The sequence below is a fragment of the Psammomys obesus genome, unplaced genomic scaffold, assembly GCF_907164565.1.
Source record: "Psammomys obesus unplaced genomic scaffold, mPsaObe1.curated_primary_1811, whole genome shotgun sequence".
Lineage (NCBI taxonomy): Eukaryota > Metazoa > Chordata > Mammalia > Rodentia > Muridae > Psammomys > Psammomys obesus.
Genome location: NW_026590767.1, coordinates 3,350,557 through 3,494,735, shown reverse-complemented (window position 1 = coordinate 3,494,735; position 144,179 = coordinate 3,350,557). Strand labels below are relative to the sequence as shown.

Genomic DNA, 144,179 nt, shown 5'->3' with positions numbered 1-144,179 from the left:
CCAAGATGGGCTGCCATACTCAGAACAGTGAGCCAAAGCACATTTCTTTTCTTCCATAAGTTGTTTTTACCAGACATTTTGCCTCCTTGACAAGGAAGTAATCAACGTAGCTATGTATGTGTCCCCAGAGGCTTTCTGCTTCTGAGATCTTGACAGACTTTAAATATCTTTCATTGGGAATTGAGGAAAACAGGGTATTTTGCTTATCATTTAGATCCATGGGGTCTAATTTCTACTGTGAAGTGGTTAGACTGTGCTATGATTGAGTCTGGAATCTCTGTGGCTGGTCACTGTTCCAGCTCTGGTTTCTAGCTACAGTCTTGATAGGTAGAAAGCTGTCCACAGATACTTGTTGAATAAAGAACTCATGTCTCTTGTGTGTGTGTGGGAGGGTTAAGCAGGGAAGCAGAGGGGGCCAACCTTGAGTGTGTGTGGGTTGGGTGAGGAAGTCAGTGTGTGGGAATGTCACACCCTGCCTCATGGAGATGGAGGTGACAGTTTCCATTGGGCGTTTGTGACTTTCCAGTATTTTGGCGCAGTAAGGGGGGGGGGTCAATGAATTAGAGTGTGTTTGGAATTTATGCCCTGCGATTCTGTGCACTGTTGCGGAAGCCCTGTCTCTCTCCACCCTCTCCCCCCACACTAATTAGCAATCAAGCTGCAGATTTACTGAAGGCTGACGAAGATGACCTTTGGTTCATTGGAAAACAAAATTGGTAAGTGTGTACAAGTCTTCTAATAATCTCTACTTTTTAACGAGGGCTGCATCTCTTCCAGGGAGCTAAGCAGGCGTGTAGGCCTGCCTTCTCAGGCTTTCTAAAATAAGGATGCTGATTTTCATTGGTGGAGATTGCACCTAGCTAAGAAAGAGAAATAACTACTGGTTGTTTCCTCAAGCCCCTTGCTGTTGGAACCTTGTGTGTGAAGCTTCAGAAAAAAAGAACCCAGTTTTAATTACAATCTGTGGCCATATTTCCTTTACAACAAGGACCCAGCCCAGTAGGGCTTGAGGTATAGCACTGGGCTGTTTATAGCAGGTGCATGTCTGTCACGTGCTGAGGGGAAATATTAAGGAGTCGTCCTGGGAAATGGACTCCTAAGACTTTAATAAAATCTGTTAAATATCCAGAGAACTGACAACTTGTACCCTTCACCTAGCGTCATTTACCCAGTTTGCTTCTCTTTATGCTTGTCACTTACAGTATAAACACACACACACAGACACACTTATTTCTGTGTGTGTTTATACTGTGTTGTGTGTGGAGGTCAAAGGACAAGTAGATTTTTTCCCTCCATCCTGTTAGTTCCAGAGATCAAATTCAAGTTATCAGGTTTGGTGGCATGTGCCTTTACCCACTGACCATATCACTCGCTTGAATATATATTTTAGATGACTCACAGATACCCACATATATATGAATCATTTAAAAATAAGTCATAACTGGTGAGTTTCTTCACTTTTAAACCTCATCCTTCAGCATGTACTTTCTGGGAGTGAAGGCATTTGTTTTAAAGTGATATAACAAAGAGTGTATTTTGCTCTCTGCCTCTGGTTTCTTTACAAAGCTCCTAAATCCCTTGGAATTCTTTGGGTGTCCAGGATATCATTTGTCCTAGTGAGAAGAGTCTTGGTGGCTCCTGGACAGCTTTTGTATAGAGCTGGATGCCAGAAAGACCAAGCTGTGACTAGAAACCTGGAACTTTCAGCTCTCCACCATCTCCTCCTGGAAGGGGCCAGAAATCAGAGATTGAAGGTTGAGTTCCATGAGCATTCCTGTAAGATATAGGCATGGAACTCCATAGCAATGTGGTCCAGAGAGTTTCTGGATTGCTGACCTCACCCTGGGGTGGGGACGGTACTAGAATTAAGCTCTAGTATTCCTTTCAGATCTCACGTCATATACGGCTTCCTCTGGTTCTTTGCCCTGTGGCTTATCAGAGTGATTTTAAACTTGTGGGTCTAGACTACACTGGACCACATATCAGATACTTACATTATGTTTCATAACATAATCATTGTGGCGGTATTATTTAACCTGCTTTTGCAAATAATAAGACACAGACAGCTGTTAGATTTTATAACTGCCTTACTACCTTAGGCAGATATTTCTACCTACACTGTCTCAGCCCAGGCCCTATCCAATGCCATCTGCTTTAACCATCCTTACCTGGGCTACCCTTCATCCATAATCTTATAAATACTTGCTTTTATTCTCCATCTGAGCCTTTCACACCATTGTTGGAGTCCTTTCTCCTTGCCCACAAGGTTCCTTCTCAGGCTAACCCATCATTGTGTCCTCCTGCCTCCTCTCTTCCTGTCAGTCTCCCTCCAGTGATTCTCTTGTCCTCTAAAGCCATGCCTTACCCTACTCTGCCCTGCCCAGGTACAGGCCCTTTAATCAACCAGTCAGCTATGGCTTAGGCAGATTTACATAACAAGGACAGGTATACCTGGGCAGTAACCAGATTTTGAGGACCAGCGATAGAGAAACCCCCAACATTACAGTGATACAGTAACAAAAAAATAATCTTATGGTTGGGGTCACTGCAACAGGAAGAAGTGTATTAAGGGTTGCAGCCTTAGAAAGGTTGAAAAACACTGATACGATCATACTTCCCTGAATTTTATGAGATATTACAGTAAGTTATTGAGCTTGTGTGGTAGGGAGAAGGGCCAGAGAAACCCTGGAGCTATAGCCAAGTCAGATAAAAGTGTGGCAACCTGGGAGCCCTCTTTGTCATTGGTATCTGAAATAGAGGCAGCCTTGTGGGACTGACTGGGTGTTTCATCAGAGGAATCTTCCCTCATGACAGATGGCTCGTGTTTTAGCTGAACTGGAGAAAAGCCATTTGGTTTCCAGAGCCTTGGAGAATTGCTTAGAATGGAAACTCTACAATGTAGTGTCAAAAATGAAGGTGGCCAACCAACCAATCAAACCACGGCTTCACTCCCAGAATTGAAAGGTGTGAGAGTGTAGTAAGGAACAAGAGATGGGCATTTTTTTCTTATCAAAGTTGATAAAGTAATCACTTAAGCTGTTGGTAATATTGTTTATATTCAAATGCTCTTATCTGTCCTAAGCCTATGTTTTCATAATTAGTTAAAAAAAAAACAAAATTATGATTTGATTCACACAAACATATTGTAGTTAGGTCTAAATCTCTGAGAGGCTAGAATTCTCTCTCCACTTCTTTTCCACGACATTAACTTTTGGAAGAACACAGGCCAGGTCTTGTCTCTCAGGATGCCTCACATTCTGGGCTCTTGTCTTCAGAGGCTGCCATATTGGCTAGTGTGTGATTTTTTTTTCCCTGTGTCTTTGTATTTTATCTGTTTTTATGTTCCCTGTCCTTCCTCTGAACTGGGCATGAGGTCTAGAGGTTTGATTTGATGTCCTTGGTGATGGCATCGCAGACATGGCACTTTGCATTGCTAGGCATCACAGTGCCCAGCAGCTGGTGATCTTGGATGAGGTGGTAACAGCAAGATGTCTCTGTGCTGAGCCTACTCACCCCCTCACAGGGAGCCAGGCTTGCATGGAGTGACACATTGGCATGTGCGAACATTCTGCTTCCCTGACAGCTTGTCACGTAGAGATGACGCTGGCCTGACTCAGTTGCTACACTGTGCTCACAGAGTGGAGCTTTTCTGGCCCTTCTCCATACTGCAGCTGGTGACACTCCACAAGGAAGACTTCTTTCTCCATCCAGCAATCCCAACCTTTTGGGAAGGTTACCTCAGCTCTCTCACCTTTCTTTTGTGAAGTTCAGTCTTACCTCTCAGAAATGGGAAGAGTCAGGCAAAACAGTATGCACACTGTGTTTGCTTATGCAAATTTATAACACGCGCAGATGCACATGGCCAGCTATGTCGAGTAAGGGGCTACTTGGTGCTTAGTGAGTATTGCTCCAGTGAATGAACCAGCGAACAAGTGCCTAAAACATGTCCAGGAGCTGGACATGTTTTGTCTGTTGTCTTTACCTATGAAGTCTGTGCACTTACATGCCCTAGTATGCATTTGGAGGTTTGAGTATGGCTTTTGGGAGTCAGTTCCCTCCTTCCAGCTCGTTTGTTAGGCAGGGTCTCTCTTGTTTCTGCTGTCCAGGGTACTCCAGGCTAGCTAGCTCATGGGCTTCTACACAATTCTTTTGTCTCCAGCTCCCAATTTGCTGTAGAAAGTGATGGGATTACAGACCCTTGACACTGCCTCTGGCTTTTTATGTGGGTGCAGAGGATTAAACGTGGATCATCAGGCTGTGTGGTTGGTGTTTTCATTTCCTGAGCATCTCTTTGGCCCAGCAGTACATTTCAAACAAGAGCAAAACTGCATTATACACAGAATTGATAGATCAAATTTGAGGCAGGGTCTCAAATAGCCCAGGCACGCCTTGTTCTAGAGCTGAGAATAGCACTGAACTCATGATCCTCCTGCTTCCTCCTTCTAAGTGCTAGGATTACATAAGGGTGCAGTACCCAGCCAAATTCTCCTTTACAATTCTTTTTTTAAAAAAAATCTGCATGGGGGCTGGCTCAGCTGGTGAAGTATCTGCCCTGTAACCATGAGGACCTGAGTTCAGATTCCAAGCACCCATGTAAAAAAGTAATTGTGATCACATGCAACTGTAATTGTAGGTGGATCCCTGGAGCTTACTGGATATCTGTCTAGACAGTTGGTGAATATCAAATTCACGGAGAGACCCTGTCTCAAGAGTTAAGGTGGAAAGTGATTAAGGAAGACAGCTAACATGGACCTCTGGTTTCCACATGTTCTCTCTCTCTAATGAGTCCCTGTTCCCAAAAATAAAATTCTGCCTGTACCTTATTACTCTCAGGTTCTACTGCACTCCATATCTATCATTAGACAGAAATCCATAGCTTCTGTCTTCAGAATCCCCTGTCCATTCAATTTAAGCTAGAACAGTGGTTATCAGTGGAGGTGAATTTGCTCTTTCAGTGCTATTTGGAGATGTGGGGACATGCCAGATTGTCACAGATGTAGGGCATAGGAGCTACAGATACCTGGGGTCAGAGGTCAAAGATTTTGGCATCTGTTCTAAAAGACATTGGTCAACATTTATGGGTTTACCATGAATAAATGCCTTCCCCACAGGTCAGAAATACTCACTCTGAAAAACTGTAGAGCAGAACAGAGACTCTGATAGAAAGGAGAAAGGGTTAGGGCTGTGCTAGGAAGGATGAGGAAAATGAAGAAAGCCCAGAAAAGGCCCCACCCCAATCTTTACCTCAGTTCCCCTCTCTCTGCTCGAAGAAGGATCTCAGTCAGTAAGCAGCTCACTCTCCTGCCCAATGCTGGACGCTGCCAGCAAATCAAACTGCCACGTCTCCTGGGACTCTTTTCACCTCAGGGAAGTCTGGCTTTCTCCTCTCCACTCAAGCCAATATGGCATGCAGCAGCCAGCAGCAACTAGCCAGCAGGTTCCTTGAATTATTGGGTACCCATGGCATCTGCAATTCATCTCTTTACCACATGTGCAGTTTTCAGCCTGGGCCCGGTGCCTCTTATGAAAGTGGTCTCCAATCCACCGTCTCTGAGGATGTAGCCATTGCTTGCTCTGGCCACCTGCACGGTGTCCCTTGCATTTTTGCCCTTTCCTCTACCATTTAAGGTTAGATGTTTTTGAGTTGATGACATCATCAGTTGTGGAGTGGACTCCTAGAGGATTCTTTCCCACAGATAGCCTTTTCCTTTAAGTAAACAGAATCAAGGACTACCAGGCAGGAACAAACTGTAATATTTAGTAATTCTTAAACTTTAGGTGCTTTTTATTTTTGAAAACCCAATTATCTTAGATAATTGGGACCTCACTAAATAAGTAAAAAGCTGGAATAGTTGGTCCTTTTCTTCATCTGGCAGGCGCCCTCTCCTACTTCTAAAAAAGAAATCTTCAATTTGAAGCATGTTGTTTTTCTTAAATGAAGAAATATTGTTTCTACTCCTTCTCTCAACTAACCAGTGCATTTACAATTGAATTTTAACAAGTGAACTTTAACTTTTATATGATGGTTTATTATCCACTGAAATTTTAGGAAATTATAAAAATTAAAATAAAGAAAATTACTAGTATCTCTGACACAGAAAAAAAGGTCACAAGGAGATATTTCCTCCTGCTTAGCCTCCCTTCTCTGAATGGTTTTTTGGATACAACTCCAATCATTTTTTTTTCTAAAATGAAACTCACAAATTTCTAAAATGTTAGATCATAGGAAATTTTCAAAGTTACCATAAATCTTTTTATAAAATAACCTTGAATTGTTTTTATTTATTTTTATTTTATTGCATCTCTATCTATCTATCTATCCATCTATCTATCTATCTATCTATCTATCTATCTATCTATCTATCTATCTATCTACCTATCTATTCAATTGATTTTGAATTGTGTATATAGGGGCTGGAGAGAGATGGATCAGCATTTAAGAGAGCTTATAGATCTTGCAGATAACCTGAGTTCAGTTCCCAGAACCAGTTCTCACAACCAACTGTAACTCAAGATTCAGTGGCTCTGATGACCTTTTCTGCCTCCGCAGATATCTGCACTTCCATGCATATTCTTTCACACATGGACAGTTGAAAATAAAATAAGAACCAACCTTTAAAATTGTGTAGAACTGATGATAAAGGATCTTAGTGTGCCTTAATTTCACCCTCATTCCTGAAAGAAGGTTTGGTTAGGCATAGCATTTTTGTCTTTGAGAACTTCAAAAACAATTTCCAACTGTCTTCGAGAATTCATGGTTTCTTGTGAGAAGTTTGCAGTCATTCAAATGATTACTCCTCTGTGGTTATCACATCATCTTTCTGCCACACATTTGAATGCTCAGCACGGAAGGGCTGCCTCACTGGTTCTCTGCAAGCGAGAGAAGCCTTGCCTTGGGACTTGTTCAGTCCACATCTGCTGCAAAGTTCTAGGGTTTGCTGTCCAGGTGTTTAGCTAGGTAGCACGGGAGCAGGGGCCCAGGACACCCACTGCCATATCCGTATTTCTTCCAGTCTTGGTGTCCTTTCCCACTTTAGATGTTATTCCTTATTTTTCAGAGTGTTCTGATGGGTTTGCTTCAATTCTGTCTCCAGGCTTTAGAAGGTTGCTGTCTGCAGAAGGTTTGGTAGAACGTCCTCCCAGACAGAATAAAAGTCTGACCAATCATTTTTCATGCCTGCTTGTTAGTTTAGCAAGTACATTTGCCATGGCTCTTTGAAATTTTCTCCTATTGGATTGTGAATCATTTCCATTTGTTTACCTTGTTATAAATTAACAGGTGCTTTCTGTTTAAAAAATATCATTGTCTCGTACGAAGTATGTGGGAGTAGAATTATTGCACCAAATAATGTAGATGTTTTTGGATCCCTATGCTTTCTTCTGCCTGGAATACTCAAAAACATAATTTCCCACAGTGGACCTTTCTGCCATTTAGCTCCTCCAAAAGCATCTAACCCTCCTGTCACCTGCTGTACACACTGACAATATCAGCCTGTTTTAATGTCTTCACAGCTCATGTCTCTTTATTTTTATTTATTTAGTGATAGGGTCTCATGTCTCCCAGGCTGACCCCAAACCTGTATGTAGTTAGGGATGGCCTTGTTGAGCAGTAATACTGCAGACAGTCTGCCTGCCCCGACCTCACTAGTATGTGACATACAGGCTCAGCATTGATGACAGCCATCTGAGAAATTTAGGGCTCAAGTGGCTTGCTTCTTCTGTAAAATGGGTTTAGGAACCCCCTTTTCTACTCATCCTCCCCCAAAAGCACATGGCTGAGAACAAACTGGCTGGCAGCTGCAACGATGCTATTACAGTGAGAGACAGGAGGAAAACGTTCAGTGTCCAGCGGAGCCCTTGCCAACCTTTTGCACAGTGTAGCAGTAAAATTCTAGGCTTTTTCTGAAACTCTCTCCTACTCTGTGATGGATTTGCAATGCTCCATTTGAAAAGAAAGGCTGGGCGTACGAAGCGATTCTGTAATATAATGATTTTTAGTGACATTAAAATGTTAGTCACTGTAACTTCCCTTCCTGTGCCTGAACCTTCAGAACTGGTCCCTTAATTGGCAATGGTATAAAAATGTCTTCGTGGTAGATCCCTCTTGAGACCTGCTCCAGAGACTTTAGAATGTTCTGAGTGTTGAGGCATATGGTGACTGTGTAGCTCTGTCTTCATCCCAGCCCTTCTCTGCCCTGGGTCCTCTCTGAATGACCATGCGGTTGAGGCAGCCCCATTAAAGCCTCTAGAGCTCTAGATCTGTTTCCCATTCTTGTCTCTTTCCTGCCCCCATATTTCCATCTGTCAAGGTCTGTCTCTGCTCACTCTACCCAGCAAGCAACTGTAATCAAGAAGGGAACGGAATGGTAGAGCCAGTGGGAGCAAGAGCTGAAGACATTCTTGAGCTAACTGAGTCAGATAGAGCCAATGAGCACTCAGTCGATGGCTGCTGCTTTTTAGGCTCTCAGCTTGGTGTGAGGGATTCATGACCATTGGCCTTGAAGAACATTCATGTTAGAAGGATCAGAGGCACTCTGGGAAGTCACACTGCTGTAGAGATCCCAGTCACCTTTAGAAGAACGGGTGTGTCACCATCTAAGGAAAATGGCCGATGACAATGGACAGGAATGCCTGGGGACTGTGTTACCTAAGGGAATGTGTTGGAGACCTTCCACCATACCCATTCAGGTGTGTGTATCTGGGGAGAGAAATGGAGATGCCAGCCAGGTGACTCTACAGCTCTTCCTTTCTCAATCATGCAGACCTGGACACAGAGTCCCCTAAACAATCCAGAGCCTTATCTAATGCACAGCTCATCTGCAGAGGGCCTCTTCTAGCTCTTGACACCTAGACATACTCCTGGGATTCTGACTGACTGCACAAATAATGATATCTCATTTCTAGATCCTTGACACACAACTGAAGCTCAGCAATGGCCAATGTGAATGATTGGGGTGGAAGGCCAGCAACTGGACCTTGCATGGGTAATTTCCCTCCCCAAAGCCTAAATACAACAATGAACTCAAAACCTAGGAAGAGAACCACAAGCTCTGGAGTCTACCAGCTTCCAGACATGAAGCTTAGAGGCCCCAGGAGAGATTCAAGGTCAGGATCCTGCTGCCAGAAACTAGTTTCCAGGGCAGAACTCCTGATCACAGCCAGTTGAGTCTCTTTTGGAAAATTCCAAGAGGTTCTGTGAGACCCTAAGAATAGGGGTGCATGCTAGTCTCCTAAGCAACCTGAACTTGGAACTGGAATATGCATGGAACACTTTCTGACTCTGTAGCGGTTTGGATAAAAATGGTTCCTATAGGCCCATAAGGAGTTGTAATGTTAGGGGTTGTGACATTGTTGGAGTGCATGTGGCCTTGTTGGAGAAATTGTGTCACTGGGGTGGGGCTGGGCTTTAAAGGTTCACAAGCTCAAGCCAGCTCTTTTCCTGCTGCCTACAGATCCAGATGTAGAACTCTTCATCTGCCAGCATGCCTCCTTGCTTGCCACCATGATGCCAATGAACTAAACCTCTGAACTATAAGTCAGACCCAATTAAATGTTTTCTTTTATAAGAGTTGCTGTGGTCACAGTATCTCTTCACAGCAATAAAACCCTAACTGAGATGGTCTCCCATTGTATTCTTGTGATTAGTTTTCAAAGCAATCATTTATTGAGTGTCTGCCATGGGGAGATTCCAGGGATATATTCCAGGCAGTGGAATTGACAGCACAGAGAAGAGCTGAGCTTGACAGTCGTATGAGCAAACATTTACACGCATGTCACTTGAAGCTACAGGCATGGATGGAAAGAGAACAAGAAAGCCAGAGATGGGGCTATAAGCCAGAATTAAGGTGCACAGATGTGCAGAGTCTCAGCACGAAGGCCAGGCAGTGGCAACAGAACACAGGTGCATGCAGTCCCGGAGTATAGTAGAGAAAGGTGTTCAGAGGGAAGCCAGTGTTAAAGTGCTCTCCTGAGAGACTGACCAAGAAGTAGACAGTCATAGAGTCCACAGATGGTCTTGGCAAGTTTGATCTTCAGTTTGGCAACATTCACTCTCCTCCCCATCCGTAAAGCTTGCCTAGTTTGCACGTTCCGTGCCACAGGCGAAATCACCAGATACCAAGTGTCTGCCCTTCAGAATGCACTCCAGATCCCCAGAGAAAGAAAGCGCTTAGTCGAATGGACCAGGGCCTACCCTGGCAAATCAGATGTGGTCCAAGGTCATGAAGTCATGTGGTATCTGGGCTAGACACAGTTTCTACAGCATGAGGTGGGGTGCCTCCTGAGCTGAACCCATGCCTGGAAAGACACCCACCTCATCGGGTTAACAATCTGTCCTCAGCAGCTCCCAGGGCTTTGTCTCCATGGACCTGGAGCTGTTGGTCACCATGGAAACAGAAGCCTTTGTTCACCACTTCCTCTTCTCTTTTTCTCGCTCCTCCTCCTCCTCCCCCTTTCTTTCTTTCCTGTCTTCCACCCACTTGCTCCCTTCCCTTTGCTTCTTTTCTTCTATTTTTATTCCTCATTTTTCATCTCACTTGCCCCTGATTTCTTCATCCAGAAAAAAAACAAAACAAAACAAAACAAAAACTAGGAAATTTCTATTACTTAGACTTGTTAGCCGCCTTTAATTCCCTTTGTGGGAATAAAGTATCAAACACATACATATATTCATTTAGCTGCATCCACATTCCCTCCTACACATATAAACACATTGATGAAGCAATAATCTTGTGCTCTTTTACTATGTCAGTGCTACTCAACCAATTATCAGGAAAAGAATAAGAAACAGAGAAAACTATGTCTTACCCTGTCATTCACCAAATGCTATTTGGAATGTTTTTTTTTTTTTTTTTCCTTATCTATCCTGAAACTCACATTTAGACAAAGCACCATTCCTTTGGCAGATCTGTGTATAACTTAAGACAGCAAGGGCGTAATTGCTCCTCTCTTAATAAACATAGCTGTCAGTCATGCTTAGCTAAAAATACACCCATTGCCTCTTTTATTTTTACGTGTACATGTAGCCCATCCCAAATCTTCCAGGAAGCCTCTGCCAAACTCCATAGTCACGAATCAAATTGAATCCAAAGCCTAATAGACATCGGGAACCTGACTGCCCTTGTATTACATCAGGGAGGCAAAAAGACCCTTGGACAATTCCTCGGATGGAGACTGCATTCAGAAACAAATGATACACACCTGGGAGTCCTAAGGATGAGGGCTTAGGATGGTTCTAGGTAGCTTCTTGTGGATACCCACTGCACGGAGGAAATCAGATGGACATGTTTGGCCTCATTTTCTTGAGCCTCCCTTAATCAGTGGAGCTTGTGGTGAATGTCTGCAAGAGTTTCAGTGTAAAATGTCCCCCTAGGCTTGTGTGTTGAACACTTGGTCCCCTCTGGTGGGAGGATCTGAAACTTTAAAAGATGGGCCTAGCTGAAGGAAGTAGGTCGTTGGGGTTGGGTGATGTCTTGCCCCTGGCCCCTTCCCTCTCTTTCTCTGCTTCCTGTCTGCTGTGAGGTAAAGAAGCTCTCATTCTACAGGTTCCTGTTGCTAGGCCATGATAGTCTGCCTAAGTACATGGGGATGTGTGACTGGGAACAGAACCCTCTGAAACCATGAGCCAAAATAAATCTTGCCTCTTTTAAGTTGTTTCTGTCAGGTGTTTTGGTTACAGTGATGCAAAGGGAGCAATTACAGAACCAAAAGAGGGTATCGTGTGAAAACATGCTCTGGTCATCAGGGCAGCATGGCCCAGACTCTACTCTGCCTCTTGGGTAATGTCTCATGAGAGCTTGTCTACAGCCTGGGGCTTTGATGTTTGAGCAGAATACCAGAGCACAGTCTCTTCTGCAATTCACAGGACCCAGACAGAGGGAGTTCTCAATTGAATGGACAGATGCAGTCCTTCTTTGTAGGCTACTGATGTAGTGGGGAATGGTGTTCAGTGAATGGCACCCAGGAATGGGATTCACATATGCTCTGGGGGTGAGGGACTCGCCTTCCTGTAGCCGGCATTTGCTACTTTGTGGGTTCTTCCTTCTGCCACCCTCCCAACCTCCTAGCACTAGGTACGAGAGAAAAAAAAAGGGTGGAGAGAAAAGGCAAGAGATCCCTGACTAAAGTCAGGGGTCTGAAAGGTAGTGACGTTATCATTAGACTACTTCCTTCTGATTAGGCGCATAGAGTTCCTTGGGGCAAGCTTGATATTCACTGTCAGAATATCTAATTTATTGTTGTTGTTTCTTTGCAATGACTACTTAACAAACCATGACCAACATTAACCAAAAGCAACCAACAACCAACCAGCCAACTTACCATGACTCTCTGGGCCCTAGCATTTAAATACCTTCTGAAAAGTCCCCAGAATTCCAAAGGTCACACGATTGCAGAAACTATGTGCATCTGGCAAGATCATGCCCCCACCAGGGCATGAGGCAAATCATGCTATGAATAAGTCTCATATCCCTTCGCCACATTTTTCATGGTGGCTGCCTGCTCACCTGTTTGCTGTACCTGCTTCACCTGGGGGGGGTGCTGGAGTGCTCAGGACTTAGTAGCTGCCCCTATGTGCTTGTTAAATACATGCCAGGAAGTGCCAGGAAGAAAGACACCACAGTAGAAGACATTCCTGTCTGTTGTGGCCTAAACTGTGTTCTTTTCTAAAAGGTACACTGAAGTTCTCAGCCCTGATGCCTGTGTTTATAGTGATCCTCAGAAACAGGGTATTTGGTGATGTCATAAAATAAGGATGAAGTCCTTAGGCTTCACATGACTGATGTCTTTATTTGAAAAGGTCAGCTGGATATTGCCCAACCTTGTATGGAGAATACCACGTGGAAACATGGAAACAAAACTGAGTGAAGACTAGGCAGAGCTTGAAGGCAAGTGGCCACAGCCTGGAGCACCTGTAGCCACCAGACACTGTGCGAAACAGGAAGTATCCTTTCCTAGAGACTATGGAGGGAGTGGCCCAGGAGAACCTAGTGGCCTGCGATGTGAGGGTTGGAATCTGCACTTTGGGAGGAGTCTAGATGAAGCGCTAAGGATCGGTATATGATTGTCCTCAGGATGCCCCTACCTGAGCTCCTCAGGTAATCCAGGGGTTGACTACACGAGGATACCTCTCTAAGATACTGGGGAAGCTCCAACCATCATTGCTTGGCCTCTGCTTTCAAAGAACAGGATGGAGGTGGGGGGAGGGAAGTTCGGTTGCGGTTATTCACTTGTGTTTCGCCTTCTCTGGTTTATTTTATGAAACCATAGTGACTTGTTAAAAGATGTCCCTTGGGGAGCTTTTATTGGTTTTTCTATCTGAGTCATGCTTCAGACGTTGAAGGCTGATTGTCAACCTCTTGCATTTGGGGAATTGTCAACAAAGGCTAAACAGCAGAGAGAAATATTCTGGCAGCTCTGAACAGTCTAGCAATTAGGCACCACCTGATCTGAGCAGCCTGGGGGAGGCATTCAGAACCCTATGGAGGACAGAGAGGAGGTGACACAGGCCCAGTGCATGACCAGACAGGATGTAACTGACATGGCATGCCTGGGCATGATGCCAGTTAGTTGCTTCATTCAACATAGACTTGGTGCTTGGGCAAAGGCTGTTCATGAAGCCAAGAGCTGTCTGCCACCTGCGTATATGGAAACAGCATCCAGGAGGTAGAGGCACTAAGAATGAGTCCTATCAGAAGGCTGAGGAGAACTGTGATTCTGAGGCCTGGGCTGGGCTGAGGAACCTCTTAGAACAGGGTGAAACAGAGACAGTGGCTCAGCTGAGACATACATGCCGCACAAATCCTGTTCTCATATTGTTCCATGTAGAGACCATAAAGTTTGAGGTTAATGGCAGGAAGTAGCCCAAGCTTAAACTGAACAGTTTCTAAAGAAAAAAAAAAAAAGCTGCTTCCTAAGAGGTAAAGTCAAGGGGCTCAGAGTGGCTGCCTGGAATGCACAAAGTTCTGGGTTTGAATCTCGGCAGCACAGAAACCAGGTGTTGCTGCACACTTGTGATCCCAGCAGTGTGGAGGTTGCAGGCAGGGGCCTCAGAAATGCCAGGTTATCTTTGACTACACGGTGAGGTGAAAGCTGGCTTGGGCTACATAAGACCTTATTTCAAAAGAAAGAAAAGAAAATGCTCACGTAAATGTAGTAACAGTTAACGAAGGGTTTCCTCACTGTTTTGTATTCACTACTTTAAGTTTTAAAGATTGGGATATGGTGCACCTATTTCCAATTGTACATAGTAAGATAGATTTTCAGTGTACTGCCCGCTGAGTTTCAGTGGATTATCACACACAGAAACCAGAGTGTGGAGCCTTTCTACATGACAGCTCCCAGGCATGCTTTGCAGTTAGTCACCTCAACTCTCAACCAGTTCAAAACGCATGGACAGATGCTCCCCAGCTTTGCCTCTGCAAGACTCTGCTCTGTTTGACTGGCCCTTGAGTGACTGCTCCTGGTATCCCAAGAAGGACCAGATGACACTTCTCCTCATCCATATCCCTTTGATCTAGAATCTCCTTGACTTTCTGGAAAAGTGGTCTCCATCTATGAATCAGTTCCCCTTTAAGCTGTGGGTGGAGTTCCCAGGACTGCCAGCATCCAGCCAGTGTTTGCTGAGTGAAGAAATGGAGAAATCAGCAGGTGACCTGGCTCATCTGCAAACAGGATGGTTCTGTACTTGATCTAGAGCAGTTTGTCAATAGCAACTACTCCGGCCTCGGCCCCACTTCCTTGCTTCCTACTCTTTCTCAACGGAAACCCCCAGTCTCACATTTCCTTCTTACAGTGATACCAGCAAGTCCTCCTGACTCTTCCCATACAGTCGGCTTGACTCTATCCCCTCTTGACTTCTTCATGGTCTCTGTACCCACTCCTTCCTACCTGGATAACAGAGTAGCCATCAGGCTGTCAACCTGTATTCCCACTTCCCACCTAAACCCCAGATATGATTTCAAATCCTACTCCTCTCCTTAATGTCCCATTTCTCTTCCTGTTTCCCTTTCCCCATCACTCAATCTACTCTCTTTCTTCTTTTTCTCTCTTCTCTCCTTTCCTTTCCTTCTTCTTCTGCTCAACTTGGTCTCTTCCTTCCATTTTGCCTTTAAAAAGATTTAGCAACAACAGACTATATATCATTGATGTCTTGGCCTACTCTTAAGAACCCTGTTCCCACTGGAATGTAAGTTCCATGAGGTCAGACACCATATTCCCAAACCCACCACCGCTGGTCATTTGTAAGGGTCCTGTCCTCTCTTGGCACAATAGGTACTTATTGTTCAATGACGCAGAAGTGACCCTGTGGGAAGGCACTTTGATTATTAAAGATTGGACTAATATAAAGGTTTATTTGGACTCACAGTTGGTGAAGATATAGTCCATCACAGTGGGGAAACTATGGAGGCAGGAACTTGAGTAGATGGTCACATTGCATCCATTCTCAGGAAACTAGGGAAAATAGATGCTTTTTTTTTTTTTAATGTGGTCTTGGACCTCAGCCCATGAAAGTGCCACCCACATTCAGGTATCTTCCCACATTAATTAATTCAGTTTAGAAAATCCCTCACAGACATGCCCATATCCTGGTACCCTTCTGTGATTCTAGATCTTGCCAAGCTGACGATCAACATTAGTCATCACAGATGGTAATATACCCTGAGACCACACAGTCAGTTCCCAAGAGAAAGCTCTATAGGAGGGGCCCACCTGCCTAGGTGATCCCCATCAGGGCCAGGGTGGGACTTGGGATGGGGGTAGGAGTCTGTGGTGGTGACATCATCTCCCCCTCCTGTGTGGAAAGGTTAAGGGCACCATAGGACCCTGATCACCAACCTGTGCCTTCCAGGGTACTGACTGCTCTGAGTGCTGTCAGGCCCCAAGTAAATGCATTTTCATGATGATGATAGCGTCAGATTAAAGCATGGAAATTTGAGGAAAAAAAAAGTACAATATGACTTGAATAATAGTCTTGCTTCCAATTACAGAAAGCTGTGTGGTTGAAAGGCAAAGAGTTCTCCATTAGCAGGCCTTTAAAAATAGTCACTGTGAGCCGAGTGATCTTCTCCCCTTTCAGCAGCACGTTAATTATGCTAGCAAATCATTTTGGCAGCAAGAGCAGGCATCCCTAGCCTATCCTACCTGAACATTCCTGCACAAGAGAGCCCTCCAAATGACCTGAACTGTCTAGAAACACACTCACATGCCCCACTCTGAGCTTCCCCCAAGTGCCCTTTATACAGAGTTTATTATGTTGGAGTTGTGGAACAGAAACCCCAAAGAGTAGGAGAGGAGCTCCATACCGGCAGTGGGCACCTGGAGAGCTACTGGGCTGTGGGAAATTCCACCTAGATAAAGACAGGAGCTAACTTGCCTGTGGTTGTTCTCTGCATGCCACTGGGTGGGGTCGCCTTCCACTCTGCTTCACAGTGTGAAAATTCACGGGAGTGGCTTTAATCCTGAGGAAACCTGGGAGATTTCCTCTGTAGCCATCTCATTTCTGGAAGGCTTCCAGGTCTTTTAGAAGCAATTTTAGAGGAGTTTGGGGCTACACAGGGCATGGCAGAGAAGCTATTTATGGACCCTTTGTTGTCTTGGTGTTACACAGCCAGGGATTTGCAGTTTAATCTTTACGAGATGGCGTGGCTTCTGGATTTAATCAGCTTTGCTCTGATACCTTGATCACAGGCCCACAGGAGCTGCTGAGGCTGGCCTCGCTGACTCAGGAGTCTTCGGGACAGTGGCTTGATAGACCTGTTAGGCTCTTGTAGCTGGAGGACAAAAAGTGTTCCAGCGACAGAAATGGGTGGAGACTGCTGCATCTGCCTGACACCCGTGTTAGGTTTCCAGTTTGTGATGCTGGGTGGCCAGGAAGACCTCACTCTTCCTGGACCAGGAAACCCAAAAGAGACCAGGAAACTGAAGCTTTTTTTTTCCTTTTCTTTATATTAATCACAGGTTATTTACTTTGTATCCCAGCCGTAGCCCCCTCCTTCATTCCCTCCCAATCCCACCTTCCCTCCCTCATCTCCTCCCTGCCCCTTTCCAAGTCCACTGATAGGGGAGGACCTCCTCCCCTTCCATCTGACCCTAGCTTACCAGGTCTCTTCAGGACTGGCTGCAATGTCCTCTTCTGTGGCCTAGCAAGGCTGTTCCTCCCGTGTGGGGGGGATCAAAGAGCTAGCCATTGAGTTCATGTCAGAAATACTCCCTGTTCCCCTTACTAGAGAACCTACTTGGATACTGGGCTACCATGGACTATAGCCGAGCAGGGGTTCTAGGTTATATCCATACACGGTCCTTTGCTGGAGAAACAGTCTCATGAAAGACCCCTGTGCCCTGATATATTTGGTCCTTGTGGAGGGCCTGTCCTCTCCAGGTCTTACTAACTCCCCCTTCTTTCATCCCTGCACTCTGCTGAAGGTTTGGTTATGCTTAATATCTGCTTTGATACACTGCTAGGTAGAGTCTTTCAGAGGCTCTCTGTGGTAGGCTCCTGTCCTGTTAGAAACTGAAGCTTTTTAAGGTTAAATAGTGAGGTTAGCGTGGAGAATGCCTGTGGTGCTCTTCTAGTCTTAGGTCTAGAACAGAAGTGTAGATGTGGCAGTTCAGAGTGGGAGGAAGAGGAGGAGGCCAGCAGGGTGTGTTTCCTGGAATTTTAGCAACTCCAGAAAGCAGAATGTGGGAGAGAAAAATCTGAGGTGATTGCAAGCTGTAACCTTGCTACCACACCAGGGCATGGCTGGTGGGATGTAGAAGGAGAGGCCAGTGGGAGAGAGGTCCAGCAGTTCAGAAGCAGCCCAGGGTCTGAGCCTGGAGTTTGGACACTGGCTGTCAGGGAGATCCCTAGGGCTTGTGCATTCTCACTGGTGATGCAGAAGGTTTTGTGTTCGAGCAAGGATCCTGGGTATTATTTGGAGGATAGTTTGAGATGAACCTGGGCATTAGGAAAGAGGGAAGAGGCAGAATGCCACAAAGTACAGACAGAAAGGCTAGGATTAGATAACAAGTATTTATTGGTCAGGCGGACAGTTTGGGATAGATCAGGTTAGGTGGGATGAAGGAGGCATCTGAATGTGGGCAGGGTGGCATGCAGCAGGCTGGGCATGCCTCTGAGAGTTTAGACAGTGGCGTGCTGTGCTGTGCTGTGCTGTCCCTCAGCCTTCAGCATCCTTTGACCTAGACCAAGAAGTCTGGGCTGCAGTCTGCATAGAAAGCCAGCAGCTAAGGCAGGGTGAAGAAGGTCAGCGTCATGACCAGTCACCCTGTTTGTCATGGTACAAGTGAGTCCACAAAGATGGAGAGAGTGGCTTCTTTGGAATTGTGGTGGCTCTTGCTCTGTGATCTGTACTTGGGCTGCTTTCGCACAGGGAGAGAACTATCCCAGTCAGAACCCCAGGAGTCTGTAACTTGGGAAATCCTTGGGTGCAAATGGCTACCTCCCAGGTTGTGTAGTTGTTTGGTTTTCTTTCTATATTACCTCTGTCCCCTCTGTGACCTGTGTGAGAAATAGCCTTGGTGAGAGTGCATTGTCCATTCAGCATGCACACACACAATCAGGGAGCTGCAAAGCCCTGCTTTGTCTTTCCATTGCCAGTTTCCTTACTCAACCTGCTATCTGCCACCTACCTGGCCTGGTGTGTGTCTCCAAGTGAGCCCTTAGGGCCTGCAGCAAAACTGCACAGGAAGCTTCTCCCTCATTGTATGCAGGTCTGACTCTGTGGTCTGGCCTCCAGATGGGTGGGTGGGGCAGGAAGGTCACGAGCCTGGGAATACACCTAAGAAGGATGGGATAGGAGCCAGAGAAGGGACAGTAGTGGTGGGAAGGGAGGAGAACCAAAGGACAGAGGGGAAAATCCTTAGCATGGTCAAAGAAGGGATTCTTGAGCTTAAATTTTTTTTTTTTAAAGAATGCATGAGTTCAGAAACTGGTGAAGACCGGGTTTTTGGAAAGTCCTGTGTCAGCCTTACAGAGTAGCTGCCCCATGCCAGGAACTATGGTAGTTGTGTCCTACTTTAGTTCCCGGGACACATATGAAGCCAGAGATGGAGAAGATGGTACTGTGACTCAGCCTTGATGACAGCAAGGCTCTGCTCTAAACACTCTGCCTGTGTTCCTGGGTTTATCATTTATCTCCACAGTTTACCTGAAAAAAAAAATGGAACTATTTTATCTTAATTTCTTATTTTTGGGAACTTGGTATTTGTATACAATGAAATATATAACACCCATACATCACTCCCATCTTCTCCTTTCAACTCCCCTATATCCTTTCCAACATACCCTCTTTCCAATCTCATGTCTACCTCCCACCCCATAACCCATTAACTCCAGTAAGTGTTGCTCATACATACATGGGTGTGGAGCTATCCACTGTATCATGACAAACCTACCGGTACCACACCTTCTAACATGAATGACTTGCCCTCTCCCAGCAGCTATCAACTAAAATAGCTCCTCAGCAAGGCATGGGGCCTGGAGATCATCTACCCCATCTGTGCCAAAATTTGGTGTGATTTGATCTAACTGCTATGAGTCTGTGAGTGTAACAGGTGTGTTGGGTCCAGAAGACAGCATTTCACAGTCCTCCACCCCATTCTCCGGCCCTTTCGTTCTTTCTGCCTCCTCTTCCGTGATGTTCCCTGAGCCTTGGTGGAGAGGCCTAATGTAGATGTCCTCCTTAGAGCTTAGTACTAGGTCTCTTATTCTTAGCGCCTTTACCAACACATCTCTGCACTGACAGCTGATGCTACAGAAAGAAGTGTCTCTGTACATGGCTGAGGGCAGACCAAGTGTGTTGGCAGTGGGAGAGGGGAGGACCGAAGGGAAACTATTATATTCTCTTTCTTGGATGAGGCCACCAAGGTACAGAGAGTTATCCTAGCCTGTGCCAGAACATAGCTGGTGAGCCTGAGTTCGATCTGACCACAGAGCCCGCTCTCTGCCAGCCTGTCTCTCATTCCAGTCACAGGAACCAGAGGAGAATGTTAGTGCTGGGGTCCCCAGAGGAAAGAACACGACTCAGAGATAGGGAATGAAAATTCCCTGTCACCAGACAGAATTTTCTGAAAAGGGATCTCAGAGGAAATGACACCTAAGTTGAGACCTGAAAGACGAAAGGGATTTTATTTATGTAACTAATAATTGGAAGGTTTAATTGGGAAAGAAACTAGTTCATACTGATTTTACTTGTTGCTAGGCTGTTTTCATCTTCCTCAGCATATCTCCTTAGAGGGTTTGGGGGGCCCTAAGGTGTGTATCTACTGAGATAGGGCCACTCAGATCCTGGGACCCTGCAAAAACCTATGGGTGACATTCAAGTCCTGATCAGGCAAATACAAGTCAGAGACCAATGGCCCCAGTAAACTCTAATGTCTGTCATTCCATATCCCTGCTCAGTGACAAGCTTAATTCAACTTTCTTGGCTGACTGAGACATGAGTTGGTTCTAGGTTTCTAGAGTTGGCTCTAGGTTTTGCTTCTTTAAGAGGCCGGTTGTACTTGTCAACTAGCCATACCAAGTGGGAGCACTCTTCACACTACAGCGCCCCAAGTTTCTAACCTTAGGCTCTGTCACTGTGGGGTGAGGAAGGACTATGCTTAGGTCATGAGAATGGCAGGACCTTCCCTATTCCTGAGCCAGTTGCACTAACATGGAGAGGGACACCTGAGGGCTTGCAGTGGTCAGCAGAGATGGACCATACAGATCTCCATGAGGGCCACTCAGGGGAGACGTGCTCCAGGAGATGTTCAAGTTCATGCCACTTTCAGTATATAGGTTTTTTTTTTTTTTTTAATTTTTAATCGAACACGTATTGAGCTCAACAAACCTAAACACTGAGACTTGGATGCTTTATGCTGAGAGTTGTATAAGATGTTCTGTGCATTGTTTCATTAAATTCTCACCAAAATTCCTTATTTACTCAGATGGGGATCACCCCACTTTGCAGACATGTAAAGTGAGGCTGGAGTTTTGGAGCTTTCTTCAGGTTGCACCGCTAGTGTGGTAGTCAGGATGGAAAATCTCAGGCCTGGGCTGGTGGAGCCTGTAAATCCTCCTGGGTGCTTCAGGCCCTCATCTAGTCACATACTCTCCTTGATGGGCATCCAGTTCCACATTGGATGTCTCCAGTGGAAGCTGCATACTTATCAAGGTAAAAGGCCCATAAGTAATGACTTCCTGGAAACAGGAAGGAGAAAGGGCCCTCTGTTTGGTTCGCTGCAGTTTGGAAACAAGTCTGAGAAGCTTGGGAATTACATCCAGGTGATGGCAATGGATACCAGTTTTGGTTGCTTAGCCAAAGCATTGGTTCTTAGGCCTTGGGATGTCTAATCATGTCAATTTGATGGGACATCATGTTAACATGGAAACATGCCTCTGCATGTGAGACACATATGTGACAGGTTTCTAGATGGGGTTAGCTGAGATAGGAAGACCCACTGTAAATGTGACTGACCTTGGGCTGGGGTCTTGGAGTAGTGAGCTGAGTGCCAGCGTCCCATCTCCTTCTTCTCTGACTGTGACTGCAATGTGGCCATCTTCCTCAAGCTCCATCCTTCACAGACTGCTCTGCCATGGTGGACTTCACTCTCAACTTGTGTGCTAAAGTAAACCCTTTCTCCCTTAAGTTGCTCTTATCAGTCCAGGGCACTTTATCACAGCAAGGAGAAAGTGGTACATACAGATCTTGAGCTTAATCTTTGTACACACAGAAATGGATTTTCAGTGAGAGTGTTTATCACCCAGAGTGACAGCTCACCCTCATTTGCACATGGTAGGAGAAGTAAATATGGTTGGGCAGAAGCAAACTTTGGGCCCCAGGCTTCTCCAAGGAGCTCTAGTCTAAGAAGCATACGATTCCCAGTTGAGGATAAGTAATGAGTGAAATCGAGATGTGAAGGAATGATGCCAAGGCTTTAAGCCACATCGTGTATCCGGAAGGGTGGCATCTTGGCTTCTTTGACTGCTGTGGTGATAAAATACTTGGGCAAAAGCAATGCAGAGAAGAATCCACATAGTCGGTCAGGGCGGCAGGAGCTTGAAGCAGCTGGTCACACCACATCTGCAGCCCCAAAGCAGAGAAGGCTGAACGCTGCTGCTGCTCCCTTTCCCTGTTCATACCGCCCAGGGCCCAGCCAGTGAATGGCACCTTCTGCGTCGTGAGGGAGATCTTACTGCTGTAGTTAAGCTAATGAAGATACCTGCTCCAGCCCCAGATATGCCCAGAGGGTTGTCTCCCAGGTGATGTTAGAGTCAAGATGGCAATTAACAATGACTACTGCAGTAGGGAAATTCAACCAGATGCAATAACCTATAGCATTTCTCCTTTGGGTGTCATGATCTCAGGTAAGTGCAGTTTTGCTATTAATCTACTTACCTGTCTGTCTATCAATATATCACAGACATTGACAAAGGACATTTTACAAATGTTTTATTTTGTCTTTTTTTTTTTTTTTCCAGAGCTGAGGACCGAACCCAGGGCCTTGTGCTTGCTAGGCAAGCGCTCTACCACTGAGCTAAATCCCCAACCCCTGCAAATGTTTTATGAGTTTGCATTTGCTTATTTGTGTTGTACCCTATGACCTATAAGTAATCATAAAGTTATTGAATAAAAATTAATCTTTTTAATATAATAATTGGTTTGGGCTAATTATGACTTGAATGAGAAACATCTCCCATAGGACCATGTGTTTAAATACTTGGTTTCTAATTGGTGTGATATATTTGGAGGTTATGGAGCCTCACTGGAGGAAGTGGTCACTGGGGATGGACCTGAAAGTTTTATAGCCTTCCCCACTTCTTGTCTGATTTCTACTTCCTTTTCTTCTGAGATTTTAACAAGCAGCTGCTACCTATTCCAGCCAGCACTGACAGAGTCACATATTCCCTACCATATGGACTGTATCCCCTCAAACTACGAGCTGAACAAATCCTTTCTCTCACAGGTGCTTTGGTCCCAGGGATGACAAAAGTAACTGATGCGACACATGAGGTGATCAAAGTCTGCTGGATCTCAGAGGATGCTCAGGAGGCTCTGACTTTTCTGAGTCCAGCATCTCCCCAGGTGTCTGTTGGGGAGCTTTCTCAACAGATTTGACAGCGGTGTCTTGTTATTTATAAATGGGATAGCTCGTGCCCAAGCAGGCTTCCCCAAAGGTCAAACTGAAAATGAAATCACAGAGTAGGGAGAAAGCTGGGTTCCAAGGAAGACCCATGAACTAAGATTAAGACATCAGAAGATGCCAGATCTACAGGGCATAAGGATAAGAACAAACATGTTGAAGATCAAATATGAAATGTATAATTATGTAGTAATGAGATTGAGACAGTGCAAAGGACAATGCCATTTACATCACCACATCTCAACATAGTAACGAACAGGAAAAGCCCTCCAGCTTCGTAATTATAATCATAGTTGCCATAACAACTCAGTATCTTTCTCCCTGAGCATCCATCTCCAGATTGTATTTTTAGAAATGGGCTGTGCCTGAGTATGTATTTTCCTTTAAATAGCAGCTAATTTTTTTAAAAATTACTGATCCTTCAAAAAAAATTTAAAAGAGTAACAGTCACAGGGATAATTAGGGAAATGAGCAGGTGTGAAAGTCCATTATGAAAAAAAAATTGCTATAAACGTATTGATGTCTTGACAATATTTGTTTCAACAGAATGTTCCATGGAACTGCGCAGTCTCTTGTTCCTTGTCAAGCAGCTTAACATAAATCTCTTCAGTGGGGCTCATAAATATTTGAACAATTATTAGCTGTGTAAGGTGTTTGAGGATTATTTGACAAGTAGAGATTTATGTTGTATAACAGAAATTGGCTTAACGGCATTCTGAGTCTTGGGGATGGATGAGCAGACAAACATTGGCTTACCTTACTTAACAGAAATACAGTAACAGATTCTTGAGCAAAGCAAACAATGAGCCCGTGGCAAACTCAGAAAACAGGAGGGATCCAAGCTGCCATTTTGGTCCCCCTATCTGTCTAGTAGCTGACACACAAGCTGGAAAGCCTGGTTTTATTGCATGGCTATCATCCAAGATAATCCCCTGTTTTATCAGGCTCCACTCATACCCTGTAGATGCTCCCAGCCCTTTGTTGGGGTCTCAGACTGAAGTTAGATAGAAACATTATTAGGTTAAGAACAAAAACAAGAAAAACAAAAACAGAGAAAAACAAGTCTCTGACTGGTGCTATGAAAGACCTTCTCCAAGTTTAGTCACATGATACGATTTTTCTGTCTCTCTTGTGCTCTCTTTGTTTCTGCAGAGGACGTAAAATTGGCAGATTATAATAACCACTAGTTTCTAAAGAGCTTATAAAGGCTGTTCCAGAGGTTACCAAGAATACACCTTACCATGGTCACCTGTTGGGAGTGGAGAGGACTAATTTTAAGCGTGGTGAGCCTGAGATCTCATTTAGATGGATTGAACTTGTGAGGGGTCCTCACTGGGGGAGTGGCATTGGACCTGGAGAGTGGGGGGAACCCTCAAGTGCATGATGTCCTGCATGGGAACAGAAATACCAAGTAAGTGAGGGACCTGGCATAGGTCTCTGAAGGAGACACTGAGAGCCGAGCAGCAGGGGCACAGAGAGAGGTTTTGAAGAATGATGCCAGGGCTGGGAAGCAGCTCACGTGGCAAAGTGCTTGCCTGCATCCATGAAGCCCTGAGTTCAGTCTCCAACACTGCATAAGACCTTAGTGGTACACGCCCATGATTGCAACATTTGGAAGGTCTCTACCAAGAAGCAAGAGGATCAGTAGTTCAAGGCCATTCTTGGAAATATAGTGAGTTGAAGACCAACCTGGGCTGCACAAGACCCTGCCTCAAACAAAACAAAACGAAACACAACCCAAACACCCCCAAAACTACCCCCCAAAAAAGCTGAAAAGAAAAAAGTATCGTTCATGGGGCTTTCTGATAGCTATCACACAGATGAAAGGAGAGATGGGACAGAAAACGGATTGAAGAGACTTCATCAGTGCAGCTGGGAAGGCAGAGGCCTTCCATAAAGACAGGCAGACATTGGAAGGCAGGAAGAGGCTTGGAGATGAAAATGAAAAGTTTAGCTTTGCTATCCTCTCTGTATTTTGTGACCTCTGACTGGATACCACAGGTTTCCAAGTGAGCACCCCCCGAGAGAAGGGGAGACAAGGGCTCCTCCAGGAGCGCTGCTGCTGGCTGTCACTCTGGAGGGCTGGCTCTGAACAATCCGTCTCTGTTGTGTTTGTCCTGCTTGCTCTAATTATGCATCTCTCCAGGGAAAACAAACAAGCAAACATTATCAGTGAGAGCTGAGATGAGTATGGCTCACTTCCTGATTGCATATTCGGGATGTGCAGAGATGCACATTCAGATGGGGGCATTCTCTGGAAGCTCCCCGGACATGGCAGTGCAGGTGCATGCTGCATTGTAGACCTTGTAGTTGCCAAGGGGAGATAGAAAATGCTTTCAGACCTTACAGGTTCAAGGCTACCAAGATGAACTATGCTCTAACTGCTAGCTCAAGCAGGTTGTGCCTGGGACATTACCAGTTTGCCACATGTCTAGGCATGACCTCAGCCATTCTGCAGGATTCAAGGGGAGGATAGTGTTAAATTTCAGCTCCGTCAGAATCATGTGAAAAGCACTTGAGCCTAGTGTTTAGGAAGTTTTCCAGGTCTGCACTGGCCTGGTGTCTGTGTGCAGCTAGAACACCTGGCCTGGGTGATGTATGGCCCTTCTGGCCAGGACTGAAAATGGACCGCTGGGTAGTCCTGATCTACTTAGCTGGGACTTCAAAAGTGTGGCTCACTGATGAAGCATCTCTCCTCTGTGCCACACAAAGCTTTGAGTCTTGTTTTCTTGTCTGGAGTGGCTGGCTTTAGATAAAACAACCCCGGTGAGTGAGCTCAAGGGACAAATACAGACAGAGAAGAGTGGATAGGATTCAGCCCAAATCCACGCTGGAATGCCAGGGGAGGAGGGGCCCTCTCTTCTGTTCTGGAGAACTCTCCTGGATTTTGGTTCCCAAGTATCCTGGAAGCTTGACAACTAGCTCCAAAGCCCCTGGGTCCTTGTGTCAACTGTGATTTTCTCTTGCACTACCTTTCCACTTCAGAGTTCCTAAACTGCACCCCGAAGGCTGGCTGGGTGGCCTGGACAGGAACAATGAGGATAAAAGAGTGAGGCAAAGAGCAACAGCTGACCTGGCTACCACCCTGACATTGGGGGCCTCACGCCCTCTCCTAGGTAAATGGGGAAGCCTTAGCATCATGCCCTCATCTCAGAGCCATCCTTGGATCATATTCCAGGCCCTCAGTGGCACAGTGACAGACTTAAGGGCTCACTGTCCTTGTGGCTGGCAGGCACTATGACGTTCTGGAGGCATCGCTACTGAATCCTTAGACCCTGTAAGTTAAGTGTGCAGAGTAGACTGATGACAATTGGTACCAGTCTTGGACCATCTCAGAGCCTTCTTTAACTGCACAAGCTCTTAAAAGTGGAGACTAGTCTTCCCTAGCTGGAGGTAGAAAAGATAGGGGTGATTTGAAGGTATAGCTTGGGTTTGACCTGTGAATTCTGACTGTGAGAAGCAAGGCAGTGTGCACAGACCCGGGGCAGGCCCTGGAAGGCACACAAAGCAGGCTGCAAAGCAGTCTCAGCGAAGAGCTAGTGTATAGATGGAACCCCATGTGTGTCACTGCCAGGACCTGATTTTAGCAGTATGCTGAGCAGGTATGAAAGCTACCACCCCACCCTTCCCCCACCCATGACTCTGTTGGCCAACACCACACACAGACTTCAACCTGCCCCTGTTGCCTCAGACATTTAATCTGTGCGTCGGTAACTCTCTTATTTTAAGCCTGTCTCCATCTGTTGGAAGAGCCACAGGGTATTGGTGCGGACCCCGGGTCCCCAGTTTCCCAGCACGGAGAGAAGCTGGGGCCACCAGCTTCCTTCTGCTCCGCTAAGAGAAGACTGAGACAGATTGTCTAAAGGTGGGAGGCACTTTCTCAAAGCGAAGGGATACCTGGGTTTTCCAGACAAACCTGACCTAGGAAGAGACAAATGTCTTCTTGTAACTTATGCAGCAGGAGTTCCCATACTCTTAGGCCTTGCTCTCAGAGAACTTCAACCAGGGAACGTGGGGTTCCTACTAGGCCTGGGGTCACAAGACTGGTGGGCATTTCAGGTCAGTCTTAACTCAGGTTTGTTCTGCAAAATGAAAGCCCTGAAATTCTCTCCTAGGATCAGCATGCCCCGTGCCAGCAGAAGGGATGCCCAGAAGGACAGAATACTGCTCTACAACGGAGGTTGCTGACAGTCTTTAAGTGAATGGGCTTCCAACACCTGCGAGAGGCCCCGGGGCGGGATAGGAGGGAGGGCGGGTCTGCTTGCGCCTCTCTTCTCCTGGACGCGCCCCTGCCCGCCCCGCTCCGGTCCAGCCCCGCCCGTCCGGCCTGTCCCACCCGCCATCTGCTCCCGCTGCAGCGCCCGGCGCCCCTATCCCTCGCTGCAGCCTTCATCTGCACCCCGCCCGCCGCTCCCGGGGACTCAGACCCTGCCCGGGGAGCAGGGCAGAACGGGCATGGCCCGTCTGAGGGTCGCCTTCCTGGCGCTGGCTCTGGCACTTGTGGTGGTTGCTTTGGCTGGGGTCAGAGCCCAGGGCGCAGTCTTCGAAGAGCCCGACTATTACGGCCAGGAGCTCTGGAGGCGCGGGCGCTACTCTGAGCATCCAGAGCCAGAGCCGGAGCTCTTCTCGCCTCCAGGGCACGAGGACCTCGGAGTGGAGGAACAGGAAAAGCAGGAGCTGCACCAGCAGGAGCCCAGGCCGCCCCAAAGGGCTACCAAGCCCAAGAAGGCTCCCAAGAAGGAGAAGTTGGTTGCAGAGACGCCTCCACCAGGTAACTTTTAGCATCGGGCAGCCTTGAGGGGGTGCCCACGATCGCGGCACTCCAGGGAGACATCTGGCTTCCCAGTATGCTTCCCTGAGTGAGCCCAGCCGAAGTCCTGTTGTGCCCACTACTCATTAGAGGCTGCATCTGAGCTAAGCCCAGCCTTCTCTCCCTGCCCCCTCAGGCAGAAACGGAACGGTGTACTTTGGGAAGTTGCCTGGGAAGCGGGCCCCAGTGTCCTAAGATTGATGCTCCACCAGCAAAGGAGGTGTCTGTGGCTTCTTGCTGCTCTCCAGAAGCATTTTCTTCAGACTGATTTTATTCATTGGCATGCGACTGGCTGGTATGATTTGGCAGATGGCCTTGGCAAGGTTTGGTCAGTGGCCTTTATTCACACTGTGCCCCTTCTCGGCTCCCTCCACCGCCCCACCCCCTGTCAGTGGGCCCTTTAAATCCACTATGCACAGGATGGCACAGTCCCAGCTGGAGACTTTGGACCACGCCTGGTCCCTGCAGCAGCCAACATTCTGCCTTCTTGGAAAGGGCAGACTACAGGAGCCCTGGAAAGCTGGGAGTGACTGGCAGGCTGGAGTGCCCTATCCATCCCTCACACCCATCTCAAATCCATCCTCACTTTTTTTTTCTGCCCGGGCCTTTATCACAAACCCTGTGAAGAGGACTTCCTCTTGTTTCAGATGGCGATGGCACGGGGCGTCAGCAGCTCAGGGACCAAATTCTATGCCTTACAGTGTCTGTCCCTGAAAGGAGTCATGTGCCAGGTCACAGAGCTCTGAGCTCAGATGTGGTTTTCACTTGGTTAGATGGATATCAAAATCACCAGCCAGGGTGGCAAGGAAAGATGTAGAGCCTCTTGAGGGCCTGGTGCCATTAGAGTACCACCTTTGTATATATGAGTCCCTGCCAGGAGCCATTGACAGTTCTGTGGGTTGTGCAACCCCAAATAGAACTACTGGGACTGCCCGATGTTCTCTGGGGGAACCGCTGGGGTTAAGATGTAGAAAAGCTGCAGTGGCTTGACATCAAGGGGCGGGGTGAAACACTGACTTTGGTAGTGTCCACTGGCCTCATTTAGTTCTCTTCTTGGCTCTGGAAGATGGCTACCCTTGCTATACTATTGATGAGGAGCCTTAAGCTCAGACAGGGGAAGTAACTTATTTTGTCATTTTTCTGCTGGGGAGAATTGAAAGGGTGCCTTACCTGCCAGGTCTTGGGCTTGCCATTTTGGGACCTGGAACTTGGGTTCTACTTTTTAGGCCTCAGCTGCTTCACCTGCAGATAGAAAGAACAGCGTATGCCATTGCACTTCAGTGTGTCTGATGCTGCAAAGCCTTTCCCAGCATCCTTTAGTAGGCCCTGGACTTTAAGCTGTGTTTGTCGCACAGGAGCCCTTCATTCAATCTACACATGGTTTCCGACTATCTGCTCAGCACCAAACTTTAGGTGAAGCCCTAGGGACAGAGAACATAAGACAGACTGGCCCCAAGGACCTCACAGAAGGTGTGTGACTTTGGGGAAATAATCACGGGTATGCTGAGAGCTGCAGAGAACATGGGATGTCAAGAAAATAAATAGACGGGCTAGGCCAGTGCTTCCCGGGGAGGGTGGTGGTGTGTGTGCGGATGACTGACTAGGTCTGATTAGTGAGTCAACTTTGTTTGGTGACCAGTTATAATCCTTTCTTGGTGGCTCAGAGATTCGCAGCCCAGGCCCAGCAGTGGCCCCAGCTGATGTGTCTGGGGCTCAGCTATTACAGCCCGGAAGTAACTTTCCTTCCTTTCTGGAGCATCAGCCTTGGAATAGGATGAAGGAGAAATCAGGTATAAGTTGATTTGCAAGGCAAACAGTCATTTTCTTTTGGGAAACCATCCTGAACCATCCTGCAGATAAAGGTTGGCGACGGGACAGGAATTCAACTGTTCCTGGTGAATATTTAGCCACCTGGGTTCTGTCTCCAGATGAAAGGTACATGCTGAAGCACCAGAACCAGGTTCAGAGGCCTTTGGGGAGTTGCTTCCTGCCTCTCTACTATTTCAGCCATTTTCCTAATGAATCAGGTGGGGCATTTTAGAGCTTCCCCAGATAGGATAACTGTGACATTCATCACATAAATTAATGCCTCTCTTTCTCCCTCCATCTCCCTCTCTATTCTTCCTCCTTCCAGTGTGTGTGTGTTTGTGTGTGTGTGTTCAATAAAACTTTCATCTGTGGAGTGCATGGGCCTGCATTTAATAGGGGAAAGATTAGATTAAAATGATCTTGGTTAGGGGACTCAGCAGAATTTGTATGCTTCAATTGCACAGAGAGGAGAAAATAATACCCACTCTAAGTGGTGGCTTAAGCATGGCACTCACAGTGCTGTGGAGGCATCTTCTGTGTGGCTGGCTAGCTTATGAAGAGGTTACCAATCTCAGGAATGTGCTTCAGAGGAAGGAAGCTGGGGCTCTGGTCTGGGGTGTTAGATGCAAACTTCTGGAGTTTTCTGTGAGACTGATGCATGCTGGGTTCTAGGGCAGGCTAGGCACCGAGGTGGGAGCAGAGGGTAAGATTGAGAGATGGATGAGAGCGTTAAACAAAGAACTGAGTTTGGCACATCATACTTGGAGACAGTGAAATGTTTTCTGCTTAGCCCTGGGAGCATAAAAGCTGGAGTTGATGAAGGAGACATTGGAAAAGTGTGTGTGGTGGGCACTAAGAGGGCATTGTGTGGGTCCCTGAGGAGGCTGGTGCAAGGTGTATTTGGTCTGGCTTTGAGGTTTGGCTTTGATCCTTGGCAACCGAGAAATGTCCCATGGATGCCACATGCTGATATCTTTGAAGTTGGCTTGGAAAATGGAATTCTTTAGCCAATCAAGAGTCCTGGTGAGCATTCCTACTGTGATGGTTGGTTGTCACCTTGACACACCTGAGGAGAAGGAAGCTCAGTTGAAGAATCATCTCCATCAGACTGTGGATCTGCCCGTGGAAGGACTTTCTTGATTCCGTAGGATGGGCCAGTCCATTTTGCGGGTGGTGTTTTCCTTTGGTAGGCAGTAAGGACATGTAAGGATGGTAATTAAGAAAGTCAGCAAGCAGCCTTTCCCTGTGTGCCCTGCTTCAAGCTCCTGCCTCAGGCTTCTCATTCACGATGTCACAGAGGCATCTTCCTCTCCTTCCCTAGCTTTCCTTGGTGATGAACTATAACCTGGAAGTTAAAATCAACCTATTCTTCCCAGGTTGCTTTTGGTCATGGTGTTTATTGCAGCAACCGAAGGGAAACTAGAAAACCTACTCTGAAAAAAACTAAAACTTGAAATGCTTCAAAATCTGAGCCCTTTGAACACTAGCATACTCATACTTATGCACAGTGATTATACAGCACACTGCTTTAACTCAAAGTTACCTCCAGGCTATGTGTGTGGTGTGCATGACACACAGATGAATTGCGTGGTTGGGAAAAACCTTGGAATCTGAAGTGCCTTTGTTCCTAAGAACTCGCACCCGGGATGCTTAACCAGCACTTCATTTTCAGCGGAGAAGGGCCTAGCTACCCTGAAGGGATGAGAGCACTGCAAAGTATTTACTTAAAGGTTTAGTTTAGAATAATTACAGACTCATAGGAACTTACAGATATATTATGGTGAGGTCCCATAATCCACCCCTCGGCTTCCACCAATGGGAAATCTTGGGTAACTCTAGTGTAAGTCCTCCCCACACTGGCACTCTCGGCATTTTGGACCTAGTATACACGTGCTTGGAAGGACTGTGAAGTGCAGGATATATAGCTTTGACCCATGAGATACCATTAGGACCTTCCTATCAGACCTCACAGGCAAAAGTGTCTCTGAACCTTGCCAGCCATCTTCTAGGGATTGAGACTCACCACTGCGTGTAGAAAGCATGACATGGGACATTATAAACACTATTAGTTAGCTTGTAATTTACATTTCAGAAGTTTCTCCATGCATTTATGTGTATATGTATATGTATGCTTGAGTGTGTATGCATTTCAGGAGTTTCTCCATGCATGTGTATGTATATAATGCACATATGTGCTTTTGTGTGTGTGTGGTGGGGGGGGTCCACCAAGACATAGGTCTGTGGAAACCTTTTCTAAGGGTTAGGGGATTTTGGTGTCATAGTCTGTCTGAGGCCTTTCTTTACGCATCAGTTTGGCCCAGAATATTAGAACTTTTAGGAAAATAAATGGTCACTGTGCAGATTCCTAGGCACTGCAGGCTTCAGACAGCGGCTCTTCAGCCTCTACACCACTCCTGTCCAGATGGGCTCTTCCCCACTTCAGGGTCATGTTCAACTCACTGGACAGACAGTACTGATTGCTAGACTATTCTTCTTCATTGACAAGCTTTTTCTGACTTTATTTATTCAGCTGTTTCTGATTGAATTCCAGTTTCTGCAGCGGAATGCTTTGAGGTCCCAGGAGTGAGCCTCAGGTCCCTAGTTTTCATTATCCAGCACAAAGAATAAGAGAGCAGGCCCATGGGGTTCATGCCAGTGGATTCAGGGTGTGCTTAATTTGTGGTCACCCTCATTTTAGAGGATAAAATGTAGCCAAATGCTGGGCAGTGGTGGTGCACACCTTTGATCCCAGCACTTGGGAGATAGAAGCAGGTGGATCTCTGAGTTCGAAGCCAGCCAGGTCTACAGAGTGAGTTCCAGGACAGCCAAGGCTATGCAGACAAACCCTGTCTCAAAAAACAAACAAACAAAAAACCAAAATGTAGCCAACTAATAGACTACAGTTGCATAATTCTTCTGTCTTTTCCACTCACAGGGCAGATAGAAACAACAAACAAACAAGACTAAGGATAAGTGCTTTGGGTATTGTGTTTTCTTCCTCCTTTGCTCCTTGGGTTAGAAGCTGGCTCTGATATGGAAGCTTTCAATCTGATTTCCCACTGGCTTCTTTGTTTGTAGTGTTTGCAGGAACAGGCTAGAAGGTACCACTGTTAGGATCTGGACAAACCCACAGGGACACCCCCTAGTCCTGAGCTAATCCCTCTGGGATGTGCAGTGTGCAGACAGCCATGTTTGTAGGTCTATGTCCAGAACAATCCAGTTTGCATTTAGTATGTGTTGCAGCCCAGCTGTCAGGGGAAATAATAAAGGGTGGTTATTTGAGCACATTTGCTTATAAACAATTCCCTATCTGTATGAACTGTTACTGGTTGATGGAAAGGGCTTGCTTGCAAAGCTTTGCCTCGTCTCTTGTTGGGCAAGAGCAGCTGGCCTCTGAAGGAAATACTCCATCTTGGGCAAGAGTGAAGGATTAGGAGTACATGTTTGTAAATATTTCAGCAGTATTTTTAATAAACCCAGGGACTATCATTAGCATACTTAAAGAACAAGAAAGCCTTGATGTCAGCCTACATGCTTTAGTGTTAAACCTGAAGTATTTCATCCAAGTCAGTTCCCTGCAAAGCTCCAAGGAAAAGGATGAATTTAGGAAAAAAAGCATTGCCAGCCACCCTTTCCAGAATGCTTTCCAAAGCTAACTCACTGCTGGCCTGTTCCCCCTACTTGTGCCCATGGCTCTAGTAATCAGGGTTGTGCCTGGATGATAGGGGTGGGGACCCTAAAAAAACCCAGGAAGCCAGAGTGCATGCTGTGGTTCTAAAACAGTTGTAGCATTTTCCTGTCCACTTCATGTGTCTGTGAGTGCCAAATCCCAAGGTGACCAAGCTTCATGCCAGGCATAAAACCAGCTTTAGCTCCAGTGCCTGGATTTTGTGGTGAGGCCACTTTTGCATGTCCCAAGGGGCTAGAAAGATGAGTGCTTAGGCTTGGTGTCACCAGCAGTGACAGGCTCTGCCCTCTGAGGTCCTGTCAGGTCTCTATCCACGTAACCAAGGCATGTGACGTGCTCCCTGGTGAGCCTGTTGAGGAGTGAGAGATAATTAGGGGCAGCACACGTGTGACACATGTGACTTTCCAGGCCTTGATTCCTGGCGGATTGTGTCAATAACACAGTGCCCGTTGAGGTGTGAGGTTAGACAGACGTGGCCTTCCAGGTTCTGATGGGAGAGGGGGCTTCGGGGGGCAGTTTGGTATCACCTTTTCCCTGATTCTGGAGTACTTGCTAGGTGGTGCTCTGTAGGTCCTGGCAGACAATGCTCTTGGGTTGTGGCATCTCCTTTTTCCTCTTAGCGCCTCTCTTCAGGCTGCATGAAATCATCTCCGGGTACAGTGCAGTACCTGCCTGCTTATCTCAGCAGAACCCAAACCCAGGCAGGTAGGTGCCCAAGGTACCCCGCACAGCCCTCTACAGACGGCCCATACTCACCTGCACGCACTCTCGCACGCACGCACGCACGCACCTTCCTGCTTGCTGCTGTTACTGGGGTGTTCCCTTGAAGACAAAACACTCCATGTGGGTGTGGCTGAGAGCCAGGAGGGCGGCTGACTGCACAGGGCAGGGGTTCTCAACCTTCTTCATGCTGCCACATTCCGTGATACAGTTCCTCACGCTGTAGCGACCCCCAACCATAAGAGTATCTCCACCGTTCCTAAATAGCTGTAATTTTGCTACTTTTACGGACTGTAATGTAAACATATGTGTTTTCCGATGGTCTTAGGTGACCCCCGTGAAAAGGTCAGTCAGCCCCCAACGGAGTCATGACCCACAGGTTGAGAACTACCGGCACAGAGAGTGGGTGTGTTGGTTTCAGAGGCACTCCTGTGCCAGCTGAGCTCCCTGCCCGTGTGCCCTGGTCCCAGGGGATAGAAGCTCCCTGGGCTGTTTTCCCGTGAAAGATACAGCTTCCAAGAAGAATGGACAGAGAGAGGTGGGGCCAGGCGTTAGTGGGTAGATTGATTTGAGCCTGGCTCTAGGGTAGCGTCACTGCTGTCTCCCTGTCAGACCACTAAGTTCACCCATGACCAGATGCAAGCATGTCATCCAAACGCTGCGTTGATTCTCAGATTCACTCCACTACACACCCTGTTTTCTTTGACAGTGACAAAGAGACACAGGCTCCCCCCCCCTTGTGTTTTGTCCCTTTCCTGCTTCTATCTGTATGGAGCAGAAACTTTTCTTAAATGATGTTTTTTAAAGTTATAATATGATTATATAATTCCCCTCTCCCGTTCCTCCCTCCAACCCCTTTCATGCAACCCCTTTCTCGCTCTCAAATTTATGGCCTTTTCTTTAATTGTATATATACATTATGTGTAGTATATAAAATATTATGTGTTGTGATATTATATATAACATTATATATTATACATTATATGATATAACATTGTATATATGCACACAAACATATACACACAAATATATATATTCCTAAATACATAACTATAACCTGCTCAATTCGTATAACTTTACCCGTATGTTTATGACCTCAGGGCTGATCACTTGCTATTGGATAACCAGTTGGGAGGCTTTTCACTGGAAAATTGTTTCTCCTGCTTTCAACATTCCTTGGTTGCCTACAGTTCTTTGCCTAGGATTGAGACCCCTTGAGCACTTCCTCTTTCCATGTTAGAGTATCCACTGGTGTTGTCATTGTTTAGGTTTTGTTTAGGCAGCCAAGTAGACAAGACCTCACAGATGTGGTCTCTCTCATATTTCTAGGTGGCAAAACTGTGGAAAATGTCCGGTTCCTCTGGCTCTTACAATTTTTCTTTCTTTCTTCTTCTTCTTCTTCTTCTTTTTTTTTTTTCAATGATCCATGAACCTAAGGTGCAAAAATTATGTTGCAGATGCATCAGTTGGGACAGGGCCCCCTATAATCTCTTGTTCTCTGCATTTTGGTAGGCTGTGGTTGTCTGTCATAGTCTTTACCTGTTGCAAAGAGAAGTTTCTTTGATGAGGGGTGAGAACTACGCGTATCTATGAGGCTAAGAATAAATATTTAGAATATAGTTAGGGATTATGCTGGTTTAATAAAGCAGTGGATGTAGGTTCTCCTCCAAGACCAAGGTCTTCACAGCCCTGAAGGAGCTAGCTATGTTTCAAGTACAAGGCATAAGTGAGCTCTAGGTCCAGTTAGAGTTATTAGTTAATGCCAAAGTATGTGTGCCACTGTTTCGAACATGCTGTGCTGGTCTTTGTTGTAGGTGGGTAGGACTCTTGTTTGCTTGGAAGCTTGCATGGCGCCTTCTGATACCACAAGAACTAGTCCTCAGGAGGAGGCTTTCAGGTCATATCCAGATCAGGTCCCATGTTCAAATATTTGTTAAAATAATTCCAGCCCTGGGGAAGCAGAGGCAGGAGAATCCCTGGGCTCTTAACCGGCAAATTCCAGGTAAATGAGACACACTGTTTAAAATTAAAGAAAAAAAAAAAAGGTGGACAGTGCCTGAGGAACAACTGGGGTTGTCCTCTGATGTCCACACGTGCGTGACAAACCGGCATGTTCACTCCAACACGCGTACACACACACACAAGTGTGCTGCAGGATACATTTCTGAGAGAGACATTTAGGTTGCATTTCTGGGGAGCCACCGAGGGAAACTCATGTGGTGGGTTTTCCTCCTGCCATGGGTTCCTTACCAAGAAACATGGAAGAACTGCCAGAGCCCTGGGCCAGCTCCCTGCTTCAGGAGAGTGTAGAGCCCAGAGGCCTGGAATTTCCTGGGGAAACAGAGACTGCAGGGAAGCAAAGGGCTTTTCAGTTTGGAGTGGGTGGGGGTTTGCTACTGTAAGCTCCTTGTGTAGCAAAGGGAAAAATAGTTTTCTATTAAGCCAGAGGAATTATATTTATCACCAAGGACCAGAATAGAACATGTGGCCGGCATTAGCGGTGCCGCTTGCTACTTTTAAGGAATTCTGCGTTGTCACGCGGCCCAGATGGAGATGTTGATTTGATTCTGGCTCCTTCTCTGAACGCTATTTCCACTTCTCTTTCTTCTTTCATCTGTACAGACCATATGGTGCCTTTCTTGCTCTGGGGGGGGGGGCGGGGAGGAGGAAGGTCTGTGGAAGAGGCCTTTGTGCTGGCGGGGAAGGCCCTTTGGAGTCCATCATTAGCACTGTTATGTCCTGGTTGGCAGTGGCCTTGGAAAGCCCTCCACCTCACTCTAGGCCAGTGATTCTCAGCCTGTGGGTCAAGATATCACTGGGGATCACATATTTGATATATACATTGCAATTAATAACAGTAGCAAAATTACAGTGATGAAGCAGAGATGAAATAATTTTATGGTCATCACAGCATGAGAAACTGTATTAAAGGGTATTAAAGGCATCATTAGGAAGGTTGAGGACCACTGCTTGACACCTTTATGTTCCCAATTGTAAAATGTCCTTCCTGTCCTCGGAGGGCTGAACCTTTCAGTGAACACATCTTATAAATTTTGGAGCCTGCTGCCCCTGTTAGCTGTTAACACATGGGCTACTGTTGGTTGCATGTGGGCCTTGGGATAATGCTGCCCAGGTAGAAAGAAGAGCTGTCTGTCATACCTTGAGTGTTTCACAGGTATCATTTTGTGTCTTTGCTCTAATTTCCTGCGTGGCAGGCTCTGCTGTCTTCCTCTGTTGAAGAGGGAATGAAGTAGAGAGGTCAGGCTGGTGGCCCTTGGGACATCCTGGGTGTACGTGTCTGGAGACTGTGGCTGACTCACATCTCTTCCACTCCTGGGAAGGGAAGGCTGTACCCCCACCCCTGGGTTGGCTAGTCTTTATACGGAAGCCCTCTCAAATGGCGAGAGCTCTGTATGATGCCATTCCTGCTCTCAGAGTCCTAGGCCATGAGCTGAGCCCAACAGACTTGCCTGGTTCCTTCCCTAGCTGGATCCTACTTCTCCTTCCTCCCCCTCAGCACTTCATGGGCAACCAAACCCCTGGATTAGGCTTTGCTTGGAGGCAACTTGACTCTACACAGATGCTATCAGTTCCCCTCCAAGGAGAATTAGACTGAAGTGAGGAATCAGGAAAGGCAGTTTAAAGATGGGAAGGAGCCAATCAGCATGAGAGTAGAGGGCTAGGTGTGCCCTCTACACATCTATCCCAGGAGACCTGCATGTCCCTTATCTCAGGGGACAATTTATGCCAAGTGTTGTTACAACAGGGGTAGGAGAAAAATATAAGGAGAAACTGGAAGGTTAGCAGGGTCACATCTGACTCCCAGGTCACTCCCCAGTTAGTGCGCAATAGACTCGCCCACAGGCCCGCAAACCTTAGCCGTAGAGAGAGTTGGGTGTGTGGAGCTCAGCATGGGGGAGCATGCTGGCTTTGATGTCTGCGTCCAGCCTTGACCTCCAGTTCCAGCTGTTACTCCCAGTTCCTCTGGGAGGCCCAGCAGCACTTTGTGGGTTTACCATACTGAACAGCATGTTAAGTTGTGCCTGGGTCCCATGAGGGGTAATTATCTCCATACGCACTGAGCATCTTTTGCTTTAACCACAGACCCCTTGGAGTCCAAGAGTCTGGGGACTGGGGAGCAAAGCTGGAAACAGCTTTCTGCAGGAGAGGACTGCAACTTCTCTCATCCAGAGGCTTCTCTGATACACAAAGTGACATTATCTTTCTCTTTTTTTTCTTTCTAGGCAAAAATAACAGCAGAAAAGGCAGAAGAAGCAAGAGTCTTGAGAAAGCTGCCAGTGATGATCATGGTGTCCCTGTGGTTCATGAGGATGTCAGAGAGAGTAAGTGAAGCTCTTGCGGGGTCCCTGCCCCACTCCTGTCATGGCTGTCTGGTCATAGATACCCTGTAGTGAGATTGTCTGGACTTGTGTCTATTCTTAGCTTTTATGCGGGAGTGCAGACATTTCAGCAGCTCAAACTTTTCTACGGGGGGGGGGGCATTGCTGTCTTATCAAGATTTTCCCATTAAATTGCTCAAGTTGCTCCCATATTACCTATTCCCTCCCTCTTGGAAGCCCATATCATTGTGATTTTTTAGCTGCCCACAGCCTTCATTGGATATTTCTTGTCTCCCAACTCAGCACATAGTCTCTGGGGTCAGAGATAAAGTTTTCTATTTATAGAATCTGCAATACTAGTCCTGACATCCTGCAGCCATGTGAAACTTTTGGTCATATAATTACTCACCCTGGTATGTTCAGTGGGAGGCTGGGTATATAGTTTGACAGAGTGTTTGCCTGCCATGCATAAAGCCTTAGGTTTCATCCCAGAACTGCACACAAAAGATGTGATGTGCACACCTATAAGACCAGCACTAGAGAAATAGAGGCAGGGTTTTTTGGAATTTAAGGTCATCCTCAGCAACACAGACATTGGAGGACAGCCTGGGATAGATGAAATCCTGTCTCAAAGCAAAACCAAAAACAAATGAACAAACCACCCAAAAACCAAACCCCCAAATTATAGAAAAAGAATGCTCAAAGGTGATTAGTTAGTTCTAGTCTCGTGGAGGAGTGCTGGCCCGTGAGCTGTAGCTATGAAATTCTCAACTATTTGTCACTAATGTTGAATCTTTATTGCTCTAAACTTCAATATTCGGGATCATTTTCCTGCTTATATTAATAGCAGTGGCAATGTATTAAGTGTGTCTGTAATAACCAGATTCTTTGCCCAGTGTCTGACCTTCCCAACATTGTGCTGAGCATTATGGGTATTACCCTCTTCCTCCTTCTCCTCCTCCTGCTCCTCCTTCTCCTCTTGCTTCTCTTCCTTCTTCTTCTTCTCCTCCTCCTCTTCTTCTTCCTCCTTCTCCATTCTTTGTAGATTAAGGGGAGGGAGCTGCTTTGGCCAGGGTTGTGCAGCTAAACAGAGCTCAAAATGAAAGATTCCAGGATTATTGGCTTTTTGCTTAGTAATACAGCATACAAAAAAAAAAAAAAAAAACCAGCAAGACATTTTACAGATTTGCCTAGGACTCACTCTCAACTGCCTCATCCACTCATGACTTGTGCCACAGAGGTGACCATCACCAGGGGAGTTGCATGTTTCCTTAGGTACAATGATGGGTTTGGGGCCATGTTTCCAACCAACAGCCTGCCATCAAAGAAATCTCTGCTCTAACAGAGTGTTCTCAGATAAAGATAAATCAATTCTTATGAGCTTCTGCAGTCATTTTTGGAGCTAAATGTGTATTCCATCTGAAGATGGACACTGAGGTGCCCACTGAAAGGACTCTGTCCCTTGGGAGGATATATTGAGTGTACAGTATGTAGATTGGGCTATGTTTCTGACCTGATCCTGAGGCTCAGGTCCTGTAGCCTCTGTGATGGTTAGCTTTTTTCAAAATTATTTAAACAAGTTATTTTAATTTTTTTACAGTTTATTCATTATATATCCCAATTGAAGTCCCCTCCCTCAACTCTTCCCAGTCCCACCCTCCTCCTTTCCTCTTCCTCCAATACCTTTCCCCTAGTCCACTGAAGGGGGAGTTCTCCTCCTTTGCATCTGCCCATAGCTTATCAAGTCTCATCAGGACTGCCTGGATCATCTTCCTCTGTGGCCTGGTAAGGCTGCATCGCCAGGGGCAAGTGATCAAAGAGCAGGCAACTGGATTCACAACAGAGGCAGCCCCTGCTCCCCTCACTTGGGGACCCACATGGAGACTGAGGCATCAATAGGCTACATTTGAGCAGGGGGTCTAGGTCCTCTCCATGCATGGTCCTCCATTGGTGCATCAGTCTCCATTGGTGCAGGACCCCCTGGGCTCAGACTCTTTAGCTTTGTTGGTCTCCTGTGGGGCTCCCGTTCTTTCCATGTCCTTCTATCCCTCCCCCCCTTCTTCCTTAAGACTCACTGTGCTCTGCCCAAAGTTTGGCTATGTGTCTCAGCATCTGCATGGATCCCTGTTGGGTGGAGTCTTTCAGAGAACATCTATGGTAGGCTCCCATCCTGTTCTCCCTCTTCTACTGCTTCTGGTGTCTGTCCTGTTTGCCATTCTGAATGAGATTTAAGCATCTTCCTAGGGTCCTTTTAGTGTTTAGTTTCTTTAGGTCAGTAGATTTTAGTATGGCTATCCTATATTAAATGGCTAATATCTGCTTATAAGTGAGATATACCATTTCTGTCTTTCTGTTTCTGGGTTACCTCACTCAGGATGATGTTTTCTAGTTCTATGTGATGGTTAGCTTTAATAATCAACTTGACCCCATCTAATGTTACCTGGGAAGAAAGTCCAAATGAAGAATTGTCTACTTTAGGTTGACCTGTGGGTCTATCTGCAGTAAATTCTTTTAATTAAGTAATTGACTTGAGAAGACCCATCCCAGTGTGAGAGGCACCATTCCCTAGGCAGCAGGTCTTGAACTGTATAAAAATAGAGAAATAGAAGTAAGTATAAGTAAGCAAGAACGTGTCCATTTCTCTCTGCTCTTACTGTGGATGTGATGTGACCCACTGTTTTAAGTTTCTGCCACCTTGACTTACTAGTGACAACCGTAACTTAGAATTGTGAGCTGAGATAAGCCCTTATCTCCTCTACGGTGTCTTTTGTTTGGGTATTTTATCACAGTGATGACAATGGAACTAGGATAAAGTTTTAAGTCCCTTTCTGGTGATGGGTCTTCTTATCTGCCACCAGCCTGTGGTCACTTTGGGGTGCTAGCCTCAGGAGCACTTAAGAGTTTTGCTGCCTTGTTTTTTTTTATTGCTGAGTAATATTCCATTGTGTAGATATACCACAATTTGTGCATCCATTCCTCCACTGAGGGGCATCTGGGCTATTTCCAGCTTCTGGCTATTACAAATAAGGCTGCTACAAACATGGTTCAGCAAATGTCCTCATTGTGTACTTGAGCCTCTTTTGGATATATGCCTAGGAGTGGTATAGCTGGATCTTGAGGAAGCGCTATTCCTAGTTGTCTGAGAAAGCACCAGATTGCTTTCCAGAGTGGATGTACAAGTTTACATTCCCACCAGCAATGGAGGAGGGTTTCCCTTTCTCCACAAACTCTCCAGCATGTGTTGTCTCTTGAGTTTTTGATCTTAGCCATTCTGATGGGTGTAAGGTGAAATCTTAGGGTCGTTTTGATTTGTATTTCCCTGATGGCTAATGAGGTTGAACATTTCTTTAAGTGTTTCTCTGCCATTCGATATTCCTCTATTGAGAATTCTGTTTAGCTCTGTACTCCATTTTTTTTAAATTGGATTACTTGATTTATTGCTTTTTAATTTCTTTAGTTCTTTATATATTCTGGATATCAGCCCTTTGTCAGATATAGGGTTGGTGAAGATCCTTTTCCAATCTGTAGGCTGTCATTTTGTTCTGATGACAGTGTCCTTTGCTTTACAGAAGCTTTTCAGTTTCATGAGGTCCCATTTATTGATTGTTGCTCTTAGAGCCTGTGCTGTTGGTGTTCTGTTCAGGAAGTTGTCTCCTATGCCGATGAGTTCAAGGCTCTTCCCCACTATTTCTTCTTGGTGGTTTAGTGTGTCTGGTTTTATGTTAAGGTCTTTGCTCCACTTGGACTTTAGTTTTGTGCAGGGTGATAAATATGGATCTATTTGCATTTTTCTACCTGTAGACATCCAGTTAGACCAGCACCATTTGTTGAAGATGCTGTCTTTTTTCCATTGAATGGTTTTGGCATCTTTGTCAAAAATAGACTTATGGGCAACCTTTGGGCAGAGTGCAGGGAATCTTATGAAAGAAGTGGGAAACAGTAAGATCTGGAGAGGACAGGAACTCCACAACAAGAGCAACAGAACCAAAAAATCTGAGCACAGGGGTCTTTCCTGAAACTGACACTCCAACCAAGGACTATGTATGGAGATAACCTAAGACCCCTGCACAGATGTAGCCCATGGTAGTTCAATATCCAAGTGGGTTCCATTGTAATAGGAACAGGGACTTTCTCTGACATGAACTGATTATTACCTCCCCCTGAAAGGGAAGCAGCATTACCAGGGCACAGAAGAAGACAATGCAGCCACTCCTGATGAGACCTAATTGACTAGGATCAGAGGGAAGGAAAAGAAGACCTCCCCTATCAGTGGACTTGGGGAAGGGCATGCATGCAGAGGGTGGTGGAACGAAGGGATTGGGATGGGAGGAGGGAGGGAACCACAGGGGGGATACAAAGTGAATAAATTATAATTAATAAAGAATTAAAAAAAGGAGTTTTGCTGCCAACAAGTCTGTCCTGGAGGGGTTTTCAGTATCTGGTGAATTCTCGAGTGCTTTCAAACATATTTTAAAACATATTTCCTCCAAATTTTTTCTCAGTAACTTCAGCAGAAGGGTTGGGTTGGATTTTCTTATTTCTTCTTTCTCAGATTTGGAAGTTATTAAAATTGGGGGGAGCAATTCAGAAAGATTTTTGGAGGCCCATTTCTACATGCGAGTATACACACACACAACTCACACATGCACGCACACATGCACTTGCACAGGCGCACACGCCCATAGACATGCAGTGTACACATGACATTTCCTCTTTCCTGTCACAGACGCTCTTGTTGGCAAGATTATTTTCCTGAGCTGGCCTCACGGATGGGGTCAGTTGCCTCAAAGGCAGCCATCACACCTTCGATTCACTGGATCCTTTCATATTAGCCTGTAAAAGTATTCTATGTCTTTTAAAGGAAGGATTGATAATACATGGGAGGGGAGGAATAATGGTTCCTTGTTGCACCTGAGGCAAGGAGAGAGACTGTGGGTGTTGACTAGAAGGTTCACACTGAAGACAAGTGACAAAGCCCTCGAAAGAGTCTGAAGTCTGTGAGGACATCTGTAGGATGATGTTGAGCAAGGCTGGGCTACAGACCAGACCACTGGATATTCTCAGGACCTGGAATCCATCTCCTAGCCCATGTTAGGAACCTTAATAAAGATGTGCCAGAAGGCTGAAGTGGCCCAGATGTCTACCATGTCATATCCAAAGTATTGTCCATTGTACATGTTCATACTTTTTTTTTGGAAGGTGATGGGCAGTAGAGATGCTGTCCCCTAATGTTATGTGGGTGGATGGATGACTCCCTTAGCCAAGGAAGTTGTCCTTGAAGAACATCCCCAAGAGAAATCTGTGCTTAGCTGTTGTGTAGCTAGCATGTGATATCAGTTGGCTCAGGTATCTTAGGTACACTCTGGGTGTTGCTGTATGATCAGCTTCCAGGCTGGTTGAACTCTTGTCTGCTTCTCCGCCTTCTTTTGTGCCCACACCCTTTGACATGTGACTTTCTGGTCCCTTCTCCAAAGCTGAAAGCTACTTGACTGTCATCCCATTTCTACTTCTCCCTTTGGGATATCCAGGGATACCCCAATGTGCACCTCTTTGTGGGTGGATGCAATGCGGGATCTTGGTCTGTGCTGAGTGTTTGAGCCTTCTCAGGAGACTGCTTCAGAGAGACAGCTCATTTAATTGGGTGTTGGGGGAAGAAGTGGGCATTTATGCCCCTGGAGAGGTGGCCAGAGTCTCTGGGGCAAGGTTTGTGTGGCTGTGTACAATTGGTCAGGGCAGGGGTGTTGGGAAATACTTCATCTGAACACTTGGGGGCTTAAGAAGGCCAAACCCCAAGAGCAAAGCCTGATAACTGTCAAGGTAATACACTCCTACTAGGGTTGCTAGTGGGGTGGTTGACTTTATGGTACCAGGTTGGGAAGCCGGAGGCCACCAGCTCCTGCCACCTCATCTGAGATAGGTGGGGTTGAAGCTCTCCTCAACCCTTTCTCTGTAATCCTGGGCTGTCATGGTCCCACACCTGACTTTTGGTTACCCATGTGCCAGGTCAGGCTGATAGAATAAAGAGAAGCATCTGTGTGGTAGTCCTGAGCAGAGACTTGGCCTATTATCAAATGTCTACACCCAAGCCACTGGCCCAAGTTGCTCAGTGGTCACTGCTCGGCTTGTTTGCTGTTCTTCCTGTTTGCTTTTGGGATAATTTACCTCCCCATGTCTGTCCTGGTGTTTTCTGAGGATGCATGATGAGAATTGTGGGAAATTGTAGAGATATAGGGGCCTGCCTGCTCCAGGAATGAAGAAGGTATCAGAAAGTGTCTAATTTTCCAGCTGCCATAGATGCCAGGCTTAAAGCTGGGGACACACTCGGGAGCAGTTTTTCCCTTCTGTATTCATCTGACTCACATGTGGTGGTTGTTCTTCCACATCTGGTACTAGGCTCAAGTATTTTTCCTGTTTTGAGTCTTGAGCTTCTAGTGCAAGTTTGGGAGTGGTTACAAAAATTTAAACCAGAATTCCCTGAAGGCAAGACACTTCTGAGTAATTGAGAGTTCTGAGATGCATCAGGTCATCCTGAGTTTAGGATGAAGAAATTTTATCTTTTAAAATCCCCTTTAAGAAAAAGTTTTTGTTTTGTTTTTATCTGAAATAAATGTAGATTCACAAGAAGTCGCCCCCTCCACACACAAAAGTACCAGGAGAAGGGTGGCATTCACCTTTCACTCTGCCCCCTACCAGTGTTGATGTTTTACATGACTAGAGTAAAGTAATAGAGTCGAGAAACTGACTTGGACAAAGACAGACCATGTTCAGATATTCAGAATCTCCTAGTTATACATGTATGTGTGTGTGTGTGTGTGTGTGTGTGTGTGTGTGTGTGTGTGTGTGCATGCATGCATGCATGTGTGTGTGTGTGCAGGTCTGTGCAGCTGTACCATCTGTGGTTTCTGGAAACACTCCTATGCCATTAGACGCTCTTTGTGTTTCTTCTTTATAGATGCTCCTCAACTCTGGCTCCATGCTCAGTCCCAGACTCCTGGCAATGCAGATATAATCTCCAAATGTTGTTACTGTCACACAACATTTGGATACATGGAATCATATCCTATGTAACCCTGGAGACTGTCTTTTTCACATTCAGCATAGATCTCTTTTGTTCCTTTTAAATTGGATAAATAGTCCTGGTTCGGCGTTTTTATGACGTAGTAGTTAGGCAGAGCTAAGCCCATTAAAATATCACTGAGCGCTGACATGTACAGAGAAAACTACAGGGACATAAGGATAGGACGCCCTGGCGTGTGTCATCACCACACGTTGATGCGGCTTGTCATGGACTCTGCACAGTGTGCAAGTGTGTCATTGTAACTGCAGCTTACAGGAAGCTTGTGCTTTCGTCTCTGAAACCTGCTCTGACCCCCAACCTGCTTCCCCTTAAAGACTGCTGTGATCAGAGGTGATCCGTGTGCTTTTAAACTTGGTAATATTGTGGACTTCTGTCCTACAGTCTTGCGTCTGATTTCTTTTGCGATTTATCATGTTTATGAAGCCCATCCATGTTGCTGCATCCTCTACGGAGCTGTAGTATTCCATAGAAGGACTGTATATACCACTGTCTGTACTCATTTTCCTATTGATGGTGTTTGTTGCAGATTTTTATCTTCGGGCTATTACAGAGTGCATTTAGGATTATTTTTTTTGTGGGTGAGTCTTTGGGGTATACCTGCAGTAGAGTTCCTCAGTCGTGGGGAATGTGTATCTTTGATAAGAACTGCTAGGGAGAGCCAAGGGACTTAGGTCAGTTGGTAAAATAGTTGGCTTTGCAAGCATGAGGACCTGAGTTTGGATTTCTATGTTGGAAATAAAAATGGTGGACACAGAGATACACACCTATAATCTCAGCCCAGGAGAGGAGGAGACAGAGGGATCCGTGAATTACTGGCCAGTCAGTCTAGCAAAAGAGGTGATCTCCAGGTTAAATAGAAACTTTCTAAGAACAAAAGAGGACAGAGAACAAACGGAGAGGACACCAGATCTTGAGCTCTGGCCTCCAAATGCACGTGAACACAAGCTCATATGCACACACATATACACATATGAGCATTTACACACAAACACTACACACAGAGACAGAGAGATAGAGAGAGAGAGAGAACTGGCAGAGAATTTTCCAAGTTGATCTTGACTAACAGCATTCCCACCATCAGTTGCTTCTCCTCCTTAAAAGCCCACATTCGGTCTCGTCAGTCCTCTCTATTTTATTCATGTTGGCGGCATGTGCTGCTCTTTTCTTGTGCTCTTACTTTGTGTTTTCACGGTGACCAGTGGCTACTGCTTCTTCTTTGCCATTAGAATGACTTATTTCGTTCAACCCCACTTAGGTCAAGTTTTTCCTTGCCATTCTTCTCATTTGCAGGGAGGGTTTTGTTTGTTTGCTTGACTCCCTTAAAAACAGCACAATAGTGAGTCTTCCGTTAGCCACCCGGATCCCAGCTTGTCTCTGCCCACTGGCTTATCTTTCTACACCACCAAGGGTGTGCTTTGAATAACAGATGTGCTTAAACCTAAAAACAAATCAATCATTAGTCTTTTCTTTGGAAGTTAGTGCTTTTTCCATCATGTTTAATTTTTATTTTTGCCTTTTCCAAGGTCTATAAGACATTTGTCTCTATCTTCTACTGAGAGTCACTGAAACTATCTGATAAAATAAAAATGTGAAGTAAATAATAACATAGGTGGACCATGGATGTGTATTATTCGTAAAGCAGTCTGTTTTGAATAAGTAATTACCTTCTAGGGTCTTTAATAGCAATGGGTGAGGAAAATATGAACTTCCCATGGTGATTTAGTGATTATCAGTCATAGTAGTTTCTGATACATGCCATTTAAGGGATTCTATGATAGAAAATGTTTAGGCCTGTGATTGAGGCTCCCAGCTCAAGGAGGTAGACTAATCTATCTGAGATGGTGGAACTTTCATTAGTAGTTTGGCCCCCAAGGCAAGGTGAATAGGATGAGTGGAGTGGTTGGGAATGGAGTGTAGGAGGCGTTTCAGATGAGGCAGCCATTGAGCTGGACATCTAAGGAGAAGATAAATGGCCAGATCCTTTGAGGCTGAAGCCTCCTGGGAAAGACTCCATAGGTTCAAGGTTTGGGCTTGCTTCCCAGTTCATGATGAATTTCCTTTGCTGGACTGTGAGTGACTGGGAAAGAAACTCTCTAGTTTTCTTTCATTGTGTAGGTGAAAGATGCCAGCTAGAATTTGGGAACCTCAGAAGACTTTCCTGAGAGCTGCTGTCAGTGAGTCAAATCTTTGGGTGGAATGCGGGTATCTATTTTTCTAGGTTCTTCCAGAGATTTTTGTCTTTGTGCTGGATCATTCAGTTTTCTGTCCCAGCGATGCAGTGGAGCACATCATCAGGGTCTTTTTGGTTGTGTTGGGTATCAATGAGCTTTCCAAGGGTGGTTAGATAAGACCAAGATTAGCTCATAGACTTCCCGAGACCCTGAGAGACTCCCACGCCCTTCCGAGCAGCTCTTGGTATCTGAGTCAGACAGTGAGCCACGGCAAACACAGTCTCAGTGTGCCAGGAAGCAGACTCCACACTCTTTATTGGTGAGATGGAATGTCAAGTTCAGAAAGGCAAAGAATTCCATAAGTAAATCCTATTGGGTTTATAGGCAGCAATGAAAACAATAATTCAAGATAACCACTTACTCTTTATCTTCAAAAATTCTCTGCTTCGGTAGTGGTAGGAAGCCACTGCAGATCATAGCTCCTCTGCCAGTGAGTTATGGCTTTCCCAGTTGCAGCCCTTTTCCTGGTATGACCCCCAGTGCCCCCAAAGCCTTGGTATTTTACTTTGGCACATCAAGAAGGAGCATCAAGAGTGTAGTTGGGATCTCCTGTCACAGCTGATTTTCAAATTGAACTTGGTTACTTAGCAATTGCTTAAGTCAGTCCATCCTCTCCAAGTTTCAGTTTATCTCTGGGAAAATATTTGTGAACATTGTGAAGGTTAAGTGGCATGATGTCCAGAGGGGTTGACTCATGGGGAGTTGATTGCACAGTAGCCTGATTGCTTATAGATTGCTTTTCAAGATTTGACCTTTGCAACATTACCCTGGGGATAGTATTCCATGGGGAGCTATTTTGGGTTGGTGCCACCAAGTCATATGCCAATTATTCTCTTTTCTATACTCTCTGGGCTGCAGAGTTGCCTCTGACATCAAAGGCGATAGGTAGGTACCCTTGGAATTTGTTCAAGAACTGATAAACAGAGTGTTCTAGTTTCGTTGTTGCTTTGATAAAAAAAAAAAAAAAAACAAAAAAAACAGCCTTCCAGAGGCTTGTGTTAGCTCTGTTATAGTCCATCCTTGTAGGGCTATCACAACCACAGCAGCAGGAGCTTTAGGTAGCTGGTCACACCACACCCATAGCCAGGAACAGAGAGGATGCATGCCTGCCTGTTCAGCTTGCCCTTTTCTACTCTGATATAGTTCAGAATCAATGAATCGATTCTGCCCAAATTCAGGGTGGATCTTCCCACCTCAACTAACCCGATTAAGAAAATCCCTTACAGTTATGTCCACCAACCAATCTGATTTAGGCAATCCTTCATTGAGATCCTTTTATCACATGATTCGAGACTGTCGTGTTGACAATTAAAATTTCCTGTCACGCTTAGCTTGGTGGCGACACACCATGGTAGTGTCTTTCATAAGAATCTTAGCAAGGGACAGATCTTGAAGTGTGTCCTGAGCAGAGATGAGGCAGAGGTGCTCTCTCCACTGCCTACAGATGGAGCAGCACTGGGAGATGGAGCTTCATTTGGCACAGCGTGTTCCGAGAGCTGCATGCCTTAAGAGACAGTGGCTTCAGTTCTGGGGACTGTCAGCCTTCTCCAGATTGTGACACATCTCGGATATCTAATTAATATTTTCCTAAAGACTTTTTTTTTCACACTCTTTCCCATGTTCTCCCACCCACATGCTTTTCAGGATTAGAGCCTGTTTTAAACAGTGGGTAAAACTCGGTTTGATGGTCAAAGACATGTTTGTTTTTATGGCGGAAAAGAGTTTGTCCTCAGGTCGGTGTGGTGGCTATTGACTCTGGGCACGGATTTGTTGGGGAATAGGTCCTTGCTACAGGATGACCCAGAATACTGAGATACTGAGGAGGCACAAAGGGCTGTGAATGGGTTTCCTGTTTATTTCAAAACTTTTTTTTAAAGCCAAATCTCATGAAGCCCCAGTTGGCACTGTATAGCTGAGGTTGACCTTGGGCATCTTCTCCTGCCACCACTTCCAGAGTGCTGAGATTCTAGGCATGAGCCATCCATAATTCTAGTGGTTTTTTTTAAAGGTATGGTTTTATGCAGTGCTGGGGCTCAAACTCAGGGCTTCATGCTTGTTAGGCAAGCACTCAAGCGTTCTATATCTGAAGCCTCAATACATAGCAATCACCACATGGCTCAGCATATAATAAAAATATATACCGTTCCAAAACAGAGGTTTTTTATTTTTAAACTACTGGTCACAGAGACTTCAATTAAGCTTAAGAATGCTTGTAGCCATTACCAGTGCAATCACATTCCTATCTTCCTCTGTAGTGCATCTTGAAGGATATAGGAACACCCTCAGTGCTGGAAGATAGTATTGTGGTAGGCAGGGCAGGTATTTCCTCGACACTGTAAACCAAAGACACTGTAACATGTCGTTCTTGCTTTGCCTCCTGTTTGGAGGCCTTTGGTTAGAAACATCCTCTGTCTTACCGTCTTTGGGGCTGTGCACCATTGTGCCTATTTAACTTGAACCCTTTACAGTTTCCAGCCATGATTTTTGGTTATGGTGGAAACAGGTACATTTTCCAAGTACTTGTATGTCTGAAAGTGCCCCCGATTCCCTTGGCTGTCAATAGATAGTTTAGTTGGTAACATATTTATGATTTTTTTTCAGTCATCCCTCTGTATGCATGAGTCACCTCTGGGTAATCTTGCACAGCTACAGGCAGGTCAAGGACTGTAGCTGAAATGCAACCGTCATCTCTGCTCTGCTCTTCTGGGTTTCTGAGTTTAAGGAGATGGAGATGTGCTTGGAGCCCCTCATCCATGCTATGGGTGTTCCTGTGGTTCCATTGCCCCGGAGAAACCACCTTGGGGTTTACTGTTAGTGTCTCTCTTCACTGTGGCTGTCATCTAAAACCCAGAGCACAGTCTGAAGTTCACTTCAGGGACCAGTCAGAGACTTGAGTGTGGCTCCAAGGAAGTTGTGAGTTGCTCCTTTTCTTTGAAGTCTTCTCTACTCTCTGCTTGCCCTCTGGCCAGAGGAGAGGGGAACTGCCTGCCTCCTCGTGCAGGACTGTGGCTCTCAGATGGCTTGATGTGTCCTGATGACATGTGCTCCTCTCTGGCTCTTGAGGCTGTTCAGCCTCCATACTGTTCTACTCATTTCCATGGCCCCTCCCACCACTCTCCTGTGTGGGAACAAATTTCGGGTGATACCTTAATTACCTTCCTTATCTATCACTCCAGTGCAGAGGACTTGCAGGTGTACTGGGTGGGAGGAGGCTGTCTCTGCTGATTCTAAACACCCACTAGCTCTTCTAGAAACCTTCAGAATGTTCTCAGGGAATCAAGAGGAGGAAAATGAATCAGGCAAAAAAAAATACTGATGTTCATCAGGGTTAAGCATGGAGTTTGGAGGCTATCTTAGTACTCTAGACTTAGATTTAAAGTCTGAAATAAAAAGATGGTTTTCCTAGTCTTACGTTTTCATCTTTAGTGTAAGAAACACCCTTTTCCTAACAGGGTGTTCCTATGTCAAACTTTCAATATATAAGTTAAGACAGACCTAGGAAATTTCACCTAGTGGCTGTGTGACTATAACCTGAAGTTGCTGCCTTGTTGATTTTTGTATAAAGAAATGTGGGAGAGAGGTTTGTCCTTAAACTATTCTAGATTTCAGCTTTTGCTAATTTTAAAATGTTTAAAAATTCTACAGTGTGTATATGTGTGTGCGCTGGGAGAGCATACGTGTGTTGCAGTGCCAGTGTGTGCCACGGGACCCAGGAGGGGTCCAAAGAACAAGTTTGGCTGATGGGAGCTCTGGTTCTATCCTGCCCTGTCCCTCTGTCCATCCAGTGATCCTTGTTAAACTGAGGCTCTGTTGGTTTCCTTCAGCCAAACAACACTTTCTAACCCACGTGGTTCATATCTTCATCTTTGCCTTTCAAGGGCATTGTGTTCTCCTGGGGCGGATCCATAGCTAGCTACTTCTACATGGATGATGGGAAAGACTTCCAAACAAAACAACATCATCTAAAGATAGCACGTTCTAATAAGGAAAAAATCCCAGTAACAGAGTTCTGGGTTCATGGAAGACACAGTCTATGAGTGGGCAGAGCCCATGCATTTATCTGGGCTCCCATCAAAGTCCCTGCCCAGCAATTTTATGATGAAGGGAGCAGGACATCTTGGATTATTCTGTGATGCTCTTTGTTAGCTGTGGTCAAGAGTAGATGCTGCTCATGTTAAACTCCACTTTGCTTTTGAGTCAGTGTGAGATGTACAACGACGAATATCCCATTCACAGGCACTTCTTTCCTTACCTTGGATATCTTAATGGGGATTGCTCACCAGGGAAACAATTTTTAATAGATATATAACTTCATTCAAGTAGTTTCTTTTTGAACTAAAATATTTATATATGTAGGAGATGTTTTCTTTTTTTTTCTAGAAGAAACGCTTTGAATAGCAGTCACTGTCACTGTGTTGGGCTATCTGTCCATTTGTCTGTCTACCTGTGCATCTGCCTGTTTGACTATAAATGACAGGAATGGAGGTTGCAGGGCTAAATGAGGTAATGGAGTTCTCCTCGATGTTATGCTGAGTGCTGGCTTTTAGTCTCACAAATGACGGTGGCTACTGTTGGCATTTCTGACCTGATTGCATGGAGATGCCACAGATTTGAGTACTGGAGTGTGGAGAGATAGAGCCAGGGTCTTTGCCCCAAGTCTGATCTCTAACGCCCTGGGCCCTCAGGTTCAGAGACTAAGAGTTGAGCTGAGCAGAGGTCATACTCAGAACACAAGGAGTTATCTGCAGAGCCCATTACTGGTGGCCAGCTCAGTGCCAGGACCAGAAAGCATGGGGCCTCTCACACAGGCTGAGGATGCTGCCAGTGGCCAGAGCACGACAGGTTGAGATGAGGTCACCAGTAGAACGCCAAGGACCCAGCGGCAGATAGAAGCAATGAAGAAGAATCAGAGCTGAGGAGTTAGGGGCTCTTGAACCCAAATCCCAGCCAGGTTTTAAGTGGCAGGCTGTTAGATACCCCTGATCCTAGTGGCCCTAGGAAGTAAGGGAGCATTACCCTGAGAGCTTGCTGGAACTGTGGACGCAGCCTGTAATGGCTACAGGAGAACATTGGGTCTGAGAGCCCAGGGAAACAGCTGAGAGATGGTTTTTTTTCCTTGTTCTGAAGCTACAGTTGGGAGGGTACAGACCCACAAAGAGGTATAGGTTTATCATCTGGGCTCAAGCTCAAGTTTATCATCAGGGGTCAAGCTTTATGACTGCCAGACCATGACAAGCAGGGCATTCTACTGCTTTGGTGGGTTGAGAAGGTCCACAGTGATACCCCAGCATAGGAGACAAGCATTAGGGATTATAAAGGATGTTGTGGGACAGTCTTGCTCACTTGTAACACATGAGCATCATCAGTTCCTGGTAGACAGGATGGAGACATACTCACTTAACACTTGATGTCAAAGACATGTGACCCATGTGAGTCGGATCCCTGTGTCCTCCAGACCTGGAAGGGGGAAAGGGAGACCCTTGTGAAGCAGGGGTTTCATGGTAACTGTTGACTCTGAGTGCCTTTGGGAAGTTACGGGTCTGGCTCCCCAGAAAGGGGGTTCTCCTGCTTAACATCTCCACTCACTGAAAGGGACTGCCCTCGGTCATGTGCCTCTTACCTTTTTACACACCCTCTAAAGTCATTGAATGCCCCCCCCCCCATTTACTGTGTGGCCTCTGCCTACATCTCTCTTTTCTGTATGCTGTTCTCACTCACTTCACACTCCCTCACCAATGCTCTACCAAGGACATGACTCTCTGCCCCACCTCCCAAGCTACAAGACCCTTTCCTGGAAGCCATACTATACCAACTGATCACTGGAAGTTGACTTGTCTTCCCGCAGTGTGTCAGAACAACAGCAGGATTCATCTGCCTATGCCAGGCCAGGTAGATGGCTAATGTCAGGTACCAACCCAGGAAGCCTCCCAGAGGCTGTCAGCAGGCCCAAGGGTACACAGTGTCCTTTACCAGCCTGAAGCTGAGACTCTGGACACTAGATCCATTGCACAGCTCTGCTGGCAGCTGGCACCTCTGTAGGTAACTTGCCTCAGGTCTCAATTTGCCACTTTCCATTTTTGAGAGGTTCAGGGGGACTGCATGGTGTCTTGGCTCCTGGTGGATCTGAACTTGTCTGCCTACAGTGCCTGGGTGGACTTTCTCATACAGGTAACCACAGAGTCCCTGTCACCTCACTAGACCCCTCTAACCTGAGGTTATCATGGCCTTTTGCTGAGTCTGCAGACATGTCCCCAGAGGACCCTTGATTCCAGGGCACTTCCAGTTTCCCAATGAGTGTGGCCTCTGATGTTTGATGTTGTCTGATATTTCTGGTAGAAATAGACTCTGTTCACATCTACTCAAGAGCCATTTTTCTTCTCCAATCAGATGGTATCAAATCAGCTGCCTCTGGCAGCTGCTTTGATACGATAGTAGGAGGAGACTCTCTTTTGATGCTGTGTTACTATTTGCCCCAAATGGGACATGATAGCAGGTCACTGGATGAGAGTGTAGCCCAGTCTAGGAGACCTGGAGTCCAGCCCCAGATGCCATCATTACCATCATGTGTAGGGATGGTTGTATAGACTTGGGCAGTCATTGGCTGGCATGGATTGCTGGGTCAAGCTGTGCTCGAGAGCTGTTCTCACAGCTAAACATTCTGCCAATAAGGAAGACAATAGAGGGTTTTTATTTATGTTTCTCTACTCATTACCATGCACAACAGAGGCCAGAGTTGCTGAAGCAAAATCAACAAGTCCTGGTTAATTTGCAGAGCTCAAGCATGGGGTTTTTAGAAGACTTCTACCCAGTGCTATTCTCTGAGTCCCATAGAAGGGGCCTTAATTGCAAATGGCATCAAACAACAGCAAGGCCAGTCTGGTATCTGAGAGCCCATATATCCCGAAAGCAAATACTAGTGACAGAGAGCTGGGGAGCCATTGCTGGTTGCTCTGATCTAACCTGTCTGAAACACAGGGTGTGTTTGGGTGAGGGGCCATGCTGGTGGCTTGGGAGCTCATTGGTTGGAGAAAGCACATAGCCGTTTCGGAAAAGCAGACACTCGTTTCTTCTGTCTTTGTTCCTAACAAACCCTGTCCTTCCCAGGTTGCCCACCTCTTGGCTTGGAAACCTTAAAAATCACAGACTTCCAGCTGCATGCCTCCACAACAAAGCGCTATGGCCTGGGAGCGCATCGTGGGAGACTCAACATCCAGGTACTGGCTTCTCAGGCGCATCCTGCCCACTCCGCTGGCTGCTCCGCTCACCGACGCAGGGAGGGTTTCCCCTGAGCTTGGCATTTGTTGAGCGCCTGGCATTTGAAGGGTGCTGGCTGTTTCCCAAGGTGAGGGGGCACTGCAGAGAAGCCCTGTGTATAGAGGGTGGGGCTTCTCCAGAGACAGAAGGCAGGACCGGCGACGAGGTAAGGACTTTCCTTTGGGTGCCCTCTGTCTAGAAATGGCAGGAGCAGAATAAAGGGTACTCACAGGCACGGACGTGGCTGAGATTTCCGTCACACAGCAGGGAGGTGGCCCCATTTTCCCTCTCTTCTTTGGTAATCATCCAGGCTGTTCTGTGGGTCCTCACCGGCTCTCAGGGCTGGATACATCACGTGGAGCTTCTCTGAGGTCTTATTGTGATCTTGATCCTCGGCCCAGTCTTTCTCTCTGCTGAGCTTCCTCTGCACACTCCACAGGTCTTTCCTCCAATGGTTTCATGGCCTAAAGGGAAGGGCCTGTGGCAGCCAAAGCAATAGCAATCCTACTAAGTAAAGGGAGGGGCTCCCCCGCCCTGTGGTAGAAATCAGCTTGTATGACAATGCCTGGCTGACCTCTTCTATTCACGTGTATGTAATGTCACATTTGGCTCAATCCAGGTGTAGGCAGGACTGTCTTTTTGGAGGCTGGAAGAAAAGCCAGGCCTATGGCAGCCCACCTGGCCCTTGGTCTTTCTTTCTATGATGCCCTCGCTTGGTGGTCTGGGCCCTTCTTATGTGTAACCCTGGGTGTTCCCCTTCTGAGTCCATTCTTTTTCTCTTAGAGGACTCTCTAATCAGCAGGTCTTCTAAGGCCTCTTTTAAGAAGTGACATCTGCTAAGAAACATTTGGATGGGGCAATGAGAAAGTGGAGAGAAAATAAAAGACACCATAACACAAAGCCCCCTCGTGTGTTTTAAGAGGGTAAAGGTGAACTCTCAGTAACTAGCCGGGGGAGATCACTACTGATCTGTGAGGGTCCTAGGTCCCCTGGGATGAACTGCAGACCTCTGAGGGAGCAGCTATAACCTTTTCTTTAATGCAGTACTTACTTAACTTTTTACTGCGACCAAATGCCTGGTAAAAGCAACTTAGGGGAGGTTTGTTTTGTTTCGTTTTGCTCGCCCAGAGTGAAAAGGGTAGACTCCATCATGGTGGGAAAGTTTTGGGGTAAGAGCTTGAGGCAGCTGGTAACAATCTCTCCTAGATCAGGAAGCAGAGAGGTGAATGCCCAAGCTCAGGTCTCTTGTTTTTATTCAGCCCAGGACTCAGTCCACAGAGTAGTGCTGTCTGCATTTAGCCTGGGTCTTCCTGCCACAGTTCATCCAAGGTCGGTCCCTAGGTGATTCTAGATCCCATCAAAGTGTCAATCAAATTAGCCACCACACTTTTGTTTCTCAGGAGCCCACTCCTTGAGCATGAGTGCCACATGAGGAGGAACCAAGTCTTCTGCTTGTGAACCCTTCAGAGCCCAGAAATACACCCAGAAAACAGGGTGGAGGGGGGCACAGAGGATGTCACCAGAGACATGGCGAAGTGTGGCTGGAATGTGACTGTCTTGCCCTCTCTGTGTCATGCTTCAAGTCCCTTTGGAGGACAGTTTTTACCTTCTGTTCTTTCTGTCTGCTTTGTCTTTCATGCATAGAAGTGTAGTCCAGGCAAGTAGCCAACCTTCCTTCCATAAGCACCTGGGCAGAGGCTCCCCCTGCTGCTGAGGATGGGAAAAGGAAGGTGTTGGCGGTCACCTCAGTGCTGCTTGTCTCTATGTGAATTTATCTCTGAGGGGGTAAACTGTTTACCCTGGAGCCCTCTCGTGAGGAAATCTCCAGAACCAGTATTGGAGAGCAGAGCTGCAGCTCTAACCCTTACAGGAGAAGAGCTTTATCTTGACCCATTGTTTGGAACATACAGGTAGCTCATCCTGGTGGGGAGGGCATGCAGCTGGACTGACTTGGTCCTTGGCATTGAGTGCTTGAGCATGCCTCTTCGTATTCTGGTGGACCCAGGGGTGAGAGCAGGACTGGGGATTGCATCAGTCCGGAAGGCTTCCATGACCCCTTCTCCCCAGCACCAATGAGAGATCAAATATTCAAATGTGTGAACCTAGAGGGGACAGTTCACAATCAGACCATGATGCAACCTCTTTCTGGGGTTGGCCAGGGAGGGTAGAGCAGGGCTCATAGCACACAAGCATGCTTTGTATATGTTTTGTGTGTTTGTATGAATATGTGTGAGGAGGCCAGAGGTCAACATTGAATGTCTTCCCCAGTCATCCTCTACCATATATATATACACATACATACATTTAAATGCTGTATTTCACTGGACTTAGAGCTCATTGATTGACTAGGCTGGCTGGCCAGCAAGCTCCAGAGATTTCCCCTGTTCCTATCTTTTCAGCACTTAAAAAATGAGGTAGTAGGGATCACTCAGGTCCTCATGCTGACGTAGTAAGTGCTTTGCAGACTGAACCATCTTCCTATCTCACTCTGGGTGGCAAATGCTGGCTTGGTCAGGGCAATCCTTTCAGTTCCTACCTTCTGGAGCTAGCACCACAGGCATCAGGATTTGACAGATTCAGGTGCACAGTTAAAGCCCATGCTCCAAGAATACATCACCCCACACAACGATTAGAACCTCTTTTTAAAAATAACCACATCTTGTCGCACATATGAGTATTTTGTAGGCGTGTCAAGCTAATGGGATTTTAAGTGTGAGAACCACCAAGGTGTCAGAATTAGAATTTGTGTTTCAGTCATCTTTTCTTTCATCAGGATTACAGCAAGTTCAGTCTAGTCCTTCTCTGGCCAAGGTCTCTGCAGGTACACGCTAGCCCATCATCTGGGCCACGGTACACAACGCTTACAGACTAGAAAACTCAAACTGACTCTGTAGGTAGGATGCCCATCTTCTTTTAATGTCATCACAGGAAAGTCCCCGCTCTGCTGCGGTCACAGTGTAGTAACTAAAGGGGATAAAAGTGGAGAATTATCTCTGGTGATTCCCAGAGGCCTCATCCATAGTTCTCAGAATCCATGTGTTTCTTTGTGAAGGGCTGTCTGCTCTAGCCTGGTACAGAAACAGCACGCGGAAAGGCCCTGTTCACTCACTGCGTTCATGATGCTCTAGTCCCCAGCAGCAGGAGAGGTGCGTTGCCTCTAAGAGCTGTCAGCACCTTTCTCAATGACTTTTATACATTATTTAATTTAACACTAACAGCACAGACAAGTACCATTATCGGCTCTCTTGACTTATACAAAGAGAATACACAGAGCTTGGAGAGACACAGCTAAGATTTCCCAGGAGAGGCATCAATCTAAGCTGCTTGAAACCTCAACTGGTGCTCCTCACGATGCTATAAAATTGTCTCCACAGTTAGGGGTGGTCTAGGTGTGACATCTGCAGGGACATCAGCCTCCACCCTCTCTTCTGTGCCTGCTTTGTGCTGACGTTCCTGTGCTGTCCCTGCCGGGTCTAATGAACGTGTCCTGATTTCCAGGGTGTTCCCTGGACGCATTTGTTGGCAGGTACAGGAGTGAGGTCACTATGAGGTGACATCATTTGGTACTGATGTAGCTTTGTTTCCCATTTGATTTTTGTTTTCCTTCTTTGACATCCATGGGGGATTGCATCAAGGGACCAAAGGCCATTGGGGACCCAAGTTCTTCATGTATTTTTATATAACTTCTCACATCCTCCCCTATATATTAAACCACCTCTAGATCACTCTTAGTGCTGAATTCAATGTAAGATGGCATTGTATGCAGGGAGTGATGACAGGAATCTACACCCACTCAGCATAGTCACAGAGTCTGTGTTTGAATGTCTCTGCTCTATGGCTCTTGGAAGGCACAGATGGGGAACAACGAGTCTGAGGGCTGACTATGTATCAGCCCCTGATGAGAGCATTCTCTGCGGGGGGATGCAGAGGGTGAGTGCAGTACGGCCCCTTTGCTTCCCAGTCCTCTGGCTTAGGGTGGCCAAGTCTTCACTTCTGCTTACCTCTTTCACGAATTTTCTTCTCGCCCCTACTAATCAGCAGCACCCCACCTTCCATCATATATAAATGAGTCTTTAAAATGATCAAACCTACAGTTGCATTTTGCATTGCCTGCTTGTGCCTGTGTGTGTGCCTGTGTGTGTGTGTGTGTGTGTGTGTGTGTGTGTTAGGGGAAGTGTGTGTGTGAGTGTGGAAGCCAGAGCTCAACCTTGAGTGTTGTTCCTCGGGTCCTGTCCAGCTTTTTTGAGATGGTGTTTCTTACTGGCCTGGAACTCAGTGATTTGGTCAGGTTGACCAGCCAGCTAGCCCCAGAGATCCCACCAGTCTCTTCTTTCCCAGTGCTGGGGCTACAAGCATGTACCCAGCTTTTCCATGCGTTCAGGGAATCAAACTTAAATCCTTATGTGTGCACAAAAAGCATTGTACCAGCTGAGCTGTCTCTCTAGCCCTATGTCAATTGTCTACAGAAAGTTGCCATGTCCGTGCTAATATTTAGCTGTTAACATTTTCAGCTTTCTGTCTTGTGATTACAGACATTAATGGCAATATACAATTTCCACTTTAAAGAAAAGAGAAAGTTTGTTCAGCAGTCAAATGTGAGTGAGGATGGCTGAGGAACAAGGATTCAGGTTCTTTACAATGTTACACTCCAACATGGTAACAGTTTCATGAAGTTTTTATAGTAACAGGAAAAAGAAAGGAATGGCTGAAGCACCTTTTCAACACATCTTTGGGAACTTCACAGATAGGTGGGTTACAGAAAAGCTGGGAAAGCTCTGTTATAGTCCTCAGATGCTATCTGATGGCATCCTTAGCCTTTGGGTTGGCAGAAGCTAGAGGTCTATTGGAACATCCCAAATGGATTTACATTATAGTCATGAGGATATTAGCTCAAGTAGAGAGGTGGGCAATAAATTGCTGTTAAGGGCCACAAAGATAGTCCAAGGTCGTTTGATCTGCCACATTCCAGCTTTTCACAAACACCGGAAATTTGAATCAGTTAATCAGACTTGGGGAATCCTTGACATAGCTATAGCTTTTCTTCTGGAAACTTCACGTAGTATTGGAATGGCTTCTCTGGAATGGGATTTTCCCCTGGAAGTTGGGTTTTGCAGCACAAGAGTTTGCAAACAATGACCTTTCACTGGGACGGGCCCGTTGCAGTGTGGCAGAAATATTTTAAGCAGAAGACTTTGAGAGCATCCCTGTGGCCCAACTTAGGACTTTTTTTTTTTTTTTGGCAGCTTTTCCTGTGAATTGCATAAGTTTGATGAAAAAAGAGGGATTGCTTTGAATCAGAACATAGGGGACAGATTTTCCAAGGATGTGAAAAAGAGAAATAGCAGCATGGAGAAAGTTTGGCCACTCACAGCGTCACAGTGATTGTTCCTCCACAGCACCCAGGACTTCCCACTGACTTCCCAGGAGTCTGTGATCTTACTGACAGAGTTACTGGTCTCCATTGCCCCAGGGGAGCCCCCAGATTACCTGTCAATGAGCAGTGCAAGTCTCAAAGAGATCATGTGGACAGTCTCTAAAATACTTTCTGATCCCTTGTTTGTGGTTAGTTTTAGGGGTAACCTCATGCTTTTCCTGGGAAGGTGTAAACACTGTCTACCCCCCTCTTCTTAAGGTTCCGGTGACAAAGCAAAGTATATTTCCACTAAAATTTGCCTTGGGGAATCAATGAATTTATTGTGCTTACTTAAATAAAACGGGTGTCAGAGTTTGTTTTCTTCAACTTGGCACAAACCTAGACATACCTGAGAGTTGAGAGATTGCTTCCATCACATTTCCCTGAGGGCATTTTTTGATTGCTGATCGATGTGAGAGGGGCCAGCTCTGTCGGCAGTGCCACTCCTGGACAAGTGGGCCTGGGCTGTATGAGAAAGGCTGCTGAGAAAGCCAGGGGAAGCAAGCTAGCAAGCTAGCAAGTAACCAGCATTCCTCTGCTGGTTTCTGCTTCAAGCTCCTGCCTTAAGCGTCCGACTTAGATTCCCTCTACTTGTAAGGTAAATGGATCCTTCCCCCCCCCCCCCAAGTTGCTTTTGGTTGTAGTGTTTTATCAGAGCAACAGAAAGCAAACTAGGACAACGGGTGAGGGGATACTTGCAGGAGTGTGAGGTTCCCCAAAGAAGCTGCGCTACAGAGCCTTTACCTCAGCAGGGACTATATGGCTTCTTCACAGCCACAGAGACAGATAACCCTCCATTAACCTTCCCCGACCTTTATTACTGTAACATCACTGAGGTCCCATGCAATCAGGCCAGAAATGCATATAAGTGGCTTGGCGTGTGGTTGGCAACTCAGGTGAGGGTCCTGTGATCCTTTTCACACATCTCCTCCCTCCAGTCTCCCCTTTGTCTGAGGGAGAGTGCGCTAGCCTGATTGAGATGGTCTCTTGCAAGCGAGCACAGGTGCTCTGGTAAATATGGTGGCTGTTTTGCTCGGAGACTCACCCTGTGTAACACCTGGTACTCAGGTGAGCTGTCTAACAGCAGCTCACCACCTGCGCCATCCCCAGAGCATCCTCCGAAGTCTCTACGAGCTTCGCTGGGGCTGGTAAACTACGGTAGCCCAGCCTAAATGACTTGTCCCGTTGTTGACATGTCAGGTAGAATAGGGGTGGCCTGAGCAGGTTAATACAATTGTCATTTCCGGGTAGTGAATTCCTGTCTCACTCTTTAAACTTTCAGGAGGGGTGTCTAACCCATGGTCTGAAGCCCACAGGCAGCTCAGGAGAACTCTGAATGGGGGTTGCATCACAAAATCATCAATTTGCTGAAAACACAAGATTTTCTTTTTCTTTCTTCCTTCCTTTTCTTTTTTTTCTTTTTTTTTTTTTTTTTTTTTTTTTTTTTTTTTTTTTTTTTTTTTTTTGCAATTTTGTTTGTAACTCATTTGCACTGTTCTTGGGTGAGACCGTGGTAGATGATATGATCACATCACAGCATCTTGTATGTGGGCCACATGTTGAGCACCTCTGGATTTAATGTGTGACCCAAGACAAGTCTTATTTATCCAGTGTGTCCCAGAGAAGCCAGAAGGTTGGAGGTCCCTGCTTTAAAGTTATAGTTAGGACTTGCAGACGTGTGCATGTGAATGGAGGAAGGGGAACATCTGAAGGCACATGGCTTGGGCTCAGGATGCCACCACAGCACCTGCAATGGAAGGAAAGCTGGCCCCAGATCAGAGCTTGTATGAAAGGGGCAAGGTTCTGAGGTCATAGGAAAATCATGGCATGTTGCAGTTGGCTTAGTCACAGTGTTTGGCATTTGGTGGGCTCTGTCTTGTTGTGTACATTAGAGCTGACTCACATTGGCCTTCAAGTGACCATTGATATCCCTTTCTGGTAACAGAGTGCCTGTAGGTGCTGGGTACCAGCATTGTCCAGTGTAGTGGTACTTTCAAGGGGCTTACAGAGCATCTTCAAGCGATATTGGTTTCCAGTTGTGGGGATCTGATCATCTTCTTACTTGAAGTGATATGGGAGCACACAGACACTGTGTGCCCTTGGCTCAGGATGTCAGGTGTAAGCAGGTGTAAGTTAATAAACTTTTTTTTTTTTTTTTTTTTTTTTTTTTTAGCATTACCTTCATGTACTTATGTATGTGTGAGTCCAGGGGCAACTTGCAGAATTACTGCTTTCCTTCTACCATGTAGGTCCTGGGGATTAAACTTGGGTCATCAGGCTTGGCACTAAGCACTTTTACCTGCTGATCCACCTTGCCAGGCCCGGAGGTGAGTTTTAGGTGTGGATTATGTGGCTGGCCTCATTCCTCATATCGCGGCTCTATTGCTCCAAACCTTTTGGTTCTGATGCACCTGGAGCCTCACCTCTCCCAGGTAGGAAACCACATTCTTCTTGGAAGAACCCAGAGTTCTGTTTCCTTGCAGTTTTCCCACTGTATGTCCCATGCCTGCCAATGGATGGACCTTTGATCCTGAAGCCTGCCTGATCCTCCAGCTCCACCTCAGTCTCATGGTACTCAACCTCTGTTGGTTTCTGGTTATGGGCTGGCCACATGAGACTTACTATGACTTCACAAGCCCTTCCCAGGGGCTGCTGTGTACTGGGGGCTGCAGAGGCAAAAATAATTCCAGGGAGGATCATTTCTGAGTCAAGGCATGCCATCCTGTCTGTTTCATAAAGGGTTTTTGTTATGCATCTGGCTTCAAGCAGCAGTCTGGGACACAGTGCTAGGTGCCAAAACACTGGAATTTGGGGAATTTGGATTTTTATGGCAATAACAGAACTAAATATTTTAAATGATGAATCCCTTGGAAAATTCAAAATGAGTATTTATCATAATGATGGCCACATACTTCTTCCAAAGAAGTGTCTATTTTGGTTGGGCACCATAACACACACTTGGGATCTCAGATCTCAGAGGTAGAGGCAGGAGGATCAGGGGTTCAAGATCATCTTTGGCTTCTCAGTGAGTTTGAAGCCAGCCTTTACTATATGGGAAGGGGAGAAGGAAAACAAACAGGAAGGGACAGAATAAGAGGTTGGAGAGGTGCTCAGTGGTGAAAAGTACTTGCTGTTGCAGAAGACCTGAGTTTGACTCCCATACCACATGTCAGGCAGCTCACAACCACCTGTAACTCCAGTTCCAGGGGATCTGATGCCTTCTTCTGGCCTTTGAAGACATCTGCATATACATGGTACATATACACTCAGACAAACATATACACTTAAAATAAATTTTAAGAAAAGGCAGAATCAGAAACAACTTCCATTATGAATACAGGAGCTGCTATAAACCAACTTGGGCCACATGAGACCCTGTCTGAAGAAGGAAAAGAGGAGAAAGAAGAGGATAAAAGAGTGGGAGGGGGAAAAGAAGAGGAGGAGAAAGAAAAGGAAGAAGAGAAGGAGGAGGAGGAGAAAAGGGAGAGGAGGAGGAGAAGGAGGAAGATGCTAGCTTCCATGGTGAACACATTCTACAGCACAGTAACATGACCATGGTCTGCAGTAATTAATTGAACATTTTAAGATAGCTCTAGAAAGGGTTTTTAAGTGTCTCTGATAAAAAACAAATGACCTGTAGGGTTTTAGATATGCCATTTGCTGAGATCCAATCTTCACACATTATATTTGCATTGAATAGTTATGCCTACCATTTATTGTGTAAGTTAAAAATGTGAGCCATTATAAAAGCAGATGCTAAGAAGAATGTAATGGATGAAATTAGACCATGACAGAATGAGGGGAGAGGTAGAGAGATATAGAAATAATTATTTCATCACTGCCCAGAGTATAGGGACTCTCTAAACAACACAGAGAATTAAGTAAGTTATACCAGCTTAACTGCAAAAGATGTGGATCTTTGAAATGTATAGGAAAGATGAACTTCAAGCAGAGAAATGGGTTGGAAACTAAAGGAAAAGCAAAATCCAAAAATAGGACTTCTAAGCCATGTTGATGACTCATGGAAAGAGTACATGTCAATAGGCTAAATGCACCAAATTCTCCTGTTGACAGGACAATTGGGGTGTATCATAAAGCAAATTTAGTCACAGGTTACAGCTGGTTCAGCCATAAAATAGAGTGAATTCTGTTTACTTCCCTAGTAGCTTCCCTTTTATGATGGGCACTCTATAGATTATTTAACCCAAGGAATATTTGGCCACTCAACTGTCCACTCTTAGGGATTCTATTCCAATCTTACTTTACAGACATATTGCAATTATGCTGCAAAGAATGAAGATAACCCTAAAGAGGTCCTTGTATCCCACTCTTTGCATGGCAAGACCATTGAGGCAATGGATCAAAATAAACTGGATGTATTCCCTGAGAGTAGTGCTGGGAGAAGGAAAAGGCTGAAACATGGTGCCAGCTACAGGGCGAGTTTGTCTCCCAGGAAGAGATTTCACAAAGTTATGACACCTTGTCAGAACATCTTGAGGGAAAGGCTGGAGCCCAGCCAACCGTGGGTCAATGATGGTTGAGGACACACCTTTTCCAAGACTGCTTAGTTATGCATAGCTCTTGCCTTCTGCCTAAACCTTGAATATCATGTCAGAACCCCAAAGATAGAAGTGTGATGGCCACTGGAAATAATAGTTAGCTCTATTTGTCAACTTGACACAAACTAGAATCACCTGAAAGAGATACTTAATAAGGGATTGTTTCCATTGGGTAGGCCAGCCTATATACTGTCTGTGGGTATTTGGGTTAATTAAGTTAATTAATATGAGAAAGCCCAGCCCACCATGGGTGGCAGGGACTCCTGAATCTTATGAGAGTGGAGAAACTGAGCTCTGCACAAGCAATCAATCCAGTGAGCTTGCATCCTCTTGTTTCCCTATGCTCCTGACCGTGGAAGTGATGTAATTGACTGCTTGACCTTCCTGCCTTGACTTCCCCACAGAGATGGACTGTAACCTAGAATTGTGAGCTGAAATAAACCCCTTCCTCTTGTAAGCTCTTTTCGCCAGGTTTTTTAAATCACAGCAATAGAAATGAAATCAGGAGAGTGGACCTTCTTATTTGCCTCCCTTCCCAATGCAGCCACATTGAATGACTCTGCTTTCTGTAGTTTTCTATGTGTTTTGTCTCCTTAGTTGGGTTGTTGGGGGTGGCTGGATGAGCCCATGTTGATAGGGCTGCCAGGACCCAGGGTCTGATGCTGGGTCAGTATCAGACTGTAATTACAGTACTAAGAGTACTCTTCTTGTCGATGAAGCCCACTCAGTCTTGATGCCTGCTTTATTTATTTTGAGAATTAAACTTATTTCATGCACATGCAACTGAAATGAGCAAGGCAGTTCTGTGATTTAGTTGAACTGAACTAGAAAAGAACATTCTTTCATTTTTTTTCAATGAACATCTTTCTTCATTTTAAAAAACAATTCATGCTTATAGTGTATTTAATAGATTTTCTTCTGCTATGTTTTCGGGTTCAGTCCATGGCTGTTCAATGCTACAGGGGAATAATTCAGACATTGGTTTTGAGTTCTAAAAGTGGCTTCAAATTCAGTGAGCACTTTTTTTTTCTAGCTGGCTTTAGAGACCAAGGTTTGGACTGTGTAGGGTGTTTTGCTTATAGACACCTGAAAGTATTTTGAGTTAATTTTTAAAAATTTATATTTATCTTTATTGCTGTCTTTCTGTAGATGTCACATGTGTGAAGGTGACCTCAAAGGCCAGAAGGGGCATTGGAGCCCCCGAAGCTGGAGTTACAGGCAGTCACAAAACCTATAACAGGATGGGTGCTGGGCACTGAACTCAGGTTCTCTGCAACAGCAGCAAGTGCTCTTAACTGCCGAGCACCCCTCCAGCCCTGGGAACCTGTCATGCTGAATTATGGTTTCAGATGAACTACTTAGGTACACTGGGCAGAGGACCTAATACTTTCAGTTATCCCCCTACCACCACCACAGGTGGTAGCCTCTTAGGAACCTGTAAATCACTGTTTCTTTTCATTTGTTCCTTCTCAAAGCTACTTTAAAATGTAACCATCATTTTACTCTGTTTTGTGTATAAATAGCCCTGGGCTGTGTCTGCTGAATAGCAGCTGTAAGTCTATTGTTTCAGAATTGCTAAATTGTTATAGTCATGCGGCTATGACTTTTTAATTTGCTTCCAGATGTTTCTGTGCAGAGGTGGCTGAGGATAGTGGGAGATGGAGCTCAGTGCTCTCACTCCGCAGAATGAGTTGCTTTCCGTAAAGGCCACCAAGCAGAACCCTTCACATAATGCCTAGCCTGTTGGAGGCATTCTATAGACCCTGGGAATGAAAGGAAATGACATGGGAGCCGTTCCATCTTTCCCACCCAATTTGTGTGTACCTTTCTTGCACTTCTGAAAATGAAGGTGCATTCCCAAGCATCAGTTTCAGAAGTGAGATACAGAAATCAATGTCGAGAGGGTGACAACAGTAACAGAGAAGCCAGGCTTCCTTCAGCACATCCGAGGCCTCATTCCACCCACCCCTGACTGCCACCAGCGCTGGGGATGGGCAATGACTTTCAACTGCTTTTAATTGTTTCTTGGGGATTTAAGTTCTCAATGAATAATGTGTGCATATTGATAAGTATTAGTTTAGAAACTTTTGCCTGTACCTTAGGGATTCTGGCTATGGTGGATGAGGCTATCAACTCATTTTTATCCCTCGTGTGTGTGTGTGTGTGTGTGTGTGTGTGTTTGTGTGTGCACGTGGGAGTTGGTTCTCTCCTTTCACTGTGGGCTGCAGCTATGAAACCCAGGTCATCAGGTAAGTGCTGTTGGCTTTGGAGCCATCTTGCTGGCCCCAATGTATCTTTTTTGTTGTTGTAAACCTATATTAAAAGTTTTTGTTTTTATGGTTACTTAAATATTTTTACTGAGCTGATAAATATGATCAATGTGAGCCATGAAAGTTTTTTATTTATCTCTTGACCTTTGTTTTCCTATAATTGCTTACATCACTGAAAAGGTCCCTCCTCCACCTTGCACCAGGGCTGAGTGTGTAGCATGGCTTCAGTATGCTTCACCACAGAGCTGCGGCCATGAATGACACATTTAGCTAGACTTTGCTTTCTGTGTTTCTGTAGACGTCTTTTCAGGGGCCCTGGATTGTTCACCGACTTATCCGTACAGCTACTATCATGAAGCTTTCTCAGTCTGGAATTCTCTACTATGTTGGAAAGCTGAAAGGGCCTGAAATTCCCTCCAGGCTCCGGAACTGAAGGCTTTCTCCTTCAGGCCCCATCACACTGTCCACAGCAAGGGGCTAATAACTGCCTGATACGGCTCTCTGATGTACAATCGGCTTCAGCTCCTTTCTCCCAGACCTGTGATAGCATTCTCATTTTTGTGTAACAACACCCTCTAGTAATTTCATGGAAATGGTGTATGAGTAATAAAATTCGGGGGGAGATGGTTGTGAGGATCAAAGAACAGGCACACTCATAATAACAAGCACTGGAGATCCAGGGTAGCAAGCATGAGGCAGTTTATTTTACAAGGCTGAGTGCCAACCCAGACAGAGTGGCAGGTGAACTGACTGAGTGCAGAGAATGCTTTTTAAAAAAATAATCTCTTTTTTTTTATATAATCCTATAGTCCCTCCTTTTTCCCCACTGGCTGAGTCACGGTGAGGAGGGGGTTACAATCTTGACATCACCTGTCACGTATGTCTACTTCTCAGCAAAGATCATAGCTGGGTTTATCTTTCACGTTCTGTTCATTTGAAAGCTCTTTAGGTATATGACCTTGTCACATCTGCAGGCTGTTTGCTGTATGGCAACACCTAACATTCTGGGAGGCTGGCTATATGCATAATCTTTACAGCAGGTTCCTAGTTTGGGTGGGGGCAGCTAGACCAGCAGGAGTTAGCAGGGCCCAGAGTTTTTTGTTCATCTGCAATTGAGCCTAACTTTAAGACAATTTTGTTCTGAAAAATGGCTGATAATGTTTGTGTTTCTCACAGTGATAAATCTAAAAGTGCTTATTGTTCCATCATAACGGACTGATTGTTATGCAGAGCCTAAAATTCTAGAATGAGAAATCTTTGAAAGCTTTTGAACTTTAAAGTTATAGTCTCTCCATTTTTGTAAATGCTGCTATTGAGAATTCTGGCAGCATCTTTTTTTTTTTTCTGTATTCTTTGTTTTTGTTCATATGTGTTCATGCTTGTGTGTATCTATGTGTGTGTGTGTATGTGTGTGGAGGCCAGAGGTTAATGTCTGATGTCTTCTTCAACTGCTTGCTGATCCAGCCAGACTGACTGGCCCCAGATTCCTAGGGATCCACCTCTCTCCACCTCTCCAGAGCTGGTGTGAGCTCACACCGCCATGCCTTGCTTTTTATACGGAGTTCTGTGGCTCAAACTCAGGTCACAGGGCTTGCCACACAAGTACGTTATTGACCGCTCATCTCTGCAGCCATTCTTTTCTCTCTCTCTCTCTTTTTAATGCATTTGTTTTTCTGTTTACTATTACATTTGTATTGGTGTCTGGTAGATCCCAAGTCCAGTTGCATGGTGTTGGCTCGCCTGGTCAAGAAGAATGGAATGGACTGTCTCACTCCTCTCTGTGCTGACATTCCCTGAAGCCCATCACCCTTTTCTGCCTGGCCCTGGGGTCTACATATCCAGGCTTTATAACTTTTATTATTATTATTATTATTATTATTATTATTATTATTATTATTATTATTATTATTATTATTTTGTGGAAACAATTTTCCAGTCATTTGTGGATCAAAATGATTCCTCATGCCCATTGGGAAGTGGCCCACTTCAATGCTGTCCAACTCACCTTCAAGACACCTGCATGTTCCTGAGCTTGTCTGGGGCTAGGTTCTCAGTGGAGTACTGACTCGTATTTCTGTCTCCTGTCACTAAGGACCCCTGCCACTGGCTTGTGTGTTGTGGTCTAGGGAACACAAATATCTTTGAATTTTACCAGAGTCGAAGCTGTATTTTGTATGTCATTTTGTTCAGACAATTTTTGAGGGAAAGACAAAGGAAACCTGAAATGTTTTGCCCAGCACCTTGAGGCGGATGTGCATCTTGATGTCTTAAGTGGGTCCTGTCAGGCGGTGTCTTCGTGACAGACCTCCAGCCACATTTAACCTTCACAAAATCGGGTCTTTTAGGAGCCTTGCAAACGTCTTGTGGAACTTGAATGCCTTGAGAAAATTACAGCAGTTCTCAGCCTATTTGCTGTCATAGTAGAAGGAATCACACCATGTGAATGGTGTTTTCCATTAGCTTATCCTTGAAAGAATCAAATCATTTCTTTCAACAACTTCTAGCTGAGAGCAGTTCAAAATGTATCCCTAACTTCTTCTTCTTCTTCTTCTTCTTCTTCTTCTTCTTCTTCTTCTTCTTCCTCTTCTTCTTCTTCTTCCTCTTCTTCTTCTTCCTATTATTATTATTATTATTATTATTATTATTAGTTTTCCTTTTGAAATTATACTTACTAGTTGATGACGGGGAGATAAGAATAATGAGAGCAACTTGTAGGAGTCAGGTTTTTCCCTCTACAATGTTGGTCCTGGGGATAAAACTTGGGCATCCCAAGGCTTGGTGGCAGGTGTCTTCCCCCCCCCCCCCCCGGCTCCTCAGGCCCTCTTGTCAGCTCCCCTTAGCTTCTTAAACACAAGGATGACTGTTCCCATCTTCTGGTTTCTCAGAGGCATTTCGCTAATGCTGTTTACTGGCCTGTGGAATAATTTGGTGACCTCTCTGGATGGTTGCTTTTTAAGTTCCTAATTGATTTTGCAGAGATGGCTGTAATTTCCCAGTGAGTCATCTCCACCAGCAGGGTAACACTGTGCTCTCTTTAATTGACTGGCTGCTGTGCCTAGAACGAACTGAGACTGGCAGCGGAAGCAACATTTCTAGGCTAGTGAAGCCAGGAACTTTAAACACAATCCCAAGCCCTGGTCAGCTGATGCTGGGGAGAAGCGGGCAGACGGCCCTGGCTGTGTGGGCATCCATGCCACTCAGTGCTCGCTGGGCTCGTCTGAGACCGGAGTCTAAGGCTTCGCTTGATGCAGGCAGCTCTTTGCGTAGCTGTTGTCCTGTGCATTGTAGGTGCTGAGTGACACCCTCTTCCCTAGATGTAACAACCCGCAGTGACACCAGACATTGCCACCTCACCCTCAGGAGGGTAGTGCGGACTCCTGTTGAGAACCTTAGATCACAAATCTCCTTTCCTGAGTTCATAGACATTTCCTGCATGTTTTAAGGTGGATAAAAAGATAATAGCAGGGAACTGGAGGAGTGACATCATTTATTAGAGCCTGTAAAACTTGAAATAATTCATAAAACACTCACATTTCTACCTGTTGTCGGTGCTAGCCAGAATTTTTCTGCTTTAAATATTCTTATTACTAACATTTATGGAGCACTGTTTTGTTTTGCTGTGTGTGTTGGGGGGGATCATGCTGGCGCTCAGTGGGTGGGTGTCTACCTCAACCACTCTCCACTTTGCATTTAAAGACAGCCTGTCATTGAACCCAGCATTTCCTGATTGGCTAGCTGGGCTGGCCATTGTTTTCCAAGGATCTGCCTTTCTTCCTCTGCACTAAGCAGGAGAGTTACAGACAAACACACCACGACTGACTTTTAAATGCCTGCTAGAGATGGAACACAGCTCCTTACACTTTACTGGGTCATCTCCTCAGCCCTGAGTGAGCACTTATTATTCGAACCCATGCCTGGTGACAGACACTCAGGGAGAAAAGATCACTGCCTCCACACCGACAGATACCTGAAAACCAAGGCCTGGAGCATCTCTGCACATTCTGGAATGTCAGCTGAGACTCATGGCCCGTGGTGCACCGTTGGAGCACCCTCTCTGTCAGCGTCTGCATCCTGCGGTGTCTGTCACCATGGTGCCATGTGTGGACTTCATCCTTCAGTGTGCACTAGTACTTGGGGATGAGGTACACAACACCTTTCACCTTTTATACTTGCTGCAGAGCCGAGGTTCAGCGAAGGTTTGAGCTGCTGGATGAATGGGGCTCTAAATGGCAGTCTCTAGTGCTTTTACGAGAACAGGGGAACCACAACAAAAACATAAGTGCATGTTCTGGTTTCTTGAGAGGGCACAAGTTGTGACATTGTAGGTCATTAATGTGCTGCAAATCTCTGTCATTAGGAGGATAATTGCCTTCTACTGTAGAGAGGAAGTGGCTGTATAATTATAGCCTGCAGGCTGGCATCTCACCTCCCTGCTGTCTGTCAGAGCTAGAAACTGAGATGCTATGTGGCAGGCACCTGGTTTCTTAAGGATTAACCTACATCAGTACCAGAAGCCACTGGAAACACAGTGAAGTGCAAACTATTCCTGATGATTTCAGAAGACAGATCCTTCAGAGGAACCACCATCACAGATATTACCTTGATATTTTGGTTATTGAAGCTTGCTTTCGGAGGAGTACTGACTAGAAGATTCTGAAACCCACCTTCACTTGGGATGGCAGTGCTTGTTGAAGCTGCCATTTTCTGCTGTTTGCCTCAAAGGTCGTTGAAGGTGGTCTCAGGAATCACTAGGGATGCATGGACCAAGTTTGCTCCTGACAGGAGGCTGCCCTGCTGTTTGGATTTTGTCAGCTTGTCATAAACCTAGGCATATCTCTTCCTAGGGAAGAGGAAATCTTAACAGAGAATCTCTCTCCAGAAGATTAGCCTGTAGGCAAGTATGTAGGGCATTTTCTCGTTGATGACTGATGTAGAATGGCCCGCACTACTGAGGATGCTGCCAAGTGCAGGCAGGTCAGCCTGAGTTGTAGAAGTTGGGCTGAGCAGGCCAGGAGAAACATGAAGTAAGCCGCACTCCTTCATGGCCTCTGCTTCAGTTTCTGCTTCCAGGTGCCTGCCTTGACTTCCTGTCCTGACTTCCCTCAGTGATGGGGAACAACCTGAGAGTTGTGAGCTAAAATACAGCTTTCTCCCCAAATTGCTTTTGGTCATAGTGTTTTATTATAGCAATAGAAATGCTAATTAAGACAGCTGTGTTAGCATGTGTGGTAAGGTGTGTAGGGTTCTGCTAATGGAGCTTTTGGCCCAGTGGTGTGTATATAGCTATATCCTGAGATTCATATTCTGCTGTTCATTAAAAGCCAGGTTGGGAAATACTCAGCGATAAAGAGGTTGGGAGAGATAGTGATGACAGGCTGATCTATTATTCTTTTTGAAAGATTCATTATTCTTTTTGAAAGATTCATTCTATTTTTATTTGTGTGTGTGTGTGTGTGTGTGTGTGTGTGTTTGTGTGTATGCACGCACGTGCATGCAAGGAATGAATGAGCACGTGGGTGTAGGTACCCACGGAAGCCAGAAGAAGGCATCAGATCCTATGGAGCTGGAGTTAAAGAGAGTTGTGGGCTGCCTAACACGGGTTGTGGGAACCCAATTCTGGTTGTCTGCAGGAGCAGCCAGTACTTTTAATCACAGAACTGTCTCTTCAGCCCGAGATGACATGTCATTCTAAGATTCACACTTTCTCTTATCTGGCTATAACTGTATAAAGTGGCCACATGAAAATAAAACAAAATTTATTCAGACTGGGTCTTGGTAAACTGGAAGGCTTCACTTGATTCAAATGTGTTCAATTAAATTTTTAACAAAACTATATCAAAGAATTATCTCGTTCAATGGTGAGACTGTGGAGATAATTTCAGAGCAGAAATTTTACCTTCCTTGGAAATGCAAATATAAAACGTTTTATCGATACTAGTGAGTAATAATGAACACATCAAGCAAGTTAAACAGTTGTAGACAGGTATTCACTAGTAAATACCTACATTTTGGGGCCAGTTCCATGCTGCTCTTGTCTTTGGGGACTCTCTGTATGAGCTCAGGAACTCAGTTGAACTGTCCTCAAATGCTCCCAAGGCAGTTTGCTCCGAGTCCCTGAATAGCACCTGCCTCATTGTGCTCCAATTCTTGTTGCTGTGTATTTCTTGCTGCCTGGGAGGTGAGGTTCCCCAGCACCTGGCATGTGGGCGAGCGCATGAGCTGCTTTTCTCATTGCTGGGATGGAATGCCTGACAGGAGCCACTCAGAGAAGAAAGCATTTATTTTGTCCCGAAGGTTGAAGGGTCAGCCCATCAGGGTGGGAAGGCATGGTGGCGGGGGTGTGGGGCAGCAGGCCACACAATCAGGAAGAAGAGAGAGATGGACGCTGGTGCCCCATGCTCCTTCCTTTTCATTCAGTCTGGGACCCTAGCCCAGCAATGGCACTGCCCACCTTGAGGATGAATCTTTTGACTCCAATTAATTAACCCAAGATAGAAACTCCCTTACCAGAGTTTTGCCTAGTCGTTGATTCTAGACCTTGCTTGACTGGCAGTGTTACCCATCATGGTGAGTCCATAGAAGATGGAGTTCTGTGAGTGGTGAATGAGGAATAGGCGCTCGTTACATTTAGTCTCTCACACATGCCAAGGAGAAGCCGTGCCGTACAGAGCTATTCCCAACTTGTTAATACATGTCAACTTCCTCCCACAGTTTAGAATAAGGAGTTCATGGTGCAAGTGGTTTTACGTCTCTCCCTTCCTCATTTCCTTTTCTAGTCCTCTCTTCCTTCTTCTCAGTCTTGAGAAAAGATCTGTCGCAGTCATCTTGAATCCAAGGTCTTTCTGAACACCAGTTTCTTCTTTCCAGGCAGGCATTAATGAAAACGACTTTTATGATGGAGCTTGGTGTGCTGGCAGGAACGACCTGCATCAGTGGATTGAAGTGGACGCACGGCGACTGACCAGGTTCACAGGGGTCATTACGCAAGGAAGGAACTCTCTCTGGCTGTAAGTAGGTCTGGACCGACGCCTGCCACCTCTGTCTTCCACTTATCATTTGAAGGGAAATTGCGGAGCAGTATCTGATGAAGAGTGACTGGAATACTGCCAAGGCTGAAAGTACACCTTCCTCTTTGCAAGGACAGAGCAGGGCCCACCAGGAAGGGAGGATGAAGTGGACAAAGGCACAGTCATAGATAATCCCTGAGGCAGGTGGCCACTATATTGGATCAGACAAGGTATTGGTATCTGAACAGGTAGGTTAAACTCAGCCTGAGGTAGGAACTTTCAGCAATCAGTGAGCACATAGCCTTAGGAGCCGAGAGGAAGAACCATCCTCTTGGAGAAGACTCTGGGAGAAGGACTAGAAGCCTTGGCAGGTTCCCGAACAAATGTCCACTTGAGACATGTTATAAGTGAGGGATCAACCAGCTTGAGACCTGTGAATGAGACCATTTCTCAGACTGGAGCTTAGGATTAGAGTTGTGACAGTGGTGGTGTGATGGTGATCTTGAAAGGTGGCAATAAAACCTTGAAACCATCCATCTCGGCTAGAAGGCAGCTCAGCTGGTAGAGTGTGTGCTCACCATGTGTGGATCCCTGGGTTCCGTCCGCAGCACTGCATAAAACTGGGAGAAGTAATGCACTCCTGTTCTCAGCAGCTGGCAGGTGCAGGTGGGAAGGTCAGTTCAAGGCCAGCTTTAGCTCCTGAACTGGTTACTTCTCTATTGCTATACTAAAACACAGGACCAAGTCAGCTTATAGAAGAAAACGGTTTGTTTAGGCTTACAGTTCCAAGGGGAAAAGGGTCATGATAGCTGGGAGACAGGAGGCATGACAAGCTGAGAACTTAGACCTTGAACCGCCAGCAGAAAGCAGAGAAATAGAGGTAGGAATGGTGTGGGGTTTTGAAACCTCAACCCCAGTGTCTAGTGATGCAATTTCTTTAGCAGGGCCACACCTTCTAAACATCCACAGACAGCACTACCTACTGGAAACCAAATGTTCAAATGCCAGATGCTATGGGGGCATTCTTACTCTATCCACCACAGCAATGAAGAGTTCAAAGACCAAGCTGAGCTACATGAGACCTTGTCTCAAAACAAAGAGAAGAGAAGAGAAGAGAAGAGAAGAGAAGAGAAGAGAAGAGAAGAGAGGGTAGGGCTGGGGAGAAGAGGAGAGGAAAGGAGAAGAACAAAACAACAAGAAAACATAAAAAGGTGGATACCAGATGAGTCTGCTCACACAAGGAGGACCTAGAATAATCAGATTTATAGAAGCTAAAATAGGATGGTGACTGTTAGACACTGGGAGGAGGCTGATGGCGAGTTAATACTTGTAAGTCAAAGAGCTAAGGTTCAGGATGATGACACCTTCTGGACATGGTTGGTGGTGATGGTGGCAAGTCACGGCAGATGGACTTAGAGCCACAGGGCTGTACACATATCAAGGCCGTTTGAGAAATCCTGTGGCATGTATATGTTGTAAGAATAAATATGTATTCTTATCATAAATACAATACTGTAACATTTAGAATCATTAACACACACACATCAGGGTAGTTATGAGGATGAATGGCTCTGACCTTGGGTCCTGTGTATGCAATGGGGCCTCAGCAGTTCTCAGTGTGGTCAACAGGACACTGGTGATTTCTGAATTTAAATGAGAACTCTTCAGATTCTTTTATACCTGTCTTCAGATTCCTTTATATCTGTCTAAGACAAGTCAAGGACATGCAGGTTTTAACATTAGCGACCGGTTGTGTGACTCTGTTAAGATCCCTTCCTTCTGGTAGCTCCCTTCCCCTCACAGAGCTGCAGTCTAAAAGTTCCATTTCTTGGCATCTTTCATCGTTGACCAATCATGTAAAATCAGAATATGGCTTGCTGATGAGACTGTCAATGTCAGAAGGGTTAGGGACAGAAATACAGTTCCATATGCTGCCAATGGGAGCCTGAGGGAGTCTTTCCAGAGACTTCTACGCTGGTGAAAACAGGGTTCATGACCTTACTGCAGAAAAAAATAATGGCAGGAGTCCCTACAAAGTACAATTGGAGTTTAATAAAAGAGCTGCATATAAATATAGGCTTAGCATGGGGCACTCAGATTTAGAGATGGATACTCAGAGAAAGGATAAGACATAGCCAAGTGTTGGGTGTGAGCTTATCAAGAGAGAGTGACATTTGTGTGTCATTACAATAGCCATATACATGATTTTGGTCACTTCCGAAGCAGTTCAGTTTCCAAGGATAGCCAAGGAACTTTCCATGAGACTTTAAGGTTGTTCCCAGAATATACTGGATGGCTACATTTGGATGGCTACATTGTATCCTCAGCCAAGAAGCAAAGAGTGCTGAGTGCATGCTGCTGCTCAGCTCCCTTTCTCCACTTAAGCAGTCTAGGATCCCAGGCAGGGAATGGTTCCACCCATAGTGGGCAGGTCTTCCCACTTCAACTAACATAGTCAAGAAAAACCCCAGGAAGCATGTCCAAAGGCCCATCTCCCAGACCTGTCTAGATTCTGTCAAGTTGACAATTAACACTAGCCATCACAGAGATAAATTTTAATTTTGAAAGTAGTCAACATTAGAAACTAAATAACAACAGTAATAAGATTTCATCCTTATTCATAGTTAACTGCTTGTCATTGTCCCTGGCTCTGTATTGTTTCTGGTACAGACATATTTCAGGTTTTTTATTTTTGGTTTCTGTCTTTATTCCTAAAAGTTACTGAGATACTTGCTGATAGAGTCCATGTCCTGGCATTTGGGGAACCTGTCGAGAACAGGCATCTGTTGGATGCCCAACAAATGACTCCCTAATAAATGAACAAATTAAATCAATAATGACCATATTCTTGTATGGCGACAATTGTCTGGCAGTGACTCACCTCCTGCTTTCCTCTGTAACTTTTTTTTTTTTTTAGTATAAAGACAACATTGTAACATCTAATGGTGTTTTAAAACATTACCCATGATCCCACTGTTTTTATACCAACAGATTTTTCTTATATGCTGCATATCCAATTATGTTATTTTTGACTTAATATATCCATAACATTTCCATGCTGTGACTCAGATTTCATAATGATTATTTTTAATGGCCTGTGATTTACTCAGCCATCACTGTCTCAATTTCTTGCTACCTTTCTCATACTGAAAGAAAAATGTTGTGCTTTTTCTTTTATTTGAATTATATCCCCCAAATAAATAATTTTCAGAGCTGAGATATTTCATGCAGCTTGACAACATTTGATTATTTTTTGCTATTTTGAGAATTACACGTTATTTACTTTGCTTTTCAGTAGCATTTATGAATATATTTACTCAAGCCACTGTTTGCTCTGTACTATGCTTTTTGCCCTCCTTAATGGCATATTATCACATGACAGTTATTTTTACTACTTAGATTCTGAAAGGCTTTAGGGGAGGAGGGCTTGGAAGCTGGGTTGCTGAAGAGAAAATGGGAAGTTGGGAAGAAGAGACTGGTGTGAGGTAACCAATAAGGAATTAGAGCAGGGGTATTGATGATCATGGTTGGCTATTAACCTGTCTGGCCACTGTCATTAGAGATGAAGTTGGTGGATTGTTATAGGATTAGAAAATAAGAGCGAGGTAAGTACAATGCTCCCATTTCATTTTAACTCCAAACACAAGGGAGATGGGGAGAAGCAAGAACTGTGGAACACTATCCCTCTGTAGCTTAGGACAGGGGCATCTAAGAGGGGAGGCAAGGGATAAAATTACTCCTAAGAGTCAGATTTTTCTTAATGTATAATTCTATTTCAAGTCAAATTATTTCTCAGGGATAATGAAGAAAGCTGATGACTTCAGTGTACCTTACCTCCTGGCATAGTTCTGAGGGAAGGGTAGCAGGATATGCTTTGGTATCTAGGTTTTGCCTTCAGCAGTGCATGAACAATGCTGAAGGCAGTCGGATCTGCTGCAAGGAGTAAAACAAACAAGCAAGCAAACAAACCTGTCCGAGTCAGACATCCTAAATGCCTGAAGTGAAGATGACAGCGCCCATCCCATTCTCTCACCCCTGACTTCTGGCCCTGTATTGGTTCTGGTACAGGCACATTTTAGGTTCCTCTCTTTTTCATCAACAGTTACTGAGAATCTTGCTGGTAGTTATAGAGGCCATGCCCTGGTATTTGGGGAACCTGTCCAGAACCAGGCATCTGTTTGATGCTCAACAAATGACTCCCTAATAAATGAATATCATGAAATCAACAAAAGTTCATTCACCCTGACTGGTAATGAGTGAATTGATCTGTGACTGCAAATGACTGAGAGGTTTAAAGCAGAATGAGGAAGCTGGAGAGGGAAGTAGGAGAGAGAAGGTTGGAGTGTGACAGACATCTAGAGATGGATGGTTCCCACCCTAAAATCAAGGCATGCTCTAGTTCCTGCTGGTTATGCAGACTCCCTACTTTGGACCTTAGTTTTCTGTCCTCTAAAGTGGACTGAATACGCTATCTCATACAGATGAGTGCGTGTGTGTGTGTGTGTGTGTGTGTGACTGTGTGTGCGTTGGGGGTCATGAGCAATTATATTAATTATATTAGGATATTTGAAACTTACGCAGCACACAGTAAATGTTTACTAGATAGGAATTTTCCATCTCCTATTCTCTGGGTTTATCTAGAACAGTGTATTTCTAGTTTTATTTTTAGCCATAGGTCCTTCTCTCAGATGCAATATTTATTGGAAGCACTTGGAAACGACAGGCAGGTGAGACCGCTCTGCGGTTCTGCAGGGGGAAGAACATCGCCTGCCCTGCCCTCCACTCGTCCTGTCACTGAACCCCTTGTTGGACAGTTCCTCACATGTCTCCCTATTAGGCATCCTGGCCACTTGGTATGCTCTGTGCAGGATACAGTCTGCCAGTTCTCCATGTGTTGTCTGCTGCTATTCCGCAGACCCTAGGCAGACATGGGATTCAGGCCAAACAAGCAAAGCTAGAGCTGGGGACAGAGTTTTCCTTTTCCAATAAATGTGAAAGAGTGCTGCAATTGGGTGTATAAGATTTTAGACACAGAGAAGAAAGGAGTTGCCCGCTCTAAGAGTCTGCCAAGTAGATGCTGCTGTTTAAAACAGATTTTTGCAAGAGGGGATGTGGCTCACTCGGTAGAGTGCTTGTCTAGCATGAAGCAGGTTCTGGGTTGGATCCCTAGCAGTGCATAAGAACTAGGCGTGCTCGTGCACACTTGTTATCTGTGCACTCAGGAAGTGGGGAATCTGGAGCCTACATAGTAAGTTGAGCCATCCTGTCTCACAAACAAACAAACAAACAAACAAACAAAACCAGCCAATCAGCCAACCAAATAAACAACAACAACAGCCAGCTTCTTGCTATGTGCTAAAAAGAGAAAGCATTTTCCAAATGTATATTTCAGAATATTATGGTGGGGGTGAAAAGAGAATCAACAACAACAACAAAAATTATTTGAAAAATGCCATGATGAAACCTAATACTTTGTATGCTAATAAAAAAATTGTTTAAATAGTAGGAAAAACTTTGAAAAGTGCTTTTCCTTTATAGGACTACCATAGTTGTAGTATAAAATGAACATCTGTAATATCACTTGTTTCTGGCATTCTCTGTGTATTTATTAATTAATTCATATGGAATTTGTTTAGTGCTCTGTACTAAGTGTAAGGTTGTAAATGTAAGCAAGACTTGGTCCTGACTTTAAAGAGAAGTTTTTAGGAGAATCCAGTATACTATGGGGACTTCAAGAAAGGGCAGATGCCAAACTGACCTGAGGTGGGTGGAGCTTCCATTGGCCCTGTCACAGGAATGAGGATGATGACCTGAGGTCTTGAGGCATGGCTGCTACATCTCCCCAGTAATTCACATTCAAGCTGATGACGAAGTCTGAAATTTCAGTTTTAATAATTCTTTCAACTAATTTGTGCTATCTGGAAGTTATAAAATATAATTGTTGTAATGATTTTGAGTAATTTATATTTTTCAGCAATATAAATTATCATTCCTCACTGCATTGCCATTTAGTGAAATGTTAGTGCCCCATAAAAACCAATCTTTCATTTCCCTAATGACAGAAAGTATATTAGACATATGAGTGTTACAGTTATAACCAGCATGATGATTGAAAAGTTAATTACTCTGCTTGAGGTGAGTCAGTGCTTCTAAGGACTTGGAAGAAATGCAGACAGTTTTTAGAAACCAAACGTTTTGCACTTTAACTGTTTAATAGGGAAACCCATCTGCTTTTTAAGTATGGCAGTAATTTGAGAACTGGGTTTGTATTTGTAAGATGTTATGGGAAGGGGATGAAGGGAACTAAGGAAGGTTGACCAGTTGCCTGAATTTGGAACAAGTATTTGGGGTAGTTAGTAAGGCAAATAGAACTCTACTCTTTGAGCCCAAGAATACAAAGATTTGACAGGGTTGGGCATAGCTCCAATACATTACCATAGCATTTGGAGTGGAAAGTCTTAGCAGAGATTCAGGGCACTAGTTTCTGTGAAAAAGGTGAGATACCAAGTCACAAGGAAGGTAGGATCAGAAAGACAAGTTATTACTTCTTTGTGCTCACACTTTGGCCTTGAAGTGAGTAGGATTCGTGACAGACAGCTACACTGGTACACAAAGGGATCACCCTGGAAAGAAGGAAGGTCTCCTGAGGATACAGATGAGGGAGCGCCTGGCTTTACAGTTTTGGAGAAGGGTTCTCCATAGAGAGTGAGTGTGACAGGTTTATGGACAGAAACTTAGAAAATACAAGGTCAATGTTGGGCAAAAGCCTAGAGAATTTTTCTTCCCAGTCTCAGAGAGGGTGTTGGGACCATTCAGGCTTCTCATTACTCCTTGGGCTGTCTTGGTGGATTACATGCAGGCTATGGTGGAGCTGATGGCCGCTGTACTGCAGGAGTTCAAGGGCATTGGGGTACTGTTAGCACACATATTGTGCTAGGAAGGAAGAGTTGGAAATTGGGGTCCAGTGCTAGTGGTACATGGGTTAAAGTCATAGGTCAAGTTCAAGGGGTCCCTGAAGGGTGTCAGACTTAAGAAGTGGTTGAGACTTGTTTGGGGACAACGGTACCAAGGACCAGTGGCTTAGGGAGTAAGCAGAAGTAAGGATGGAGTAGGAAATAAGTCTGGGAGTCTTGAGTTTGCAAAGCTGGCTACTTCCATGTTCCCTGCTGGCAAAGGGTGTTCAGGGTAAGATGGACAAGAAGAGTTGAGGGGACAACTAAAGGGCAGTATGGTCACAGCAGAAAGGAAAGCGAAGGTGGGAGGAACAGAACAGTTGTAGAGTGACAGGGACAAGGGTTGGGCGGGGGAGACCTGAAACCCCCAACACCTGCTCAGGGTCTCATTTCCATGGTACTGTGCCCAGGTGTCTTCCTCTTCCTTCAGTAGTGCCTGGCTTTCTGCACTTCTGGGGACCCATTCTTCATCGCTGTTCCCTTACCCCTATTCAGTGGGGGTGGGACCCACAGGACAGTTTGTCAGGGCTCAGAGGGAGGAAACACTAGGGTTCTGTACTCAAGAAGAGAGAAGGGAGCCTGGAGGCCCCAGAAGGGAAGAACTGTGGGAGGCTTCATCAATCATCACCTGTCTCATCAGGAGGAAGAGAGGGCGGTGTGTTTTCAGAACATATCATGCCCTGTCTTGCCCTTGCTTAATGGGGAAATGAGATGTCAGGCACCTGTTCGGTCCTGGGGGAGAAGTTCCACACTCCTTTCTAACTTCTTGGAAAACTGTCAGTTTCTGAGCAGGAGAGATTGGCATGATCTCGAAGGGTTTTAATGAAAACACTGTCAAGTTCAAGTTCAAGGTGAGGCCATCGTTTCTTCACCCTGTGCTGTTTTACCTATGCAGAAGTAGCTGTTTAAAACCAAACAGATTTCGCAGATGCCTCCCACGCATCCTCTCTGAGTTTCTGGGTGTCAGTGACTAAGGAATGAGCTCTCAGATAGTAACATGTCTGAAGCAGAACAACTATAGGGTTTGCTTCTGGGATGGAAGCTTCACCCTGCCCTTTTCAAGGTCTTTGTGCCTGGATGGTGACGTCTTGGAAAACTTCTGGGTGACTGCTGATAGCCTTGCTGTCTCTCACTTTTGTTTCTTTGTGGGAAAGACCTCTCTACAGCAGGCCGCCCTTCCTTGCTGCAGTAGATACTTGTTTTATTGCTGTGACAAAATCAAAAGCAATTTAAGAAAGGAGGGCTTTATTGTAGCTCAAGTATATGGTCCATCATGGTTGGGGAGAGAGGGCAGCAGGAGCTTGCGCAGTCTTGTTTGTGCAGCCTAAGATCCCAGTCCATGGAATGATGCCCCTACATGGAAGATGGCTCTTCCCAACTCAGCTAACCTAATCTAGACAACCCCTCACAGGGATCACAGAGGTGTGTGTCCTAGGCTACTCCGGACTCTCAAGTTGATGATCAATATTAATGATCGCATCTGGTGAGTTGCTGTTCTTTCCCACAAGGCCTTGTTGGCCTAGCTCCCACTGTCCACATGTGCTTAAGGTCACTTTCTCACTCTACCCCTGGAGCCGAAGTTTCCTGTTTGGAAAACACAGGTCTATCAAGCATGCTGCTGCCTCAGCGCTGCCCGTGCACCTAAGGCTCTCTCTGCTAGAAGAGAGAGACCAGAAAGAAAGAAAGCTTTTGCCACCTTCTGAAACCAATCTCAGTCTCTCCGTGTCCTCACTTGGCTTTCTTCATCTACCCACGCATGCGTTTGTGCTGCACCAATATTGCTCATGGGATACCCAGGCTCTTTTGCCTTGAAATCTCCAGTGTTGGGTCCAAGGTGGGTTTCTGCAACTGGCCTTTTTCGGACCTCCATTCTCCAACACAGGGGGCTAAGCCACAGGGTTTGCTGCTGTCCTGACTTGGATTAGAAATGACGACCAAGGCTCAGGCATTGCAAGTTCGTTTTCCAATACGACAGTGTTCAGAGGTGGGGGCCTTAGGGTAGTGATTAGCTTATGGAAGCTCATCTGTGGATTAATTAATAGATGGTTTTATGACTTGGGAGATGATATGGGGGTCATTAGGTGTGGGCTCCTAGGGAGCTGTACTTTGCTCCTGCCCCCATCCCTGCTTTGCATCTTTCAGGATATGAGTAGCTCTGCTTCACCACACCCTCTTAGCCAGGATGCATTGCGATACCACAGGCCCAGAAACAACAGAACTAAGCAAGCACAGGCTGGGCCAAGTAAGGCTCTGTTCTTGACACAGCCATGGAAAAGGTGTGGACACAGATCTATCCTGGACTCCAGACTCCAGAGAAAGACTGGCATTTCTGCCTATGTGTCCTTGGGCACACGTTCGGGATGTTCTGTGCCTCCATTTCTCTACTCCTAAAGCGTGATAATGGTACACACGTTTTAGGCTGGAGTGAGATTGAAGGAGCCAGCCGGTGAGATGATCCCGGGCTTACAGTAAGCAGCCTGCGGTTGCTGTTGCTTTCTTAGGACTCTGTCCCTCTTGTAGAGAGACCTCACCCTGCAGCAACCCCATCCACCACTCTGTCAGCCCATGCACTGTGCTCAGCTGGCAGTGTGTTCCATGCACTGTGCTAGGAAATCCAATGGTGCTCCCAGCATGGAGCACAGACCTCACAAGCTGGTGCTTCTCTTGATACCGTCTCTTCTCACCTGCCCTGAGGCAATGGGTAGCAAAGAACTTGAGTCTGACATTTTGTAATCTCTCTGCCTTTGGCTGGGCATATCTGGCAGTTTTTTTTGTTTTGTTTTGTTTTGTTTTTTTAATAAAAGCATATAGGCACCTAAATGATGACTGGAGCACACTTGCCTGTGCGTTCTCATGTGGTGTCCGATTGCATGGGTGGCCCATTGCATGGATGAGGAGACCAAGGTGTGGAAATCCAGAGGAGCTGTTTTAATCTGCCTATCTTGTAGGAGAACGCTTGTCTTCTCTCTCTGTCTCTCTCTTCACCTCTTGTCTCCACACTGGTGCTCCTCATTGCTCTTGTGTCATGAAGCTTGTTGTAATGGAAGCAGAGGGACTCTGCCATATATTTCACTGAAGGGTTCTGAGGCTGGGCCAGGGACCTTCCCCTAACCCCTAAAGAGGCCATTATTTAATCTTCTATAAAATCAGAAGGAAGAAATAATAGGGTAAATGAAACACTTTGCTGTGCCACATATATTAATTTTACTAAGTTGGCTTCATATGAACGAGGTCGTGAGATACCAGTCTTACAGAGGAAGAGAAATTGGTCCATAGGTAATACCCCTCCTCCTCCAATCCATTCATGGATCTCCTGATCCATGGAACCTGAGCCTCAGCAAGTTTCCAGGACAAAGAGGAAGGGGAGTGCCAGATGGGAATGAGTTTGTCAGTCGGCTCTACTTAACCTGGACACTATCCTGGCTTGTCTGTGTGGGCCCAGTATAATTGCTGGGGGCTGTATCTGCCCAACAAGGAAGCAGAAGCCAAAACCAGAGCTATAGCACCCTGGTAAAGAAGTCCCTACTGCCAGATATGGAGGATAGGGCCATGAGCAAGCAAGGGGGTGAGTTAGCAAGGACACGGAGACCTTCCCTCTGGACCTACAAAAGGAAGTCATCCCCACTGACACCTTGACTTCAGGATTTCTGGCCTCCAGAGCTCAGGAGTGAGCAGATACACCCCTGTTATTTAAATCAGTTGTTTTGCAGGGTCAAACCAACAGTGCTACAATTCAGAGGGCTTGGGGCCAGCAGAGGTCCTGCTTTGGCCAGCCCAGCTCTGGTGGTTTGCTGTCTGCTGCAGGCTGTGCCATGGTGGAGCCTCCAGCTGTGGGCAGAGCTGGCCGAGCACCAGCCTGTATCTCTATTCTCCAACATCCACAAGGGCCGTTTCTTTGCTTTCTTTTTCTCTGATCCCTCAGGCAAAGATTCCAGATTTGGGGGTCCTTGCCTACTTTCTTCTTGTGCTTTTTAGCTCTCTGCTGTGGGTCTCGCCGTTTTGCCTTCTACCCAAATGTATTGTTTGCTGGCCCCAAAGTGACATTTATCTGCTGTCTCCCTGTGGACAAGTTAACTGGAGGTAACAGAAAATGAATAATATTTGGGAGTTTACAGCATTCTTCCTGCATTCTCAAAAAGCCATGGTAACCAGTCTAAAGTGAAAAATCCAATAAATCAATGGGCTGATATTTCACACAGGGTCCAGCATTCCAACAGTGGCTGTGCTGAGAATGTGGTGGAACCGTTTGGCTGGGTGTTACAGTTCTAGCAGAGAAGGAGGTAAGAGAGGAGTGGGAGAATGAAAAGTGTGAACTCTTTCTAGCTACTGAGCAGATCTAGTGCAAACAAGGTAAAACTTTCTCTTTTAGATTTTGTTTGCAGCAGCTGTGGAAGGCAGGTTTAGAGCTCTTGGGATCAGCAATTCTGCTTGAAGTTCTAATTCAGCCTTGGGCAGGATTTGGGCCATTAGACTGCTGGAATGTGGCTCCAGAGGAAGGGGATGGGCAAGCAGAGGAGCAGCCAGCCTCCTTGTGATTCCAATAGTAAATTGGCTCCAAATGCTTCCTTTTGCCAACTGGAGAAGATTTAGCCAGGCTTTTCTTATTTTTATATAGAGATGGGGCATGTCTAGCACCGGCCAGCTCTGAGGGCTGGGAGCTTCTCATAGGTCTATAACAGACTGAGTATTATCCAAAGTGCTTGGGACCAGAAGTACTTCGACTATTTTTTTTTTCTTTTTTAACATTCACATGTCCAGCATGAGACATCCTAAGTGTAGAACCCACTGCTAAAACATTGTTTCTTATGTTTTTTATACACGGAACCTGAAGGTGATTTTATTCAACATTTCTACTGTGCCTGTATGCCAACTGTGACCCACAGCATGAGTTCAGGTGTGGAATTTTCTATCTATTGTGTCATACAAGTACTCAGAAAGCTTCAGAGTCTAGGTCTCCAGATTGGGTTTGATCAGCTTGAACTTGGCTATCTTGATCCATTAGTGATAATATTTAGTGTGGTTCTATTCTGGAAAGAGATGGGCAAAAGAGACTGAGGCTTCGGGACTCCTGTGTAGTGGGCCTCTACTGTGTGCCTGACATCTTGCCAAACGGCTCTTTGAGTGGGACTTGAGATGCATATATTTTCTTCAAATTATTTCTTTTCATAACACTGTTTAGGTTAGTTTTGGCTGCATAAAACTTTTGGATGTTTCCTGGTTGGTATACACAGTCTTTTAAGATGTGTGTTACACTTCAAAAAGATAGTGCCAAGAACAGTGTCCTTTTGCCGCTGATTCTCCTGAACCTTTGTTAACTATCAGCCCACCATCGCTGGGTGGGTTTATGCCTGGTACTCTGCTCTGCTTCACAAATCCACATGTCTATCCCTTCATCCACACCACACAGCAGACCCTGCATGCCTTCTCCTTTCTTTTCCTAGATCTTGCCCATTCTCTGGTTCTGGGGGTTAAACCCAAGAATGATAATGATTATTTCTACAGTTACATAATGTTTGCAGTTGATTAGATCAATTTGTCCTACTTTATTTCAAAATCGCTTCAGCTTATTTATATCCTTTGCCTTTGTACACATTAATTTAATAGTAATCTTATTTATAGCTACAACATCTTGTTTATATAAATATCTTGTTTATATCTTACTATGATTTTTGACAGGCATTGTGTTAAACCTGTGTTTTACTTTGTTGAAGGTTGATGGCTTTGTATTGAATCTTTCAATGCAGAACCACACACTTTTTTTCCACTAAATTTTTTCATTTCTTTCACCAAAGTTTTATCATGCTCCATGCATGAGTTTGGTGTGTATCCTGTTAGATTCACATGTAAGTAGCTAATTGTGTGTGTGTGTGTGTGTGTGTGTGTGGCCTGTTATTCCACTAAATTAGCATGGCTCTCATTTGGATGCCAAAACAACAGGGCTGACATTGATGTGCCTGTAAGCTACCATGTATGAATAAAACAATTTTGACCTATTAGGGAATTTGTCTGCTCTCTCCCCTCTTCCCTTTGATTTACACACACAGTATGAGTATGTCTACCCTTTCTCTGAAAAGTTTATGTGCACTGTATCTAGCCTGTAGCTTCGCATGCAGGAGCCTGTAGGCCAGAAGAAAGTGTCAGATACCTGTAAGAGTAACAGATAATAGTGAGCTACCATGTGTGTATTGAACCCAGCTCCTCAGTCTGAGGAAAATAATTAGTCTATACTGAGCTACTGCCCTAGCAAGTGCTGTTAATCTTACAGTACCCCAGAGGTTAGAATTTGTAAACCCTATTATAGACTGTTTCTGCTAGAGATATCATGATTAGCATAACCAGAACCCCACTTTGAGCCCAGTGCTTTTAGCCTTGGGGGCCTCTGATCTTTGCAGGAGCCCACTCAGGCCTACAAGTCCCCAGCTTTTTATCTGTTCCCCTTCAGCCTTGCAGCCTGGCTTGACGACAGATGGCTGTCAGAGCATGTATTTCACTCCTTGGATACCAACTTACTTGCATGCCCAGCAGGAAGCTTCCAATTTTGACTAAGTGGTTGCCGTCTAGGGGGGATTTTTATGCTATGCCATCTTCGAACCAGGCTGAGGAATGAATGGGTGATTCCCATGGTTTTCCCCCAAGCATTCTGAAAGTTAAAATCTTTGCTAGGTTATACAGAAAGTTATTGTGTTTCCTCTTTTCAAATAGCGGTCTGATCACTGGTTTTTCTTTCAAGTTGCTATATAAAAATATAACATCAGTGTAGGCATCAGAGTCCTCAGTTGGCAGTGCCTTCAGAGCTCAGACAGGCAAGGGGAAGGAAGGAAAACCACATGCTTTCCAGCACTACTAAGAAAATTCCATTGGCCTTTTCTACAGAGCACACAGTGAAATGTGGACTCTGAAAGGAGGAGGGAGAAAAAAAGAATTCTCTTCAGTCCTGTGCTGAATTTATAAACAAGATACAAATTGGCCTTGACTTTTCTTGCAAGTGCTGGGGGGAAAATGGCTTCAGAATGAGTAGAGAAATTGAAAATGCCAGAGAGTGAAATGGAAATAAGAAAGAGATGGATATAGGGGGTTACTTTTAATTAATCATTTTAATATCATTTAATTGTCGAAACAGCCAAGAAACATCTCTGATCTTTAAAAATAGTCCGTTTCAGGTCCTCTGGTCCCATTTTCTGGTGACCTTAGCAGATATTTCTTCTGCTTATCCTTTCCCTCCCTCCCATTCTTTTTCCTTCCTTTTCCTTCCTTTCTCAGTTTTTGTTTGTTTATTGTATCTACACATGTGTGTATATGTGAAGGGACCAGATGTTGACTCTGGATGTCTTCATCTATCATCCCCCACCTTATTTTAATCAATTGATTGATCAATCGATCAATTAGAGATAAGGAGCTCTCTCAGTGAATCTAGAACAGACAGCTTAAGCTAGATTGGCTGGCTAGTAAGGGCCCCTGGATCTACCTGTCTCTCCACAGCCCTCTCAGTGCTGAGGTTGCAGGAACATGCTGTCATGGCTGGCTTTTAAGTGGGCGGTAGGGACCTGAGTTTCTCACGCGTCCATAGCAGGCAGTTCACTCACCGAGCCTTCCCCTCAGCCCGCTTGGCTCTTTTTTGATCCTTACATTCTGATTAAAGTGGTCTCAGTGCTCTTCTAACCATTTCAATTAGTTATTATCCGATGACTTTCTATTACACAGGGGAAGGATTTAGGTTTGTTGACCTAATTCCCCAGATCAGTCAGTCTAGTCAGTCTCTTCCTCCCCTCTCCTTCTTCTGTCCATCCCTCCCTTCTACCTTTCTCTCTGAGTCTTTCTGTCTCTTTTTCTGTCCTTCCCTCCTTTTGTCCTCCCTTCCCAATATTCCCCCAAAAGGTACATTACGAATCTTTGTGAACTCAGTAGCCAACCTTTACAACAGTATAAAACAGTATAATATGATTTGTGTGTGTCGGGTCCCCAGAGCACCACACGTTCATTCTCACTCACAGGCAACACTTGTGCTCTTATCAGAAGTTAATAATCACATCCTTTTTCAGTTTTCCTGGTTCCTCTCTCTCATCCATTCTAACGCTTTCTGACAGACTTACAGATCTCTCGTATAGTATGTGTATACACACATCAGAGGTGTGTATGTGTGTTCAGAGACACACAGAGACACAGAACGTCTGTCAACAATTCACCGTTTCATTTTCCCTCCTGTGGCCTTGGGCCCCATGCTGGCCTTTGAACTGCTTAAGTCCCCAGGCTTCTTGTCAGGTGTGTTTCTTGACCTTCCTCTTTCTGCTTAGAACCCTCTTCTTCACGAGCCACGCTCCCTGTGAGACCACACAGCTCTGTCATCTCCTTTGTTCTAGGGTTGCGTGCCTTCTGGAAATGGAGTGTGGAAGAGAAAGTTTTGAGCTCCTCAGATAAAATGTGTTGTTGTGGTTGTTCTCACCCTGCATGGGCAGCTGGGAAGCAAGTCTCCCTCAGAACGGCTAGCATCTTTCTTGAGGTGTAATTCCCCACCACACAGCTCACTCATTTGAAGCGTGCAGTTCTGTGGGATTTTAGACATTTGTAGGATTGTGCAGTTGTCACTACAATTAATTTTAGAACATTTTCATTTTCCTAGAAGGACCCCTCCCACACCTCCCAGAACTTCCGTATCTCCCACTCCTTTTCTGAGGCACTACAGTGAGTGACCTGAGCACATTTGCTCTTGCAAACCTTTGCATTTTACTTTCTCAGTACAGTTTGCAGGATCACACCCATGTACCTTGAGCTAAGCCCTACACAGTGATATACCTTAGTGGCACTTCATGTGACCTTTTTTAGTTCTTGGAAATCCCACTGCTGTTATTATTAATGTCAGATCTATTTTGTCTCTCATTCTTCTCTCTTCATTCTGTCATCTCTTTTGTTCCTACTTCCTCTCACCTTCCTTCTCATCTCATTCCTTTCATCCATCTATCCACCCGTCTATTCATCTATCTGTCTGTCTATCTATCTATCTATCTATCTATCTATCTATCTATCTATCTATCCCTTCCTTCCCTCTCTCCTCTTGCCCCCCTCTACTCCCTGTGTAGCTGAGGCTGGCTTGAACTCACTCCTGGCCTCAAACTTGCAATCCTGCTGCCTTAGCTTTCCCAAGTGTATATATCACCATTCCTTACTTCTGCCTATATTTTTTGAGTTATTACTGTTTGCTTATTTTCTTAGCTTAATTTCTGTTGCTGTGATAAAAAAAAATACCCCAATAGAAACAACTCAGTGGGAGAAAGGTTTATTTGGTTCATAACTTGTAACTTGGTCCAAGTTACAGCCCATCATGCTGAATGTCAAGGTGTCAGGAGCTTGAAGCAGCTAGTCATATCACATCATAGTAAAGAGCAAAGAGCAGTGTTTTAACCCATGCGGCCAGTGCTCAGTCCTTTCTCTTTGCTCCAAGACGGCCGGGAATCCACTCCCTAAGGAATGATGCCACCCAAAATAGGCAAGTCTTTCCACCTCAATTATATAACAAAATTGATTATCCATTGTTATAATTGGCCAACCTAATTGTTTAGACTTTTCTAGACCATTCTAGACGGTGCCAACTTGGCAATTAAATCTATTATATCTATATATTATATATCTATATCTGTATATGTATGTATGTATGTATGTATGTATGTATGTATGTATGTATGTATGTGTGATATCTCTTGCTTTAATGCTTTGGATGGCCTGAAAATGGAAGTGTTAAACAATTTTCCCCTACTTCTCAACTGTTCATCATATCTCAGCTTGAATATTGCTCTTCCCAAAAGGCATTCTTCATGACATTTCCCATTTTCAAGTCCTCCATATCTTCTTTTTTGAACATCACAGCAGCAGCTCAATCACCAATTGAATAATTAATGATGTGGTTCCTGTCCTCCACTAGACCATGGTCTCATAGGTAAATCAGGTAACTGTGCAGGAACATCTTGAGAAGCCTGTATTACCAAGTATCCATTCTGGTATTCACAATGTCATGGCCTCTGTGGTCTCAAGCGGGCTTGATTTGAGGGCCATTGCCCTGGAGCTTGGAGCCCTCCTTCCCGCTCATATGGATAAGTATTTGATCCTGTATCAATAGATGTGTCATCTACCATAGCACTGACAAGGTCTGAGTTGCGGTTCACACTATGTGAAAACAGTCTTGGGGTTAGGCAATGGATACCTCTAAGACAGCACCCAGGGGGTGAAGGCAGGAGGATTCAAAGTTTTGTCATCCCCAGCTGCATAGTGAGTTCCAAGCCAGTTTGTTTACATGAAACCCTGTAAAGGGAAAAAAGAAACAATGCAATAATTTCTTGTAAGCATACAAAGCAGGTGAAAATTCATGGATGTCCAAAACTTTTGAAAATAAATTGTCTTCAAATACTATATTAAAAAAAAAACACACATTATGTTTACAGCGGCCATTGACTATGCATGTCAATCATGTCAATTAGTAATTGAACCCCATTCTACAAACTGCATTGGCTCTCATCAGTCCTGTACTTGTGTTCCAATTCCTGCCTGTTTTTTTTTTTTTTTTTGTAAAAGTACAGGGGCATATTGATGGAGGAGCCTGTATTATCCAATATCCATTCTGGTATTCAGAATGTCATGGCCCCTGACAATTTTGTGCCATAGTTTCTGTACTGATAAATCCATGCTGACAATTTCCCTGGCCTTAAAATAGTTTCGAGCAGATCCAGTGGAGAATTCTGCCTCATTATCTAAATTGCTTAGAGTGGGATGGGTCATTCTGTGCTATAGAAAGCTTTCCTATGCATTTAGCAGTTTTAGTGGCATCCTTGTCCCCTATTCACCAGGTGCCCCGCCCCCTCAGGCATCACACTCTTCCCAACCTGACAACCAGAGATGTCTCTAGACATTTTCAGTTGTCCCTTGAGGGACAGAACTCCCACCCCATCCCAGGCAGAGCACCATTGCTGTATATATGGGTAGGGTCTCTTGACAGTTGAATGCAGTTGGCAGTACCTGCTCACACTCACACTGTCACAGAGGGGAAACTGACATTCCATACGGTATGGGAATGCACTCTTGTGGTTGGCAGAAGAGCTTACTGAACCTTGGGCTTGAACTTGGAAGAGGCTTTAGATGTCTCCAGTGTCTGACATTATGACCTGTTGGTTCTTGCCAGTTGGGCTGACTGTGGGTAAAAAATAGCTCATTCCTCTTCCAGGAACGCAGCTTCTGAGTGTGTGAAGGAGCCAACTGTTTGAGAAATACCAGGAAATTTTCATCACAGTAAGTGGCTCATGAAGGCAGGCATTGATTTGTCAGGTGGGGATGAATTTTCCCAGTGTTTATTTGAACTCTAATGTTCTCTTTAAGAGAGAGGCTGGGGGATGGGGCAGGGTGTGGAGGGTGGAGTGACCTAGTTTTCGCTGGCTGTGGTTTCTTAGCTGAGACTTAAGCTTTCTATTTATTAACTGGATTTAGGGAACTATTGTTTTATCCTATCATGGCCAGGCTGGCAAGATATGTCTAGACCTCAGGCCTGTGCCAGGAAAGGGAAGGTTCTGGAGTGATGGAAAGTGAAGCCAGAGTTGGAGTGAAGGGATGGTGGCAGCAGGTTATCTTCCTAGAAGATGCCACATGCTAGTCCCCAGAATCTGGATATGTTGCTGCTGTATTGGTTACTCTTGTCATTGCTGTGATAAAATGCCTGACAGAAGCCCCGTAAGGGCCTGAGTGTTTCTTGCAGTTCACAGTTTCAGAGTATGTGCGTCTTGGTGGGGTATGGATACAACATCCACAGTGACGAATGTTGCTTGTGTCTTCTTTTTAGTCAGTCCAGGACCATAACTAATTCTTCACTGGCCGAGTTCTTTGGAGAGGTACCCCTCCTGGTGCTTAGCATCGTCCATTCCCCAAACTCTCCATCCAAGTCATATCTAATACACATCTTAGGGCTTGAGATGCCTCCTTTCCTGGCAGACTGCCTGTGGCTTTTTCACCCTAGGACAAGTGGGAGTACCTCTGCAGACAGGCACCAGTCACCAAGTAGGGAAGAGGCAGTCCTGGTGCCTGATGATTATCTACAACTCATTAATGATCTATAAATGCACTCTATACTGAAAATGGACCATACGGATTTATTTCTTACAGTGGGGGGTGAATTTCTTTTTATTGATTCTACTTGCCATTCATTGTTCCTCTTGAATCTGTGGATTCACGTCCTTTGGCTGTTCTAGCCAGGTTTCTCCTAATACTGTGGTTCCTTTCTTTTGCCTGGCCTTTGCGTGAAACTCTGATGAGGAATATATTCTTTCACAGTCAGCTTCTCTTGGTTTTCTACCTCCTGGTATTTTAGTGCTGTGTTCTTCGTAACTTCTTCAACTTTATTACTGTTTGTTGATTTTCTCTTTGGCCATTATCCAGTACTTTTAATGTATCTATACATTTAATTTTAATGGCATTTTTTTTTTTTTTGTTTCTAAAGGTTGTGTGCGTTTTTCATATCTAGTTGCTTATTTTATACCATCCTGTTTCCTTTTGGTGTTTTTATTTTGTATTTTATTTCTTTAAGTATGCCCATGTATAAAAGTGGCTAAAAACGAGAATTCTATAACCAAACTATTGAGTTTTGAGTCTCGTGTTCTATAGCCTTGACCTCCTGGTCCATCTATAGTTCAAACAGTTACACCTACGCCTTTTGGTTGTAGTGAGAAAAAAGAAATGAGTTACTATCTGCAAAGTGCTTAGGAAGGTATCTGCCATGTCCTGGGCACAGATAAGCGACTTTAGAATTGGCTCCCTAACTAGAAGATCAAACCTTAGGTTTTGACTTTTTCATGAGCCAGTGACGATGTGTGGTGGAGCAGTGCCACCACGCTGGCTGCAGCAGTGAGTGAGCCACGCCTGTCAGTCACACACGCCCCCGCAACTGCAAGGCTCCAGAGTGTGCTGTGCTGTTAAGGTCTGATGCTCAGTAGGTGACACGTCTGGCTTAGGATGGGTTTCGCTAGGACACAGCCCTACTGGAGGTTGAGGAGAATTTGTACTTAGCAAACCTATGATTCCGAAAACTTAAATGTGTAACGTGGCAGCTCCAAACTCTCAAATTCCCTTGAGTCTGAATTTGTTGCCTTCTAATTCTTCCTCCTCTTTCTCACCGAGAGTGTTTTCAAGGTGATGAGTGAGGCTTTAGAATCATCCTTACCTACTCCCCCTCACCTAGAGAAACCTCCCAGGGCCTAAGAGAAAGTCCCCTCTGCAGAGACCATTCCTGTGGACCTCTGCCGGAAGCCAAGCACTCACTAATGCTCTAAGACCTTCTAATGTACTTTCGCTCCCTTCAAGAGTCTTGGGAGCAAGGTTTCAAGTTCAACATTCCTAGTTGGCAGGGTAAAGGTTCTGATACTATCATTATATGCGTCTCCCTAAAACAATGTCGGCTTGTTAACTTATACTATGCTTAAATTTTTTTTCTCCCTTTCAGCTCGTATCCCCCATATCCCTGGAGATTTCTCTTATTTACTCACTTGCAAGCTCACTGGTAACATAAAACCTTTATTTATCTTACTGTGAGCAGAGTCCAGCGAACCTGTAAGGAAGACTGCAATGGAATGTTACAATGGGTTCTGACTCCAGAGTCCATGCTCCATCTCCTGTTGTAAATCTGATCTGAAAGAAGGCTGTACTGGAGGAAAGTGAGCTAGTACCATTCAGGGTGATTTGTGTTGTTTTATATTCACAAATGAGAGAGCTGCCAGGGCCCAGGAGGCTCAGCACAGCCTCTGCCTCCTCCCATGGTCTAGAGACCTCTGACCCTGTACTTCTCTGCTTGGACTGCATAGCTTTGAGTCAAGCCTGAATATCAAGGCAGATTTGTGATATGGAATAATCCCTCTGAGGGAATCGGAAATAAGCCACAAAAGTGCTGTGATTGTCAAGCCTTCCCTGAAGATTAGGAGATCAGGAAACAGGGAGTTTGCCGCTCCAATCTCCCAGGAGGCTGGCTTATGACAATGGATGTGCCTGGCACAAAGGGAAAAAAAAAAAACGCAGTGCTTTATGTTAGGTAAGGATTGTGCTTTCCCACTCGCCTGCATCCTCATTCAGGTGGCCACTTCCTTTTCTCCTCTACCCCCTGCAGGTACAGTCACACTCTTGAACATTCTGTTCACCTCTTCTTTGTTAACTTTCAGAAACCTTGAATGAAAGGGTCACGGGTAATTTAGCTGTGTACCCTCAGAGGTTGGATTCGACTATTACAGTGGCTGAAAGGTCTTGGGACTCTCTACCACATTCCATGTGGCTTTAGTATTTAAGATGCTCCATATACAAACTTGGCTAGTCAGCAAGTAAGTTGATGTAAGAGAGGCACACATAACGAAATAACTGTAAGAATTCTTGATGTTTAGATAGCAGTTAGGAGGTGCCTGGTCATGTGATTCTAGCAAAGTCAGCTTCTCTTTTGCAGCACAGGCTCAGGGAGGGGAGTTTAGCTCCCAGGAGACCCAGCTGGAAGGAATAGGCTCAGCTGCTGGTGGTGGAGCTAGAGAGTCGGAAACATTTTAGAAAGATAGAGGCAGTTTGCTGGCAAAACTTCCCTAGAGGCTGAATACAGGTGCCTGGGTGGGAGAGGCTGGGTGGGGAGGGGTGGAGGGGTGCTTGGGCGTGGTTGTCAGGAGTAGCTGCTGTCGTTTGGTTCTGCTAGGCCACTCTGTTGTGGTGTCTCCTGGCAGACAAGAACGTGCATGTTGGGTAAGTGCTCTGCCACCAAGTCATACACAAACAGCTTTATTACAGTTGATTTTAGGACAGGGTCTGACTAAAGTGCCCAGGCTGGCCTGAAACTTCTGATTCTTCTGCTTTCAGCCCCTTGAGTGGCTGAGGTTGCAGGACCCGACTGCAGGCAGATTTACAGGAGGGACAGACAGGAAGTGCTGGAGCCTGGTGCTGCTGCCAGGATTCTAGGCTTTGGGAAGGGGCGTACACAGAATGGCCTTCCCATATTGCCTAGCAATTAAAAACATAAAAGTCCTGTTTGGGTTTTGTTTTGGTTTTGCCATGGCTGTCAGATTGACCTCTACTCCAGCAAGTCAAATTATGGCTGCTTTGTCCTCTGTATGGTGGGACATGGTGACAGGGCTCTGGCTTTGGGTCTAGCCCACTGGCTTCTTGCTGGCGTGGGGACTGTGACAGACGAGGAGCACCCCACGGTCTCATAGACTCAGAGCTGTTGCTTTTTTGGCTGGTTGGAACTGATCTGTTGCATTCCCAAGTTAGTTTACCAAGTGAAATTTCTAGACCAATTTGTAGCATTCGCCAAGATTACTTTTCCCTGCTGGACTCCATTAAGCTTCTGAAGTGTGTGATGTAATTTCAGTACAGACAAAAATGGTCTTGTTTGTGTATCTTTATGTATGTGACCTTGCCAGGGGCTAAGGATTATTCTAAGTGTTTAAAGGGCTTTAGACCCTTCAAGGCTCTATACTTTTTGTATAAAGGGACATAGGTGGGTTAGTTACCTAGACAAGGTTATAGGGCTAGTAAGTATCATGGAACCAGGGTTGTTTTGCTTTGTTTTTGATGGTAATTACTTATTTTTTGAGAATTTCATATACGTATATAATGTATTTTGATCATATCTCCCCTTATTTCCCCCTTCACGTCCCCCCCAGAGCTCCCTAACGTGTCCTCCTTCCCACTTCATGCCCTCTTTTTCATCTTTTGTATAGCTGAGTCCTGTCAGTGCCGGCCACACCTACATGGGTGTGGGCTAGCTACTGAGGAATGGACAACCTACCATTGGCCACAACCTCAAAGAAAAATGTCCTCCTCCCACAGCACCCATCAACTGCCACTAGCTCTTCAGCTAGAAGTGGGGCTGTACTGCCCCCATCCATGCCAGAATTTTGACTTGTGCCAGTGAACATGAATTCATGAGTATAACAGCTATGTCTTGTCCAGAAGGGACTTCACAGCACTCTTCTCCATCCTCTGGCTCTTACATCCCTCTTTGCTTAGCTTGCTTGGCACAGTGTCCCCCTCAGGGCTGAGTCCCGGAGTGACTGATTCTCAGAATTCTGACCAGTGATGAGTTTGTATTAACCTTTGCCTGCTGCAAAAAAGAAGCTTCTCCGACCATGGTTGAGAGAGCACCACAGTCTAATGGGCCGGAACATAAATATTTAGGAAGCTGTCTGGCAGTATGGCTGCCTAATGGAACAACAAAAGTAGTTTTCTCCCCAACTATGGGATTATGACCTTGTTTATAGTACCAGGAATGGATGCCCTCCTACAGAGGAGGCCTCAAATACAACCGGAAAACAGCTGGTTAGCCCCGCAAGTGCCAGTTACACTTGAGGACATGCGTTGTCTGGCCTTTTAGCAAGCATGGTCCAGTATTACATGGGTAAGACCACTGACCATTCTCTCTCAGTGACACCCATACCACCTTCTAGCACTATGAAAGCCAGGCAGCAGGGTCAAGATTGGTCTCTCTATGTTCTGCAATCAAAGTGTGTGGTGCCTACAGCACTGGGCTCTTATCTCCTTGGAAAGGGCAACTGAGAGCAATGACAAGAGTCTATGTTGTCCTCCAGGACCTCCCTGGGAGTCAGGGGGCCAGTCCTGGAGAAAACGTACCTGTCCTTACATCCACACCTCTGAGCGGAAAGGGTAAGCATTTTAAAACATGGAACCTCAGTGACATTTTATTTTCTCACAGGAGTGACTGGGTGACATCCTACAAAGTCATGGTGAGCAATGACAGCCACACATGGGTTACTGTGAAGAATGGATCTGGGGACAGGGTGAGTCTCCTCTCCCTTCTGCCCATGCCATTGGTGGCTGGCCATGGGCTTTGTCCTTCCCTGGGGAAGTTTACCAATTCTGTGTAAACCCAAACCAACCGGGAGAGTCTGATGTATCATGACCTTCTGTTTATGCTCTGAAGGCCAACCTGACGTGGCCCATAGCTGGGGTTGACACAGAATTCTGTATTCATTCCAACTAAAGTACTTCTGCGATGCCGCCTCTGATCCAGTTTACAAGTTAGCACATTGCAGCTGGGGACTCCTGCATCTGTCGCTCCCCCGCCCAACAGCCCTGACTTTTCTAGCCACCTTGCATGATTAATTCAGCACTGGGGTTTTGTCACTCTCAGATTCAGATTCTCAAGTGCCACTCCCAATGTGGCATCCAGCATCTTCCCCACTGACCGCAGCCCCCCCTCTGCCTTCTGTCTCATTGTTACTTACCTCAGCAGTCCTCTGTGCCGCAGCGGCATGGAAACAGCTGATCCTCCATCTATGAACCCCACTACGGGGCTTCTCCATGATTTTCCCCAGAACTCCACCCAATTCCTATCAGTTTAAGCAGCCTTCCTTGACTGTCAGGCTGAACAGAACCTTTCTCTGCTCCAAAACATGCTCTGGTCCACTTCCTTCTAAAAGTCTGAGCTTTAGAACATCTTTTTTGCCCTTGTGAAAGATGGAGAGACAGGGGCTTACTGAGGCAGCATGCAGGGGTGATTTGTTCCCTTTTACCTTGATTCCTGGCATGCATATGTACTGATTGATAGGATCCCAGGGAATGAGTGAATTTCTGGCTGTTTTACCTTTGACGATGAAGATCCTAAGAAGCTTTCTTTTTCCTCTTGATTGTCAATAGATATTTGAAGGAAACAGTGAGAAGGAGATTCCCGTGCTTAATGAGCTGCCGGTCCCTATGGTGGCCCGGTACATTCGCATCAACCCGCAGTCCTGGTTTGATAATGGGAACATCTGCATGAGGATGGAGATCTTAGGCTGCCCGTTGCCAGGTGAGTTTGTCCCCTGCACCTCCTGCAAGGCTGTTCCTTAATGGGAGACAGCTGTCTCCCAAGACAAATCAAAATAAGCCGAGACAACATTTTCCTGTGTCCACTGTCAACATGCAGGTTATTCAAAAATGAAAGAAAAACAGCTTTTCATAATCCCAACTTGGGAACATGAACGTTGGTGGCCTTGAGCTCTCTTGCCAAGTGTGGCTTTGCCTGTTGTAATTTTAAGTTGATGTTTATGTATGTCAAGGTTGGCAAAGTACTCAGTGCTGTTCCTCAGAAGTGTGAAAAAAAAAGCATCTGGCAGTCAGCTAGGGATGTCACTTAGTGGTAAAGCATGTGTAAATGTGGGAAGCTCTGGGTTCAGCTCTCAGTGCTACAGAATTTGTTTGCCCTCGAGACATGCACGGTTACTGTATTGGAAGCAGAGGTGGGGCAGGAGATGGAAGAACCTTAACCATGAGCATCCGCAGATGCTGTCTTGAGAGCTTCCCCGGGATGCCTGTGTCTTCACTGGAGAGTTGCTCCTTCTACTCATATGGCCTGATATTCACATGATGGTGTTTGGATCTAACTTCCAGATAAAAATGGGAATTCACACACCCCTGTCAGTATCTGCTCTAGACAGGTTGGTCTAGGCTGCCTTTTCAGAAGGTATTGGTCTGTGTCACTACGAACCCATGAAGAGAGCTTCTTCCTCCAGGCCAGACATCTCCAGGAAAGCAGCTGGCCTAAAACCCTCCCTGGAGCACCTCTCGCATTCCTGTCCTCCTCAAGTCAGATCACAAAGAACAAGAGCAAAGCATGTTCATCTCCCCAGTGTCTGCTCACCGCTGGAGTCACAGAATAAGCTGCAGCATCACTGCCTGTGGCCCCCAGTCCTGCCTGGTGCTGCTAGAGGCAGTCCTCCACCAGCTCTGATGCTATTTCAGCAGTCACCCCAGCCTCACCATGAGTTTGCATAGGCTGTGTGTTTCAAAGCATGTTAAATGCCACAGTACTATTCTTCTCACAGTCCTGTAATATGCATGAGCTGGTTTTGCCAACTGTAGTTTTTTAGAACATGAACCTTCCATGGGTGAGAAAATCAGCTTTGTCTGCTTACATCATGATGCTCCTAGCAGACACACACATACATACATATTTGTGTCTTATGTTTGTTTGTGCCTGCTAGCTTGCCATCTTTTCACATCATGAGAATGATGGGAGCCTATCCTGTTTAGCTTTGGCTGTCAGCTTGAGACATAGAGCTACACAAGAGGAGAATATCCCCTGAGAGGTTACCCAGATAAAGTTGGCTTGTGGGCAAGTCTGTGCGTGGGGGATTTTCTTGATTTTTAACTAATGTAGGCAGGCCCTGCCCTCTGTGGGCAGCACCATTCCCTGGGCTGCATAAGAAAGCTACCTAAGCACAAGCCAGAGAGTGAGGAACGTGCAGTTCTGCTGCATTTCCTCAGTTGTAAGAGGGTTCCTGGTCAGAGATAATATTGCATAGAATAGCATGCACTGACTTCAAGTTTCTGCACTGAATTTCCTCAACAATAGACTGGTCAGTAAGGTGAAATAAGTCTTTTGTTCTCCTAAATTGCTCTCCGTCACATTGACAGAATGAAACCAAGAAAGAAGGCATCTTTCTTTCCTGGTCTATAGGCAAAAATCTCACTTCTTTAACTGGCTTGTGGTAGATAGAAATTCAGTAGTTTAGAATATTTTGATTCTGCAAACACTCTTGCAGTTACTCTTCTTATTTCTCTGTCTATGGTGTGTGTGTGTGTGTGTGTGTGTGTGTGTGTGTGTGTGTCCCCATTCCTCTGTCTATGGTTGTTGCTTGAACTTGTTGTAACAAGTGAAATTGCTGGGACAAAAGCTGTGCACATTTTTAAGGTTGATAAGGAGAGTTCCTCAGAGAACACCTATTTGGGATTTGAGCCTCCTTCCATAGCTGGTTCCTGCTGCAGTCTCACATCCAGCCTGCTGTCATCGGAAGCCACCTGGGCTCATGCGGCTCAGGATATCCTTGGGCATAGATCTCGGCCAGCATCTGTAGGGAGGCTCTGTCCCCTTTCCTCCAGTCCAGGACCTTTGCTTAGCTCTCCTACATTTTCTTGCTGTAAAGATTGGGGCATGGCTTCCCTCTGCGGGCAGGAATCCAGGTGTTATTAGGAAAAGGCACAGGGCACCCTGTGCGAGTACCATGCCATAATTATCTCTGTTAGGTTATTCTTGGTGGGCATCACAGAGATGGTTGAACTAGGAAACCTGGGTGGTTTTAAGTGTGGATTTAGTGTGGTTCTAATTTCTACCTGACAAATATGTGGGTTCATTTTTAAAAGCCAGATTTATTTATTTACTCATTTCTTTATTTCTTTATTTCTTTATTTCTTTATTTCTTTACTTACTTACTTACTTACTTACTTACTTACTTACTTACTTACTTACTTACTTACTTACTTACTTATTTTTTGAGACAGGGTTTCTCTGTGTAGCCTTGGCTGTTCTAGATTTGCTTTGTAGACCAGGCTGGCCTTGAACTCACAGTGACCCACCTGCCTCTGCCTCCCAAGTGCTGGGATTAAAATCGTATGCCACCATGCCCAGGTGCCAAATTTGTTTTATTTTTTTAAGTTTTAATATAAATTTATATGCAGGTGTAGATAGATGATAGATAGATAGATAGATAGATAGATAGATAGATAGATAATAAATGTGTATGAAAAGGAGGGTTGTACACTCCCAGTAGGCACAGTGTTTTGCATTTTAATGTCCTAACAATAGCTTTCTATGTAGTTCTGATGGCTTCTGGTATTATGGTGGTCAAAAGATTTGAGAGATTAAATAATGTTTTGGCATACTAATTTTTTGTTTTTGTTAAAGGGAAGAGGATATTTATTTTTAAACTTCTTAATTATTATTTTATTTTATTTACATTGGTGTTCTGCCTCCATGTATGCCTCTGTGAGGGTGTCAGACCTTCTGGAACTGGAATTGCAGACAGTTGTGAACTGCCACATGGGTGCTGGCATTTGAGCCTGGATCCTTTGAAAGAACAGCCAGTGCTCTTAACCTCTGAGTCATCTTTCCAGCCCCCAGGATATTTATTTTTTATGTCATAAGAAGGAAGATGTGTTTCTTGTACATGCTTCATTAGGTCAGGTGACCAACTGGAACCAGACAGGACAATCCTAGAAAAACCAGTACAGGTTGGCCACTTTGCGTGTAGAATGTTACCAGAGATACAGGGTCCCTGCATTCTTTTTTTATTTCAATGATTTAAAAAAAAAATTTAGAAGCTAGACATGGTACCACCTGCCTGTAATCCCAGTACTCCAGAAACGGCGGCAGGAGGATTACTATGGAATGAAAACCAATCTGGTCTACATAGTAAATTCTAGGACAGCCTGAGCTGAAGAAGGAGACTCTGTCTTAAATAGGCAGAACAGAAAGGCCCTTGGAGACAACTTATTTGGTCTAGAAAGAGGAATACCCTGAACATCAGGCTCAGGGATGTCAGGACAAAGGGGAATAGAAAGTTACTCTGAATAGAGCACAGGTGAATAGGTAAGACAGCATCCTAGGAAGGAGGAGCTGTGTGCAAGGGACCTTTGTCCTTTGTGTTTTTTAATGAAGAAAGTATAAAATGGCCTTTTCTTGAGGAATGTGAGCCTCGGGTGTGACAGCAGAGAACCCTTCCGGGACTATCAAAAAAGAAGTTAGTGTGTGTGTGTGTGTGTGTGTGTGTGTGCGTGTGTGTGTGTGTGTGTGTGTGTGTGTGGTGTGTGCATATGTGCTCACATGCAGGATGTATGTATTCAGAGTAAGCCAGAGGAGGTTGCTGAGTGTGCTGTTCTGTCACATTCTGTTCCCAAGAGACAGGGTCTAGCTCAGATCCTGCAGTGAGGTTGGAGGCAGGCAAGCCTCAATGACCCTATGGAGGAAATACTCAAGTTTAATATCATTTAGCTTAATCTTATCCATCAAGTAAGATTTGTTCTGTGCCTTAAAATCCCGGACGGAATAACTAATTCCTGTCACCTACAGCAGTGGCAACCATTCTTACTATTGCTGGTTTACTTGTTAGACTTGTGGACAATCTAAAGCCCCTGTTCTTGGTTCATCTTTAAATTTAGGAGTGGTCACAGGCAGCCTGTAGCTCTTTCTCGTTTCCCAGGGCCAATGCTGGTTCATTGAAATCAAACTATGGAAGGCCAGCACGTGAAGTCCTAAGCTGATTGGATCTTCATCACAGAGCTTTAAACCTGCCTCTTTATGGCTTTCTGATTCCCTGTGTCTTGGAGCTGGCCCTGCAGTGAAGTTCTGCAGGTAGCTGCCTTTGAGGCTTTGGCATCTGCGTCTCATGAAGGGGGAGATGATTCTTCTCTTTCTTGTCTTATCCTCTAGTGAGTCCTTTTCTCCTTTTAGCTTCAGTTTGTCCCTTTCTCAGGATATAAACCAGATGTTCTCTTTAGAACAGACCTCAATGGAGTCCAACATGGGAGGCTCCTGGTGACTACTTTCATAAAAGGGTCAATGACCTCTGACCATGCCATGAGTCTTGGGTATTGTAAAACTCATTGCCCCAGAGGAATGTGAATATTGACCTTCATTTGTCCCCAGTGGTGCTGGGGCAGCAGGTGGCTAGAGTCCTCCCTTTCTCTTTCGTCTTGCCTAGTATCCCCTTGAGACCACACGACTGAGAGGGTGACTCAGACAGCTGAATTAGTAGGCTGGAATGTTGAGAACAGAAGGTTGGGCTAGGTTAATGAAGTGAGTAGGCTGGATGAAGGATTTTAGGTGCTGTGCCTGGAGTTTTCTCTCTCTGTAGGTAAGGACTCCCCCAAGGAATCACTGGGTTTTAGTACAAAGGATCTTAAAAACTAACCACGTGGAAACAGGCAGGAAGCTGGCTTGCCAGAGCGCCATCTGTGATAATAACGGCACAGAGATGGAATCAGTCATTCAGGACTTGTGCTTCAAATGCCAGAAGTCCTACTCAGATTCACTTAAGGAGAAAGAATTTGGCTGAGAAGTGAAAACTTCAGGGGCGGGTGTGCTGGGCTTCAGGCAGGGGTGGGCTGACACCTCAGGGCGTTCTTGTTGCAGTCAGGGCTGTCTCCGACCCCCTTTTGCAGACTGACAGGTTTTCACTAGCATTCCACTTCCTGCCACCTGCACGACCCCAGAAGAAAGAGACGCCCCTACGGCTCTGATGTCACTGGAGTAATTAGGACCAGACCCTGGGCCCTAGCAGCCCTAAAAAGCTAGGCTCAGATACTCACACTCACCACTCCTGTTAAAGAGACAAGCCATGGTGGAATTCGCAGAAAGGAAATTTAGGGTAGCCTCACTGGGAAAAAAAACAGACAATGAGGTGCAATAAACCTCTACATCCATATTATGGGTCCTGACATAGGTTTAAATAGAGGGTGGCAGTTATACATAACTCTGAGCATTCCTGGCCAAGATGCCACCTTGCCCGCCCATCACCAACCCATCACTGTCTAGACTCCAGCCTCTGCTATGAGGTGCTCAGAACTGGGAGGACAGCCCTTTCTCTGGCTGGCACTGGGCTTCAGCCTTGTCCCTTCCCTAGCATGATATTCCTGGAGAGAGTTCAGTTCCTTGAGCATCTTTGCTGCAATGCCAAAGGGAAGGGCACAAGTTACTTCTTTTAGAAGAACTTGGCACTCAGTGAGGATGGCTGCACTGAGAGCATGGCTCTTGTCCCAGGATGATCTCTGAGCTAGCTACTGGCTTGGGCAAATGGGTTCATGGTCTGGACCTGAGTCACAGGCTTGCACCGGGCATATGGGGCAAGACAGTTCCTCAGAACCATGTTAAATAGGTGTTGATGAGAGAAAGGGACTCTTCAGTAACATAAGGAAGCCAGGGATAGCAGTAGACAGCTGACAGGCTAACTGTGTTCTTGAGGTCAATTCGAAAAGACAAGTGAGGAAGTATTCATTAGACATGGAGACTCAGCATCATGAAAGATATTGGTATTTTGATTACACCCTGCATCTAGTCCTGGATCTTTTAACATAGTGACTAGTCTCCAGGAAGGATATTTCTTGATCAACAATTCTTTTGTACCTAGAACTCTGAGCTTTTTCTTCAACCTTGAAGGTATAACTGGTGTTTGAAAACCAAAGGGGCTTTCAAATCCTTTGGAAAGACACCCCTGAGGTAGTGGATAGTTCTCAGAAAATGGCATGTTGAAGTCAGTGTCAACCAATGGCAAAAACAAAACAAAAACAGTCACTCTTTACCTTTGCTTTGGAATCCATGGACCTGGAAAGCTCTCTCCAGAGGCATGGGCAGCCTGTGTCCCAAGCAGACGTTTGAGAAATAACTGGGGTCTTGGATAAGCCTAGATGGCTTTGACTTTCTTGCCTGGACAAAATGCCTATCTCCTTTCCACAAGTTACTGCCTCCCTCGGCAGTTACTTGTTTCTGATGGTATTTCTAGATCTTTCATGAAGATTTAACAGTAGATTTGGTATTTGAGGCCTCATGTGACTCATAATTTTCTGTCTACGGCCTCGGTTTCCAAGGCTAAAGCCACTTGTTAGGGCACCAGCAGGGATAGCTGATGTGGGTGTGTGAAGCTCGCCTTGCTGCCCCCTTCTGCCTCTGTGATGTAGTCATGGCTTAACGCTTCTCACACAGAGCCTGTAGAGTCAGCCAGACTTTTGTTATGATGTGGAATCTGCCTGGGTAGGGCTGAGGTGGTGCTATTAGGTAGCTGGTAGTCCTAGTCTGGGAACTTAGATGGCTCCTTGGTGATCCTGACATCCCAGGGCCTTTCTGCTACCCACATTGCCCCTGCTTCCAGAATGGGCCTTTGAGCCACTTGTGGGGAGCCCAAGCTGTTGTAGCTTTCCAAATCTCTGAGTGCTCTTCGCATGGGGTTGCTGACCAAGACTTTGTGACTTAATCTTCCAGTGGGACATGTCAGCATGATGACCAGGGCCTGAGAACTTCTGACGTTCTTCCTCAGATGAGGACATAGATGTCAGGGCAGATCTATGGTCCCTTCTTGTCAGTCATCTCCATGCTCTTCCTCCACCCTGCCATCTCTCTTCTGCATGTTCTTTACTTTGGGATAATATACACAACACAATAGGAATTGAAGAGAAAACTCAGGTTGAATGAAAAGGGGGTGCAGGCTGTGCTCCCCGAGCCAGAGCTCCTGTCTCCAGGGTTACCTCTGTTACCACACTGATCCGTGAGGCTGCTGTGTCTGTAAGGGTTTCATCTCTGTAACAAAATACTTGTGGTAAACAACTGACAAGGAGGAAAGATGGATCTTGGATCATAGTTCCAGGGTTTCTGGATCATGGTCCTTGGGTCCATTGACTGGGCCTGTGGTGAGACAGGACACAATGGCTGTGGGAACATGTGGGTGGAGGAAGCTCTTCATGTCAGAGTAGGCAGGAAGTAGAGAGAGAATGAGGCAGACAGAGACTGGGAACCAGACAGAACTTTCAAAGGCACACCCTAATCTCTATAGCTAGGCCCTGCATACTAAATGTTATACTACACCTTAAAATACGTCACTAACTGGGGACATGAGTCTGTGAGGACATTTCATATGAAAATTACAGCAGGTGCCTCTGATTCTAAATATCTTAGAAGGATGGTTTCAAGGTTCACTGGCCAGGAGCTTTTGCTGTCTTTGGGCTTCTGTGTCCTGCTGGTCACTGAGGTTATACTGGAACCAATTCCTTCATGGTCCAGTGGCCACCACAGCAAGAGGGCAGTGTTCCAGCAACCTTTGCCAGGAGAGAGATTTGTCACTGTCTCTTCCTCTGTGCCAAAGAGCTTTGCCTCTGCTGGTGCAGTCAGAGCAACTGGGTGCTGTGAATGACTAAGAGTGGGCATGAGCTTCCTAATGTCTCCAAGGATGTGCTTATCATTTTGAAGTTCATAACTACTTGTTTACTCCTGACAGCAGGCTAGGCACAATGCTATCTCTTCTATTCTTCTGTCTCTTCTACTGCTCACTGTATACCAACAAAGAAGATACCATTCTTTTCCTGCATACAGGTGAAAAAGTAAGGCACAGACTACTCAAGTGGCTTGTCCAAGGCCATGCAGCATTACGAAGAGATTTAGGTCCACACCTTGTCACTGTGCATTCTTTTTTTTTTTTTAAATGTGACACCATTCATTTATTTTAAATGCTAATGGCCCTAAACATTCTCTTTCATTCCCCTCCCTCAAATTCTCACTAGTTACCAGTTTGCCAATATGCCAATAAAATCACCAAATTCTAGCAGATGCAAATTCCAGACCACTTAGGACAAGGGTTGCTGTGAATAGCTTAAGATGAAAATAAAATAAAATAAAATAAAATAAAATAAAATAAAATAAAATAAAATAAAATAAAATAAAATAAAAGCCATATCCTGTCTTGAACTTCTTTTTTTTTTCTTATCAGTTACATTTTATTAACTATGTACCCCAGCCGTGTCCCGATCCCTCATTCCCTCCCAGTCCCTCCCTCCCTCCTCTCCACCGTGCCCCTTGCCAAGTCCACTGATAGGGGGGACCTCCTCCCCATTCATCTGATCCTGTTTTATCAGGTATCCTCAGGACTGGCTGCAAAGCTCTCCTCTGTGGCCTAACAGTACTGCTCCTCCCTTGGGGGGTGGGGAGGCCAAAGAGCCAGCCATTGAGTTCCTGTTAGAAATAGTCCTTGTTCCCCTCACTATGGGAAACCAATTGGTTACTGAGCTACCACAGGCTACATCTGAGCAGAGGTTCTAGGTTACATTCATACATGATCCTTGGTTGCATGTCAGTCTCAGAAAAGACCCTGTGCCCAGATATCTTTGGTCCTTGTGGAGCTCCTATCCTTTCCTCATCAGTCTAACTCCCCTTCTTTCTTATGATTCCCTGCACCCTGCCAAAGGTTTGGTCACGAGTCTTTGCTTTGAAAACACCACTAGTTAGAGTCTTTCCAATGCGCTCAGTAGACTCCTGTCAATGTTCAATGCGTATCCCATCTGTCTTTCAAAACGAGGATTGATAATCTTACCCCATGTCTGCTCTCTTGAGTATCTCACATGCTGGAGAGGTTGTGGAGAAAGGGAAACCCTCCTCCACTGCTGGTGGGAATGTAAACTGGTACAACCACTCTGGAAATCTATCTGGCGCTTTCTAAGACAATTAGGAATAGTGCTTCCTCAAGACCCAGCTATACCACTGCTAGGTATATACCCAAAGTTTGCTCAAGTACACAAAAGGGATATTTGCTCAACCATGTTTATAGCAGCTTTATTTGTAATAGCCAGAACCTGGAAACAACCCAGATGTCCATCAACGGAGGAATGGGTACAGAAATTGTGGTATTTTTACACAATGGAATACTACTCAGCAATCAAAAAGGAGGAAATCATGAAATTTGCAGGCAAATGGTGGAATCTAGAAAAGATCATCTTGAGTGAAATATCCCAGAAGGAGAAAGACAAACATGGTATATACTCACTTATATAGACCTATAAGATATAATAAACATAATGAAATCTATACACTGTGCATTCTTAATCACCAAACAGTTCCAACTCTCACCTCCTCCCAGTGACCTGGTGCTTTTGCCTCTGAACCAATGTTAGAAGTTCAGCTCTCTGTCTGTCTCTCCTGTCATCACATAAACTAGGCTCCTATCAGGGCTGTCCTAACTGTGAATGAATTCAAAACCATCTTTCTGTCCCTAGATCCTAATAACTATTATCACCGACGCAATGAGATGACCACCACTGATGACCTGGATTTTAAGCACCACAACTACAAGGAAATGCGCCAGGTAAGACCAGAGTTGAATCCAGGGGGATTCAACATGACTTTGTTAAAGAGCAACAGGGCAAGGACCACTAAGGACCATGTGTGATTCCTCTGGGCAACCAAACGGGGCCTCCTTTGCTAGGAAATGGCTCAAGTGGGGCTCAAAGATAGACTTTTTTGCTGAAGTTTTAGTTCCTAAAGGTTCTACGTATTTGAATTGGGTCACTGGCTGAAGATATTAATGAATGTGGACTTGAAGATGAGAGGGGAACCAGGCATGGTGGCTCACACCTTTAATCCCAGCACTCAGGGCAGCAGAGGCAGGCAGGTCACTGTGAGTTCAAGGTCAGCCTGGTATACAAAGGGAGTCCAGGACAGTGAAGGCTACACAGAGAAACCATGTCTTAAAAAAAAAAAAAGATTAGAGGGTGTTCATGGTAGAACAAGAAGATTTTCCATGAGTCTGCATGCTGTGTTATACTATTGAGTTCTATTAACATGTTCTAAGAGTCCAGAAGCATGGGACTGTGATTATGTTCTCTTATCGACAGGGAAACTGAGTCACTGTGATACTATATACCACTATTACCCCATAGCACAATATTCATCTTCTGATCCCAATCTTGGTTATCAACTAGAGTGACCTGGAAATTTATAAAACCCCTACACATGAGCCACCTCAGACACAGTGAAGTTGAAACCTTAGCAGGAGTGTTCTACAGGTTGCCCTGTACTTCTGTGCAGCCAGGCCTCAGAACCTGTGACTGGTGTTTGGGGAAATCTGAGTACAGGTAGCAGGAATTGGTGATCAAGTGTGATTTTCTCAGGTTGGCCCAGAGTCTCAGTAACTCAGAGCTGTGTCAGCCTGGGCGTGTTGGCTGCAGCACATGTATGAGAATGGCAAAAGGGCAGTACCTGCTCTTGGCTCACTGTCTCTGAAACCCGTTCCTTGTTTACACTCAGAATGTGTATTGCATGTTTCCTAGGGAGACATAAGCAAATGTTTGTACACCTCAGAAAGGGAACCACTGACATACATAGGTTTGGGGTCACTTACAGGAATGTAGGCGATGCTAAAGTAGCCACTTGTTGCTAGAACAGAATAACATTCAGCTGACAGGAGGGACAGGAGGGAATGGCTGGACCATCCAATGGCCCTTCTCCTTCCTTCTATGAGGGAGGGCAACTGTCAATGGGTTGAATCTTGAGGGTCTCTTACAAGTAGTCACCGCTGTTCTGTAGAAGATGATAGTGACCGGTGTGCCCAGAGGACAGTATTCCAAGACAATGTGCTAGAATGTGTGAGAAGGCATTGGTAAACAAAAGGTCCTTAGTTAGTCAAGACTTTCCTTGAAGACAAGAACAAGCAGAAATAACCTCAGGATTATACTGGCAAGTAAGGACTCACCAAAGGCTAGTTAATGCAGCTCAGAGGGAGGGCTTGCGGGCTTAGGGAAGGAGCTAGCTGCCCAGGATGAAGGCAGGAGATGTTTCTGAGATCAGAGTCATTAAGCTGAGGTTCAGTTCCATGGAATGAACATGCTTGGCTTGTCTCTCTGTCATTTAACTTGAGTTACGCATAGCTTCCAGACACCTGTCAGCACAGACAGAGTGGTGGGATGTGCTAAAGAACTCCTCTTACTGTCTTGCTCTTCAGAAACAGAGCTAATGTGCTTGGACTTGAGGTTTGTGACTCATGCCTGCTGCTCCACTTTCTAAGGGTATTTTTGTGGCTCTGCCCACCATCCTGTCTTCGGGAGCTCTGTCGGGTTAACCCAGCCTTGCTTGATGGATGTCCTAAGGCATCTCTTCAAGCCCAGAAATGGAACAAATATCAATTCAGTTGGCACCATGAACTTCATAACCTAAACTGACTGCTCCGAGTCGCTCTCTGCTGAGACCTTGCAGCAGCTACCCCACATGCTTACCTGTGGTCATCTAGGGAGAGCTGGGAGTATGGGCTTTATCCAGGAGGTGGCTATGGTGATCACCACTCAGAGATGCCAGAGCTAACAGGACTCAGGGTCACCAGTACAGCCATGTTGAGGCCCTCTCTTAAGTCTTACTGCCCCAAAGCAGTGAGCTGAAAACTGTCCAGGGAGTGTTGCTCAGTCCTAGCTGAGTACTCAGGCAGAAGCCATTGCCATGTAGATTGTTGGTTCTTGGGGTTGGATTAGAAGACAGAATTGCTGGCCCTTTCCCTCTGTGGAGTCTTCTAGGTGGCTGTAGAAACATTCCTACCTCAGGAAAAATAGTTGGCTACCGAAAGAGACATTTATAGCCAACAATAAAATGAGAAGCAGCGATGAGAAGGAATCAAAATAAGAATAGATGCTCATCCCACTGCTGTAAGAGGACAGCAGGGAGAACGTGCGTGGCTCACGTGCAGCATATGACTTCACTGCACTGAGTTACATGGCTCTTGTTCCAGGTAGAGGGAGGGAGCAAATGTGGGGAAGGCAGAGAAGGTGAAGACTATCCCAACATCCATACATTGAGGCAGAGAGAATTGTGCCAAGAGAACATTGGAGTCTTTCCGTGTGTGTGTGTGTGTGTGTGTGTGTGTGTGTGTGTGTGTGTGTGTGTATGTTTATAACTCCCTGGTTACTTGTTTAAATATGCATTTCTCACCTCCTTCATTTGGAATGATGGGGGCAATATTCCTATCATTTATGTAAGTCTATAATATGAAATGTACAATACATATGCTTAATGTCATCACTATAGTCGTGTAGCATACATATGCTTAATGTCATCATTATAGTCACAAATGGAATAAGGACAGGTGGGTTTGCTCACTCGTAGTTTGGAGAAGCTTTGGATATAGCTGGGATCAGTTGATATCTGAATTGTTGGCAGACGTTAGCAGACAGTACGGGAAGAAGATGGTCGGTCTCTGTCTAAACAAAGAGGCCAGCAAGAATAAAGGGGTAGAGGTAGGAATATTGGTGGGTGCTGGGAAAGAAGACAGGTCCAGTGAGCTGTGTTCCTTCCCTATGTGGAGCGAAGGCTGGTAAGCCCTGCCACAGCTCCTAGGAAAGGAACTTTAGAGATAGGGCAGGGATAAATGAAGAGGCGTTTCTGCAGTAGGTATTTGACCTGAGCTCTATGTTAGAGTATATTTGAGGTAGGGCGTGGCATGCTCTCATTGGGGAATGGCTTGCCTTTCCCAGGTAGGAAAGATGTTGGTTTCCCAAGAAAGCGTACCTTGTCTTTGATTTGAGATGCGATAGAGCTGGACCCCAGGTGTTCAGGAGGTAGATACAGATTGGCTGCTATTTAGTATGATGAAGGCAGAAAACAGTTAAGGTGTAAGACAGAAGTTGGAGGGCAGCTGGCTGGCAGTACTGATGTAGGGGTGGTTGAGGATGGCCAGGAATGTTAGGCTGTGGGGGAAGTTAGCTGAGCCTGCCAATATGCTCTGTGGTTAGCCTGAGCATGAGGACAGGATGGTGATGGCAGGAAGCCAGGGCAAGGAGTCCAGATAACCAAATTTCTGACCATGGATGCCCTTCACTGTGGTTTCCTCCCTCCTCCTTCCTTTGAGAATTTCTTTTTCATTGGATTAGAGGTAGTCTCTGAAGAAAGATGATGGAAAAAAACTTTATATCTGGTGCTTTAAACAATTCTTTTAGAAACACTTCCAATCACTAGACAAGCATTTTTATATCAACAAAGAGCCCCAGGTCTAAAGAATTCTCCATAGACTCATTGTACTGGTGAGTCAGCAATTTTCATATCTTTCTTGTCTTGGGCTGTTCACAGATTAATGGAAGTCCAGAAAGTGAGTAAGTTCTAAACCCTAAAAGTTGCTTTTTTGTAGTTCTTGATATTGGAAACCTAGAATCAAGACACCAGCTGATTCTGTATCTAGTGAGGGCCATTCTCTACTTCCAATATGGCACCTTGTTTCTGGGTCATCATGTGAAAGGTGGAAAGGCAAAATGGCCTACCTAGTTTCCTCTAGTTTCTTCACAAAGTTACTCATTCCACTGATGAGGGCAGAACCTATGTGACTTAATTACCCCCTAGAAAACTCCCCACCCCTACCTATCATGGAATTGGGTCATGGGTTCCACCTTGTGGACTTGGAAAACGCACACACTCAAGCTACATAGGCAGGTTTCTAGCCCGCCATGCTTGTACTCCTGTTCACAGATTCTGCGGTTAGAACACAGCTCTGCCTTTGCCCCATGTCTCTCAGAGTTGGTTCCCTAGCATCCCCTCCTCCCCCTGCTGTCTCCAATGCTGCCACACGGGCTGCTGAGTGAACGCGTTGTGGCTTAGCAGCTTTCCCCCTGCTCTGAAGCATTTGGAAGCCTCCCAATTTTTAATGACTGTGCCAAAGTAGGAAACATGCTACAAGTGTCATCATGTGTATAATTTTAGCATTTTTCACGAACACTTTCCTTCAGATGTATTACCGAAAAATTGGATTACTAGAAAAGCATCTCATTATTCTATCTTCTTCAGCAAAGGAGGGAAAGAGGGGAGCCCACACTTCATTGGCTACTAAGATGGTGATGTACTTTCCTATTTCAGAGGTGAACGAGTCAAGCGACACCCCATTATTCTCTACTGTGTCACTTCCCCTCCCCCTCCAAGGAGCTGTTTCAACATTCTTTTCTTAGTTGCTTTCCCCTCCATTATATCAAATTTTAACAGCTCAACCAATGGGGTTGAGCTTTGAGGAGTCGAGTGCACCATGATATACAAGGTGTTTCAGACCCACAGAACCAGATTAATCACCGTGTTGAAGATATATGCTCTGGGTCCTGAGGAAACCCTACCTCTCACTCTGTTCACCATCAGGACCTACACACTTACCACAAAGACCTTATTGCTGATTGGTTTCTGTTGCCATGGTAAATGCCACAGCCATAAGCAACTTGGAGAGGGAACAGTCAGAGAAGTCAGGGCAAGACCCTGGAGGCAGGAAATAGAACAGAAGCTAGCGAGGAGCACTGCTTACTGGCTCATTTCTCCTGGCTTGCTTAGCTACCTTATAACCCCCAGGATCATCTGCCTAAGGATACCCAGGCCCTCTTACATAAACTAGTACTCAAGAAAAGGGCCTCACATATGTCTCCATGGACCAATCCAACGGAGGTATATCCAAGCTGCTAATCAAGATTAGCCATTGCTGACCGGGATACCATAAAAAGAATGTCTAACTCTTTTCAGGACCAAGTAATTATATTTTCTCACAAGAAGGAGTTATGTTTAAGTAAAGGGATTTCTCTGTGACAATGCTCAGGGTAAGTTGACTTTGGTACGACAGTCTAGTGACACACAGTCTTATTTAAATAACACCAATCATTGCAGAGAAAGCAGGGTTGGGATAAAATACTGCAGTGGAGGACAGAGTACAGTGAAGAACATGGATTCTAAAGACTCCTCGTAGCCCAAGTGGCTTCTTGTAGCCATTGCCAAATGTGCACCCAGGGGAAGATGATATTAGTCTTCCTCTGGTGGGTAGCTTTAGTGATCTTTAGTGATCTTTAGTGCTGGCTGCGCTAAAGATAGAGAGTAACAGAAAAGGGAAGCCAGGTCTACACTTGACACTTATATCTGTTGCCAAGTAGCAATGAGCTACCTAGGTCTTCTTCCTGAAGGCTAATCTTTAGTCTGAACTCGCGACAGTGGCTTACTTGCCAATCAGGACCTGCTGGGATCCTTGTCTGCAGGTGACTGCACTGGGAGGAGTCCAGTCCACAGGACCTTGAGGCAAGTGCGCTGTGGCCATCTTTCATAGGGGCGCATGCAGTTTCAGAGTGGCCGTGCCCTTCTAATGGGTACTTCTGCTCATCACCCTTGTCAGGATGTTCTTCCTCTGCTCTGCCAGTGCCTGAGCATTCCTTCTGTTCTTAACATGGCCCTAAACTCTCCATCTTCACCCTCTGTATGGTGCCTGGTGGAGAGTGGGATCCTCGGTAAATATAGATAGAAAACAGTGTTCTTTAATCCCGGGTGTGATGCTCTGGGGATTGCAAAGCACCTTTCAGCCAACATATAGTGCTCACAGTGGTCAGGAATGTGAAGCAAGGCAACCCCTGGAGGAGGATGTCTCTGGTTCTCCACCCCCCCCCCGAAGCTGACTTTCTCACTAGGGCCCTCACTACCTTCCCTGATAGCTCACATCATTCTCATACACCAAAGCTGTCTTAAAATCTCAATCACACCATGTGGGTTCATTCCCCGCTGCACTTGCATTGCTCACCATTTGGCCCCATGAAGTTTGTGTCCATGGCCACCAAATGCTGTCCTTACTTAGCATGCATGGACTGGGTTGTCCTATGCCTTCTTCCCACTGCGCTGCCAGCTCCAGAAAAGCAGGGCCACCTTCTTCAGGTGGGTAGTGATTATGAAGGACTTAATATCCAATACCCCATTTTTGCACAGTTTGATCTCCAAAGAGACTGGTTCAGAAAGGTGGAGATCACAGGGAGAAAGTCATGACCACAACCATGAAGGTGCTGACTGCAGCCAAGGAGGTGATGACAACCTGGGGGGTGATCATCACATGTCACATGTCACGTCGGAGAGAGATGAAAATCCCAACCCAGGAAGATGCCTTACCCTAGGGAAACCGTTGGAACGGAGATGCCATCAAGTAGCTGATGAGTAGACAATAGAGGCACTCTGTTTGCAGTTCTAGAGACTAAACACCCAAGCTCAAGGTGCTGGCAGATGTAGTAGCCGCTGAGGCTCATCCACTAGTTCATGACATAGGCCAAGGCCAAGACATGTGGCCTTTCCACAGCTGCACACATATGGAGAACACAAGTCCTTTGTCTCTTTTAAAGGGTTCTATTCCTGCTTACAAAGCCTCTGCCATGTGACATAATTACCATCCAGTGCTTCACTTGTTTTTATAAAGAATATTTTATTACATTTATCTATTAGGTGTCTTGGGATATGAGCATGTGCATGAATCTGCATACACGTTTCAATCAGAGGACTCCTTGTGGGAATTGGTTTTCTCCTCCTAGTATGCGGGTTCCAGGGATGGAACTCAGGCCATCAGGTTTTCAGCAAGTGTCTTTACCATCTTGCTTCCCCTTTAAATACTGTTGCCTTGATTAGATTTCAGCTGAGGGACACAGACTTTCAGTCTGTAGCAAGAGGCTATAACCCTAATAATCAAATATGCTGACAGTACAGGGCCAGGGTGGGCAATGGCCAAGAGCTTCTTCTTAGAGGAGATGGCCAAAGGATATGTCCTGGCTGGAAAGGTGGGTATTATCCTGAGAAACAGGGGACAAGAGAGGGTGTTCTAGACAGAGGTATAGGAGTGGAATTGTGGGGAGAAGAGGAGTGCTGGGCTAGGAGGCTGTGGAGATAGCTTTCTTTTGGGGAGTACTACTTTCTTATTATGTAGCCATCATGACTCAAAACTTTTCATTTACTTTGTCTTTCAGTTGATGAAGGTTGTGAATGAAATGTGCCCCAACATCACTAGAATTTACAACATTGGCAAAAGCCATCAGGGCCTGAAGTTGTATGCTGTAGAGATCTCTGACCATCCCGGGGAACATGAAGTCGGTGAGAAAGAGTTCTGTCTTGGTTTGCTTTCTGTCGCTGTAACAAACACCATAAGTAAAAGCAGCTTAGAAAGAAAGGGTCTGTTTCCACTCTCAGGTCATAAGCTCACCATCAAGGGAAACCAGGGAAAGAAATCAAATGGGAGTCGAAGGCAGGAGCTAAAGCAGAATAATTCTGCTGATTACCTTTCTCAGCTATCGTTTTTTTAATACAGCCCAGCACCACCTGCATAGGGGATGGTACGCCCACAGTGGGCTGGGCTCTTCTATATCAAGCACAATTAAGAAAATAAGTTCACAGACATGGCCACAGGCCAATTTGATGGTGGTATTTCTTCAGCTGTGGTTCCTTCTTCCCAAGTGACCCTAGGTTTGTGTCTGGTTGATAGCTGATAATAACTGTGTCAGCTCCCCACCCAAGAAGATGGTACCCCATCTTTAGTAGCTTCTTGCCTAACTTGAAGCCTCTCCACACACCCCATATTACAGTGTTCATGATTCCAGGGATGAACCACGCCAGGCCACAAACATTTCATGCAGACAAGTGGATTTCAGTTCTGTGCCCCTCATATCTCAGAAGAGCTGTGACGCTCTCTGAGTTTGAAGGCCTCTCCTTTGCTGCACAGGGACCACATTCAATTGTGCTCTCTGCTTCTGAGGCCAATCACAAGACAAAGGAGAAAATGGCTGGATGAAAGGCAGATTCTTCTTCCAGGAGAACATTCTAGACTCTCTGATTCATGAATGACTCAAATTACAGGGGGTCCCCCCTCTTTTGAAAAACGTATTGTCTTTAAATGCTGCCTGCCCTTAGTTATTTTCTATTCAGTCATCACTACTCCAAGTCCCCTGTGGATTAGGTGACCTCTGGTTTTCCTGTTGGTAAGACTGACCAAGCTCTCAAAATCCACTGAAAGTTCGGTGCAAAGATAGGTCAGACTTGTTCAGCTTTATTGTTCTTCCATGTCTCATGGCTCAGGGGTTCATCTCAGGAGTTTCTTTTAGGGGGCAAAGGCCTTACCTGTGGATAAAATTATGTTTTCTCACACACAGTGGCCTGACAAGGGCATTGTGATGAGCCATGCCCAGCAGGATAGCCTGAGTCTGTTCAGCTGCTGTAACAAAATAGCCTTTACTAACAACAGGAATTTATTTCTTATAATTTTGGAGCCTGGGAAGTTCAAGATCAAGACGGCAGCACCCCTGGAGTCTGGCAAGGGCCTGTTTTCTGCTCCACCCTTGCGTGATACAAGGCAGCGGAAGGCTACATTCTCATAAACCATTCTACAATTACACTAATCCTTCCTCCTCTCCTAAAGGCCCCACCTCTTCATACCATCCTAGACTCTTGACTTGAACATGAATTTTAGACACACACACACACACAAATCCATAGCACCTCTCAGTAGGAAGGTAAGTTTTGTAGAAGAGAGAATATTCAACCATTAACCAAACTGTGTCCTTGATGATTCCCTTTAAGGAATCATCATGTATTCATTCATTGGCTTCTGGAAAAAAAAAAATGTAATAAGAAATTCCCAGAGAAAGAGTGCATCATAGAAGAGAAAAGCAATGGCCACTTTGTGTTTAGGTTGTGATCATAAGCACTGAGATATTTGGTCTGTTCTTGCTACGAGCACATCCCCCTGGCTCTAGTTGTTAAGACTTGCTCTCCACATTGTTTTTTCTTACCTGCCTGAGCATTTAGGTTTAAGATAATTATCCCAATATAATTTTGGAGGCTTATTTAAATTGAAAGAAAAAAATGTATGGCTGTAAGGTTGTTTGTGTCCTTCCAAACCTCGCCAGGCCCCCTGTGGATGCCTGCAGGAGCCTGTGTGTCTGTCTCTGTCAAGGTGAGCCTGAGTTCCACTACATCGCGGGGGCCCATGGCAACGAGGTCCTGGGCCGAGAGCTGCTGCTGCTGCTGCTACAGTTCCTCTGCCAGGAGTACTTGGCGCAGAACACGCGCATCGTCCGCTTGGTGGAGGAGACACGGATCCACATCCTCCCCTCCCTCAATCCTGATGGCTATGAGAAGGCCTACGAAGGAGTAAGTGTATTCTAGCTCCCGTCTGAAACAGGCATGGTCTCCCAGCTCCAGGGTGTGCTTGGCCCAGTTTCACAGGAGTCTTACTTTCTCTCTCTTATTTTTTGATGTAGCTGATATGCATGTGTAGGTGTTCATGTGTGTATGTGTATGTGCATGTGTTTGTGTGGGAGTACGTGTGTGTGTGTGTGTGTGTGTGTGTGTGTGTGTGCATGAGGAGGCACTGAAGTTGGTGTTGGGGAGTCTTTCTTAATAGCTTCTCCACTTTAATTCTTGAAACAAGGTCTCCCACTGAACTTGGAACTCGTTGATTCACCTGGACCAGCAGCAAGCCGTCACGTTCTAGGGATTTGCCAATTTCTACCTCCCTAGTACTGGGATTACAGGCACACACTGCTGCACCTAGCTTTTTACCTGGGTATTGGGGACCTAAGTGCTCAGCAAGTACTTTACCACCTGAGCCATCCAGCCCACTTTCACCTTCTTCACAACTGTCTCTTTGCTGAAGCTGGGAGCCGTGTTTGTAGCCTTTGCCTGTAGGAGCTCTTTAAACTTCTCTCTGATTGTTTCTTTGCATCCCCAAGGTGTCCGAGAGATACATGAGAGAGGTTTATGTCCACAAGCTGGAGAGCGCCCATATGAGCAGTGCCACTCTTCCATACTCATGGCACCTTGGGTTGGCTGAGCAATTTGGGCATCATACATACATACATACATATATACATACATATCCTCTACCACTCTCATCTGGCCCCTAGTGATAATGGCTTTGATTATTTTTGATATAATTGCTTATATTTTGTATTCTAATTATCATATGGAATATCATATGGAATTTGTGTATGTTGCAGGTATATATAAAATACACACATATTTGTAATTGCATTAAACCACTTCATGAATCACTAGTGATATTTCACAATATTTGGAATAAGATAGAGGATAGAGCACTGTGTCTCAGTAGAGGTGCCTGTCAAACACAAGTTTAAAAGTACAGTGTTTAGTTGTGCTTGTTGGTCCTGGCACAAATAGTTGGTTAGTCATCACAATAACTCCCATCCAAATACTAACCAGGCCCAGCCGTGCTTAGCCAAGATCTGACAAGACCGGGCACATTCAGGGTGGGATGGTCATGGACACAAGACTAACTCTCAGGCTGGGATTCCAGGAAGGGCAGGAGGAACACATTGGTACTGCATAGTAAGTGATACTGCTGCACTCTAGTTCCAGACTTCTTAATTGTCCAGCCAAGCAGTGGAGGGCGGGCAAAGGGAGAGAGACGAGAAGAGATCTAAGGCGTTTGAACTTGGCCATATGACACACATGGTCCTCGGGTGTCCATCTTTTGAGGGAGGTGACTGTGTTGTCTGTGGCTTATCAGATATTGGTAGCAGGTTTTTCTATATTCTCCTGTGATGTCTTTTCTGGGGCCAAGAGCATCCAGAGACTTGGAGAAGCACACAGGACACACAGACAAATCACTCACCCTAGGTTCTCTCACAGTCTGAAAGCTTTGCACAATCTGACTCTTCTCCAGGGTTCCGAGCTGGGAGGCTGGTCCCTGGGACGCTGGACCCACGATGGGATTGACATCAACAACAACTTTCCAGATTTAAACTCGCTGCTCTGGGAGGCAGAGGACCGGCAGAACGTCCCCAGAAAAGTTCCCAACCACTACATTCCCATCCCTGAGTGGTTTCTGTCTGAAAACGCCACTGTGAGTAAAAAAAAAAACATCTGTCCCATTTGTGGGGCAGAGGAGGGCCAAATAATGCCAGCTGCCGTCTGCAGAGGATGTGGCGTGGAAAGACAAGACAGAGATATCTTTCCTTTCTTATCTTCTCTGGCAGCAGGGGACAGTGCTAGGTCATCACCACCTTTCAAGCTGGTATCTGGAGATCCTTTGCAGAGTTGTTTGAGTTTCTTCATAGCTACAGAATTGTAAAGAAACAAAATAACCATCCTCGGAATGCATGAGATTTTTTTTTTACTATCATTAGCCTCATCCACGTCAATTATACTCCCATTGCTAGGTATATATACGGTGCCACTTCTGATGACATATATGAGACAGAGTTCTGGTGACAGGTGGCCATTTCACTTTTGGTGATGTGTGTACCAGAACACCATACAAGAGAGTTCAAAGCACACAGCTCCTCATAGCGAAAGACCAGTTACTTATTGTCACTATCATATGTGTAGATAAATGATGGTAAAGATTGTAAGTGAAAAAGAGCGAGCCATAGCATTCATCAAAATCAGGAATGAGTCTTAGGAGCATAAACTGGGTCAAAAAAAATGAGATGATATGTAAAACCAAACAGTAAGTTTTATATCTTTATGTGCAAGACAGAGGGGAGATGAGAACCACCTCAGTTAAGGTAGGGCACTTTTTCTGATGGGGAGCGATGGGTGTGTGCGATGAGGGTAAAATCACACAGGTGCGTAACAACTGCTGCTGAGTCCTGGCTCTTGGGTTGAACTGTGCGATCAAAGAGTGGACTAGATGGAATAGTATTGATTCTGTGCAGCGAGCTGTGTTCCATGATTAACCTGGCCCAGGGCCCGGGGTGTGCTTAAACATCAGAATCAGCTTTAATGAGGCTCAGCAAGCACATCGCATGCCCGAGTCAGCACTTTTGTCTGCACAGTAAGTGGTTCCCAGAGTTCCTCTGTTGTCATCAACTTTGTCTTGCTGAAATTACCTCCGTGTGACAATCAGCAATTTATTACAATCTGATTATGTAATTACATGATTATTATAATATGATGTCTGTATTAAACCATGTCTACCTTTTAACTTAAGTTTTTTAACGTTAGCAGTTTTACTCTTTTATAACTTTTTTCCCCCATAAAAAGTCAAATGTATAAAAGTGAAGGAAGCTGTAGAGTACTCACAAGCACTGGTGCCAGCATTGACAGGTGTCAACTCACGCCTCTTCCTCTACCTGGGCATTCCTCCTCCCTCTTACTAAAGCAGACATATCATCATGCCACTTTATTTGTAAACATTTTAACAGGCATCTCTAAATTACAGGGAGCTGTCCTCTAAATCCACAGATATTACCAGTATTATGTTAAAATAAGTCACTTCTTTTTCAGTTTTATTTTTCCCGTGTGTGAGCTCCAGTACGTGTGTGAGTGTGGGGGCATGCCCACCATGGCACCCCTCTGTGGGTGGAGATGGCAGCTTTCAGGAGTCAGTTCTCGCCTTACACTTTGTTTAGACTGGATCTTTCTTGCTGTCCACCACACTGGCATACCCAGGCCAACTGGCCAGCGAGCTTCTCAGTAAGTTTCTTGGCCCTCCCTCTCATCTCTCTGTAAGCTCATTACAGATGTGTGCTACCACATCTGGATTTTAAGTGGGTTCCATCCGAGGCAAAGAGTTATACCCCCTGATCAGTTTTTTCTTGTCATTGCAAAGTATCCAGTCAGAGTACCCATTTCATTTCTTATACCAATCAGTGAACCTCCCTCTCCCTGTTCATTTCTCTCATCCCACTTTGGCCCCACCCCCCTTTGATTAAATCTAGATTCAAATGAAGCCCATTTCTTTCTGTTGTTTTATAAGTCATTTTATGTTTCCCTTAACAGGCTGCCTGCCATCACTTTCTCTTCTTCTCTGTTTTGCATATCTCCTCTCATCACCCTTGGTTGTGCATGAACAGCTGGCTTTCCTGCCTCTGGGAGCCGAGGGTATATATGTTCCTGTGATGTCACATTCTTCTATATTTTCTGGGAACTGAGGATGACTCTGAGACTGACTCAAACTAGACAGAGCAGAGATCCACAAACTACAGCCTACACAGGCCTGCTTTCCCGGGTGGCCTCTATTGACACGCGATTGCATTTTGTCCACAGTGTTGCTTTGCTACAGGATCACAGTTGGGTAGCTGTGACAGAGCCTGCCTGGCTCTCAAAGCTCCAAGTATTCACTGTCTGGCAATTTGCAGGAAAAGTCAGCGGATGCCGTGGATAGAAGCATGTCAGGTTCAGGCTTGTGGTTTTGGGGTGTGTGCATTTCATCTGGAGATCTGCGACTGGCTGCGTGTCTTTCTCATGCTGCTAGTAGTTGGGGGTGAACACTCCTAACCTACGAGTTCAGTGGAATCACAAATGATGTTACTTTAACCTCTCTTCAGTATTTACTAGAATATCCTGCTGTGGAACCTGGACATTTCTCTGGCCTTCCCTTTTTTATCCATCACTCTTAAAAAAGTCCAGTTTTCCAGTAGACACTGAGATTCTGAATATTGCTAAGATTATCTCATAAAATTCCAAATTTTTCAAACATTTTCCTTTTTTAAAAGTGGGAGCAATGAAGCAACTAACTTCCTTCTCTTTGTTAAATTTGTACACTCCCAGGTGGCCACGGAGACCAGAGCTGTCATCGCCTGGATGGAGAAGATCCCCTTCGTGCTGGGAGGCAACCTACAGGGGGGTGAGCTGGTGGTGGCGTACCCCTATGACATGGTGCGGTCCCTGTGGAAGACTCAAGAGCACACCCCAACACCCGACGATCACGTGTTCCGCTGGCTGGCGTATTCCTATGCCTCCACTCACCGCCTCATGACGGATGCCAGGAGGCGAGTGTGCCATACAGAAGACTTTCAGAAGGAGGAGGGCACTGTCAATGGGGCTTCCTGGCACACGGTGGCCGGAAGTAAGTCTCAAATGTGCCAGCCTAATATCAGGTCCCCAATGACCATTGATGGTGATTTTAGCTACTCTTCCTGTTTCTGTGACAAAATATTTCATAAGAGCAGCTTAAAGTGTATGCGTGGTATGTTTGAATGTGTGTGTGGGGGTGTGTGTATGGGTATATGGCCTCAACGCCGAGGGTGCAGTCCATTATGGCAGGAAAGTGAGACAGCTGGTTATATTGCATCCATAGTCAGGAAGTGGAGAGAGATGGATACTGATACTCAGTTAGCTTTCTCCTTCTCGTTCAGTCCAGTAATCCAGCCTGTGACATAGTGGAATCCACAGTTCAGGCCTCTCACCTTAGTTAACCGAGTCTAGATAATCACTCTCTGACGTACTGCAGGGTGTGTCTCTTAGGTGACTGTAGGTCCTGTCAAGTTGGCAATTTTAACAATCATAGATGTTGGTCCAGAGTTGACCACCTTGCCTCTCCTCCATATGCCCTCTGCCCATTAGTCAGGGTTCTCTAAGAGAACAGAGCTCATAGGATGAATATATATAATATATATACATTACAATGTAATGTCATGTATATTATAATATACACTATATAACTTATAATTTTGTACATTGTATATTATATATAATATATTATATACAGTATATAAAATAACATATATATGTTATGTCCATACACACACACATATATGTGGCTTAGAGGCTATAGTCTGAGTAGCTCTTCTCCCGACAGAAAGGCCAAGAATCTATTCTGTCCCAATCTGGTGCTGGGGTCTTGGGGGAATTCTTAGAGAGCTTCTGGTCTTCAGTCTATGCTGGAATCCTAAAGAAGCAGGTTCTAATACCAGCAGGACTGCATCAGCAACAGACAGGTGCACTTGCTGGTGAGAGTGAGGGCCAACAGGCAAAAAGCAAAAGTTTCCTTCTTCCATGACTTTTTATGTGTGCTTCCATCAGAAAACGTGGCTCAGATTTAAGTAAGCCTTTTCACCTTAAATGATCCAGTTAAGAAACTCCCTCACAGGTGTGCTCAGTTGTTTGGATTTTAAATGATTCCAGGTGTAGTAAAGCTGACTAAGATAGGCCATCACGTTCCTTCTTATCAGTATGCTCAGTATGACGGTCATCAGTGGCTTCCAATGTATCGGCAGTCAGCACTTCCCAAAGGCTAACCCTTAACACCTTTACTGTGTTCTCAGAGGTGGGTGGGGCGTACTCATTTTTATGAATGAGAGAGCCTGGAGATGGCTGAAACTCTGCCCTATCAAGGAACTGGTAGAGCTGGAATTTGTTAGATCTTGCCCTTAGCCCTGGAGACACTCAGAGTTCATAGGGCTACAGAGGGCAGAAAGTCACAGGGCACGCTGGCGGCAAAGCTAGGGCTCTTTGCTTAGAGCCATTGGGAGCTGGGGGAACATCTGAGACTGAGAGCCTGAATCCTGTCCCGGGTGTGATTGAGTTGCTGTGTCCTGAGGTCTCCATGGGATGGAAACAGTTACATACATCTGTTGGCCGTTGGCTAGCAGCTCAGTGTCACCAGTGCCGTATGTCAGAGCTGGCTGTCTACAGCCTCCACACAGGGATGAAGAGGCTTCCTTGAGAGACCTCTAAATTACCTGGCAGCAACTAGAAGGCCTCATGGTTCACGTGTCAAGACTTGCAAGGGATGAAAATAGTGTGTTCTCTAAGGTCATCTTCAAGGGTCAAAGGTCCCAGCATAATGCAAATCACTTCTTCCCTTGATAATGTGAGTACTGTGAAGACAATAACACAATTGAAAAGTCTTTCATGTCTAATAGTTAAAATTTGGCTTTGTCATTCAGATAATTTATCACCCTGGATAATTTTTTTCTCTCAATCCTTACACTTTTCTATTAGAAAATTGGGCATGAAAATGTGGTGGTGATGTTTCCCTCTAGGCTACAGTAGGATCACACAGATAGTGTATGTGGATGTAATTCATGTCTGGCTGATCAGAAACACTTAGCCTAAGGTTCCATCACCAATGCTCACCACGAAATACGTGTGAAATAGCTTTAGTTGTCAACTTGACACAACTTCGAATCACCTGGGAGGAGAGCAATGCCTCAAGTTACTGTGAGGGATTGTCTATATCAGGTGTGTTTGGGGATGGGTTGATAATTGATGTGAGAAAGACCCAGCCCACTGTGGGCAGCACCATCCCCTAGGTAGATGCCTCTGAACTAAATAAAAGTGGAGGACTTGAGCTGAGCAGAGCAGAGCAAGCAGATATGCGTGCGTATGCATTTATTTCTCGATGCTCTTGACTGTGGAGATGACTCGTTACACCCAGCTCCCTGCTATGTTGGACTGTGAATTGTAAGTCAGATAATAGCCTCCTAGTTTCTTTTTGTCAGAATATTTTACCATAGCAGCTTCAAAAGAAACTAGGAGGCCCTATGACATCAAGAGCCTATCCTTTTCTCCATTCCACCACACTAGTTAATTTCTATAGTATTTTATTTTACTATAAATTCAGCCTCCATATAATTTTCAGGTATGTTCCTCTCCTGAAAAAGAAAAGAACAGAAATACACTTATTCTAATACTCACTTTAAAAGATATCAGAAAGGATGCCAGTTTTTTTTCTTGACAACAATCCAAGTAGAGATATTTCCTCTACTTTTTTTCAATGACTTTGCAGTATATAAGGTTCAAAATAAACATTGGTTTGAATTTTTCAGGCACATTTACTATTGTATTGGTTTAAAAGGTTTTAAATTCAAATTTAGCTATAAAAGCATACCTACAGGAATCTCTGATCTATCTATCTATCTATCTATCTATCTATCTATCTATCTATCTATCTATCTATCTATCTATCCATGCATCTATCTGGCTGCTGTGACTAAATTGCAAACAGATATTGTTGAGTTTGACAGTGTTGGGATGGTAATGACATCATGGAAAGCAGGCCGCTGCATACTGATACAGGCAACACTGGATGTTTTCACTCTCCCAATTCTGCCTGCCCTTATTTCAGGGACTCGGTGGCAAAGCCACATGGTGGCTTGAATCTTTTCCATCATTCTTCTGTGATGTACTCTGAAGATTCCCTTCTTTATAGATTAATGAAATCTGATTTTGAATCTCTTCCCCTCCCCTCAGTCTCTCTGCTCTGTTCATTCTCACTCATTATCCTGCCCTGGATAATGCGGAAGGCAGTTATGAGCCAGGCTTGGTACATTTCAAAGTGTCTCACACGGGCAGCCTGTACTTTTGAACTCCAAAGTGACTTGGGGTTCTCTCTTCTTGGCTGCAGATCTGAACTGTCAGTCACAAGCAGGGCAGGCACCGTGGGCAATAGGAATGATTTCAGGCACAGAGAGGGTTGCAAAGGAAGTAGGTCTCTTGCCAGGACTGAAGGTTTGGGAGAACTACCAGGCTATGTAGCAGGTGCTTCAGACAGGAAATCACCTTTCCCAAAAATTGAAGCCTTCTATGTGGAACACCGTGAGCAAGGCCTCACTTGAAGAGCAGGGTGTCAGCAACAGAGGCAGGCAGCCCCAAGCTTTCCAAGCTGAAGTTTCTCATGGTTTTGCCAGCATGTCTTAAGTTTGCAGTACTTCAAAGATGCTTCTTGGAAAAAAGAAAGGAAGGAAGAAAAAAACAAAAGAAATGGGGGGGGGGAAAAGCAATTTTAATTATCACAATTATTTCAGTACTAGCAGGGCCTATGAATGTGAGGCTAATGCCACCTTTAGTTCCTGCTTTATACTTCCTTGCTTTATCCTGAGGGGGCATAGTTGCTGAAATTCAAATGTCTAGAGTCTGGAATCAGGTGGAGAAAATTAAGCTGCTAAAGGTTTGGTATTGTTTTCAGAATGGGACAGTGGGTTGACACCCCAAAGTCTGGCCTTAAAGCAAGGGCAGGAAGGGAGAAAGGCTGTATTCGAACCGAACTAGGGAAGCCCTCAGAGAACACTTTTCTCTGTCCACACAGAGTCTGTGTCTTCAGCTTCCACCTTCTACTGACCCCCAAAGAGTAGGGAGGGCTCCTTAGAGGATCTTCTCCCTCATAGAAAGGTGTTTTTTCCTACTGATGAAGAGCACAGCTTGCTGGACATCCTCTTCAGAGGTGGAAATGCTTCGAAGGGCGAGGAAGGGGAGAGCTTAGGAGTAGAGAGGTACTCAGTGCTGAGCATGAGTAATGCCTTGGGTCCAATCCCCAGCACACCATACTCCCCAAGAGTTGGGCTACTTTATGCCATGTGACCCTCATCATAATAATTTATTCCTTTCACAAATACTGGGGGATATGGTGGCTTGAGCAGGACCCCAAAATAGCATGTCTGTTTTGTCACTTCTTTGCACCTGTAATTGTTACTTTACTGGGAAGAAAGTCTTTGAAGATGTAATTAAGGGCCTGGAAGATGTTCCTTCTCTGTCACTGAGTTAGCCGTGCATCAGTGAGATGTGTACTTAAATGAACCCAAGAAGAAAAAGCAAACACAGAAAACTGGGCAGAGTCAAGTGATTGATATAAGAAATGCGTAGGCCAGCAGAAGCCAGGCAGGCAGAGAGGGTGGTGCAAGGCTCCTGAGGGAGGACTTCCGGATTCTCAGCACATGGGGACGGGTGTCTGCTCTAAGCCAGGATGTGGTCATTTGTAACAGCAGCTCAGGGAAGCTCATATGAGGACATCCATACCCCAGGCTGGCTGCTTCCTGTCTGCACAGCAGAAGGGGCTCACTGGGTGTGAATGATACCCAGGCAGCTGCCCAACAACCTCACATGTTCCAGTCTTCAACCTAGACCATGGCCCTTTGTAGACACACACATCCTGTATCAGAGTCTTATTGATCACGGCCTCACTTGTGTCATTTGTGAGCCTGAGCTGTAGTGGAGCTTGTGGGGACAAAGCAGTGACCTGTAGGACATAGCTTAGGGACACATCCAGAAGAGGCAGGTGAAGAATGAGACACAGAGAGGACCACACAGACAGGATGGAGGTTAGCTATCTTAATGGACTGAAACAGGGAACTACTCAAGCTCTTGTCTGAGACCCTCACAGCTGCCAGATTCAGTGACTTAAACCCTTAATCCCTTGTGATTAGTAATGGTGGCTTTCCAGGGACATTTGCTTTCCCCTGTTTATCTATAGTAGGTTCTTGTTGCTCTCCTCTTCAGTTGAAGACCTGTAACTGTTCTGGAACATTCTTGCCATCTCCCCTTGCCACTTGAAGCATAAGTCAGTCAAAACGTCTGGTTGGCTCTGCAGGTCTGAACGATTTCAGCTACCTCCACACAAACTGTTTTGAGCTGTCCATCTACGTGGGCTGTGATAAGTACCCGCACGAGAGTGAGCTGCCCGAGGAATGGGAGAATAATCGGGAGTCTCTGATTGTGTTCATGGAACAGGTATGCTGCACGTGTGGCTGGGAGGAGAGGAACTAGCTAAGAAACGGGTTGTGGGTGCGAAAATCACCATCATGGGAGAGGCAGGTGGTACTTGTGGCCCACACCTGATTCTTGGTGCTGTGACTATACCTCTGTGGTTGGCATCTGGATCTTATGCCAAGTCTGCCCTGCAAGGGTAGGATGCCTGGCACAGAGGGTAGGAGCCAGTTTCTTCCCCTCAGAAAGCTGTGAGTACACCTTTTGCTAGTTTGGAACCTCATGGGAAAGGCTCATTTTTCCTTTGCATAGGGAAAGGAGGAGAAGCCTTTACTGTAGAAACAGCAGCTTTGAAGCTGTGGTCTGAGTTGGCCAAAATTGCCATTGTAGATAACAGGTCCAGACTATCACTGAGAGGTTGCTGAGGCATCATAGATTGTCACATTATCCTACAGACAGGGAGGCTGAGGTACAGGCTCTGGCTGCTGTGTGTTGTGTGACATGGTTAGTTAGTAGATGCATTTTATTTAAAAAAAAATGCCCATTTTTTGATGGCCTTTGGTTTCCTTGTCTGTAGCTCCTATGTTACCAAGTCCATGGAAACCAGGAAAGTCCAAATAAGCATGCCTGGTAAAAGCTAAATTACACTTTCAGCTGGTGGTGCAAGCCTTTAATCCCAGCACTTGGGAGGCAGAAGTAGAAGAATGTCTTGAGTTCAAGGCCAGCCCAATCTCTACAGCAAATTCTGGGACAACCAGGGCTATATAATGAGACCCTGTCTCAAAATAAAATTGAAGAAAAATAAGAGTAAAAATAATAAAAATTAAATTCTAGTTTCCAGAGAAGTTATGTCTTATTTTTTCAGTCCCAGGGAGAGGACCCAGGTCTCATGAATGCTAGACAGGCATTCTATCTCTGCACCATGTCCCTAGCCTAGTGGGTGTATTTTAACGAAACTCAGAACTTAATGTTTTCACCTGGAAGATTTTAATTCCGACGAGAAAATTTCTGAATCAAAACATTCCACCAAATCCATGCAGAGCTGGGTGCATACTGAGCCTGATGTGGTGCTTTGAATGCTCTTGGGGAGGCCTGAGGCTGATGTGACCCCCACTGCTTGCTTCCTTATGCTGTTGGAGTACAGAGCTGGCTGGTGAGTCACTGTGTGTCATGTTTGCCACAGGTTCATCGAGGCATCAAAGGCCTAGTGAGAGATTTACATGGAAAGGGTATTCCGAGTGCCATCATCTCCGTGGAGGGTGTTGACCATGACATCCGGACAGGTATCGGCAAACGTGTATTCACTGCCTCAGTGAGAACTACCTGCTCCCTGCAGTGTGTTGCTTGCTTTTCAGTTGTGATTAGAGTTTAGTAAACTTAGCCACTGGCGTGCCAGTGGCCCAGCTGGTTAGTGCGGGGAACACAGATAGAAGCTTCTTATTCAGAACCGAATCAGCATCTCCTCCGTCAGATTACCAAGAGACCCCTGACACTGTTTTTTTTTTTCTTCCATCCTGGCTAGTTGGCTCTCCTTGCACCTTCCCTGGGACAGTTTGGAGCAACTATCAAAACTCCAGTGGCAATGAAAGCTTCTTGGAAGTTAGGGGCTGTTGTGCGGCATCATTGCTGTTTCCCCTTAGTTATAGAGTGTTTCGCTTTGTAGAATTTCTGCCACTTGCCCTAGATACTACAGCCATTGTCCATAAGACTTCACTCAGTATTGAATGGAAATTTATACACAGTATTCATTCATTCATTCATTCATTCATTCATTCATTCATTCATCACTTCATCACTTCATCAGTTCAATAGACATGGACCAAGTCTTCATAATTTGCCAGCAACCATGCAGGGTGCTAATTTCTGTGAATGACTGAGGAACCATTTGTTCTATGTAGAATCTGTGTGCTAAATATTGCTTAAATGCTCCTTTCAAAGAGTACTTCTTAAAGCAGCCTTCACCATTCCTTACACTACTTAGTGCCTGGTAGGCAATGTAGGGAACCACAGGGGCTCTGCACAGTGGGAGGTAAAAAGGCCCTGGGGCCCTGTAAGCCTAGATGAGAATGCTTTGCCTAATGGGCTCTGACTTTCAAGCCCTGTAATCAAGCAGGCAGTTTGGATGAGCTAATGGGAAATGCAGCTCACCCCCTCAACTTCCTCCTATAAATAATTCCCCAGCACATGCTCTGGGCGGATGCCTCCCATATTCCACACAGGGCTCCTTACAAGCATCCTCCACGCTCACCAGAAGTGCTGAACTTGCTTTGATTTTTGTATGAGGCTTATATGATCTGACAAGTTTCATTTCAGGAGAAATTTGTATAGTGTAAACAGAGGCATTAAACAGAATCCCAGAAAGGGAGCTAGAAAGAGAATTTTAAGAAGCACGTCTGGGTTAGAATTTCATATGCTGTCCATTGCTTAGAAGACAGCAATTTGAACTGCAAATGGATGACACTTACTGGGCTTGGGGGTGACCCTTTCTAAACGTAAGTTACAAGCAGCATCCACAGTGTTAACCTTGCATGGAGGCTACATGGGGTGTTTACTCCAGAACACTCGCTCAGGTGTTCAATGGAGTTGTTCAATGAGTTCAAAGGACTCAATATGAGGCTCCCTCTTTGTCCTCCAGTGTATAATTCTAGGATAAACTTCATCAGGCAAGAAGCAGAAATAACAAGAACCCCAGGTATAAGGTGGAAAAGCATTGTCCATGATCTTCTGACAGAGCAGCCAAACAGAGAGAAAGCCAGGAAGATTCATGTTTAAGAAGTGGAAACTTCTAGATTACAGAACCAACATCTCTTGTTTTGACTCTGTGAAGTGAAGATGGTCCCCATCATTTTCTTCTTTTTAGCTTGGTTTATTGGGCACTGACTGTGTGCCAAGAACTACTGCCACAAACAGCAAGGATGTCTCTGACCACTGAGTATGGTTCCTGGTGGAAGAGATCTACACTTAATTGTTAGGGAGAATAACAATACTATAGATGACAACCAGTGCCAAAAAGGAAATGCAACAGGGAGCTACAGAGACAGGCAAAAAAAAGGCAAAGTGGGTCCCTCAGTAAAGCAGGAATACAGGCTAGCCCTTAGAAGAGCAAAGATGGCATGCCAAAGGGAGAAAACAGAATGACAAAGCATCTACTTAGAGTCAAGAAAAAGGGCAAAGGTGGTTTGGTGGATAAATCACTTGCTGTAGAAGCATGAGGACCAGAGTTCAAATCCTCAGCAGCCATGTATATACTGGGTTAGTTTAGAAGAATCTCCTATGATCCTAATGCTCAGGAATAAGAGACAGGGGCTCACACACACACACACACACACACACACACACACACACACACACACACAAGGTGGTCAGTCCTGGGTATAATGTTGGCCAGTCTGGCTGGTATGTAATTCTCCTTTTAAGGACCTCTGCAACCCAGAGTTCCTTGAGCCATGCTGAGCAAGCAGTGCCCTTCACGTGTCCTTTCACCCTCTCAACTTTCCTTCTACAAGGTGGTGTCTCTGAGAGTGAGAGTGGCTCCCTTGCTCTCCTCATAGCTCTGTGTGAAGACATGACATCCTTTAGCATATGTCTTATACTATAGTCCACCCATAATTGAATCTCAGCATTGCTTCTTTGAGTGTGGCCAGGTGAGTAGAATGGCTGAAAGGAAATGAGTAGGCAGGAGGCCAGTACTCAGGCCTGCATGAAAAAGCCACAGTGGAGAATTAGTAAAGCCCCAGAGTCCATTGCCTAAGGCTGTTCTGACCCTCCTAGAGCTAAGGAAAGAATCCACTGGGTAAGGTACCTGTGCTGAAACTGGGTATCAGGGTTCCTCCTCAGCCCTGCCTGCAGCATGCGAGTTTTCATGGGTCTTTCCCTGCCTTGAGTCTCCTATATAACTGCCCCTGCAGCTCCCAAGTTTCTCTGCCCAACTCCATAGAATGAGGGCTGGGGTAGTGTGCAGACACCAGAGCCATCTCCTGGGCAGCAGTCTGTTCTTGAACTTTTTAGAAGCCAAGACCTTTCCTCTTTTAGAAATGATTCATTCTTTTTTATTCCTAGCTATGCAAAAGGGAGCCAGGAAGCTATGAGCTGCTGACTGCAGGATACCATTTTGTGGCCAGGGCATAATGTTTCTGAGTTCACATTTATAATGAATGGCCTGTATTGTCACATAGGCAAGTCTTCTGGAGATCTCATCTCCAACTTGGCTCATGCACTGTGGGGAGTCTATACCCTAAGCCCGGTCCTGTTGAAACATTAAAACAGCTGCCAAAGAGAAAACCATCTTGACTTCCAGAGTGCTGCAAGCACTTGATCCTGGGAGCTTAGGGCCCTCTCTGCTGGGCTGGTCATACACTAGGGCTGGGAATACTTATGCTAGAAAGGACCTGTTCTGAGGTCTCCTGCTTCCTTTTTCCAGCTAGTGATGGGGATTACTGGCGCCTACTGAACCCTGGTGAGTATGTGGTCACAGCCAAGGCAGAAGGCTTTATCACCTCCACCAAGAACTGCATGGTTGGCTACGACATGGGCGCTACTCGATGTGACTTCACGCTCAGCAAGACCAACATGGCTAGGATAAGAGAAATCATGGAGACATTTGGGAAGCAGCCTGTCAACCTACCAGCCAGGCGTCTGAAGCTGCGGGGACGGAAAAGGCGGCAGCGTGGGTGACCCTCTCTGGGACACTTGAGACATACCCCAGACTGCAAATGAAATCCACTCCAGTAGTAATTTTGTAGCAGGCCCTCACTGTTATTTTGTCTGTAATTCAAGAGACACCCAGGAACATGCCTGTATGACTTGGCTGGTCCCAAAGTGGGGGAGGGCTGGCGGCTAAGGATGTTTTCTTTCCTTTGTTCTCATTTATACAAATACCTTGGACAGAGCAGCAGAGAAAGGCTGGTGGCAGTGAGGGAATTCAGTGAGTCAGTCTGGGAATCTGGAAAAGGTGCTTGCCCACTGGCTGTCCAGGGAGGGAAATCGGGGCTTCCCCTGTTTGCGTGACATTCAAGTTCGCCAGTGCATTCACAAATTCACAGTTGACATTGCAGCACCCAGGGAACCCTTTGTCCTGGATGTTATCATTTGAGATGCTCTCATGCAGCCTAAGAAAAATCTATCCCCTCTGGCCCCAGGGGACAATCCAAACTGCTATATACACATTCTGCTTTCTATTGACAATAGAGGCATTTATTTCCAAGTGAGCATCACTGAGTCCTGAGTCAGCTCTGTTCCCTTTTCCAACAAAGCATGTCTTCCTGAGAGTGGATAGAAGTGGAGAGCATCCAAGGGTGATTGCTGAGCAGCAGACCTTGAGGGTATTGGTGCATGTAAACTAGGTCCCCAGAGAGTTCCTAAACCCTTTGCTACTCTTATTAGTCCTGTGGTGGAGAGAGCCAGGCATGCTAAGGCATCCAGAGCAGTCAGCCTTGGGCATCACAGGAAAGAGCTTGAAGGAGGCAAACCCAGAGTTTCTCTGTGCTCTGGGATGAGGGCTCCAGGTTGTCCCTACCAGGAGGGGAGTTATGAGGAACATATAGAAGGCCACATCTTTCCAATCAAACATCATGTGATAAAAAAAAAAGAGAGCAATCTTAGAATTACCTGGGGCATGTCAGTTTGGGAGAGGTTGCTGAAGCACTGTGTGAGGGAACAGTGTGTCTTGTCTCTGTTCATCCTGCTGCCTCCTTGACCTGGGGAGAATGAAAAATAAAATAAAGCAAATATAAGATTTTCTCATGTGTTTTTTTTTTTGTTTTGTTTTGTTTTGTTTTTCAGGTAGATAAGCAGCACCCAGTCCTCTGTGACTATAGTCATTAGGGTCAGATTCTGAGCTCTTTCAGCCCCAATCATCTGAGTTCTGCTACTTGTCCTTAATATGCCAGGTGAAAAGACAGATAATGGTGAAAAGCAAAGTGAGAAAGAAGTATTCAATGTAGAGTGCCGGGGAGAAGAACGAATAAAGAATTCTGTGACCCTCCTCAAAAAGCCTTCTCTGGGTCTGTTTAAATAGAGGGTAAGAGGCAGGCACAGAGTCCTGGGCCCCGTCTACAACTGACTCATTATCTCTGCTTCAGTCAGTCCTGTACCGAGGTCAGAACTGTCTAAAATCTCTTCCTGGGAGAAGTTCCTTGCCTGATTCACCCTAATAAGAGATTCCTGGGAAAATCTCAGTTCCTTGGGGACCATTGTTTCCTTAGTCTGACAGCCAAAGGGAGGGGCACAGGTGTCTTTAGAATCTCTTCATTTCTGCCAGATTGGTTACCACACACCACTCTTTCTGAGTTTGGCCCCCTTGGAGGAGGTGCCTGTTCAAGCCTCTGTGAATCTGAGTTCCAGTTGCTGACAGCTGTGCATCCTCTGCCTCTTCCTGGGAGAGACACATGCGTGGACACACTGGAGATTCCAATGAATGTCCTTACACAAATATCCTCATCCGCATTCTGACAGTCAGCACGGGGTTGGGGCAGCGAGCTCTTCTGATAAAGATCAGACTGTCGGTGTCTGATGGTTAACAAACTGTAACCATTCATGTTGAGATAGCTCAGGTCAGTCAGTGGTCACACACAAGGGTGGGCACAGCTGTGATTCAGAAAACTACCCAAACAGGCAGGTAGCTGGATATGGCCCTCCAGTCTGGACATAGTTAACTTCTATTGTAAGCCTGTGTTGTCCAATAGAATTTTCTGGGCTGGTGGAAATAGCTTATTCTGTGTGCTGTTGAATGCGGTGGCCACTAACCTCTGCATAGTTGTTGTACTTTGGAACCAGCTCTTTAGTATTTTATAGGTCCATTTAATTGAAATTTGACTTCCAACATCCATTGGTGGCTGGAGGCTGTGACTAAACCCACCACAGAAAGGCTTACAGCACCAGAGATGTGGGCAGTGCTACAAAGCCTTTAAGGTTCTGGGTTATCTTTGTAGTTCAGCAGAGTGAACATATCACAAACAGGTCTGCTGCTGTCCCCTGTTGACACCAGACTCCAACTTTTTTTTTTTTTTTTTTGGCTTTCCAAAATATACTGGTAATCAGCCACAATCCATGAGTCCTCCAGGCCCGCAGCACCAGACCAGGCCTAATAAGGCATCCAGCTTTGCTGACTGACTTGCCACCAGGATCTCAGCTTCTCCAGTGTACAGACAGCCATTGATGGAGTGTGTGGGCTCTATCATGCAAGCACATCAGGGAATCCTTCTTTTATGTATATATCGGTTCCGCTCCTCTAGAGAACCCTGTCCAATGCAAGGGTCATACCCGATCATGCATCCCGAGTAAAGCCATGCTGCATAACCATTTTCACAATGGTTCCTTAGTAAAGCCAAGAACAGTCTTCCTGTGCCTGTGCAAACAACCACACAGAGTCACACCAAGCAGGAGGGCTCGGGAGAGACCCCGGAATCTGGAGGGAAAAATCCAAGACAAACAGTTCACTGTGTAATCTGGTCCTTCACTGTGGTCTGGAGAAGCTGGCATGTCCCTTGCGGGCAGGTGTCAGGGGTCGGCAGGGCCAGGGCTGGTTTAAAGCCAGCGGTAAGATACCATTGCTACACGCAGTGTTCACTGTTGCTCTGCTCACAAAGTATCTGCTCACGGGTGTTTAAAATGAAATCTTCTTTTTCAGTGTCCAAGATGGAAACATGAATAGTTATAACCTTGTGTGTGTGTGCTCCCAGAAAGCAAAAGCTCATTGAGATCCTCTATGAATTTTAAGTTGAGGGGTATCTTTTTTAAAAAATCATTTTTGAAGGTTTTTTTTTTTCCCATTTACTTTATGTGTATGGTGTTTTGCCTAGATGTATGTATGTGTACCACATGTGTGCCTGATGTGAAAGGCGGTCAGAAGAGGGCATCAGATGCCCCGGAACTGGGGTGGCAGCTAGTTGTGAGACACCATGTTGGTTCTGGGAACTGAACCTGGGTCCTTTGCAAGAGCAGCAAGTGCTCTTAATCGTTGAACTACCCCTCTGGCTTCCAGGATCTTAAATGTTTTTAAATACTGAGAAATGTCAAACCAGGTGGTAGTGGTGGAGCACGGGAGGCAGACGCAGGCAGATCTCTGAGTTCGAGGCCAGCCTGGTCCACAGAGCAAGTTCCAGGACAACTAGGGCTACACAGAGAAATCCTGTCTCGAAGAACAGAAGAAAGAAAAGAAAACTGAGAAATGTTGCTTTGGGAGGAAACTCCTGTTTTACCTGAAAAGCAGAAGCGCATGCAATGCTGTTGCTTCGTGTGGTCGCAGCCTCAAACACAGAGTTGTAGTTTCATTGTGAAATGTCTCCAACAGGTTCGGGTGTTTGAACATTTGGTCGCTGCAGGTGGTTCTGTTCTGAAAGTCTGAGGAGCTGCTGGGGGTGGGCCTTGGGGTTTTGTAGCCTAGATCCTGTCCTCCATTTCTTGACGACAGAGGCAATGTGACCAGCAATTACACAGACGACACGCAGACATACAGACACACACACACACACAAACACACACAATTTTTTGAAGTGTTGGGGATTGAACCGAACCCAGTGTCTCATGCATGCTGGCAAGTATTCTATCACTGAGCTATCTCCCAGCCATTTTAACTTTATTTTGAGATAGGCCCTCATAGTCTAGCCTCAGAACTCCTGATCTTGCTAACTCTTGACTCCTGAACCACTGAGATCACAAGAGTTTGACACCCTATTGGGCTTTAGTTATATGTTAAGCAAAGTAAAGCTTCCCTTTCATAGAGTGAACCTCATGACAGCTCCTGGTGAGCTTTGTGTGACATACCAGCCACTTCCCTAAGAGAGCCCACTTTTTACTTAACTACTGGCTAAAGGTGTATTCCTTTCTCCCTTATGGACCACCTCACAGAGACAAAATCATACACTCATTAATAACAAACAAAGCATATAAAATTGGAAGCAAATACCTACAAATTCAAAACCACGTGTAACTGTCAACACTTCCCTTTGTACTAAGGAGAGAGCTCCTTAATGGTTAGTGTTTCTACTTGATAGAATCTAGAACTACCTGGAGATGTGCTTCTGGCCATGTCTGTCGAGAGTTAGCCTGATTTCAGTAATTGATATGGGAAGATGCTTGCTAACTGTGGGTGGGACCATTTGTTCCCCGGGTAGGGGACACTGGGACATATAAGATGGAGAAAGGGAGGCCAGCAGGCACTTGCATTCATTTATCCCTCCATCTCCCGTCTGATTGTGGACGTGATGTGACTGGCTGCTTCCAGCTCCTGCCGCCCTGGCTTGTCCTGATAAGGGACTGTTGCCTGGAATCAACCTTTCCCCTTTTAATTTTATCACAGGAACAAGCGAGTCACTGGGGCACAGATACCCATCATCTAGTGCATAAGGCAATTTAATATCAACCCAAGGATTTAAATCAAAGATCCTGGAAATAATGTTTAATCCAACATACTAAAAGTCATAATTACTGTTGGAATATGGAGTTTCTTGGAATAATGATTCAATTTGCTTAAACACAAATTTATGTATTTTTTATAACCTTCAACATTTACTATGAATAACATTATCTTATATAATGACTAAGCCTGACCAAGTTTAGAGAAAGCACATACAGTAGAATAAAACATAGCTCATGTTTATTTATAGCATTAATTAGAGAAGATGTGACTGTTTTTATTAAATCCCAATGATTAAACCAGTCTCATTTGCTGAAGACTTACCTTAATTATATGCACTCCTAAAACACTTGTAAATTAGCCAACATGTTCAAAAGTTAAGGCCGTTCTTTCCATGAAAATTTAATCTCTAGAAGTATATGCCTATACACCAATCAGAATCTAGCTTCTCAAATTTAAGGGAGTTTTAAAAAGAAATTTCTTAATAACCTCTGACTTCAGGGAAACATTCAGTACAGAATGAAGAGGTCTGGGGGAGGGGCTCGGAGGTAAAGTTCTTGCCTAGCATGCACCAGGCCCCTGTGTTCAATCCTCAGCCACAAAAACAAGTAAGCAATAAAAGGCAATGGTGCTCTTGGGGTGCAGGCGCCCAGAGGTATGGCTGCGCTCTTGCAGATAGTTAATAGTTCCAATGCTACAGTCGTAGTTGCTATTCACAAACTGCCACAGGTTCTTACAGAGATTGGTTATCCTTCCCAGGAGGACCAGAATCCTTGCATTTGTTCAGTTGATGGAGGGACCAACAGAAGTCTGTGTAAAGGTGAGTTCTCATTCCCACAGCAAGCTCTGCCTCTTCAGTTCTGAGGGGGACCCTGACTTTGGGATGCTGTATTAGTCAAAGTTCTCTAAAGGAATAGAACTGGCTTAAAAGGGAATTTATTATTTCATGTAGTCCACAGTGTCTGTCTCACAATGGAAACACAGAGGGTCCAGCAGTTGTTCAGACTGAGATTGGATGTTTATGCAATCCCAGTCTGGTGCTGGAGTCTGGAAGGATTCCTACAGAGTTGCTGGGTTTTAGTTTATGTCGGAATCTCACAGCAACAGTGTAGACAAACTTGTCAGTGAGAGTGAGGACAAGCAGGCAAAAGGCAAAGTTTCCTTCTTCCATGTCTTTTTGTGGAGGCTGCCAGTAGGAGGTGTGGTCTAGATTTACTGTGGGTCTTCCTACTTTAAATAATTGGATTAAGAAAATCCCTCACAGGCTTGGGTTTTAGCTGAATCCGGATGTATTCAAGTTGAGCACCAAGATTAGCCATCACAAATGCCCAAGTAGTATCATGGAATTACTTTGATTGTGGGGAGGGAGAGGCTGGAGAAATGGTTCAGGAGCTTAAAAAGTTCTTAACCCTAACTGCTCTTCCAGAGGACCCAAGTCCAGAGCCCAGAACCCAAGTCAGGGGCACACCACTGCCTGGAGTCACAGCGTCAGGGGATTGATACCTTCTTCTGGCCTTCACAGGCACCTGCACCTATGTAGCATTCTCTCTCTCTCTCTCTCTCAGAGCATGTGCACACACGTACATGTGAAAATTCACACACATACATAGGTTTTAAAAACTATATCTGGGGCCAGACAGATGGCTCAGAGGTTAAGAGCGCACACTGCTGTGTCAGGCAGCTCTGGAGTTTGATTCTCAGTACTCACATCAGGCTCCTTGCAGACACCTGTACCTTCAGCTCCAGAAAGAGCCATCACCTATGGCATACGGGGCGGCCCCGCACTTATATACAAGTATCCACACACATACACATATAATTCAATTTTTTAAAATTCCCACACATCTGGTCACAGAAATCTTCTGTTTTGAGTGTTGAGAGGCGGTAGGAAAAGCCTTTGGTTTTGTTTGTTTGTTTGTTTGTTTGTTTTGTTTTGTTTTTCTTTTCCTATACCATATATGGACAGAAAAAAAAAAGGCTGCATTTCCTAGCTATTCTTGTGGGTACTGGTGGTGCCATGTTTAATCTCTAGGAACTATAGGTGACAGTTCTAGGAAGGCTCGCAAAGGAGTGTCTCCTTTGTTTTCTCCTGACAGCTTGGAGCAGAGGCACAGAGCCTGCCTCTTCTGCAGCCATCTTTGATGACTAATTTAGAAGGGAACCAAGCTTTTAAGGATGACAGAGCTTGGAGAATCAGAATGCTGCCTCATCAGTCCCCAGCTGCCTTCCTCTGGACACATCAGCCACTCTTGACTTCATTTGCTGATGGTTTAATGTTACATGTTGTAGAACATCCAATGGTACCTACTGCAGAGCATCTGTGTCCCAGCAATGCAAAGGTCAGCATGGCCAAGTGCTAAGCAACATTGGAACCAGGAGTTAGCTAGCCCGTTTTCTAATTTTATCCTCCTTAGGGATTTGAAAGCTGAAGCCAAAATGCTGGGCTGTGATCGAAACTTCATGCTTACTGTGTCACTCATGACTGGGGGTTTTTATATTCTGTCTCTCCTGTAGGTCCGTTGCGCAGTCTCATTCTCTGCTGTTTCTGGGCTGACAAAGTTCGCTGTGCATTGTTAAGTAGTGTGGAGAGAGCATTCAGTGTTCCAGCATGCTGCCTTTGCTGCAGCACTAAATGTCACCATCCTCACACATTTGCATGGGAGCACCCAGGCTACAAAACCAGAATCTACCTCGCTGGCCTACTCAATTCTGCATTTATAAAGAATGAAAACTCAACGGCTTCTGGATGCCGCTTTTCTTTTCTAGTTGCTTGCCCACAAAGAGCTGTACCAAATACTTCCTTGAATTTAGAAGCGATCAGAGGCAATCAAATATTCTCCAAGGATGCTAGGCATCCTCTCATACCTGACCACCTGCAGCCTGCTCTGTGACCCAGCTGCGCATCCTCTTTTTGCCTTTGCGAATCCTCCAGAACAGAGGTGACAGTGGTGGGTGAGCCCCTTGCTCAAACAGGCCCTATGTGAGGAGCTTGCTCTCCTGTGGCTGGGCATAGATTTGAGTCTACCCTTTGTCTCTCCCCACTCATAGCTAGTGGCGAACAAGCCTGCAGCTAGGAGGGACCTTTCTGCTTTGGTAAACTCATCTCCATTTATTTTAGGCCTGCTGGGGCAATGCAGCCTTTACATTTACTTAGCACTTTGCCCACCATCATTTTATTTGTTCCTCTCCACGATTCCTCCTCTCCTGCTGTGCAAATGAGGAGATGGTTGGAGATGGTAGTGGCTAATTGACTACTCTATCAGTAAGGGCTGCACAGGAGGGGCTGTGCTGCCCCAAGCCCTTTTAGCGTGGAGCAGGAAAACAAATTGCATTAGCTAAACTCTGGCTCCTGACTATGTTTGCTTGGGGTTCACAGCTTCAGATAACACCATATGGCTTCTTCCATAAGAAAGGCTTCCTTCCAAGTGTCCTAGCTCTAGGTCTTTCTCCCCCTGCAGCATTGTCTATCTCAGAACTATTGTCTGTCTCAGGCTGTGTCTGTTGAGAGCAAAACCCTGTGCTACTGGTGCAACTGGAATCTTGCAGAAGTGAATCAGGATAATGTTATTCACTTTAGAGCTGGGAGATTTTGCACAGAAATGGACCCCAACTATTCAATAAACATGTAACATTCTGGAACCTTCTTCCAAAAAGGAAATCTTGTGGCCTGAGCTAACCATGTTACAGAATACATAAGACTCTTGTTTCTTGTCATATGATTTTTTTGGTGGGAAAAAACAAACAAACAAACAAAAAACAACAACCTTGCTGAGTTTGCTGTAATCTGGCCTCCTGGTGAGAAGACAATGGGTGAAAGCAGAAAGTCTAAGAAACCAGTGTTTAGTGAAAGGATTGATACTTGAGTCTTCCAGACAAGATCAGAAAGCAATGTATTTAGTAAACTATTTAGTTTAATAATGTGCGTTGGTTTGGAGTTTCCCAAAAGTCAAGTCTGAAGAAGAACTGGGGTACTGGGAGCTTATTTGGGGGTGATGATCACTGAATTGAGACTGAGGAAGAAGGAGCAGTGGTGGGTGAAGGCGATAAGGCCACTGACATGAGCATGGTCACTCCTACCATGGGGATCTTTAAGAACAGGAGTCCTGTGTAGCCTAGGCTGGCCTCGTACTCCTGATCCTCCTGCCTCTGCCTCCTTCAGCAAATCCTACCAGTGTGCACCACCACAAACGTGCAGGGAATCTTATGTAAGAAGTGGGAAATAGTAAGATCTGGAGAGGACAGGAACCCCACCAAGGAGAGCAACAGAACCAGAAAATTTGAACACAGGGGTCTTCCCAGAAACTCATACTCCAACCAAGTACCAGGCATGGAGATAACCTAGAACCCCTGCACAGATGTAGTCCATGGCAGCTTAGTGTCCAAGTGGGTTACATAGTAATGAGAAGAGGGACTGCCTCTGACATAATCTGATAGGCCTGTTCTTTGATCACCTCCCCCTGAGGGGGGAGCAGCCTTACCAGGCCACAGAAGATAACAATGCAGCCACTTCTGATGAGATCTGATAGACTAAGATCAGAAGGAAGGAGAGTCCTTATCAGTCCCCTATCAGTGGACTTGGGGAGGGGCATGCGTGAAGAAGGGGGAGGGAGGGTTGGATCGGGAGGGTAAGAGGGAGGGGCTTATGGGAGGATACAAAGTGAATAAACTGTAATTAATAAAAATAAATAAATTTAATTATATATATAAAAAAGAACAGGAGTCCTTTTGCAATCGTCCAGTGAAGGACAGAAAGTGGGAGTGTTGCCCCTGCTTCTTGCCTGCTGGGCAAGGGCTGCTCCTGGGGTGCTAACTCCGTGCACTCTCCAATACACTTGGATGAGGCCTGAAGGACTCCTGAGGAAAAAGGCTATTCAAGAAGAGGTTGGTGTAAAAAGTGAGCAGCACAGAGCATTTGGGGTGAGGCATACTCTGCCAGCAGAAAGTGAATGTGAAACTGAGATCAGAGGAGACAGAGACCCCATTCCCCATGAGCAAAAGACAGCTGTGAGAGGAGCACCTGAGACACTCCCCATGCAGGTGAGGACTGAATGGCGGATGTTCTGAATCCATCCTGACAACACTTGGACTGGGAAGACCAATGCCTCTCTTCTCAGTTCCCTGATGCACTAATGGCCATAAAAACTCTACATGAAACCTCCTATATCCAAAAAGCAGGAATCGAATGGGACATTGATCAGGCAGAACCCTGATCACCAACTCGTTCATTTAATGAGTTAGTGACCCCTACTGCTTACCAAGCATCATTCCGCAGTCAGTCGATACAGCAAGGGAGGGAGCAGGAGAGGATTCTGTCCTTATGGACATGGGATTTGTTTGTTTGTTTGTGTCCCTTCCACCCTTACTTTTAGCCCCAGTAGGCATGCCACAGGTGTGTAAAAGAAATTATTTCCAAAATATCAGAGTCTCTGCTTGTTACTGATTGATTAAATAAAATGGAATGAGCTAATGGCAAGATGAAGCTATATTCTATAAATGCAGGTTGATCGGGGCAGTGAGTGAGGAAAGGGGGGAGGGGGAGCACATGCAGGGGGTGGAGAAGGGAGAGAGAGAGTGCAGGAAGGGGGTAAGGGAAAGAAAGGGTGGAAAGTGGGCGACGGAACCAAGATGTCTGGATTATACAGTGAAGGGCCTCTGGGAGAGAAGCCCCGTCCCCAGGTGGAGGGCTGGGTATGGCAACCATGCCCTGCAGCAGGTAGGGACTTTAACAACCCAGCCTTTTGTTGATACTAAATGAATAATGGGCAAAGAATCTTATCTGGTTACTTCCAGGTGACATTGGGAGTATTGATTTTGGGCCATGGGCCAAAAAGCTGGAATATTGGCCAAGTTCTAAGACCAGGGTGTTCTATTTGCTGTCCAGGATCTGTGAGACCATCTGCGACTAGGAAACTGCAGGTCCAGCTGATGCAGTCTGTGAGGTTTAGGTCAGAGCACCTGAGCTCTGGATGCAGCTCAGCTCTCGAGGAAACAAAATGCCGGAACATATATATGTTGGGGCAGAAGATAAAGGTAAAGAGTTTAGAAAGAGAAATTTTTTCTTAGGTGTACATTTGAAACTTTTAGGCTCATAGACTTTTAGGCCCATGGTCTTGGTAGTTGGGGGAGGGGCCCAAATCCAGGGGAGGAATTCCACCCTCTGGAATAGGCAGGCTGGGACAGGCTGTTGATTGGCAGTACTTATCTGGGGCATGGCCTGTGGATTCCAGTGGATCTCCAGAAGCTTACAAGAAACTTTTTAAGTTTACAAAAAGAGACAAATTGGCTTGGGGGACTATATAAAATCTAATTAATGTTAAATCTCTGAACAGTCTTAACACAAAAACATTGAAATACCTTCCCATACCCTT

General features: G+C 45.4%; 1 protein-coding gene across 1 annotated transcript; it reads left to right on the top strand.

The window, feature by feature from the left end:
• The first annotated feature begins 27,520 nt into the window (after nt 1-27,520).
• Cpxm2 (carboxypeptidase X, M14 family member 2) lies at nt 27,521-134,173 on the top strand. The gene is made up of 14 exons (XM_055608890.1): nt 27,521-27,892; nt 38,393-38,491; nt 54,902-55,011; nt 74,161-74,300; nt 97,959-98,043; nt 98,903-99,053; nt 108,773-108,861; nt 116,261-116,384; nt 118,240-118,436; nt 119,971-120,150; nt 122,802-123,099; nt 128,341-128,480; nt 129,640-129,739; nt 132,877-134,173. Exons 1-14 carry the CDS (start codon nt 27,577-27,579, stop codon nt 133,128-133,130), a joined length of 2,283 nt encoding a protein of 760 aa, XP_055464865.1. The 5' UTR covers nt 27,521-27,576; the 3' UTR covers nt 133,131-134,173.
• Nucleotides 134,174-144,179: the final 10,006 nt, after the last annotated feature.

What these genes read in the sequence shown, in the direction of transcription:
- Cpxm2 (XM_055608890.1), top strand. Translation starts at nt 27,577, where the DNA reads ATGGCCCGTCTGAGGGTCGCCTTCCTGGCGCTGGCTCTGGCACTTGTG. An exon ending in TTCTGTCTGAAAACGCCACT is followed by an intron (nt 120,151 to 122,801) that starts GTGAGTAAAAAA and finishes GTACACTCCCAG; the next exon opens with GTGGCCACGGAGACCAGAGC. An exon ending in CTGGCACACGGTGGCCGGAA is followed by an intron (nt 123,100 to 128,340) that starts GTAAGTCTCAAA and finishes TTGGCTCTGCAG; the next exon opens with GTCTGAACGATTTCAGCTAC.